This window comes from Rhododendron vialii, chromosome 8a (assembly GCF_030253575.1).
Source record: "Rhododendron vialii isolate Sample 1 chromosome 8a, ASM3025357v1".
In the NCBI taxonomy this organism is placed as follows: domain Eukaryota; kingdom Viridiplantae; phylum Streptophyta; class Magnoliopsida; order Ericales; family Ericaceae; genus Rhododendron; species Rhododendron vialii.
The window spans coordinates 34,245-157,477 of NC_080564.1; the positions used below are offsets into that span (position 1 = coordinate 34,245).

Consider the following 123,233-nt stretch of genomic DNA (forward strand, 5'->3'; position numbering starts at 1 on the left):
GGACCCTAAATCAAGATATATAGACATTGTTTTGTTTAGCATTTTCAAGGAATTTCATAACCCGGCATATGGGAATGTACGTAGGCATCATAATTGTGAGCCCAAGTTTTATGGCCAGCCAGGGTAGAGGCTGGGCTAATTAAAGCTTTTTCTTTAAATATATGCATAGTTTGATGGTATTATTAGGCCTAACTAACTTATAAGTGTACACTTATTATAGATAATGTATCTTACTATACACGATACGTGTTTCGATATATTAAAAAAAAAAAAAAAACACGATATGATTCCCAAAACGAAAACATTGGTAATAATTGCAGAGGGTCCAATGACTCCAATAGTGGATGGATTTGAAGGAAGTCGTTTGGTTTTTGTTGCAGCTTGGTGTCGCAAATGCAAGTCAGTCCACTTTCATTCCTGAGTTCTCTTTCTTTGATCCATCAGCTTGGAAAAAGGAGGAATCATCCCCAAAAAAATACAGTATTGATGAGGGTTGGCAATCAGTTGGCATGGATCCTGCCAGTATCGAAACTAAAGCTGATATATCAGCCAAATGAGCGCCAAGACTTGAATTGTTTCCATTATGTTGTGCCTATGTTTACTTTTTTGTTGTGCTTATTTGTTAATGTTGGTGCCCTTTGTTTTTCAGTTTTCCAAATAGATTGACTTATATCCAAGAGAACCACAAATTTCAAAAGAATGGAAATTAAGGTCGCAGGATATTAGAGGATTCAGCAATGGGACTTCGCCACATTGTTACCCAAATCACAGACCAAATGCCCTCAAGTAAATTTCCTTTCATTGCCCATAAACTGTTCTCTTCGCAGCTACAAGCTTTTTGCTAGCCCCTATATTTGTAGTATGTTTATGTGTGGGCCATGACACGCGATAAGAGGATATTGAGGTGGAGTTAGACCGGGTATTACTGAAATGGAACACTATGAATCTAAGTCATTCTACCCTGTCTCATCTCCTAGAGTTCAGTCAAACGAACCCTATGATGCCTTGGATAGCATAATGAAGAATGGGCTTTGCATGCCTCGTGAACCCTGAGAAAGTGTTTTACTTCTATAAACTTCACTCGTATCGGTATCTTCCTTTAGCCTGATCGATGGGGTCAAAATAGATGTTCAAAACATCCTTGAAACTCTTGTTTTAGGCCATGGTGGAAGAGTGAAACTTGCTAGAAAAGGCGTTGGTAGCATCTATTTCGAGCAATTTCCCTGACAATGGAATTATTTCTTGCATGAGTTACAATACAGATGGTTAATTTGCACATGTATGTTTTTCTCCTTACCAATACTCTATCTTGATATGATATGACTCGTTTTTTCTGGCAGCGCAAAGAGACTAGCTGTTATACGATCATCAGACAATTTCTGGCCCAGAGATTGGAAAATTATTTAATACTTCAGGAGTATACTCCCTCCCCTCACATATCATGTGGGGTCCACACGGGACCCACATGTAGACCCCATATATTATGTGAGAAGAGAGAGCATGAGTACTGAATAGTTACCCCTAGAGATCTAGCATCACGCACCATTCATATTGCATTGATTGTGTTAAGGCATCCTACTCAAAATTAATTGTCAATTAGTGGAAATGCCGCCTTGACTTATATACTAGTTTTGAGGAGATAATTAATCAATCTAGGACAAACTCCAACACTCTCTCGCGTGTGCAACCCCCGACTCGCACGTGGAGAGTTAAATAAACGATTCATAACATATGAATCACAACAAACAACGATACACTTATAGCACTAACAAGGGATAACAAATTCTCCGAAACCCTAATTCTAATACCATGTTAAAACATCGACCTAAAAATTAATTGACAATGAGTGGAGAGATGGCCGCCCAAGCTCATATACTAATCGGAAAGCATATAAGTTACATAACTGTGCTCATGCTTGCACGGAGGAATCTACTAATGTGCGCGCGCACACACCTACCGCCACAACCACACTCCATCCCCGTACCCAACCCCATGCCAGAGTGTGCACGGGTGTTTTCCAACGAGCCCAGCAAACGAATTGATCGCCGATTCTTTCTCAAAAGACACCTCACTTCTTTTTAGCTCTGGAGAAGATGATAAGCGGCGGGGGCTTCACTTTGGTTTTGTTGGTTGATATAAAATGAGGGCAATTGGGTTATAATAAATAGAAAAAGGGAGGTATCTGTATCTTCTCACCTTCAATTCTTGGAACTCATCCCCCAGGGTTGGCTAATCCGGTTAATTTGGGGATTGATAATCCCATGGGACTCCTTTAGAATAGGTCTGAATCTGACTAGACATCCTTAAAGAATAAATGTGTTGGAGAGGTTAGAAAAATCATTGGATTAAGATGAGAAGAGTGATATAGAAGGGTAAAGAAGAGAGAAGATCTTGGCCCAAAATTCTTAGAAGGAAAAACAATAGAGCCCTGAGTGAGGAGTGACCCCTTTGGAATCAGTGCTCACCAACTTTCTCTCTCTAAGAAATATTCACTGGGAGCTCATTGGAATTTTTATGAAGGGACATCTCATACTTAATTAAAGCTACATGAGCCAGTGCTCAGGAGCCAAGTGGCGCGGTAGTATGATGACACGTGTCCCTTCAGTACCCCCTACCCACTAAGGTGTCACCACCCTCACTGTCTGGGTGAGCATATTCTCTTATTCGCGGAGATTCTCTTATTATTTTAAAGTCATCATACTGCTAGATCCCTTTCGTACCCATGAGAGCAAGATCATGAACTATTCGATTGCGCCAATACTGTTGCCAAGCCTCAAGAGGCCTTTCTAGTCATGCCTAAAGGCCGGAGTAGACATTAAAGTCTGGGCATGACATGTGCACCCTACTCGGGTGTTGGACCAACTCTTCCTGATTTGGAGAGGTTTCTTGGGATTGCGTACACTGTTCAGATGTCGCAACCTTCTGTACGTCAAGAGGGTAGCATAGTGCTACCCGCACAATTATCCACGTGTCACGCTGGTACGGCACCACGTGGCAAGCTAGGGCTAGCCGATCAAACAATCAACCCCGCGAAGGTGGCTCCACGTGTCAACTATAGAATGGTTGGTCAACTGGTCAAACAGTTGCAACCTTTGACCTTTCCTACAACTCCTAATCGATCCAACCCATGAAAATCAAACCAAACACGTTTTTTAAAGGCCAAACCACCTTATTAATCCTATCCCACGGCCCAATCCAGTTGTCAAACAAGGCTTAAAAGTCTTGTGTTTATACTTAATTCTTCACTAGAGTTGAAGGGTTATAGCTATGTGGTTTTCTTACTCACGAGTCGCACACATTTGTACTTCACAATCAAGTTGGCGTGTTTGAGGCTATAATTAATGATGGCCTAGCATCTGAAGAGGTTTCTCACTGATAAGCACCCAATAATGCATATTCTTGGTGCTTAAGTCATTAGTTTTACCGATTTATGTATAGTTAATGTAGCTTTTTATTTGATATTGCGCGTAGAGTATGTTAATTCCATTTTGTAGGAAAACCACTTAATAAAGGGGTTTTAAAGCTTAAAGCGAGCCGGAGGCATCCAAGACTTAAGATGATCAAGAAAGGGAGCCACCAGGGCCAAAGAATGAAGTGTTGGAGACCCGTCGGGTAGCCAAGACCTTTGGAAGCCAAGTCGGAGGCCGGATGGTGAAGAACCCAAGGATTTGAAGGCGGTATCGATACAGCATTTTATTGTATCGATACCCGGTTGAAACAGAGAGACTGGGAAATGCCAATTGCAATTGGGTATCGATACAACGTTTTGCTATCTTGATACCGGTTCAATTGGCAGCCTAGTTGATTTGTCTCAAAGCTATCCGGTATGGATACAAGAAACCCTTTTATCGATACTGAGTGCCTTCGTAGCGGATTTTTAGGGCGTTTTTGGGATATTTCGTGCATGAATGAGGGCTAATATTTAAACCTCATTATGTCACACATCCAAGGGACACTAGATTACATTGCACTTTTTCAAATCTAGATTAGGATTTCTTTTCTTGTTGCTCACTCTTGCTATTATTCTTCATTTTTCTAGTTAATTCTACACCTTCTTTCTTTGATTAGTTGTAGTTTGTTATTTCGCTCTTCATTAAAGTTGTAGTTACACTCTTGATCTATCGTAATCTCTAGTTTAATTTGAATTCCGTCATGTTTTCTATGTTTAGCTTTGTTGATTCAATTCCTAGCATGAGTGAGTAGTTAATTAGGCTCGGTCATGGGGTGATTAGCACTCCATGACTTGAATTGATCATGTTTTTCTCAATAAATCTTCATGTTTAGTTGGAAAATCATGGTAGTTTGTTTTTGTCCATCAAATTTTGGCGGTGTTAACCTCTTTGATCATGCGTATGCAAGATCAAGCCTACTTGTCACGCATCGATGCTTAGAGCTATGTCATCATCTGCATTTGCTAGATGAATACTAGAACTCCCTTGGTGTTTCGACTCCTTTTCTAGTAAATGGGTTTAATGATAAATATTCCGGTTTAGATGATCGTTGACGCGTATCTCAACCCGAATAATCTGAGAGGGAAGCTGATTGATTCAAGTTATGAGTGTTAAAACCCCCTAGACCTAGCCGCTTAGTTAAATTGTTTTCAAAACACACTTAAATTGCATTTTTTCTCCATTTCAAACGACGCCTAAAAGTTAGCCGTCTCAAGGCCATAATACTTGCATCTACAAATCCAATCAAGCCATGATGATATTCTCTTGGGTACGATCCCGGACTTCCGGATTATTATGCTTCAATGGATGTTTTTAGCCCTATGCTTGGGGTGATCATATTGATATATATCAACGGATGAAGCACTCACCTATTTAAAATTTGTTTGTTCCTTCCATTTTCGGTAGAACAAATACAATACACAATGAGAAAACTCCAAAAATCTAAACATCTATTTTCCCCCATTGTTTTAATACCATAACTTTCTTTCCTTGTAAGAGAATATGAACAAATCACTAGGCAATTTCAATTTGTGGTGTGAACACGAATATTTCTGCCATATCTATGGCTTGTAATCTAGTTTATCATGCTAGAACCAAGCATGAGGTTGATTTTCACTTTATTCATGAGAAATTATTGCGTAAACAATTGCCGGTCAAACTTATACCTTCTATATTTCAAGTTGTTGATGTTTTTACTAAGCCTCTCACTACTTCTCGTTTCCAAGTTCTCAAGTCCAAACTAAGGCCATATCGATGGTTTGTAAGAGAATATGAACAAATCGCTAGGCAATTTCAATTTGTGGTGTGAACACGAATATTTCTGCCATATCTATGGCTTGTAATCTAGTTTATCATGCTAGCACCAAGCATGAGGTTGATTTTCACTTTATTCATGAGAAATTATTGCGTAAACAATTGCCGATCAAACTTATACCTTCTATATTGCGTAAACAATTGCCGGTCAAACTTATACAATTCCTGCACCGCCAGATCCACTCCCCGTGGTCCCATCGAAGCTGAGCGTCCAAGGTATATTGTCAGCGTTGGCCGCAAGAGCTTCAAAACTATCTCTAGGTAATGCCTCTTCAAGTGGCTCGCACTGCCCACTTGGGAATTGTGCTAAGAGGTCCATGAGTGCTTGACATTTTATAGCTTTTGGGGTGACGCAAGAAATTTTGAATTTTGCCAAGGCCAACAACCATCGCGCGACACACCCCGTAAGGCTATCTGGGATAATAGATACCTTACCAGATCACACTTGTTAACAATCTATATAGGGAAAGATAGGGAGTAATGTCTGAATTTTTGTGTAGTGAAAACTAGGGCTAGGCAGTGCCGCTCTATGGCTGTGTACCTCTCTTCCGCTCCTTGGACCTTCCTGTTGATGTAATAGACTTTTGCACCAACAGGGCCCCAATGGATCTCAGGGTGGAGGTCAAGTAAAGAATTAGCGGTTTTCCCATGACTGTAGCCACCATGGTTTGGGGGGAGGTCAAAATCATCTTAATCTTCTCGAAAGCCTGATGATACTTATTCCTCCATTCAAAACTCGCATTTCCCTTTAGTACGTCCACGAATGGTGCCGCAAGTTCCACGAGTGCGGGAATAAAGCTTCGGAGATAAGAGACTTTCCCCAAAAACCTTTTGAGTGTCTTCTGAGAGTGGTGCGAGGGCATCTCTTTAATGGACTTGATTTTGGCCCCATCCGCATCGATCCCGTGTCTATGCACAAGGAATCCCAAAAATTTCCCCGTCATCGCTCCAAACAAACACTTCAAGGGGTTCATCTTAAGGTTGAACTTTCGACATCTGCTGAACACAGTGGCTAAGTCCACAAGGTGATCACTTCGCTCCTTCAATTTTACCACCAAATCATCCACGTGATCCTCGATTATCCGATACATTAAGTCATGGAAAATTGTTCTCATTACTCGTGGATAATGCTCCCATGTTCTTTAGCCCAAAGGGCATGACGATGTAGTAAAAATTGCCTAGCGAGGTTTGGAACGCTGTCTTTTCCACGTCCTCTAACGCCATCTTGATCTGGTTATACCTGCTGAACCCATCCATGAAAGAAAACACCTGGTGGCCCGAAGTGGCATCCACCAATGTATCGATATGAGGTAGCGGGAATTCGTCTTTGGGACAAGCTTTATTGAGGTCGCGGAAGTCAACGCAGATTCTGATTTGACCATACTTTTTCTTTACCGGAACGATGTTCGCAAGCCATTCAGGGTACTATATTAGTTGAATGAAGCCTGTTTTCCTCAGCTTTTCCACCTTGTCCTTGATCTGTCCCTCTAAGTCGGGGTGGTATTTCTGCTGGGACTGCTTAGCTGGTTTGGAGTTAGGAAAGACGTCTAGATGGTGAGCCACTAGCACGAGGTCTAAGCCCGACATTTCCTCATAATGCCACGGAAGACGTCTGAGTTATCGCATAACAGCATGATCAACTTCTCTCGAAATTCCCCTTCTAATGCTTTACTTAGGAACACAGGCTTGCGTGGGCCTGTTCTGTTGTTTAAATCAATCTTCTCTAGCGGTTCCTACTGCAGCTTGGGCTCATCCTGCATGCACTCTGGCACAGGCTCAGGTTTTTGTATGAGTTCTTCATCTTCTATCATGGCACATGTCTCGCCAAGGCCAACAGTTTCAGGCTTACCTGCCGCCCCAGTGGACCGTTATAAACAGTATACTGTCTTTCCCCCTTCCTTTACCTTAATGATTTTCCTGGGGGTAGCGGTTTCTACCACTGTAGGGTCTCTTATGCGTGTGCCTTTTTTCTCCTCTTTGATAACGTCCCATTTTAGAATTTTTACCTCATGTGGCCTTGCGGTGATTGCTTGGGCTACCTCGCCCATCTCAGAAAAATATACCGCATTAGAGAGGTGAGCCTCATGGGTGTCGAACAAATTTTCTGACGCACGAACAGTGACCTTCTTCCCAGCCCAAACTCCTTTCAAACATTGATGGTAACTTGATGGTACCACCGCGTATTTATACATCTAGCTACGGCTTAGAATGATCTGATAATTTGGATCCGCGTTGATGAGGTGGAACTTTGTGGCCGAGCGAATTGCCCCCACTTTGAGATCTACCATAACATATCCTAAGGACTGCCTCTTGTCAACTCTGAAGCCAGTGATCGTGATTGGGGTTTCAACTATCAAGTTCTCTAGAATTTCAAGCTTCTTGAAGGTTGATAAAGGCATCAGATTGATGGAAGCCCAGCTATCGAAGAATGTACGCTTCAGCTCCGTCCCATTGATGCGAGAGGTGACATACAGTGGTTTGTAATAGGGGTATGGCACCCTACGGTCCTCATCTGAAAAGGTGACTGAATTGGACTCATCCCTGATTATCCACGGGATAGACCCCTCCGCGGACATGCATGACTCATGGTGGACTTCTGCAATACTAATGATGGCCTTTGTGATCTCCAGCCTCTCGGCTAGGGTAAAACCAACCATCAAAGAAAGCTCAAAACTTTGTACTGTTCTGTAAAGCTCTGGCTAAAGCATTAGGATCGGGCGTAACCACGGGAACAGCGTGGTCTCCAAAATCCTCAGTGATTTCATAGCAGGAAACCATATAGGCCCATGCCTCCTCATCATCCTCTTCCATGTAGGAGTAGCCATCTGAATCTTCCTCTTCTTTGTACATGAACGGATAGCATTCTGCCATGTTGACCTCTCCTTTGCAGTTCCCATGGACTAGGTAGGGCTCCACACAAATATTGTGTCGCCCTATCTGCAATTCGTTAGCGTTTTGTTTCCTTCTGAATAACCTTTTAAGCGACCAATAGTCAATAGTTGGATGTTTCATGTGGCGATGGTAAATATAGTATCTTGGGTTTTTACGATCCTCTCGCGTAGGCTCATACTCGACACGGGGGAGCTCTAGCTCACCATCCGCTACCCATGCGTTTACTAGAGCCCGTACGTCATCCATGCTATAAGGGTAATCTGATGCGGATTCAAAATCGTGATATCTCCTCTTCATTCCTCTGCATGCCTGCTGGTTCCGTGTAGTGTCCGCGGCAGCGACAAAGGCTGTAGACACCCCATTCTGGACTGTCCAGATAACGTTATTTTTCGATCTTTTATTTCCCCAATGATGATTAATGGTCGAGAACAGTCTGAGGACGATGGTGCGTTTGAGCTTTAAGCGTCCCGAACCTCTTTCAAACCCCCTTCAAACCCTTCAAACCAGAGCCAAACGGCCCCAGCAAAACCCAACTGGCTTACGCCAGTATCTTGATGACGTACGCCAGTTAGCTGCCACGTGTCAGTCATCGACCGTTGACTCAGCTTTTAATGGCGCACGCCGGTCCAAATGTGGCGCACGCCAGTCAATTCCAGTCAAATCAACTTTATTCAGCCACATGGACGAGACTTTTGTGCCACCCTGACGTCGGCCACAGTCTCCCTGATGATTACTCCCGGCAGAGGCGTTCCCTCTCTCTCCTACACCCCCCATCAAGGCAAATCCCATGCATTTAATGCATGGGAGGCTCCATCCTTGTGCCAACCAGCCAAACAAGGCCCTAGATCAAACTGATCTCAGTCACTCCCCCTCTATAAATACCCCCCTTGCATTCATTTGCAAGGGGTTAGCTTCATTAAGAAGGAAAAGCTCTCTTCATCCCTCTCTTCTTGCTTTCTATCCCTCTTCTTCCATTGAAAGAGAAAGGAAGGCAACCCACTTCCATATACCCTACTAATATCCAGTCACCATACAGCATCCATCTTCAACCTTTAGGCTCAAAACCACCTTCAAACCTCAACACCAAAAAGGTATACCACCTTTGTATTCCTTTCTATTTTTAGCCCCTGAGGGGGACCAGCAAGGCCCAGGCTAGTAAACAATACTAGTCCTGGCCTTAAACTGGAAAAATACAACAATCGTATGAGGTGACACATGGCGCACGCCAGTAACCATATGCCGTACGCCAATTATGGTAGAACGAGCACTACTGGCGTGGGGATCATGGATCACCATTTCTGTTATTTTATCTTTCTGTCAATCACCCTTGCACGCTAAATAATCAGTTTACTGCTTTCTGTATCTGGAACTGCTTAGCTGTAGTAGTTACTGTTTGCTCCTTATCTGTTCAAAAAGGCCTCTGGGATCTTTCTGATCATGTTTCAGAGCCCAGATGATGCAAAGCCAAGCACTGGAACTGGCGCACGTTTGTCTACAACCGGCGTACGGCAATTGTTCCTAAGGTCCAATGGCTGGCCCTTGCATTTTAGCTTAATCTTGGCCTCTTTATGTCCCCACTCTGTTTAGGGGGTTTCCTGTCTTTTTTTATGGCTTCCAGTCATTTCATCTATCTGTAACCATGTATATTTTGTTCTATTAAACTGCGTGGTTTGACCTGGGTGTGCGCTGGTCCCTTCCAGAACCCAGAGGGTTGCAAACAAAGACTGTGAAACCTGAAAAGTGGAGTACGACAGTCTTGTTATAGCGTGCGCAGGTAGTATCTGCATGCACTGACTCGGCCAGTGCATGCTGGTGCGAAGCCTGCTCACGTTCCATCGGGGCAGCGTACTTCAAATTCAATCGGGTTGCCCAGTGCTTGTTCTCAATTTATATTTATCGTCACAAACGGACATCCATAAACATTTTTGCCGCATAAATTGCAACTTGTTACAGTTTTAACCCCCATTAACTGTTCCCCCGCCCTAACTGGCTAAAAAATGATCAAAAGAGAGAAAAATGCAAATGTTTTACAAAAATGCCCGAGTAGAGACCGATCTCCGGATTGGGTGAGAGGGGTGACATAAAACCCTTCCCCTCTCGTAACCTGGCTCCCGAACCTCAGATATCGAAGGTGACGACGGTCCAGTCTGCAAGCCTCTTTCAAAATCAAACAAACGTGGCAAACGTTTTCAAGTTCGGTTCCTTGGGTGCTTTCACCGCTAAAACCCGAGTGGCGACTCTGAATCGAAGCGTTTCGCCGCGCTTTCCGACAAAAGGGCCGCGCCCAATTTTTGCTAAACGAGAATTTTCGGGGCGCGTGCCCACAAAGGCACCCGCAGCTTTTGCCTTCCCGCCATCCTTTTTAGCAGCTTTGACAACATAGCGGAGGTTGTATGCAGACTCTAGTACAGCGGAAAAAGTTCATAGGTTCAAATTGATAAGCAACATCTTGAAATAGTCTATCATTCCTTCAATGCAGATCTCAACTAGCTGGCCCTCATTTACTGACTCGGTGCAATCGACCACTCGATCTTGGAACCTCTTAATGTAATCCACCACATCTTCACCGATCATCTGAATCTCTTTCGTTAGGCTGATTACCGTCACTTTCTCGCGAACTTGGAAGAATTTAGCATAAAAGATGTTCACAATTTCTTCTTAAGTGGCGATTGAGTGGGGCTCCAGATTGACATACCATGTATAAGTGCAGGAGGTAAGAGACTTAGAGAATTTGTGGAGTCGCAGGTTAGAGTCCGTCGCATGTGCCCCAAGAGATTCTATGAAGCGGACAACGTGTTCCTGGGCACTCCCTTCCTTTCCATCGAACTTCACAAACTTTGGTTGAGTGTACCCTTCTGGGTAGGGTAGTGATAGAGTTGCCAAGGGATATGGAGGCTAGATATCTGGGCTTGGGAGGGAGGGTAGAACAGTTTTTATTTTTTCCTTAGTCAAGAGAGCTTGTACCTCTGCTAGAGTGGTGAATGCCCCCGCGGATAGAGTGCTTACCTCAGTGGTGATAGATTCTTTGCTATTAGAATCATTGGCTTTTTGTTGTGCCAGAAGGGCCTGCACTTTTGCCAACGTGATGTAAGGTCCTGTGGAGGGTGTACTGGTACCATCAAAGACGGGCTCCTTTCTGCAGGCCCCAATAGTGTTTCCGGCGATCCCCCCACAAGCACGCCACGCAAGGGGTGTGGTGAGGACAAAGGAATCTGGGGTTGTGCCATCTGGCTATTGCTGCCCCCAACATGGATCTACTGGGGTTCTTCGTCTTGACTGGTTGCGGCCTTCGGAAGGGCTACTGAGATAAGCTCTATGAGGCCTGTGAAGGCCACGAGCAACAGCTTCTGAATTTCTAGGAATTGTCGCTGACCGTCCTGTAGGGCCCTCAGTGTCTATGCAGCCACACCTGTGTTGTGGTCTCGCCTACCTCCTCCACAGTTGGTATTGTTGTATCGTATCGTGTTGTGTCATCGCTTTATTGCGTGGTGCAAACAGTGGCTCAATGTATTCCTCTGAACGAGTACTAACCATAAACCAAAAGACACCTCCCCAGCAGAGTCGCTTGATGTAGGTTGGGGTTCCGCGAGGGTGTGCTTACGTGTAGATCTAAGAGAGCTGGAGAGGTGCGATTGGTTGATGATTAGAGGAATGAATAGAGAAGTAATCCAGTGGGGTGAAAGAAGGAGCAGGAGGACAGAAAAGACAAAGGCAGTAGGTCCCTCATCTTTCCGCAGTCGGTAGTGATTGACTTTTCCTAAATAGACCGGATGCGATCACCTTTTTTCTGGAAAAGAATGTTCTCCTTCCTCATATTCAGTGCTCACCACTTTCTCTCTCTAGGAAAAATCAGCTCTATCAAATCAGGGGTATTTATAGGGCACCTGGGCCTCAGTCAGGCCCATGACGGCGCTCCTATAAAATTCTGACACGTCTTCCTCTGTACCTCCATGTTGTAAGGTGTTCGTCGTAGACAGGCATCCCCCACAGGATGGCTCCGCGGACTCACACCTTTCCACAACGATGCCTCATTCCCAAGTCACTAAATTATCCCATATTCCCGTTGGAGCAAGTTCATGACCTGCGGCGATCGTTTTGTCTCTGAGGTTCTTCTGGGTCCTGCCTTTTGATCCAGAAGGAAACCATTGACAATCTAAGGACAACTTCTTTCGTTTTGTCTCTTAAGGGTCCGCGCCCTGACCACAATGGCTCTTATGGGTTATTTAATGACAATGTTCTCCATCCGCAGCTGGACCTCGCGTGCTTCCCACATGGCCCGGCTCGCATAGGTCCCTACGCCGCATGGCTTTCTGCCACGTGTCCTCCTGTGATTGCCCAATCAATAGGTCTTCTCCCAAGTCAACCGGTCAACCGGTCAACCTTTGTCCCCCAAGTCTTTGCCACGTGTCGGTCTGTGGTAGGCCGGTCAACAAGTCTTCTCAGGTCAACGGTGTATGATTTGACTGCACCTACAAACCTATTTAAGGACCATCGATCATTGAAACACTGGCCTCACTTTAGTCATTTAATCTCTTTGATTTTTTATTTTCAATTTCACTTTCAATTTTTTGGCAATTCCTTTATTCATAACCATGAGTTGTGAAATTTTTTAGATATTCAACCCTGCTTTTTCAGTTCATCAGAGATTTGTGAAACTCAACTAACTTTTTGTACTGTACTTTCTGCAATCCACTTGGGGGATTTTGTTGGAACTTTTCCTGCAAGTATAATAAAACTCTGATTTATTTTCCTGATAATGATTTTCCTAACATGTTCAACAATATTAAAAGAAAGTGTTCGAAAGTATACTGGAACATTGTTCATTAGTCCGAAGGTAAGAATGTGAACATATGTTGTTCAGAACTACTATTGGACGAATGCAGGTGACTGACGAATGGCCACATATATTTTTCAATCTTGGTTCAAGTTGCTTCTCTCTTTCTTGACAAGATGGAATATGTGAAGGTGCTGCACCCTTGCAGTTGAGTTCTATAATTTACTCTAGTCAGGAATCGGCAGAAGAGATCGACATCTGACTTGGCAATTGAAGATGGAGTGAAGGTAGACCACGCATTTTACAAAGAAGCAAGAGAAACCAACACAAGACCCCAAACTAACTGGCAAGAATATCGAACGTACAAGGATCTATCAACCAACAACGACGATGCAGTTATAAAATAAAAGAACGTACTTTCATACTTTGATCTGATATGATCTACCCCGCCCCCCGCCTTACCCTGTACGTGTGTTGTGCAGGTATGGTAGAGAATTTATTTATTCATACCAAACTACTACAGAACTACAATCTTATTAGAGACTCCACGACATACTCATAATTCTCAGGGACTTAACACTAGGTAGCAGTAATACTAGTAGAACAAGTAATTAAGCTATAGATGTCAATCGATGGAGATGATTGAGGAGGAGGAGGAGGAGGAGGAGGAGTAGGAGTACTGGTGGTGGTGGTGGGCATGGATGTGTCCCCTTGCACTCAAACAATCACATTCAATTAGTGGTAGTAGTACAGAGCTTAGTGCAAAAGCAACGACGGCGGAAACCACGGCATCTGCCACCGGAGAAACCCTCATTCCTGCAGACCAGAGCACAATTGTGATTACGGCTGCATGGACCCTTGAACCCATGGCTCTGTGACTCGCATACTCTTCCCTCTACTTTCATCACCACTTTATCCTCTGGCCGGCCCCACACACAGAAAGAGGAAAGAGAGAAAGGAAAAAAGAAGTAGTTGTTAGTTAACTCTCAAAAGATCGAAGCTAGTTAAAATAATTCATGATGAGAGGGAGAGAAGAGAGAGGGAGGGAGGGAGCTCTTACGAGAAGCCAAGACAATGAGCAGCAACATGAGAAGTGCAAATGTCTTCCTTTCCATCTCTCTATTAATTAATCTCTGAGCTTTCTTTCGCTCAATACTTCTTATAGTATATACGTGAAGCTAGACACACCCACTATTTTCTCCCTCTCTCTCTAACCCCGCACTTATATGTATAACGTAATCACACACAGCTGCTGAATGACAGGAGTCCCATTTATACACATATATACAGGTGGTACTGGTACAGAAACTACCTTCCCCAAATTTACTTATATATCTGGACATAGGTTTTTGGGTACGTTATACGTATATAATGAAAAACAAGTCACGTTAAAACTGCCATGCATCGATCAGCATGCCCCATGTTTTCTTCTTTTTTTTGTTGTCCGTTACCAAAATCCCAAATACTACAAAAATCCAAATGCAAAGGGAAACAAATCCCACTACTGCAATGTATTGCATCCAGTGTCAAAGTCTGAATCATTTAGCCGTAAAAATACGTGTAAGAACACGAGGCAAGACAAAGCTATGGCCGAGATTGGGTTTCACATGTAAAATTCAGAGCTGTAGTAGTACTCATCAGAACCTCTTCACGTGATTATGCAGTACTTGCCTTATCCAGTCCTTGCTCGGGAGTAGTTAATCCATGCCCCTAGCCGCAGGGACGGATGCACTATGGTGCACGTGCCTCCACTCAATTCAATTTTTTGTTTATAAAAATTAATTTAGAAATTAATCATAAGGGTTTTAGAGTCAAAAATTAATTATGATCAAACAAATATGATCTTTGCATCGGTTCAAACGGGTTGAAAATTAGAACACTTGAGTATCTGCTCTTTATTTAATTCTATGGCTCTCTTAGGGTTCTCATTTGAGAGCTCTAGAACCAAAAATTAACTATGATATTTTAGGATAAAATGATCAGAAAAATAAAATCTTCATACCAATTCAAATGGATTAAAAATTGAAGCACTTAAGTATCTGCTCTTCATTTGGTTCTACAGTTCTCATATGAGATCTCTAAAAATAAAAATTAATTATGACCCTTTAAAATAATATGATCAGAAAAAAAGATCTTTGTATTTATTCAAATTGATTAAAAATTGGAGCACTTAATTTTTTGGACAATGTTATAAGCACACACAATCACATTACAAATAATTCACTAATGAAAAAACATGAGCATTATTTTTTTTTCAATTTTGCCCCTTGATGGTGGCTCTCATTAGAGAAGCCGTAAAAGGATTATAACCCTTTTTGTGTTTATTTTTAGGAATTTTTTGAAATTATTTCCCTTTTCTCATATGATGAAGTTTAAATTTATATTGTGTTTGATTGTAAATTTTTGTTCAAGTGTAGTAAAAATTGGTGCCCCCATTAGAGAAAATTTCTGGATCCGTCCCTGCCCGTAGGAATTGAACCACGTGTTGGGCTTTTCCCTCGCTCCTTATGTTTTTTTTGTGAATTCTATTAGCCCAATAACATTTTTGTTGGGCCCAAAAAAATTATTTTGTGGGCTAATTTATTTGATAGAAATTTCTACCCTTTTTGGCACATGTTTGTGGGTGACTAATCAGCTTTTCTTGGAAGCAAAAGGGAGTCTTGTCTCTGGAGAGAGAGAAAATAATAGCCCCAGAACTTTGAAAAGGAAAAATGTGAGTGTGCATCAGTCCGTGTGTTTCTGTTTTCGGTGAGAAAGAACAAGTTCAAGTGCATCCACTTTGGCTTCTAATCTTCAGCAGTTAGTCGTGGACTTTTGGAGCTGATTTGTTCTCCGTTTCGGGCTCTAATTTCAGGTGGTTTGGAGAGCTTTGTTCATCTACATTTGGTGAGGTCTTTCTTCCCTCTTTGTATTGGAATTGATTTGATACACCTTAGGGTGTTTGTTAATTAGATCCTTGAATCTCTTGTAAATTTATTTGTAAAACATTTGTTGATGGTAGAATCGGACTCCGGTCCCGTGAATGTACCTCTATTTTGGGGGAACCACGTAAAATTGCTCGTGTCTCATTTCGATTGTCATTTGCGTCTTTCAGATTATATTCGCTGCAATTTTTATTCCTTTCGTAACTTATACTTGTGAGAACTGCATATTTTTTCCAACAACTAGTATCATAGCCGACTGTTGGCTAGGGTTTATAATTTTTGTGTAAATCATGGAAGAAGATGTGGGTAGAATAATTAGTTTCAATGGAACAACTTGGACGACTTGAAAATTTAAAATAGAAGGTCTCTTGTATTGTTAAGATTTACATGGGCCTATAAAAGGTGATAAGGGCAAACTAGCCGATATGAAAAATGAGGATTGGACCACATTGAATCGAAAAGGTGTTGGGCTTATTGTCAATAGATTGGTGATAGTTTTTTCCGTCATGTCTCCACTGAAACTTCAGCTTACGATTTGTGGGAGAAATCGAAAAGTCTTTAGGATAAAAAATTGACCGCTAATAAAGCATTCTTGTTCAAAAATTGGTGTATTTGAATTATAAAGAGGGCAAGTCTATTGCAAAATATTTGATAAAATTAATGAATAGTATCATTAATCAACTAGCTTCTTCAAAATTTTATCACTTTTTTTTTTTACTTATGTGGCATTTTGAGGATTGGACCACATTGTATCGAAAAGGTGTTGGGCTTATTTGTCAATAGATTGGCAATAGTGTTTTTCATCATGTCTCCACCCCGAAACTTCGGCTTACGATTTGTGGGAGAAATTGAAAAGTCTTTAGGATAGAAAATCGACCACTAATATATAAAGCGTTCTTGTTCAAAAAATTAGTGTATTTAAAATATAAAGAGAGCAAGTCGATTGCGAAACATTTGAATAAAATTAATGAATAGTATCGTTAATCAACTTGTTTCTTCAAAATTTTACATCACTTTTTTTTTTTTAACTTATGTGGCATTTTGAATATTCATTTTTTGTAATTTTCATGTTCAGCACTACATTCCACTATTCAAATTCTACTAATTTACCTTATTAATTATTTTGCTTGTTAAAATATACAATGGTTAAAGGATGTGAGCCCTCTCAATCTTTAATTTTGAAGAGTGAGATGAACTCTTCAATTTTGATAGAGTTGACTGAAGGTAAAATATGTACTTGTCCCTTAAACTATTTAAATTTTGTTTACTTTTTCTTTTAACTATCAATTTGCACACATTTGTCTCTTAAACTAACGAATCTAAACCTACTAAATCCAATTTCCACTTTTCATCCATCTCTTGGATGGAAAACCATTGACCTAACCTTACCCAAAGTATTTGGCACCTATAAACACCCCAATTTGGAAATCCCGGATACCTTTTGAGTCCCCAATGACGATAAACAAAGCATGATTTAAACCTTTGGATTGATCTAAACCTTTTGGAGCACTACTCTTCGAAAACCGTAGACAAGTGGGCGATAAGCTTCCCAATCATGAAAACGTGCCTTGAAAGCTTCAAACAATGCTCTTTGTACTCAAAAGAGTGAGAAAACACCTTAGAACTAGGTATGAGAGTGCCAAGTGACACTTAGAATGAGTAGTACATGTTTTGACCGTCGTGGTACCAACGGTAGTCTTCGGTTTAGTCTGTTTTCAGTCCATTTTCATAAATAAAAATTCATTATTTTTATCTTTGGATTCCACCATCTCTTAATACATTCAAAACCCTCTTTATCGTTATATAATAAGCCTTAATCCGATTTGAAATGAGGGAGATACTAGGATTTTGCCAAAATGGCTTCTTTTTCGACCACTTAAGGGTAAAATTGTCATATCTTTTGATGTACAAAATCATTTTGATCCAAAACACTCGGGTTAGAAAATAGACTTGACAAGCTTTCCAACGGTCCAAAGAACACCCAAAACCGAGTTCAGGAGTGTCCGGGGCGGCCTTGCGAAGTTTGGCCTGTTGAGCAGTCATATGGTGGTCAACTGTGTCGTACGGTGGACATATATCTACTATATGGTAGAGTTTTTAACCACTTTAACTTAAGTCGGTTGGGATGTACCGTACGGTGGACCCTAGTACCGTACGGTGGACCTTAAGTACTGTACGGTGGATCAACTTTTGGTCAAAAATGTCAGGAATGCGGTAATCAGTTGAAGACCGAAATGCTTGGCTTGCACGCCAAGTTTGCTTACCCTATAAATACATCCCCCTATCATTAGACAAGATATACATTTTTTTTTTGAAGGAAAAGAGAGAGAAATAAGACCAAAATAGTTTTAAAATGCTTTGAAAAATCCATACTTGTTTTCATACCTATTTCAAATATCAAAAACATCATCTTCTTTCAAAAACCAAGTCCAAAATCATTTCAAAAGCAACCCACAATTCAAAAACGGGTCTCACACCTTGTGATTACAGTATACCAAAGCTTACCTGTTCTTTCAAGCTCATGCCAAGAGACGTCACTATAGCTACAACCATCTAAAGAAGGATTTTCGCTCCAAGAGGTATAAATCTTTTATCAATTACTTGTCTTTGTAATCTGAGAGGAAGCCACACTAAACTCAGATTGGTTCCTCATACCAACCCTGGGCTAAAATGGCTTAAACATTTCAACAAATAAAAACCGGTATCCCATACATCTCTACCGTGCGATACACATTATTGTCGTATGGTAGAGTTTCTCCAGGAACAGATTTTGTTTAAACCACTTTTTCTTCTATTGTTTTGCTGAAATCATTTGAGCAAAGTGTCTCTTACCGTTATATAAATTAAAGATGACTATGCCATGCAAATCTAGTTCCAAATTTATATATGAGAGCATGTTAGCCTACATTACCTTCTGTTATAAGACATTGTGCACTTAATACATGAGCATGCAAACCACAAAATCAGTACCGTACGGCACAACCCTCTGCCGTGCGGTGGATTTTTCGGGGGACATAATGCTGATTTTAGTTATTTTCTATAATTAATTGGTTATATGCAAGCATATCTGTTAGTCTCTGTTGCTAGCATAAAATATAAACTAGCATAAAATATAAACTGTTTAGCTGTTTTTGTTCAAAGCATGCCCGTTTGATGTTTATATCTTCTACAATTGTTTGTTTATGTGCTATATCTGTTTGTGTGGCCTAAAAAGTTAAGTAATAAAATGATTTTCAAAATCCAACAAGTATTAGTAGAGACCGATTTTATCGGGCGAGGGGGGTGCTTTTTCCAACAAAACCTTCCCCTCTCATAACCTAGCTCCCGAACCCGAATCCAATATCTCTGTTTTCGATAGACTAAAAACCTTTTTCAAGGCCAAAAGAGTCACTTTTTTTTCAATAAATAGTTTCTCGGGTGATAATCCTTTCCAAAACCCGAGTGGCGACTCTCAAACAGACTATTTTTCCTTTTTGTAAACAAAAAAATACTCCTACAAAATGAGAGATAACAAGGAAAAAAATCATTTTTCCAGGCGTCCTGTCCACAGCACCCAAAAGAGGGATACTTTTACTCCCAAAACCCTAAAACAGGAACAAATCGATAGAATAAGCTAACCAGCACTGATAGACATAGAAATCCCACGGAAATCACCCATAAAACTCAAAAATAGCAGCCATAAAACTCATTTGAAGCATTATGTGGATAATTGATCAGACAAGATCACAAGAAACAAGTCCCCTGTTCCAACCCATATGTTTGAAAGGATCAATCTTACTTTCCACTTTCGAGCAAGGTTCTGTCTCGATGGGAGTCAGGTTCTGTCAAAGAACTGGATCTGAATCGCAATATTGAAATTCTAGAGAAAATTCATCACCCTCGTAGGATGAGGTTTATGCCCAAAGGGGCAGATTTGAGGGTCTAGATACCATAAAACTCATTTGAGAAGTGCAATATATGTGGGGAATAGATAAATTCATATTGCTTATGAAAATAAAAACACTCATTGCCCATCAGATCCATACCGAGTGATAAGCCAAAGTCAGTTTGTTGTGAATCTGGTGATAAATACCAAGAAATGAAAAGATATCCGGCTGCATGAGAGCGCAATTGTCTGTATTTCCTCTATATATGACTAATAATGATGGATCTATAAGTGCTAAATTATGCCCTCGAAAACACCGTTCATTTAACCCCCTAATATGCTCATGGTCCTCGAGTGAAAGCTGCATCACTTCCTTTCTCTGTGTGTGGTTACCACTTTATATGCGAGTGTGTGGGTCAGCGTGTGTGTGTGAGAGAGAGAGAGAGAGAGAGAGAGAGAGGAGCGGGGAGGAATATGAAAGTGGGGCTGTGAGTAGATAAAAAGTTAAAAAAACTGACTTTTTGATTCCTCATTGTTCAAAATATTTGAATAAAAGTAAAAAAAAATTACTATTTTGATTCGTCTCGTCTAAATGAATCAAAAAATCAAAAAAATTAACGCAATACTACCAAACGAGAAAAAAATTTAAATAAGAACAAAACAAAAAAAGTGAGAAAAATAAAAAAAAATATTAGTGGAACACCATATACATATACATATATTTATATTGGTACATTAAGAGACATTTATAGCCTTCTTTTTTTATTACAATAGCCTTTAAATAAACAAATTTTGAATAGTTTAAGAATGAGTTGAAGGAACAAAATTAACTTTATAAGAAATGTATAAAAAGTTAAAACTCTCGTATATATCGTTATTATCTTATTTTCTATGAGACAGAATTTAAAAGCATAACATTTAGGATGATAGATTAAAGTAGATCATTGAAAGAAAAAAATATAAAGATGATCACGTTATCCAGTAAGTTTTGATAAAAATTAGGAGAATTTGCACTTACACCCTTTGTACTATCACCAATTTTCACATACACCCCTTATACTCCAAATTTAGGCACTTACGCCCCCTGTACTTTGGACTGAAGTACAACTGTTAGAAAATCAGTTAAAATGAATGGAAAAGCTACTTGCGGGAAATTTTCCTCAAAAATGAGGAGAAAAAATGCTTGAACTAACCCTAATAGCCATTTATAAGCTCTGTCAAACTCCCCTTCCCAAAATGGAGCATCCAAACCCCTCATTTCCCTAATCCACTCTTTGACCATGTTCTACTAACAACTTTTAGCACTTTCTTTGGTTTTGTCCTTATTTGATTTTTTTTTTTTTTTGTGTTTGCTAATTTTCTGCCTCACTTTTTAAATTTTTTGATTCGTCTCATCAAGACGAATTGGAAAAATAAATTTTTTTACTTTTACCCAAAAAAGTGGTTAGTTTTGTGCCTCACTTTTTTGACCCTTTTTTTTTTCCTTAAAAGTGGTCATTTTCCAAAATATTTGGATAAAAATAAAAAAAATTACTTTTACAATATGTTTTGTCGAGATGAATCAATAAATCACAAAAATTTGGCGCAAAACTAACAAAAGTGAAAAAATTCAAGTAAAGACAAAACCATAACTTTAAGAAAAAGTTAACCTCTCTCTCTTACAAGATGTCTTCTCAAACATTAAGAAGCCCATCAATTTCAAGCAAACCGCAACGGCAAATTGGATGCATCCTTTGGCTTGAAATTGATGGGTTTTTTGATGTTTGAAAAGACATCTTGTGAGAGAAGAGAGAGAGCGGGTCAGGAGAAGAAAGGGGTTTGGATACTTTGTTTTTTGGAAGGGGAGTTTGACATAACTTATAAACGGTTATCAGGGTTATTTTGGGCATTTTCTTTCTCATTTTTGAGGAAAATCTCCCGCCAGTAGCTTTTCCATCCATTTTAACAGATTTTCTAACAGTTGCACTTTAGTCCAAAGTACAGGGGTGTAAGTGCCTAAATTTGGAGTATAAGGGGTATATGTGTAAATCAATGATAGTACAAAGGGTGTAAGTGCAAATTCCCCTAAAATTATCACTCACCATCCACAATCCCCTACCAGTTACCGTCACGAGACTCAAGACACTATCACGGACCCCAGCCATATAAAGGTTTCAAATACTAGATAAAAAATACCAGATGAATACAATTTAGCGGCGGATTAGAATCTAAAAATGATAGTAATTCTGGAATTTATTGCGCTAAGTTATGGTCCTTATGGAAGGATAGTTTACTTATTTTCAAAATACTTGCGGCTTGCCGCTTCTTATTCTGGTAAAAGCTTCTACCCCAATTTAGTAGGAGTATTAGTTTGGAAACTGAGTTTCGCACTCTATTTTTTATTGATGGTATTTCATTTTTAACATGAAGTTACTAATAACTTCATAAAAAAAGTGGTGCGTCATCACTAACAAGTAGAGTGCGAAAATCAAAATCCATTAGTTTATCCTACTTTAAAAAGAAATTTGGAGTTTTGATAAACACAAGAGATTAACTTGTTTATAGTAAGAGTGTACCATGTATGGGTCTCATCGACAGTTTATCGCAATAATCTAACTCGTTCATTTTCTAGGGTCTGCAAAATAATGTATATAAATAAAAAATTAGCTTAACCCAGCATGAATAAGGGTATCAAAAATTAAATTTTGGTTTATAAAATGGACAGCTTGGATCCTGTCAATAGTTTTTAAGTTAAAATGATCCAGGCCGTCGATTTTATAAATCAAAATTTAATTTTTGATACACTTATCTACGTTGGGTCAAGCTGATTTTTGGCTTATATGTACTATTTTGCAGACCCTACAAAATGAATTGTTCGGATTATTGCGATAAACTATCGATAGGACCCACACATTGCAGGGTGTAAACACTTTTACACCCTAGAAAGTCCAATGGTACAGATGAAAAATCTGTACCAGTGGATACAAACCCCTTTCTAGGCCCATTTTTGGTCTTAAAAAAATTATCGGAGTCGCTTATATTGTTTAAAATATTTTGCTTATGGTCTCTCCAAAAAATAATCTCAATCCGGTATCGATAAGAGTATTTACAAAACATCCAAATTTTGCTCTAGAATTCAGGTTTGAATTCTGGGACAAAGTTGGACGTTTAGTAGATGTCTTAACCGAAATCAATTTGAGCTTATTTTTCGCAGGAGGCGTAAATAAAATATTTTAAACAAAATGAGCAATTTCGATCATTTTTTTAGACTTAAAACTGGACAAAATAGGATTTGTATACAATGGTACAGATTTTATACAATAATACCATGAGGACCGACCAGCTAAACCGAGGATGTACCGATTGAGCTGGCAAATGAGGGTCCCACCCCCACTACCCCGAAAAAGGCGGGCAGAATTAGGAAAATTCAAAAATTTTGGGTTTTGGAAATTATGGGCTTTTGGTCCTAGTAAAATACGTTTCTCTCTCTCCCTCTCTCATTCTCTTCTAAGAGCATGTACACTTGTGGGCACGCGCCCCAAAATTTTTGATTTTTGTTCTTTAAAAGATCGGGTACGGCCCTCTTTAAAAAGCGCGGCGAAACGCTTCGATTTAGAGTCGCCACTCGGATTTTAGCGATGAAATACCCAAGGAACCGAACTTGAAACGTTTTGCTACGTTGTTTGATTTTGAAAAGGCATAGACCGATCCGTCGTCACCTTCGATATCTGAGGTTCGAGAGCCAGGTTACGAGAGGGGAAGGATTTTATGGCACCGCTCTCGCCCAATCCGGAGATCGGTCTCTACTCAGGCACTTTATAAAACTTTTGCATTTTTCTCTCATTAATCATTTTTCAGCCAATTAGGGCAGGAGAACAGTTAATGGGGATTAAAACTGTGACAAGCTGCAGTTATGTGACAAAATATTTTATGGATGATTGGTTAAGCTAATAAATATAGATTGAGAATAAGCACCTGTGAGTATTTAAACAAACTGGAGTACGCTGCTCGAAGGTGGTGTAAACGCAGAACATGGCAGCATGCACTGGCCAGACCACTACATGCCATCACAACCTGCGTGCGCCAACTCGTCACTGGCATACTTCAGTAGGTTCAAGCCACTGTTCTTGCTCTCAACCCTCTGGGCTCTGGAATGGACCAATGCACACTCAGGACAAACCACGCAGTTTATAGAGCAACTTATATCCAGTTACAAACAAATGAAATTGCTTTAAGTCATCAAAACAAATGGAATACCCCATAAACAGTGTGGGGACATGAAAAGAGGCTAAGACTAAACTAGATGCAAGGGTCAGCCACTGGATCCTGGTAACACTGCCGTACGCCAGTCTCGAGAGACCGTACGCCAGTTTTACCGTTTGGTCAGTGATTGGTTTTGCATTATCTGGGTTCTGGAATATGACCAGAAAGCATCCCAGAGGCTTTCTAAAACAGATATGAACAAATATTGAATGTTACAACTAAAAAGTTCTAAATACAGAAAGCAGTAAACTAGTTTTTAGCATGCAATAAGATGATGAATAGACAGGAAATAAAGCATAAAACAAAGATCTGGACCCCATTTCACAACTGAAGTACGCCAGTTCCAGACAAATTCCAGACAGATCAAATTTAAAACTGTACGTACTGCCACGGACCGGCGTACGCGGGCTTATGACCGGCGCACGCCGATTTTAGTTAGAAATGATTTTTTTTGTTTTTGAAACCTTGACAGCTTTAGGGTCAGAACTGGTATTGATTACCAGCCTTGACCCTGTCAGCTCCCCTCAGGGATCAGAACAGAGAAATATACCCAAGTGGTATACCTTTTGCTTAGGGCTTGATGGAATGTTTAAGTTTTGAATGAATGGATTGATTGGATGATGCTTGGAGGATGGTTGTGTGGATGTTTGACTGTAAGAAGTGTATGGAGGAGTCTCTTGTTTACTCTTTCAATGGATGAAAGAAGAGCAAGCAAGAAAATCAAGAAAAGAGAAAAAAAATAGACTTGGAGCTTGAAACTTGGAGAACCAACCCTTTTAAAAGACTAATGGAGGGGGTATATATAGGGGGAAAGGGGTTAAGGCCAGTCAAAGGGACTGGAGCCTTAGCCCTTAAGCCTTCCTTCTCATTGGATGAGAGGACAAGGTGATGGGATAGGGGTGTAAGAAATGTCCCCCGGCGAAGTTGCTTTTTCGGTGGATTAAAAGGTTCCCATGTGCTGTAGACCCCTAGCCATGGCTTCTGCATGCTGAAAAACACAAGTTTGACCAGAGATTTGACTGGCGTACTCCAGTTCGGGCTTGGTCAACGGTCAAAGTTGACCGATGACTGACACGTGGCAGAGGACTAACGCACGCTAGTTGAGTAACAGCGTAAGCAAGTAGGGTTTTGTTGAGGCTTTTTGGCTCTGGTTTAAAGGGTTTGAAAAGGATCTAAAAGGGTTTTGGAATGTCAAAGCTCAAACATACTAATATTTTCAGGATGTTCTTGATTCATTTCATCATCGGAAGATCAAATACCGTAAGTAAACTAATTTGAAAAGTCCAAAATAGGGTGTCTACAACACTAGATTAGGAAAAATAGATTCTTAGGTATTTTACCCAAGCAAAAACCCAAAATAAGCATCACACCAAGTTAGCAATAGCCCCTTTTAAGAGCAAGTACATCAATAGTTCTTCAAAATGGCAGGTGAACAGTGGAGAAATGTATTTTTGCTGCTTTCTTTTGACTAAAACACCACACTAATGCTCTGTATATAATACTCTCCATCTATTAAAATATGGTAAAATATGACATTTATAGTATTATAAAATACAAACAAGGACAGAAGAGAGGAGAGAGAACGTGTCAGTTGTATAAAACAATAATAAAGTAAACGGTACATAATAAACAGTGCTTAGTTATTTCTACCGAACCATTTCAGAAAATGCATTTTACCTCTGCGTTTTGCTAATCTGCTGCACTGCACTTTTTTGGCTCTACTTCTCTACTTTACCTAAACTTATGCATATGCCTACTCTGATGTTGATGCTCTAAGGTTAGGTAAAATAAATTTTGCAATAGTGCTTAGGTAAATTTACTTAACAACTATTCATCATTTATACATTTAATATTATTTTCTCTCTCTTCTAGTCTCTCTTTCTCTCCTCCAACAAAAAAAAGAATAGTAAAAAGAAAAAGAAAGTATTATTTTAATAGAGAATAAGTAAAATAAATAGTATTGACGTAGTATTGAAAGAGACGTGAGTAGTTAAAAGAAAAAATATGCACTGTTCATTGACAATTTTGGCTCAAATTTTACCTAATCTGACATACTTGCTCTAAAACGCGTCTCTCTCTCTCTCTCTCTCTCTCTCTCATTGAATTTGCAACTTCTTTGTACACACCACCAACGCCCAACGCCCTCCCCCACCTCACTGACGCCGGTCCGACCCAATCATCGCCCGCTGTCCCACCGTCACAGCTAGTGTCTTACCGTCCCACCATCGCAGCTTGGCTCTCTCGCCTTCCCACAGTCTCTTGCCTTCCTTTTGCAGTCGCCGCCGTCGCTCTGGTAACGAAAGCCCCAACCAATTTTGTCCTGATTTTTTAAAAATCCCCAAATCTCATATTAGGGCTTGTGAATGTAAAAGGGAGATTTACCGTGCACTTCTATGTTCCAAATTTATACACATAAAAATGCTTTTACAAGAATTCTGATTCGGAAAGTTTGTTATGTGTATCAATTTTACCCTTACTAATTAGTTTCCTAGTTTAAGTACGAGTGAGAAGATTTTCTCCAACATCGTTCTTTCAAACATGGTATTATCCAAACTTGAGGTGATATTGTCCTGATTTTACTCAGTGGAAGGCAATCACGTAGTTTAAAGCAGTTAGCTTTAACACTACTTTGGTTTAAGAATTTAACAGTGCGTAACATTATGAGAATCTACTCAATATACACCCTTTGAAATATAACTTGGGCAGTATTTTTTCATTTAGTACCGAACATTTATTTATTTTTTGATTTTCTCGATGTTTCTTGCCTGTTTTCTTGGGAATTTTAGTTTTAACATTGCTAGATTGTGGTTTGTTGTTTAGCTTTTGAAGCTAGCGGGGAGTGCGGTGCAGGATAACAAGAAGAACCAGATAGTTCCAAGACACATTTAGTTGGCATTGAGGAATGATAAGGAGTTTGGCAAGTTGTTGGGCCGTTGGGGTCGGTAACATTTAGCCTAGCGTTAATCAAGTTCTCTTGCCGAACAACTCTGGGAAAGGAAAGGGCGAGATTGGATTTGTTTTGCAAGAGTTGTTTTTTAGAGTAGTGATTTTCCTGTGTTTTGGAAATAGTTATGTTGGTTTCTTTTTCTACTTGTTTTGATGAATCCTTTTTTGCCAATAGCTTGTTATGGACAGTTGTCATAGCCTTGATACCTTGTTATGGAAATTGCTTGATGAATCCTTGTTTCAAGAAATAAAGGAGAAAGAATATGGTTGAAAATGCTTGAATTTTCTTTGGTTTACATGGTGATTCATTTCTTGATTTCTGAAAGGTTCACTGTTGGAATACCATTTGTTTTTGGTGGAACACTTGATTTGCATAAGATAAAAAAAGTGCACCCCTCCCATCTGTTACCAGACTAGTATTTGAGTTTTTGATGGCTTGCCAACTTGCATTCATGTCTCTCATATAAAAGGACCAACTCCAGAAATGCCTTGAATGTTGTGTGCCACAAACATGCCAAGAACTTCAGTTTGGAACTTGCATAAAAGAATAGGAAATCATCAAAAAGAGGTCATGGAATATGTTTGGAAAAAAAAGACTAATCAAATCACAGATCTTCATAAACACTGTCTCTTGTAACATATATTAATCCAATGAGATATCATTTGTTGTAATGCAGTGTACAAAGATCTTTTGATCTTACGAAAACATATGCGGATGCAAGACATGTTTACCCTAATCATTTTATCAAAACAGACACAAATAAGGACACAGACACAGCTAGAAGCAATGTGCATTTTGTGCAAAGGAATGCAAAATTGCAGTATTGGTAGTACTGTAGTGGTGTTTTCATCCAACCGACTAAAGAAATGCTAATAAGTAGATGAACAAGCTCAATTCATTAGCATAAGAAACAGAGATACAAGTTTAACAAAGCTTTCCTTGCTTTCACATGAGCAGCCTTAACCACTTCCTATCTACCTTAACTACTTTTACAACATTAAAACGAGTATATAAAGAGCAAAAATCCATAAGTACCATTTGCAAAGTGGGATCAGCATCTCCAGGTTTGAGTATCCCCTGTACAAAAGCCACACAATCAGTACAAATGGAAACATCCCGAAATCCTTGGTGTAAGGCCCACTCCAACACTAATAAGCCAGCTCTGATTTCTTCCAATGTCACAGAAGAGGAATTACACTTATCTACATGATGCGCCACCTCTTGACCGCCACCATCTACGTGGACCCAGGCCATCACGCCCCTCCTTGAACTAGCTTGCCAAGCACCATCCAAAAGGAAGAGAACCAAATCCAACCCCTCCACACCACTTCTTTTACACACAAACTACAAAATGGAACCCTTTGTAACAGCCATATTACCAACTCACGCCTACAACTATACAAAAACTAAGCTTCAACCATTTCACAAGATATACAAAAAGGAAGCTCTCTTTCTACAAAAACACAAAGTTTGATTCCCCTAAAAAAGAGAACTATGCTTGACAAAAGGAATGCACCAATCCTATCCGATTCAGCAACGTCTGCCAATAATAGACACCTCATATAACGCAGGCATGTCATCAGTTTCAAAGCACCTTATCCAATTCACGGCTGAAATAGAAAAAATATCAAGTATGTAAACTAAGATGAATTTCGAACTAAAATTGGAAAAATATGTAAACATACTTGCACTAAAATTTACACTCTCTTGCACAAACATACATACACTTTGTCTTATTACAAGTACATACATACACTCTCTTATTTTGCCACACATGTTACAAACTGTTAAGATCTTAAAACCAAAGTAGTGTTAAAGCTAACTGCTTTAAATTACGTGATTGCCTTCCATTGAGTAAAATCAGGACAATATCGCCTCAAGTTTGGATAATACCGTGTTTGAAAGAAGGATGTTAGAGAAAATCTTCACTGGTACTTAAATTAGGAAACTAAGTATTAAGGGTAAAATTGATACACATAACAAACTTTTCAAATCAGAATTCTTGTAAAAGCATTTTTATGTGTATAAATTTGGAACACAGAAGTGCACGGTAAATCACCCTTTTACATTCACAAGCCCTAATATGAGATTTGGGGATTTTAAAAAAATCAGGACAAACTTGGTTGGGGCTTTCGTTACCAGAGGGACGGTGGCGACGGTGGGACGGCAAAAGGAAGGCGAGAGACTGTGGGAAGGCGAGAGAGCCAAGCTGCGATGGTGGGACGGCGAGGCACTGGCTGTGACGGTGGGATGGCGGCGATCGTTGGGTCGGACCGGCGTCAGTGAGGTGGGGGAGGGCGTCGATGTTGGCGGGCATCGGTGGTATGTACAAGAGAAGCTCGGAGAGAGAGAGAGAGAGAGAGACGCGTTTTAGATGGGAATGAGAGAGGGAGAGAGAGAAACGTATTTTATCAGGACCAAAGCCCAAACTTTCCAAAACCCAAAAATTTGGAATTTTCCTAAGAGTTGTGCTACCTCCACACCTAAGTGCACATCCACACACACTGCACACTTGTATGTGTAGGTGTGCACTTGGGTGTGCTCCTAAAATTTTCGTTTTCCTAATTCTGCCCGCCTTTTTTGGGTGAGTGGGAGTGGGACCCTCATTTGCCAGCTCAATCAGTACATTGTCGGTTCCGCTGGTCGGTCCTCATAGCATTATTGGATTTCTGCTGTGTGTGTAGATTTTCTGTTTATATATGTACCTGTAGCTAGGGCTGTAAATGAACCGAGCCATTCGCGAACTGTTCGAGGCTCGGTTCGGTAAGAGCTCGTTCGAGTTCGATTCGTCTGCTAAACGAACTGAACCTGAACCTCAATTCTAGGCTCGTTCCGTAAATGAGCCAAACTTGAGCCTAACGGTATTCGGCTCGGTTAGGTTTGCGAACCTATACTTAAATTTAATTAATAATTCAATAGAGGTCTATTTGTAAATGTAAAAAATTTTAAGGTTGTATATATAATTCAATACTTATTTTTCTCCCAAATTCTATACGATCAATGAGAAAGTTTGGATTCGCTTGAGTTTAATGAGGTGAGCCGAATCAAACCTGAGTCTTAACGAGCTCAATTCGAGCTTAGATTCGACTCGGCTCGATTCATTTGAGTTTAACAAGCCAAACTCGAGGCAAGATGTTCAAGGTCGAATCGAACTCGAGCCGAATCTGAGCCGAACTCGAGCCAGACTAGTATCTTAACGAATCCAACCGAGCCGAACCCGAGCCTTGAAAAATTTTAACGAGCCGAACTCGAGCCAAGTTGTTCAGGCTCGAATCGAACTCGAGCCGAACCCGAGCCGAACTCATACCTTAACGAATCCGAGCCGAATTTAACAGGGTTCGGCTCGATTCGGTTCGTTTACAGCTCTACCAGTAGCACCATTCTTGACACCCCTACAGTGTAAACAAGTTAGCGGCGGCGAAGTGTGCAACGTGGAAACACAGGTCTACTGGACAGAATGACGAACAAAACAAGGAAAATTTCCGACGTACCAATAAATAAATAAATAAATAAAACAATGAAACGATGGTTCATGGTTGGATGAAATCACACGTTGAATGTTTGCTTTCAGACAACACAGGAGGAGGAGACCCTAGAGAGAGACAAGCAGCGATTTTTACCGGGCAAGGGGAAATCCAACGAACTGAGCCCCAGGAATCTTCTTATTCTTTCTCTATCAATCAGATTGAGGTAGGAAACACAGAAAAACACTCATCTCTAAATGGCCATGGCATTGCGAATTCCTCCCCAATCCTTCGTCTCTGTAACTTCTCTCTCTCTCTCTCTCTCTCTCTCTCTCTCTCTCTCTCTCTCTACTGTTTTCCAATCAACTTTGATTTAATTTTGAATTTCTCTGTTGACAATGATTCAATGTTAGAGGAAAAAGAAGCATTTGGTACGAGTCCTCGTACGTTATTAACTTCCGTTTGATCGTTTTGTTTTGGGTAAATCATCTTTGATCGTTGCTCCCTCCTTAGTAAATGTATATTAAGTGTTCTATATGGGTATCGAAATCCACGGCATGAAAAGTCTTCGGAAGTGGCATAGTGAAAATTTGTGCAATCAAGTTTTTAAGGTGGATAATTGTTAGTCTAAAAATGAACCATGAGTCGAGCGAAAGAGTGTGATATAGGGAACAAATTGGTGGCAATTGGTTAAAGTGCACGTCATAATCATATCTGCAACCTAGAAGTTACGTTTTTGTCCCCACTGAATCAGAAGGATGCCTGCAAGAGGAAGAAGCGATTTTCGGGTTAGTGCTACAGCATATTTACTTGGAGACTATGAGAACTTTACGATATCTGGGTGATTTCACTATAATAGTTGTATACCATATCGATACTTTCCTAATCTCAAAATTTTGTACTCATTGTTCGATCTGAGTATAGATCTATGAAACTTCCAACTATCCAGAACCTGGATTTCAGATTACACTCCTCAACTTGCCAAAGTTGAAAAGCACAAATCAAAATACTGTAAAATGGTACATTGGTGAATTCCTATGCGACATAGACCGTCTATGTCTGGGGTTCATCTATGCTGATGGGCACTAGAAAATGACTTCATTCCATGTTTCTTTAACCACTTCTTTCACTTATATAGGTTCGAAAGAAGTGTTTGCAATTTGACATAGAGCATTTTATGCACAGGGTGAGAGTCTTATGCATGGCAACATGGGTACTTAACGTATTTAGAACAGTCCATGTTATGTAAATGAATTCAGTGTTTATGCTCTTTCTTTTCGTAGTCCAGCGTTGGAATTTTTAAAACGCTCATCTCTGATGCTTAAATCTACAGTTTGCCAGAAGCGTGAGGAGAGTGCTTGGGACTTCAATGGCAGGCAAGTCTGTTTAATTTCATTTTATATCCCAGCTCTTCAGGATCATTTGTGTCCATCCTGTTTGTACTAGAGCTTTGTTGTGTATGATTGTTGTCATTTTTTCGCCTCTACAGATACTGTATTGCCAAGCTGCTCAAAAAGCGTCCTCTCATTTCAGAGATCTGCAAAATCTGTACAAACAACATGCCGAATCACTGTTCCTGGGACTGCATCAACAAGTAAAGAAAAATTGTCTATGAATGTTTTGAAGGACAAACAGTTGATTCCTGAATCAGATCCCCCAAGCATCAAAGATGTTGAGCTTTTGTATCAATTCTTTGACCAGAGGTTGAAAATGTTTTTGGTATTACTTTTTCGATGAACTTTATAAACTGCAATTGAAGTTCTATTGATGGATGACCTGCAATTAATTCACAACTATCAGCATGGTTCTTACTAGGTCGTCTTGTAACGGTCATGTACTATTCTGCAGAACTAAGCTTGTGGTCTTGACTGGAGCTGGAATAAGCACAGAATGTGGAATTCCTGATTACAGAAGGTTCTATCTCCACTTTTCTGAAATCTAAGAAGCTATTTAATACTCCAAAATTTTGGTGTAATCTTGATATATTTAGTGCGTAAGTTACAAAGTATGTCTGAAACAAAAATTTGATTTATTCTCTGGATATTTCCAATTCTATATGGTAGTTTGTACTTGCAAACTTCCAATTCTAATGGTTCTTGCAATCTTGCAAAGTCGTTGAGCAGCGGTTCTGTGGGGTTAGGCTTCTTCGGATCATCTTTTTGGAATGAAATTAGTTCGTTGCAAACACAGACCACTTCTTCGGATCGCTTTACTACTAGTAGCATCAATATATGACATTGTACTTATCGAATCAGTTGAGGTCTATTTTGTTTAGGTCAACGTACTTATCATCTCTGTGCCATTTTAATCATCGGATCGCAAGAATCTCCATTCCAATTCACCATCGATCCACGCTCGACCTGGATTTTAGTTCGTAACCCCTATACCAAATTGTGGTAACCCTGGGTTGCAGCAAAAGCATTATTTTGCAGATTTCTTGCATCAATTGTTTTTTCCATTTACTATGTACTTTATTTTTTATGTTTTCAGAAGGCCACATTTTGGTTCTCTGCAAATGATAGTTTTGTCTCAGTTCTTTTATTGTTTCAAGGGATCTTCAATCTTCATTGTCTTTTGACCAAGTTTACCTTCGCCTTTTAGCTTAGTGTGAACCTTATGTCTGGCTCTTCCCTACTGGAGGTTTTCTTTTTTCTTTTTGAACGGCATAGAAAATTTTATTATCTTTGTGAAAGATACAAAGACTAAAAGGAACAAGGATTTAAATGCCATCATATCTCTAAACAAAGTCTAAGTACAATCATGTGCCAATCCAAGACCTAAAAGAGAGAAGAACCGAGATCGGCAAGTTGCCAATCAAGGAAACACCAAAAAGGGCCGAAACCCAAACACCTGATGGGTTTGGACACCAAATGGGCCAAAGCCCAGTACAATAAAGAGGTCTAGTCCAACCCAAACACCTAAGCTCCCAAACCCAACCCAAAAACTAAATGGGCCGAAGCCCATACACAAACCCTACCAGACACTGGCCACCCATTGCGCCGCCCACCTCATCACACCGCCGGACTACACCCAGCTAGCATCCTCAAATGAAGATCTGATCGGAGAGCCCCAACCAAAGCAGCACTAGATCCAGCAGACACATCCCCAAACTTGAACCACCACCACGACACCGTTAGGCTAGAGCTGGTTTCACCCAGCAGTGAAACCAACGGGAGAAACTCCTTCACAGGACCACCGGAAAGGGTTGAGAACAGAACACCATCGTCCTCCACCACCATATCATATGTGATTGGTTCCGCTTGTTGACTGCTGCCACTAGCGAAAAGTGTAAAAGTTACCTGAATCTTTTTCTGTGTTCTTTGATATTTAATTGGCGGACTGGTCGCAATGTAGTTTTTGTCCAATGCCTTTGTTCTTCCTTGTTTGTGTATTTTGCGCCCTTCAGAGTTGGAATAATGAGAGAAGCATGGGGGCGTTTTCAATTTTAAAGCAATCCTACATGATTTGATCCAAGTTTTCCTGATAGTGTTGCGAGTTTTCCATTGGCTATTCTAGAATGAACCAACTGATGCACCTTTGTCCTAGAATTTTGCTGGAGTGGCAAAGTTTTAAGTTTGCAATGCCGGATAATCTTTTGATTGATAGGTTTATCAATGCTACTCTTAAACTCTTTCTTGCATGACAATAAACCCCTGTCAACTTAATCTTCACCCTTAAAAATATTGATGTTTGTGATATACTAATATTACTAGGGCTGAGTATGGTCCGGATTGGTTCGGTTTTATAACCAAACCAATATATACGGATTATGAATTTGGAGAACCAAACCAACCTACAAAAAATAGAGAACCAAACCAATCCAAACCATTAACATACGGTTCGGTTTCAGTTTTAAACCACAGTTTGCTTTGAACTAAGCTATCATCTTCGAAAAATATTTAAAGTACTCAAAATTACGAAGATAAATTAAAAAAAAACTTATGCTAAAACCAATTCCATTCAAATTACCAAAACACACTAACATCAACCAACTAATTAATTATTGCGGTGGATTTATAGAAACAGTCTAAATTATCTTGGCATAGAAGGAAAACTAAATATTGCGGTGGATTTAATACGAACAATAAATTAGAAAAGTTGTTGACTAGGACTCCCATATTTATTTGGTGAATCATAATTAAATTATATATATATATATATATATATATATATATATATATAAAACTCAATATATATACATGTATTGTACGGTTCGGATCGGATCGGTTTGGAACCATAACCGTGAACGTGAATCCACAAACCAAACCATATAATGCGGTTTTTAATTTTTTTAAACCATGACCAAACTATACTATTAAAAAACCGAACAAAACCTTTCGGTTTGGATTGGTTTGGACTGGATTCGCAGTTTGACGGATTTTTTGCTCACCCCTAAATATTACGCTTATGCATGCTGACAGTTTTGTTTTATTGCAGTCCAAATGGAGCTTATAGTTCTGGCTTCAAACCAATTACGCACCAGGTGATCTGAGGCATGTGCTCTAATATTTTGATGTGTTATGCTAACATCTTTTTGCATGGAAGGTATTAAATTGTTTGGCTTTCGGGTTTCCTAGCAAGAAAGAAATTGGAGTGAGCCCTAGCGGTGGAGTAATAAAATTAGTAGCAGCTCCCTGTGGAGTAAAAAACGAAGAGGAGGAGATGTGGACAGTCTGATATTTGTTCAGTATTATGCAATAGAAGAAAACTATTGATGGGCTCGTCCATATAACCCAAAGGTTTCAACAAATATACAAGTGCCCAGAAAACATATCGCGATCCTATAACATGGATTTATCGATGTTTGAGAATTGCTAAAAAGAGCAAAAGAAGTATATGGATTGGGATTTTGGGAATGTATATCACACATTTGTGTGAAAGATATTCCAAATTCTCTGGACTCAAATGCTTCGATGTTGTTTGCAGTTAAAAAAAAAAAACTTGGATTTTATTGTTGTTTTGAGATTTTGGCATCTAGGGATATCAACTACACTAAACCAATCCACTGAATTGTGACATATTTTCAATTGGAATATAGTCGGTTAATTTTTCAGTATGTGTAAATCCAAAGAACGCTTCATTAGTGATCGAGTTGTTTGTGACTCAGGTTGGTTATCCTCCTAGAAAAATTAAATACCAGTTCGGGAAAAGAATAGGTAGGCCATGTTTGGAGCCAGCAAAATGATCCTGAAATGACTTGCTAAAATTCATATCATTCTTTGCTTTTGTGAAAAAGATAAATACATTCTGCTGATATGTTATTCAAGGAAAAAAAATTCGTAATACCTTTTTTAGTTTAGGTTTCATGAAAAGCTGTTGGGAGAAGATTTGTATTTAAATTACACCAACTTTTGTACAAACACAAGCAGTCTATCATATCAATGACGTGACCTTGACAGCATTAACATAGTTCTATTGATATTATGACAACGATACTGCTATGTGCAAACTGAGATACTCAAACTTCTAGCATTCCTTTTTATCCCATAAATTTCCTGAAGACTAAATGGTAGAATTTCCTTGGAGGATTTTTCAAAAATTTTAGCACTACAGATGAGAAACTGGAAATGTGCACTATAAGATTTGTTCTTGGTTACATCTACCGGCAGAAACTCTGTTATTAACTAGTGATCTTTTGGGATGTTCCATGAATAGGAGTTTCTCCGTTCAAGTAGGGCCCGTAGGCGCTACTGGGCTAGGAGCTATGCAGGATGGAGATGCTTCACTGCATCACGGCCAGGTGCTGCTCATGTTGCTTTGGCATCTCTTGAGAAAGCCAGTCGGATAGGTTTTATGATTACGCAAAATGTAGACAGGTAAATGGCTCTTCGCCCCCTGTTAAATTTTAGGACTCTACAGTGCCCTGAGCATGTCTGGTGGGACTAATTCAATTTATATTGTCCAGGCTGCATCATCAGGCTGGTAGCAATCCACTTGAATTGCATGGCACTGTCTATACTGTGGTCTGTTTAGATTGCAGTTTCTCTTTCTGCCGGCATTTGTTTCAAGAGCAAGTGAAAGCCCTTAACCCAAAGGTTAGTATTTTGATGTGCAACTTATTTATTCAAATAATGGATTATAAAATTTAGATGTGCAATGTCGCATACTACTTCTTACCATAGTTCATTCCTTTTGCCTTCAGGAAATTTAGATGTGCAATGTCGCATACTACTTCTTACCATAGTTCATTCCTTTTGCCCATGAGTCATTTGTGTAGTTTCTGTCTCTGATGTCCTTTCATACTGATAACCTTATGATGGTAGACACTTATATTCTATCTTAGCCTTGATTATTTCAATCTTCTCTGCTCTTATTTGGGACAGCAATTGAGGAACATAATATTTTCCTGCAGTGGGCAGCAGCAATTGAAAGTTTGGACTATGACAGCCGATCAGACAAGAAATTTGGCATGAAGCAAAGGCCTGATGGGGATATAGAGATTGATGAAAAATTTTGGGAGGAGGATTTTCACATTCCCACTTGCCAGAAATGCAATGGAGTTGTCAAACCTGATGTAAGAGACTCGGGTTCAATCAAGTTTCTCTGTTTCAATTTGCTTTACTGGAGTATGCTGGTGCCCGGTAGTTGTCATTCCAGAATATCAGTTAGTCATACCAGTTTGTGAGGTTGAAATGACATGCATACCCTTTTGCCAATGCTTTCTGATAAATCTCTTGTTTATTTTGTGGATGGTAGTAGTAGGAGTGCTCAGGGTAAAGGTGTATGGATGGATGATAAGCACTCAGATGACTGAATATCCACCAAAGGTGGCGATGGGGACAGCTGAGGCAGCCTTAGACCAACTGGGGAGAGAGAGAGACGCTTGGCATCCAAAGTTGTTCAAACCCATCCCCTAGCTGCTATATCAAGTATTCAAATAAACTACAAATTACAGATAGAGGGAGAAGGGAAGCTATACATACATTCTTATCTGTGTATTGCAGATCAACAAACAAGCTCATAGCTGTGTAACAGGTTAAAAGGGAAAGACGGAAAAAGAGGGAGATAGACGGTGAGAGCAAGTGTGGTGCTTGGTTCTGTTGATGGCTGAGAGATATCTCACGTGGTTGGTAGGGGTGATGGAGTTGGGTTCCGTATACTGTGGGAGAAACCCGTGGTGGCGCTGATCAAATTGGTTAACCTCAGCTGGACCTCTGTTTCGGATGAGTGGGTTCGCCTAGCTCCTCACCTGACCTGCACAGATGAAGCACGACTCAGAGCCGGACCGGTCGGAGTGACCGGAATGACGCTCTGATGATCAAGTCTGAAAGTGCAGGAGGAAGACAAAAGCACTAGGGTTTTGAGTGAGAAAGATTGTGTATCATTCTAGGTTTTCATCCTTGCCTTTATATAGAAGTTCCTGACTTGCTCTCCAAGTACACGCGCATGCCTCGCACGCTCGGTAACCACTCTGGCTGACGTCACTCCCGATGTATCACATAAGGCCATTATCATGCATGTGCATGAGCTGTCACCCATGTGCGTTCGTGCCAATCTCATGCCCTAACCATTCCAGGTGACATCACGACAGACGTAGGGACCAAGGCGGTTAGGCTCATGTGGATGAGCTGGCTCGCATGAGTCCGTCGAACCTAAAAGTCCGAACCCCATGATTTGAGTACCTCAGTATGAGTTGGCGGTTGGATACTTCATATCCGAATGTTACTGATGCAGAGCTTAGCTATCCGAACCTAAGAGTCAGATGCTTGACTCGACCTGATGAGACAGAATTAAGGGGCTAAGGCCGGGCTTATTGAGTCTGACCAAACCAAATTATTCGGCCCACTACAAAATCAAAACCTGTAGGGGTGACTGCAGGTGCTGCTACCGAGAGAGAGAGAGAGCCCGGGGTTAGTGGTAAGCTCCACTCTCAATAGTATACAGAAAATGTAGGGTACTAAAAGTTGTTAATATACTTAATACATTGGGGTCAGGTACAGGCGGGGAGGGCTGGCACCCGTTTCTGCCCCCACCTGCTGCAGTTTGAGATTTGTTAATCAAACCCTCCCTCGAATGTCCCTCAAGTTGCAGAAAGTGCTATGTGGACTGGATAGTTCAGGTACTTGGTGGGCTGGGTACAAACTGCCTTGCCTATCACATTAGGATTTGTTTTTATACAAATCTAAATCCACCTCCTTAATATGGATATTAGTCCACCTTAGATTAAATAGTTAGTGTTCACTGAACAAGATGCATAGACTTTCATCCTCTTCTAGTTTCGCATGATTTCTACATTAGAGAAAGTTCCTTGCATTTCAACAATATGTTGATTTATGGGTCCAGGTGAAAGACATGTGAATTTTAACTGCCGTCAGGTCTAGCATTTTAAATGACATGTGTCGCTGTTGCTGGCAAAGAGGATTCATAATTTTATTCTTTTGGTTCATGTAGTTTGATGTTTGAGAATTTCCTCCCTGCTCTCATTTCTTTGGGTTGGTAATTGCTTGACTTCTACGTTGTATCCTTCAGTTTTTGAAAGAAAACAGTAGCCTGTGGTGATGCCTCAGATATCCTTGTGTGTTTGATAAATTTGAAGGTTGTCTTCTTTGGTGATAATGTCCCCAAGGATAGAGCCGATAAAGCAATGGAAGCGGCAAAAGGATGTGATGCTTTCCTGGTGCTGGGATCATCTCTGATGACCATGTCTGCTTTCAGACTTGTTAGGTACATATTGTTTTTGCTTTTTGTTTTCATGAAAGAGTGCTGTTTGCTAGATAATCTGTCAGTATGGAAAAATCTCAATGGCTATTTACATAGGAAACCAGACAACCATATCCTCATTGATGGTAGGTTCCCATAGTAGACCAATGTGATAAAAGATCTAGAGAATCTGGAGTCCTGGACTATCCTCCACACTTGCAAGTGTAACTTGACATGAATTAAGTTTACTGACACGACTCGCATCCTCTCTGGCTAGTAAAGAATGACCAAACTGAATGCATTCTCTATTTATGTAGCTAGTGCATTCATCTATATTGCTTAAATCAATGCACCTATAACTCTTTCCGCCATTGAGCTAGCCACATCTTGATTTTTCACTGCTTGAGTAATAGCAACTATTACGCTTTAGAATGCAAATTGCATTTCAGGGCAAATGTATCTTTTGATGCTAAACAGTTACGACTCTATACATTCCATCATAATGGAATCTGAAACCAAAAGATTTCTTTTGATTCATCTCCATCACCCTATTCAGTTCTGCACAGTGCAGTTATACAGTATCTGGATTCCTACATCCGTCACTGTGTTAAGTTCAGCAGCCCTGGAACTAGAATATGGAGCTATAGCTGTTGGATTTTTTACCTTTTGAATAAAGAGATGCATTTTGTTCTCCAATCCGCTGGTAATCTCCGGTTGGTTTGGCTCTTTAAATTGATTTTGCAGAGCTGCTCACGAGGCAGGTGCTGCTACTGCAATTGTGAATGTAGGCATGACGCGAGCTGATGACTTTGTTTCCTTAAAAATCACTGCTCGACTTGGAGAGGTTTGGTTGTTGGAACTACTTTACACTTGTATAACATGGTACATGAAAGCTTTTCTGATCGTTGGATTCTGTGGTTTTATTGGTTCAGATACTGCCAAGATTGCTCAATGTGGGTTCCCTCAGCATCCCTGCTCTCTAGGAATGGTACCAGAAAACAGGCAATGAGATTGAACTTGAAAGGAAGTCTGAGATAATGTCGTTGAACTGATTTATTACTTAATTCTTTTTAAATGATCTGCAAGTGTTTTGTTTGTTTTTTTGTGCTCAAGCCGCCAATGAAGGTTCTATGTAGTGTGTTGGTTGCGCTTTGTGTTGGGAGGCATGTCACTCTTAGCAAATAAGTGTGTGTGTGTGTGTGTGTGTGTGTGTGTGTGAGAGAGAGAGAGAGAGAGAGAGAGAGAGAGAGAGAGAGTGAGCCAAAAAGAGAGCTGTGTACATGAGCAGGGTCGGACCTTAGTTTTTGGACATAAATTATTTGTGCAGAGTATTTTACTCATGTTCTGCAGTTTGGTTGGGCAAGGAGTAGGACTATGTATAGTATTTCTCTACAGAAATGATTTCCATTGAAGCCAAAATTTGACGTCCATGTTATCTATATTGATTGACTGATGTTTGAATCCCTCTGTAATACGAAGAAACATGATTTGCCTGTAGTTTGTCGCGGCTTTCATGCAAGAGGATGGACGGCGGCTATGTGACTGATTATATCCATTCATCAGTTTTTTCAGGAGCTTTTAACAAAATGCTTTCAATGTTCCCATTACAGACCTACTGGCCTCTGAAATGTGGCTTTATAAAGTGATTTCAAAGATCCTAGCCAAGAGATGGTTAAAAAAGTCGAGCTTTAGTATTTTAACACCAAAAGGCTCACATGTTTGCCTAATCCATTTTAGGCACACAAAGAAACCACCTGAAATATCCCATATAGCTTAGTTATAAAAGCCAGCTTCTTACTTCTTTGCCTGAAAACCAAACAGAAAACTAACAGAACATGCTTCTATTCGCTAGTAAGACAGTTAGATGAAAAGGTTAAAAGTTTCATCTAAGTTGGCTCCTTTACTACCATACCTCTAATATCTCGAGCATGATAAGAAGTTGACAATGCATTGCGTTTGTCCAATGATTAACATAAAAATTGCAGTGACGAAATCACAAGTAGCATAGTTTATCAGCTCTCATTCACACAAATTGAAAAACCATCAGTTCCCTACAACTTCCACTTTTTCGCAACATTACCACACCACAATTACATCAAGTGCCAGATTTTCAATATTATTCAAATGCATCCAAGTTTCATGACGACCAATTTAACTTACAAATCAGAATGTAGATCGTAGGTATTAGAGGTAGAGCTCTTCAAGTTTGATGAACTTGATTTCGTTTTACCATAGGATCGTGATAGGATGAGTCTTGCAATATTCTCTGCTGCAACGGCACTTGTTTCCATGGTACTGGCTGCATTCTCAAAAGCATTCACATAGTACAAATGCTGACCGTCTAACACGAATGGTGCAAACCTCTCAGGAGCATTATAACGAGGGTAGGCTCCCCAGTTTATTCTGAGTGTCTCTATCCGTATGCTACAAGTGCCAAGAATTAAACATAAGCATCTACCAAATGAAGGTTTATATGGGTTAGTCTTTATAACTTCTAAATGGAATACAAAGACTAGAAACGGCAATCAGTTATCTTAACCGCACACAAGTATTGATCAAATATCTGTAAATTAGTTGTCCCATATTCTAAGTACGTCATGCTTGAGCTTATCAAGTCCATCTGAAACTAAAGCACGTATGCCAAAGAATTTAGAAAATTCAGAAAAAAGGTTGAAGTAGCCATTTAGCATAATTTCATCTAAGTTCGTTCATGAAACAAAAGACGACATCATCCCAAGTTGCTGATTTGCTTCTTTACCAACTAGCACTGTGCAAATCATGTACTTGGTGGACGAGCAAAGACTAAGTGCACCTTCAGTCATGGAAAATAAACTTTTCAAAATGATAAACTAAAAGAAAGGAACTACTCAGGGTGCCATGCAATAATGAATAGGCTTTCGACTTTTACCTAAATATGCGATCCAGTAACGCATCAGCCATTGGTTTACGAGAAAATATCTTGTAAGTTGCATCTTTCTCACTATGTTGCTTGAGGACAGATATGCTTGAGAATGGAAGGTCATGACTCTCTATGGTGCCCACTAGTGTTGGAATTTCTGATCCGGTGCTCACACCAAAATATGCCTGGGCATAGTGAAGCATTGATCTTTAGGAAATAGGAAGACCATATCCGAATGAATTGGGGATGATAAAAGTGGTTCTTAGTATACTCACTGGATTCAAGAAGCCTCTAACGAAAGTTGCATGGGTGTGATGTAAGCTCCTATTTGGTATTGAAATCGAGGGCGTGAAACTAATATTTTGCTCATCCAGGGGTGTAGCGATGACTGTGACCTCACATGGGTAACTATTTCCGTTGGTGGAGTTGAGTTCATAGTGATCTCCAAGGTAAGAAATTGATTCTATTTCTTCCCGGAGGTGCAATTCGACATGGGAACTGTTTATTAATCCAGCAACAATTTGCCAGTTCCCGCCTTCAATTGACCACAATCCGTCCCCAGCGCCTGCCAAGGAAACTGCACCAGCAAGTCCACTGATGCTGACACTTTGACCATAATTGACTCTTGTGATTACCTGCAAAAGTAAATATATTCTCAAGTTTTCAAAAAAGTAAACATGGAAGTTGATGCGCTTTTGTTCCGGACGTAATAAAAGAGCTACTTCTAGCTTTTTCTAAACACAGGAGTGTGCGAGAATGTATTTGACACAACTTCCACCGACTACTTATGTCCCAAAAATAGCCGAAAGCAAGGGATTTGTTCGACTTCCGCTTTTGGATCAACTGTAAGCAAGCTGCAAAGAACATCCCAGATGCCATATCTTTTTAAGATATTTGTCTTAAAAGATTGAAATATTCATGCATTGTGCTTTCTTTCTATATCATCCAATTAGAAGGAACATATGCTAAAAACTTAAATTAATCATGCCTTATAACAGCTAGTGTCCTACTTGTGTCCAACGAATCACATAACCTAAGGAAAACAATTAGTGCTACAAATGTGAATATCCATTTTAATTTCAAAGTACTCCAGTATCAAGGACTTTCTCTTGCTACCAGAAAACAGTAAAAAAAAGTTTTTCTTTGCCATGTCGATGTTTTATTGAAGTTCGGTGCTGTAAGGTCTGGGAAAGGATTAGATATACACAACCTTAATCCCACAAGTGGAAAAGCTGTTTCAGTGACTTGAACCCATGACCTCAAGGTCACATTGGGGCAACCTTGCCTTTGTGCCCGGGCTGCCCTTCTATCTTATTTAAGTAATAGAAGCTGTAAATTTACTAAAATAGCATCAGGCTTCACATTTGGAAGAGCACCGTTTAATTGCCATGTTAGAGGGAATGCAAGGAGCAAGTCAGGCAGAATTAGGACAAGTGGATGAGAAGCTTAACAAAATCACAAACTCCAAGAATACCAATGTCCAACTTTCACTAAGTCAATTAGATCACAACACACAAAAAACACCTCTTTCTACTTCAAAAGGTTGCACAGAAAAGATTCCCTTTACTAGTAAAGGCTGGTATGTGAACCCAATGCGGCTTCTTGTAAGCTTAAAGCGATAATCCCTGCAATGAAGTACCTGATGCGGTTTCATCTTGGAATATCTTTCATCCATGGCTCCTAACTATTACTATGTTGCGAAAAGAATATCATCTTTGAGGACCAAAATGGAAGTCGTTTACTCTAAATGAGCACTGGTAGCTTAGGATAGAAAAGATGGCAACTGCAAGTATTAACACGTTAAAAATAAAAGTCACCCTCTAATGACAATTTGATGGCAGAAACACACACTTCCCTGTTAAACAGCTCAAAAATCTTTTGCTCGCTACATCCATTCCTGAAAATTATTAAACCTAATAGGGCCGTCATTTGAGAATTTCAACGCCTTGAGACTTCATGATTCTGATCTTGATCATCAATACATCACCAAAGGTGGATTACGATTTTATCTCCAACCATCCTTCCCATAGGCTGTAACCCAAAGAAAAAACCTCCACAGGAGAAATGCATGTACTTCCAACAGCTATCAGCCTAAACAAACCAAAGAGCATCATAACAAATCCCTACGATATCCATTTGATGTACCAAGGGCTGCCTTACCCCTGCCATTACCAAACTGTGAAGCTAAACCAAGTTACTCTTAATTCTGCTGGTCCACACCCTCAACATTAGAAGACCGGTGTCTTTTGTCCCACATATGCCTCTCCCTGAACAAACAAGTCAAGCGTAAAGGAGCCAGATTTCAAACACTTGTCCATTCTCCAAATTATTCTATCCTCTTCAAATAACAGTCAAATCAACCTGAAGAAGAAATGATGAGTTTCTTTACTCTCATTAAAATCAAGTTATGCAGGTTTGACTGGGATGGATCCCAAGTTTTTTTGCTTAGCGTGGATGTATCCCAAGTTGTGCAGGTTCCAATGTTTCAAGAATATCTCAGCATTTCTTAGAGAACCTAGGCATCTTGTGTGCTAACATAACAGAATCCAACTGTTCAGTTCACACATACACAGAGGGTGGTTGAAGCTTCAGAAGTAGCTGGCACTGACATTCTCAAAATGAAGCAGAGGGAAGGTCAAGCTTGATCTCAATGGTGACGGTGAACTCCAGGCAAAACATGAGGTACTCTGGTGAGATGGTTTTCATTGTAAGGAAAGCAACAAGTACTCACTCATGAACTCGTGCAAGAATAATGAAGGCAGGCAAGAAAGGGACACCACTTTGGCTACGGTAAACTAAGTGTAATAGGGAAAAGGGAGGCCAGATAGCCAACAAAAGTTCTTTGGATGAGAAAAACGCATGTGCTGACGTGATTGGGGATAAGTACAGGGAATTCAAAAAGATTGATAAGCACATGTATCAAGATACATAAGAGTGAAATGAAAGTTTATGTCTTTGAGAACCAGTGGGAGTTGATGGAGAGAACTCAGAAATCCAAACGCGGACAAGAGAATAGAAGAGACGTTATCGGACCAGTTTGAGGTGAAGTGTGCTAACTCCTAAGAACAAGGCAAGCAGAGAAAAAAATTAGAATGGATGGAGGAGTGTTTTGCTGAGGCGCTGGGTGTTGAAGGACGTTATCCTATCACAGATCCCCATGGAATTAGTAGTTTCTCTGTGCACCCATATGGTCCATACCATACCTGTTTGAGTCTAGATCAATGTGTTTTCCAAAAGAAGATGTATAAAGGGGGCAGCCCCATTGGATGGAACATTAGCTCCTATATCTTGATTTAGCTTCAAAACAAGGAAAAAGAAACCGTAAACCAAAATGAATTCATGTCCATACAACCCAGTCGGCGCTTAATTCATCCAAACATCTAGTTGCAAGAAAAACCTAATGATGCTTGCCCAATTAGTTGAAAAACTGAGACGCACTACCCATAGAACCATGATGCCAAGTACACAAACGAAAACAAACCTCTATGCATAAATCGCAAAGCACAACCAGCCAAAATACGGAGAGAAAATATGTAGGAGTAGTTGAATACTTACGGTTACAAGCTCCTGTATCAGCAGAGGAGACAATCCAGCATCTAACAATTCCTCTTCCAATGTCCGAGAGGTGAGATTATACAAACCCGCCCATGTAAGCATCTCATCCACAGTCTCAAAGACAGGCCTCGATTCAAAGCTTTCATAATACTTCAAGAAGTTATCCACAGTAGTCTGCAACAACCACAAATATACATCAGCCTACATGCATAGTAGCATATCATAAAACCATCATTATTTAAGTAAAGTATAATTGCCATGAACCAAAATGTGAAGCTGGCTTTTGCCTAATCCAATAGATATATTGTACGGTACCTCGACAAAGTTAGTCATTCTGAAGAGAGAGAAGCCGTAACGAAAGAACATGAGGAATGAATTGGCGAGAGAAAGGATCTTCTGAAAAAAGGGAAATTTGAAATCTAAATCGAAAGTTTTGAAGAGGAAGTTATGGCCGTCCCAAATGCCGAACGAGGATTCAGAGTCCAAAGAGGGGGTCTGAATGGTGAGGTTGAATGATTTGGCGAAGTTGAGGGCATGGTAGTTCTTGGGGTGGAGAATAGAGGCGCCGGCTTCGAAGGTCTCGCCGGAGACGGAGACAGTTGCCATCCTACCGCCGACCACGCCCTGGCGTTCAAATATTCGGATCCTTATTAGTTCGGAATCGGAGTATTTGCGGAGGAAATGAGCAACGGAGGATCCGCCGATGCCGCTCCCGATTATGCATACACCCTCCGATGCTGATGATGATGATGATGGAGCGGAGAGGATCAGGAGAGAGAAAAATAAAACACCGAACATAGTATTCTTCATCTTCTGCTCTCCTATTCTCTCTTCCCCTACTTCTTTCTTCTTCTTCTTACTCCCTTCCCTCTCCTGCTGTTACTTTGAACTGTATATGACTATCCTATCCGCCTATTTTCCCCAGGTTTCCGATTCGCGCCAAACCTTTTAACAAGTCAACTCTCGCATGCTCTACCAATCTACCATGGAGGATTTATTTTCGGTAGATATAGAAGGGAGATGGATATGTAATGATGAAGTGATATATTAAAAAATGTGACTTTATTTTTTAAAAATTGTGAATTTGTAACGAGATGTTTACATGATTTTTTTGAAAAGAATGATTTGGAGGGTGAAAATACTGGGATAAGATATCAAATGACTTAATTACTCTTAATTTATTATTTTTAATGGACAAATTAGATTAATTTCGTTATAATTAGACCAAATACATATTTATCATTAATTGTGAAATAAAGTAAATTCATTAAATCTTTAAAAAGTTTAAACCTTATATGTTTAAACTTTTTTTTTCTTGGATTTTTTTTTCATATGACTCATTTCATACCATTAACCATTATTTTTTTAATTTGTGAGAAGATTCTAAAATACTGTAAAAAAAAAAGTTCAATTTTATTAGAAAAAAAAAATTAAAATAGAGAGAAGAAAAAGAAAACTACGTATAAAAGGGTGGCATCCCACCCATTGGATCAAAGCCCTCCCTGATCAGAAAAAGAAAGATGAGAATTGTATGGGATTAAAATTCCAGATCTAAAACCCACCACAACCACCCACTGATTTCTCCGCCTCTCTCTCTCTCTCTCCATCAGGCATCCAAACTGGAAAACAAACAACTCCGGCGACGAGGTAGTCTTCTCTGTCTTCGTCTTCGTCCTCTCTCTCTCTCTCTCTCGTTTTCTTCCCACGTGAAAGGGCAAAGGCAGAAGAGTCAAAACGGCATCCCGCTTCACCAACAACAGGGGGCCCCTATCGTTACCTGTTATCTAATTCGGGAAGAGCCAGAGAAGAAATCTGAGAGAGGCTCAAATTTTCCTTCCCATTTTCACTCCCAAACACTAGATTTGAGCGGGACCAGGAGATCATATCCGGGGCGGCTCCAACTACGGCATCCAAACAGGCCGTTAAATTCTCTCCTCCCCGCCTCTTTTTTTTTAAGTAAACGAACGATGCATAAAAAAAATAAAAATTAGTCTTAGGTTCATTATGTGAATTTCATAAGCTCATAAATTCACTTATTAATTTTATAAGGTCTCAAGTTCATTTTAGGGTATTCTAAGAATTTAGGTACTTTCATAAGATTTAGAGTGCATTTTTTTTTGTTATAAAAACAGCACACAATAGGGTTTAGGCACTTTTATAAGATTTTAGAGTGCACTTTCTTATTGTAATGTTTTACAGCTCGTTTGGAACGGGATATTTCAAGAGAAAAGAAAGGGGACGGAGGGAGAAGTGATTCTCTCCCTCGTTTGGAAGGTCCTCGTTTGGAAGGTCCAGAAGGCGAGAGAGGGTGAGAGAAGGAGGGAGACGGGAACCCTTTCACACCCCAGTTCCGTTTCTCGCCAAAAGTGATGAGAATCCATGAGAAAGGGAGAGAGTGAAGCGAAAGAGACGCATGGGTGAGAGTAGATCTCACTTGCGCAACTTCCAGCAGCACGTGGGGTCCAATCTCTCGTCGGATCGTCATCGTACTTGCACCGTTATCTTTGTCTCGTCAAGGAAAAGCTACTTCTGTAATCAAAATTGAGTTTTGAACACTTTGATTTCGGACCAGTCGCCGGAGATAATGTTTGGTCACTAAAGAAGAGAGAAACAAAGAGTTTCAGGTCGCCAGAGATGGAATTGTAGTTCCTGGAGACGTGGAGAGAGTTTGATTTCTCACGGTTGTTTGGATGGGTGTGTGAGAAACCACAATGATAAGCACCCAATAATGCTTATTCTTGGTGCTTAAATCCTTAGTTTTATCGTATTTATGTTTATAAAGTTAGTGTTTTATTTGATATTGCATATAATGCATGCTTTTAGTGTTTTCAGGTAAATCGTGTGAATAAAGTACGCTTTAATGTCATGAATGATCCGAGTGCGTCCAAGTACCAGAGGAACTAAGGAAAACCCTGTTGGAAAAATGACTTTTCAAAAAAGTATCGATTTTCGAGATAAAAAATTGCGGTAATTGATCCTTGGATTTTTTTAAGAGCAACTTCAAATTTGTAAGGTTTTATTCGAAGATCAAGGTCATGTTTTAAGTCATTTCTTCTATAGAAAAGCATGTTGTTTTTTGTTTTACACTAAAAGCTGGGGGCCAACATTTTGATTGGATTGAAATCTCAAATTTCTGGTAATGGCATTGTTTCCAAATGGGGGGTACTTCCTTATTTTCATTAAATAAATTAGAGTAAAGAAACGGTAAAAGAAATGTTTAAAATGTAGTATTTACTTAAGTTTAGAAAATAAAAATAAGATGCTGTGAAAGCTGTTGGGTGCTGTGAAAGCTGTTGGGTGCTGTGGACGCTGCTGAGAGTTGTGAAGTTGAAGTTAGAGGCATCGGTATCGATACCATAGCAGAGGAGGTATCGGTACCAAGTGGGTTATAGGAAGCAGCTTAGTGATCTTGATACCGATACCATATCAGAGGAGGTAGCATCGGTATCGAGGGGCCTTTGGAGCAGATTTTCTAAGGTATCTTTGAGATATTTTGTGCACAAAACAAGGGCTTGTATAAAATTTCCTGTGATATCACAAATCCAAACAACTAGATTTTATTGCATTTTTAGATCTAGACTAGGATTTCTTTTCTTGTTACTTACTCTTACTTTTATTCTTCATTGTTCTTCATTTTTTTAGTTAAAAACCTACATTTTCTGCTTTAGTTAATTTTAGTTTGTGATTTTTGTTTCATTAAAGTTATAGCTACGCGCCCGATCTATAGTAATCTTAGGTTTATTTCAAGTTTCGTTGATTAAATATGTTTGCTAGATTTTGCCTTGCTTCTATCTTTCTAGATATGAGTGAGTAGTCTATAAGACTTGGTCATGGGGTGATTAGCACCTCATAACTTGAGTTAATATTGCTTTTCTCGTCATAAAGTTTCAACATTTGGTTTAGAAATCGAAATTAGTTCGGGTTTGATTGTCAAATTGTTAAAATGTTAACCTCCTTGATCATGTGTAGGCAAGAGCGTGCTACTTGCCACACATGATGCTTGAAGCTTTGTCGCTTGAGGCGTTTGCCAAGTGAATTCTAGAACTCGATCGATATTCGAACTGCAATTCTTTCAGGTTGAGAACCTTAGTTGTTGTAAAGACCCGTATTTTTTTTTTATATAATTAAAATGTTCATTAAATGCTTAATTGGGAAAATATGAATTTTATGGTGAATATTTGAATTGTGGTTTAAAATGATGCAATTGTTAGTAGAAGGATGTGTGTGTGATTTACAAAATATGTGATTATATATATAGTGGTGTGAGTGGTAGAAGATCATTTTTCTCCCAACTCTATCTCAAACTCTCGGCTCTCTCCACAATGTCTCTCTCTCTCTCTTGCTCACTCTCATAAAACTCTACCTTATACCTCCAAAACCTCAAAGATCAACCTTCATTCGACCTTCCAATCGCGTTCTTAGGCTCGAAATTCCTTGGGTTAAGCTTGGAGGAGAGGATTTCGGTTGATTTCAAAAGTTTGGAGTTAGGGCTCATTCGAATCTCTTGGGTTTCGCTCCTTGAATCGAGGTAGGAATTTCTAACTTTCTATGTATGTTTATGAGTTGATTCGGTGTCCAAAACTTGCTTTGGATTGTTGTTTGGAAGCCTTGTGTTTGCCTTTGAAAACTATCAATTCGTGCTAAAAAATCCAGGTGCTACATGTACCAGCATTTACCCCGGTACATGTAGCAAACCCTGATTTCTTTGATTTCTTTCATTGGGTACATGTAGCGCCCTTAACTGCTACATGTACCAAACTCAAATTGCATCTTCTGTTCGCTGGGTACATGTAGCGCCCTTAATTGCTACATATACCAAAACCCAGATTTTTCATTCTGTTTGTTGGGTACATGTAGCACCCTTAACTGCTACATGTACCAAACTGGAAATTTCTAAAAAGTTTTCCCCTTCATGGTTTGGAACCCCGATCGCTTCTAAACCCTTTCGGACACTTCCAAACCTATCTCAAGCATATTCAATTAAATTCCTACGATTGATTAATGTTATCTTTGGTCCATTGGTCTTCCGTTAGTAAGAAACGAATAGAGAATTACATGGTTAAGACTTTGTTAAAATGCATCCTATTAATTGTTAGTTACTTGGGTTACTTGTGAATATTTATGACTCGTTAGTCACATTGTTGACATGTTGTAAGATGTCTCTTATATGAGTGTGATCGTTTGGAAGTCATAGCTAGCATAGTGAATAAGAGAGTAGTCGTAGGTGTCGGAAGTTGGGGTAGGGAGTCTCGTAACGCAAGGGGTGATAATACGGAGACTCAAGTGGGTCACGTAACGCAAGGGATGGTAATACGGTGATCCAAGTTGTTAGGGTTTATGTAACGCAAGGGGTCAAAATACGATAACCTTCGTGATTATTATACAGTGACACAAGGGGTGAAAATACCGATGGTGGAAATTGGCGATAGAGAGCCGCTTCAAGATTGCTAGAGTTGTTAATGTCTTGTGAACTAGTTGGCATATTAAGACAAAGGCACATCTTAGAATGATCTTATTGGCACTCTTGTGAGTTCGTTGTTGACCATTAATTGAGCTGAATCACTTGACTTCATCCCTTCTACCCGTATCATTATATTCATACATAGAATTGGTAAAGATTTTCCTACTAAGCTAGTGTAGCTCAACCTAATTTTTCTTTTCAGGTTCAAACGCTGGACAATAGCTCGTATGCAATGTGTGCTTGGGAATGAAAGACTTATTGGAAGCTAACCTCATATAGTTACTTAAACATCTTTATTATTGACTTTCTTTTGATAAAAATGGGTCTGTAATTATTCATTCAAGAATTTCCTTTGACAAAACCTTTTGAAACTTATCAACTTGTTCGTACTCGTACTTAAGTTTATTTAGGGCCTGAGTGTCAAAGTTGTAAATCTTTAAACTTAGGGAATTGTTTGAAAAGTTAAGTGAATGAGAAATCTTTTGGGTATTATTCATGTTATGCGAAGACTTTTCAATAAAATGAGTTATTTATTTATGTATAAAACTGAGGGCGTGACAGTTGTGTACCTCAAATCGAGTAATTAGATGAGAAAAGTGGTTTGACATGAGTCGTGCGTGTTAGGATCTCCTAGACCTAGCCTTCCGTTTTATTCTAGTTTAATCTTCGTTTAATTTAGTTGTTTATTTTCCACCGCTTAAAATAAAACAAAATTAGCTATTTAAAGGCCAAAAACCTTACTGACATCTACAAATTCATCCAAACCGTAACAAATATTCCCTTGGGTACGATACTCGGTCTTCCGGATTATTATGCTTATCTCGACGTATTAAACCCTACGTTTGGGATGTTATTCCATTATATCGGAGATGACGAAGCACACAACCATCTCTTCTTTTTTCTCACTAATAAGAGAGACCACTCCCTTCTCTTTTCTTTTCTCACCTCCATAGCCAAAGGGGTTGTTAGTGGTTCAGGCACTTTTTAGGGTTTAGGGTTTTATGTACTTTCATATGGTACCCTAGGGTTTAGATTGTATGGACTTGTGGCTTTACAAAACTATTAAATGGATTTGTGAGTTTATGAAATGTCTACAGTGGACATATCACTAAATCTCGCGAACCTATAGATGAAGAGTTTACTAGGGTGTATAAGAGTATCTTCAATCCTTACCTATTTTACTACCCATACTCAAAATTTGAGTAAAAAGCTTAAAAACTATCTTCAATGTTATACCCATTTGCCTACCCATTTTAAGTTCTACCTATTTCTTCACCCAATTTGAAGAGACTCAAACCCATACTCATTTTTTTCAAAGCTCATTAATTACAAGTGTGTCACTCATTAATTTCAAGTATGTCATTCAAGAATAAATTTGGGTACAAATATGGGTTTAGCATTGGAGATGTCTTACCAAAATCAAACTCTGAAAGCTTTCTCTGGCATCTAAGAATGGCAACTGGGCGGGGCGGGTTTTTGCATACCTCGACCCGAAAATTATTTTCCGACCCCGGCCCCGCCCCGACCCCGACCGGGTTTTTTTGGGGTACCCCCGTTTCCGCCCCGATCAGAAAACGGGTTTACCAGCCCCGCCCCGTAAAAATTAAAAAAATTAAAGTATAAGTAAAAAAGTAAAAAAAAAAAAAAAGCTAAATAAAAATAAAAATTATCCAAAAAATAAAACTTTTGAAATTATTTTTGTATCTTTTGGTATCGCGGTTTTATCTAAACTTTTAATTGCCATCAATATTTTAGATACTTCATTCCATTTCTTCATGTGTAAAATTTTTTATAAATATTTTAAGAAAACTTATTAAAAAATTCACTAAACACCAATAAATATTAATTTTTATTTCTTTTTTAAATTTAATTAGCCTACTTGACAGTGAAGAGACATTGTTTTTTGAATTAATGCTAAAAAAATGAAAAGACATGTATATAAGTATATATACATATATAAATATATATATACACACACACACACACACACTGGGTCGGGTAATTTCAGGGTGGGTTTAGGAGCGGGGCACTTTTGCCCCGAATCCGAGCGGATTTGGGAAATTTTACCCCGACCCGATACCAAAAAATGGGGGTGGAAAGTGGGTTCGGGGTGGGGCGGGGCGGATTGCCATCCCTAGTGGCATCATTGACTCATATGTCGAGCAAAGTAAAATCCGAGTCCCTTTGTTGATTGGTAGCGCATGGATTTCTCATCTCCTCTTTGCCGATGACCTTCTCATGGCTAAAAACGGGCAAAGTTCCGCTACATCGTCTTCAACTGAAAGCAGCCTTATTAAAAAACCCCATCTGGAATGAGTTAAAAGAGGTTCGAGCCCACATATATAGAGTCAAAAGAGATATAGCATCTTCAGGTCTCCAGGACATCGATAGACAAAAAAGTATAATTAACTCAATTAAGTCCGCTCGAATTTACATCACACAGCGCCTGGTATCAACCTTGGCGTTGTCATGCCTAACTTTCTCAGCTTCCACATTCTCCATATAGTTATGGCAAATGCCGAGTTCCTATCAAATTTCTACCCAAATTTGGGTGAAAAAAAGGGTAAGAATTGGAGATGCTCTAATCCCTATCAAATTCGCATAATGTGATCAGTGGCGGAGCTATGTTGTGGCTCGGGGAGCCCCGACCCCGATACCCTGAGCTTCTGGGTTTTAAAATGTTATTAAATATAAATATATAATATTATTGATAATTATTCATGTATAACTACTTATTATCTTAATAATTTTAGTTTGATTTGATAAAAAAAACTGATTTTTTTACATTCTCATTTCTCAATTTTTTTTTCTAAATAAAAAATGAGCACGTAACAGTTGAAGTAGCATAAAGAAAAATACAAAATGATTGGTATACTTTAACTGCATCATGCTAGAATCATTTCAATGTACAAATATCATGTATTGAAAATCCAAAAACTTTATGATATAATAAGTATACGTTCTGATCAAAATATACATCTACTAAGTTGGCCCCCCGTATTCACAATCTTGGCTCCGCCACTGATGTGATAACGAAGGCTTATTTTGTATCCTACACACAGTATAAGTCTTCTGTGTACTAAAATCTTGGCACTAACAGAAAAAGATTTTGGCATTATCACTATCTTATTTTTATGTCTGTGGGAAATACAAATTCCTCACTAACCCCCTATGTAATATTGACAAAAAAATGAAAGAAATGCACTAGACATAGAGACTTGAATAAAACTACGGGTACTAAATGTGCACTGGGTTATGTAGGACTAAATGTGCACTAGGGTCTTACATAAAAAGATCGAAGTCGCTCAATTTGTTTAAAATATATTTTTACCAATATTCAATTGAGCTGATTTTTTTACATAAATATAAAAAATTATTTCAATCAAGTTTAGCTGCTCTTATCATTTGTGTGAAACTCATGTCACACAACCGAGTGTACGTTTGGTGTACCAAATGATGTAACCATAGTCAGACTTTAGAAAATTTGAGGGGCTCCATAATTTAATTTTGTACTTTATTCGCATCAATTGAAGTTTAGTTTGTGGAGAGGGCCAAGAGAGTTTGGCATCTATTTTCTGAGAGTTGACATGCCTATAAAAGAAGGCAGGCTATTTTGGGTTGAATTTTGATGAAATTTGTGCAATGGTGTTCCCGATCCTCTTTTGCATGCAGGAAGATACAGATGTACAATTATATTTCCTAACACTTTTTTGTGTTTGGCGAAGGGGATGGTGCTCCTCCTGGGTTGCTTTGGGTTGGGCGGAACAGTGGACATCCCTTCACTTTTCGAGCGTTTGGTCAACTGGATAGGGAATCCTATAGGAAATGCCTCTTCTGCATTTTAAATACAGGAATACAAGAACTGGGCAAAGAATGGCGTATATATATCCATCAGATAACCAATCTCAAATACTATCATACTCCGCGTATACGTGCCATGTTAGTTTTATGATGTTGAATCATTTCGACCTGTATTATTACCTCGGCCTCTGACTTTCAATTAAAAACCAGTAGAAAACTCTCTTAATATTTTAGTTTTGGTATGGAAAAACTCTACAAATACTACCATCTAGTCATCTACTGAATTGTCATCACACGCGTTGTGTGTACAGGGAAGCCTATATAAATGCTTTGTAAAGGTCTTGGTTCAACTGCACCCAGTGGGCATTCCCCATGCAACAATCCACCCACAATAAGAGAGAAAAATACTAGTAATTGAAGATGGTTGACCCAAACAAAACGTAAATAGTACGATTCTGAATATGAGAGAGAGAGAGAGAGAGAGAGAGAGAGAGAGAGAGAGAGAGAGAGAGAGAGAGAGAGAGGACATTTAAGATGTTTTAAAGGGTGTCATGCTTCCACTTCTGACACACGTATCCATTTAAGTTTCTGATAACCGTAACTGGGAAACAACTTCGCTGCACCAAACATACTTTTGCCATTTCCGCACACTAACAAATTTACATAGTACAAGTAATAACAAGATCGAAATCGCTGCCAAAAAATTCAGCTAGCTATGATCAATATGTAGAGACCAATAAAGATAACAGGCATTGACAGAAAAGTGACCGCGACAGAAGTCCAATAGACAAGCAGACAATGATATAAGGAGAGTGAGAGGAAGTTCCACATCAACTCCAGATTCACCTTGATCGCGTTTTTCCTTTACAAAATACACTATCATGTGACTGCTTACATTTGTTTTAAAAAAAAAATAGACTGCTAATAAGCATCAAGCAAAGCCTGCTCCTATTACAAAAATATGGTGAACAACTGAAAACAAGAAAAGGACTGGGACTTCTCACCACTTAACCCCTTTTTCTCTCCTCGAAATAACACTACTGGCCTCATCAGAGCCCAGAGGTTTCAAAGCAACAATAGTAGAGTGAGTAGCATATCTAAGCTCAGAACAAGTGCATGGAGAAACTTTATTCAGATTTGCCAAAAACTATCTTTTTCCCCTAATAATAAGATGACGAATCTGGCCTTGTAGTTTCAGCTGTGCTAATAACATTATTTTCCTATCATTAACAAATTTAAGCATCTCATATCGAACATAGAGAAGATTACCAAAAACTTTACCACATCTGAGAGAGAGAACTGTGCAACAAGCAGCAAGTGAATATCATCCGTGTCAACCATTGATGGTAGTAATCCATATTCCAGACTTTCATAAGGATCCAAAGCATGGCAGCCCAAAAGTTTGTAAATGTTTACACAGCATTCTAATGACTCAGCCTGTCAAATAGAGATATGGAAGCACATTAGAATATTATTCCTCCAAACACTTTACAGATTATGCAATTTAAAACAAGAAGTTAGCACTTTGGAATCACACAAGTTCAGAGGAAAATGTGTATTCAAGCGAAAAATCTTAGTCCCAACAGTGAATCAATCAATATAACAGAGCTATGCAGTTCAGAAGTTTCAGATTCCTGGAACTTCGTTCTTCTCTTAGTGGGCTTTTGCCTTGAACCGGTCAGTGGATCTTGCTTTATAAACCAAATGAAGCCCAGATAAGATGAATTTTACAGTAAACACACCATTAGACATGAAACAGATGGAGATGTTTTGAGTTATGAAGCACAAACACGCCTAAATGAGTGTTGCATGACTCACATCTAGGTCAGACAAGTGAAAGACACAGACACGCCAAGGACACAGACACGTGACGTGTCCTAAATTTTCCCTAAACTTCATTGCAAAAAAACATGTTTGCTGTGCCTGTAAGGTACACATGGGTTGTTTAGACAATTAAAAATATTTCAGCACAAATTTTACCAGAGTACAGAACAATGGGGTATAAATTCAGAAGCAAAAAAACAACCCTTATATCAATCGAAGAACACCAAAGTAAGCATGTCAAAGCTTTACATATGAACAAAGCAAAAGCCACCTGCTATAACATCATCGACTAGATGCCAAGGTCACGAGTTCAAATCCTACATCACAAGTGTCAACTAGAAGCCAGTGTCAGTAAACACAATACAGTTACCTTCGAAAAAACCAGTATATTGCTCGACTATAAAGGAAACCTAATCTTCCTAATGCTTACTCCTGACAGATCCACAAGGTAGCAGCACAAACAGAGTTATGTAACTATATTCTGCTACTGAGTTTCTCTCACAATGGATCGACAATACAAATATCCCCTAATTGTATGAAAGAATTTGAAAATGTTCTTCCTTCTTCCTACTAATTGCTAAACATTATCTCAAACTAATTCCATCTGGACTAAATAGGACTACGAAATATGAAAGGATTTTACATACCCTCTAAGTGCACATCACTGAACATTCAGGACATCCTCCAGTGATCACCTAAAATTTAGCATGCAAATTTAGTAGAAGTGAACATATCGAGCAGCATCTATAGCATGGCAGGCTCTTTCGAGGCCACCCTCAATGCATGAAAAAAGGACCTTATTTCAAATGCCCACGTGTTACACATATAATCTTGGGGTAGAAAAATCTCTTAGGTTCGAACCTATAACCTTAAGGTTATCAAGCCGAGTAAAGGGCAAATAAGTTAATCCTACTTTGTTCTTATGGATTGAATCATCCCCAATCTCTTCATCGTTATCCTTATTAGTCATCAAACCTCCTTTTTTGTATCCCATAGCTCCAATCTTCTACTATTATTTGTTAGGTCTACATCGAATATTACAAAATTTACCTTACACATTTAGTTCTATTCCTACTCACTCTAAACCACTTCGACTGCCATGCTCCTCTCTAGATTTCTAATTTCGCATCAACTCCTCTTTTTGTTTCTTCCATAAGACCATATAATCTGCGATCTGCAGACTATGAAGCATGTGTACAAGTGCTGATACGATATAGGTCTTTGTCCGGTCCGAAAAAGGCCAGAATTACTTCCTGCCCCCTTTCTTATTATTATGCTTCAGGTTGCTATGCTAGCTCAGGAAGATTGACTGCCCTGAGCGCTCAGATAACAAGAGGTGGAAGGCACTGTACTCTTTATTCGGCATAAGTATGAATACGAGATATTGTACGTCAATACGATAGAACCTACAAAAAGTAGAGTCAGGGAACAGTTGGGCTGCGGATGGATCAGATAACAAGAGGGGGAAGGCACTGTACTCTTTATTGGCAAACAAGAGTATGAGATATACTACGTCGATACGACAGAACCTACAAAGAGTATAGTCTGGGTAGGGTTGGACTGCAGATGTATAGAATATGTTTTATGATATACATGAATGTACCACATGTAGGATTTGCATCTGATATAAAGAAAATATCATAATGACTAAGGTGAATAAGAATCCAACATACGAACCATGGTTTAATGCCAAAACTAAGGTACAAATAAGAGTTTAATCTCATTACATAAAAGAACTCAAGAGACCAGAATCTTTATTCTACAGACATGCTAAGCATAGAACTAAAATCTGATCAAGTTAGCTTCATCTCTGTATAAAAAATATAAATACAATCTGGATGGAGTAAACATGGAATGGTACAAAAAAAAAATTTTGAAAAATCGAGGTACGTATTTGACGTACCTGGTACCCAGTACGTTACGGGTACGAGTATGACGCGGTTTTAGAATTAACCATACTTCCAAGTACGCGAATAACAAATAACATGGAAAATCATCTTGAATATATCTAATCAACTCATCTTTAAGAAAGGAAAACAAATCAAGACTCGAGGTCAGGAATGGAACTAGAATTTCCTACCTAGGGGGCCATAATATGAACAACAAGATTTTGAAAATTTGAGATTGAGAAGCCCGAACACAAAACTAACATCAAAATAGAACTTGATATCAAACACAAGATCTATGAGGGCTTAACAAACATAAACAATTGAAAAGATAAAGAACGATCAAGTCTGTACTATCAAAATGGAATTCAACTTTCTTTAGATCTCGAAAATCATCAATGACCAAGTCTGTTCTTTTAGTTCCACGCATGGGAATGGGTACTTTCTTGCAGGTAATCTCGTTGTAGTCCCAAACCCATCATTGATGCCCTTTATAATTGATGTACCCACCATTTTATCAAGAACTCCATGGCAGAGGTATTCATCTTCCTGCACATAAATGACGGAGAAAAGCTACTTTGAGGGTGGCTTTTCGGCCTGGGCAGCATCTTGTGAAGCTATGTTGACTATGGACAATCTCAGGAAAAGGCAAAAGCTGGCAACAACTGGTGTTTCATGTGAAAATGGTTGGAGGAATCTGTGATTGCCAATTTGCCACTGAATTGTGGACTCGTTCTAAGTACCCACTTTATGATTGAAAGCAATGATTGGAAACCAAAAATTTGAAGAAGTGGTAGGTCCAGAGGTCTCTGAGGTTTGTTGGCGGACAGCAGCTTTATGCCTATTATAGACAGTTTGGAGAGAGCACAACAGAATATTGAGCTCACAATTAGTACCTGGAATGATTTATGCTCCTTCCCATTTTCTCCACTGAGACAGGAGTGTTCTTGTGTCGATAAGAAAGAGAGGAGTTCCCTTTGAATCTTCCGTAGTTTCCATAACAATATACACATTCCCCTCAATGCAAAGCATCTAGTACTTCCATTTTCGTAAAGGGCTCACCGCCTAAAGGTATCTTTTATTCATGAATTATTGCTTATACGAAAAACAATTTATGCAGTAAATCCATGAGGTATATCCTATTCCGAGACAGCTTTGTGTAATACCTCAACAAAAGTGACTACATTTAACCAAATTTGTACGTAGCACTGCACGACTTATTATCGTGAACAATAAAAGCGTGCCAGTCATCCAAAGTCATAACTCATAAGCCTTCCAGAATATCACACTAAAGGGTCAAAAGAAAGTGTTGTGCACATTGATGGTGTATTACAATAACATTTGAGTATGCACATAAGTTTATACACGTCTCAAATCCCTAGAGATAAAAAGAATCAAAGGAGTAGAAGCTTATGCCCTCATCATGACACTGGAACAAAAATCAGGACATAGAGAAATGAACCACAAAAAGCATCATTGAAGAAAAGCTTGTGAAGCAGTAATTGGTATCCAGCATGCACACTAAGGAATTTAAGGAAGGCATCACCAAACATATCTTCAGCAAAAGAATCAATCTCAACCAACTACCAACCAAAAGAGGACTAGGAAAAGAGAAGAAAAGACTGCATATTCATTAACATATGGTCTGATAATTTCAAACCTTGGTGAAGACAGACAAGTTGAAGTGTTTGAGAAGCCAACGAAAACATTTGAGTAGGACTTTGTTAAATATGAGAAGTTTGCAATGGGAGGTAGAGCAGGCACCCTTTCACCCTTCTTCAGAAGCTCTGTCAAATTAAGCCTCCGCAAGGTCAAAACAACCCTGGACTCCTTCCATATGAATGCAAGTAATCCACCTTGAATCACAAATAGTGAACCAGGCTTTGAGCCAGGGTATCGAAAACCATACCCATTTGCAATACCTTCCCCCACAAAGGCATGCTTAACATCAACGGGAAGGGAATCTCCATCACTAGCCCAAGGGAACGGCTCAAGGGAAGGTTCATCTACATTCACTATAAACACGGCAGACCCATTTGGATGCAAAACATAATGTGTTCCTTCTAATATCTTTGTAGCAATGAGAAGTTGTTGCCCTTGGGATTCTTCATAAGAGAGCAAAAAAAAGAACAAAGCTTTTCCAGGTTTGTCTGTAGTAGGCCTCCCTGGAGGCCACCCAAAAGTCCCTCCCCATAGACCCGCATATTCTTGGCCTGATTTTGGGGCCCGCAGAGGCAACTTGTAAAGTGCAAATCGACTGTCATGCATACTTGGCCAAGCTCTATAAGAAGACAACTTCAATGTCGAGGCATGTAAAGTCAATGCTACCATATCACCTGACTGCAAAAACTCATGTAGTTGGGCATGCTTATTGTCATTGCTTGAACAACCACTTCTCCAAATTTCACTTTTACCATAGATTGAGCTTGATTTTCCAAGGATCTGTTTAAGTCCATCCCTAAAATAACCACCAAGGGTTTTTCTTTTGGTCCATTGTGCATGACCATCATTGCTATTGAGAGAACTACGAAAACCACTTGAACGATCAAGACTATTCCTGATCTCACTTAATTCCAACTGGGTGGGATCTGGATACAGCTCAGGATCGCCCTTCTGATCAATGCAATCCCCACCAAGCTTGCATAGTTGGATAAGTAAGAGTCTCCGATCACATAAAAGTGCCATGTCCTGGTCAAAACTCTCCTCATCACCTCTCAAACAAGGAAAGATTAGCGCATTTGCTGGATCAGGTACCTTCAAACGGATTTGGCTGGTAACAATCTCGATTAGCTTTCTTCTATCTCCAAATGCCAATCGGCTGAAGGGAACCGGCGCCGCATTCCTTCCTACAACTCTTTGTAATCTTGAAAGCTCACTATCTGGTCGAGAAATTTTTCTGGATGACTCCTCCTCAAAATAATGAGCAAAGCTTTTACTATGAACTAATTTTCCCCCACTCCTCTGTTGCATTGGTTCAACCTCAAGCAACAGCACATTGCACATCCTGTCAACGGGCTTGAGTGAACCAGGATAAAGGTAGTCATTTTCTCCCTCCCTCCCATGTAGGAAAAATGTGGCAGAACCATCGGAATCCGCAATGATTTCAAAAACTGGAGCCCACAGAATAGGACCCTCTTCAATACCCAATGGACCAAGTTCTTGTGGGATGATCCGGCAACCAACAACCGAAATGAATCCAAACATGACATAAACAACATTACCAAGCTCTGGGTTTTGGTGAACCCAAATCCCAAGTAAGGGTTGAACACTGACAAGGAACCGGCATAGAGCCTTGTAAGAGGCAACACCCTTTCGCCACTCAACAAGGTCAAGCGGTGGAACAACTCCCATCAGGTCACATTGGGTGAACCAAATCTTATCAGAAGATGCGAGAGCATAAAGGTTCTGGCAGCAGGACCCTAGATTACATATGTCTCTCGGAGAGAGGGACTGGGTGACTATGGCAAACACATCCTCGGGCAGAGCTAGAAGCAAGCTCGACCCACAGTGATGACACAACATAACAGAGCAGATGAATTTTACTACTTCTAATAGGGTTATCTACGCTTGTATTATATGATTAAACCACAGGTTCCACCACATACAAGAAAATCTGAAACAAAAAAAATACACCCAAAACGGATGAACAGAAAAATCGACTGAAACCTTCAAAGCCTCCCAAACAGAAACCCTATACAAAGTAACAAGAGCAAATTTTGAAACCCAGACCTGGTAATGAAATGGATTTTTTTCTCCCTCAAGTCTTCCAATTATTGCCTCGCAGAGAGAGAGAGAGAGAGAGAGAGAGAGAGAGAGACGGGAACTAAAGATCTGGGTTCAATTCAGATTCTTCAATCCCTGCAAGTACGAATGGAATGTGAACAGCGAATGAAAATGCCCAAATAGAGGACTTGAAGATTCTCAAAATTCACAATTCATCGGATAGTTTCCGGATTGATAATGAATACCTACAACTTGATGAAGTCGCAAGTCATTGCCAATTGAATCAGAAAACACCATGCATTACAAGGAACAAGGACTATAATTACAAGAACTTCAGTGGGGGTGCTCCCTATGCGCAGGCCACCCCAATAGTGGAGCTTAAAAAAGACAACTACTTCTACAAGCCAACCACCATAAAGTCCAAAAGCACTCTTGACTCGCTGCCTACCACCACAGCCCACATACACAGTGTTTGTTCAAATTTTAACAGAAGGAATCCAAAAGCGTCAGATCATTCTTTCTGTACAGTGAAGTTATGAAGATCTATATAATAATCATTCTTGCTAGTACTTGCTACTGATCTGATCCTTGTTTTTCTGGGCACAGGTGATGATCTTTGTTCGGGGTCAGACCAGGTAGGGTTTTTTTTTTTTTTTTTCCCCCCCCTATTCTTAGCCAAAATAGTGAGTTGTACTATTTGCATAACTGTACTTGAGTAACATCTAACCACTAAAGTATAACTACAGTAATTTTTAATATAAGTGGTGCAAGAGTTATTTCATATACACTAGATCAAAAAGAAAAATAAGGGAAAAAATTACTTCCATCCTCCTTTTATTTAGAATCTAGTATTTTATTTTGGAATGTTCTTTAATAAGTGTCCATAACTTCTAGAGTGTAATAATGATATCTTTATAAAAAGTTAAATTTAGGAATTAGAACTCTTAAAAAAAGACGGAGAAAGTACTAGACAAAAATAACTCTCATAAAATTTGAACCTAGACATCTTGCTTTAAAATACTTGCACAAACCACTAATGCCAAATCTCTATTTATGTTGAAACAAGAAACAGTTATATATACTTTTGAAAAACTCTCGTTTTTACACACGTATGTTGTGCAAGGCGTGAATACGTTTGCAAGCGTTGGTTGATTGAGTGCGAGTGTACCAAAACTTGTAGCGCCTAACTTGGATGATGATTGCTGTGAATCTTGACTTCTAACTCGTAGAGCGATTGTGTGTGATCCAAAGGATAAAGATCACAAGTTAGTTCGTGATTTGCCACACGGTTGTGAACTTAGAATTTCTTAGTCGTATAGGAAAGATAACATAAAACGTAAAACTTTATTATATTGGATTAATAAAGTTGTGGGTACAAGTAAAGTAAATCCAAATTACTTGAAGAAGTAAGTTGAATGGGGTTGAGTACAAGTACTTGGATATGTCTACTTTGCTGAAAGTAGGAAAGTTTTTGAAGCGCTGAGATTAATTGGCGCTAGACTTGTTTTTCTTCGTTGAAACTAGTATTTATAGACAAATACCAAGCTGGTCCAGGTCTAAATCAGGTTTTCCGCTTTCTCTACAAGCTGCCAAGTGTCCTATGTTCCTAAATTAACTCCCCACTACCGCGGTTATGAGCAGTTTATCACCATATTGGATCCGAAAAGTGGTTATTTGAGCAAACCATCTCCTAAAATCACGAAAACATGTGTCATGGGGCCATTTTACTCATTCAAATGGCCTTGTATTATTTTTCCCGTAAGTAAAAAAATATTCGGCACATATCGCTTCACATGGATTTTTGTTAATCAGGCCTTGTTTTGAATCACAAAACTAATGTGGCCTATTAATTTTTAGCCCGAGAGAACAATAAATATCGGCCTAATTTAATTGATACTTAATTAAATGGCCCTTCAGCGCCAAGGTTTGGTGCAAAAAATGGGTATAAACAACTTCATATGTTCTGTAAAGTTGATCTCTTACGAAACCAGATGCAATTCTTGAAGCGTCTTTCCACCAAGGATAGAATAGCCAATTGAGGGATATCCATTAATCCCGTATGTGTGTTGTGTATGACTTGTGAAGAGTCTTATGCCCGTTTGTTTTTTGATTGCCAATTTTCTATGATGATCTAAAGTTGTGTTTTGTGTAAAAATAACATTTTCAGAGGGCCTCTTCGTTTGAATCAAGAGTTTGTTTGGGCTGGTGCTCAATAGAAAGGTAAAAGTTTTTATAATACTGTATACAATTTTCTAGCTGCAGGGATTTTTGATGTGATTAGAGCCAAGCTTTGTTCTTTTAATTCTGTAAAATTTTCTTGCTTTAATAAGAAAAGTTGTGATGACTGGTTACTTAATTCTTGAGTTTTTAGGATCAATAATGGGTGATGCTCTTGTATAGTCATGTTGTTCCTTAAATTGTTCAGGGGATGCCTGGTTAATTTTAGTTGCTGTGTGTTTTTTGTGAAATGAAATTACTTGCCAAAAACAAAAACTACGTGTAAATTTTAAAATTAAAAAATAATGTATTTATTAAAATAATTTCCCATTTTTTTGCACCGTTCAAAAGATCTCTTCGAGATTTATCAAAAAAGATCTATATTGCAAAAAAAAATTATTTCGATAGGTACATTATTGTTAAGTTTGAAAATTGCACATAATTTTGTAGGGGACTAAATTTAAGGGATGGATGAAGTAATATGTACCCGTCTTCCAACAAATACAAGGAAGATGACACTCGCACACGGGTACGAAGATTCGAACTCCTAACCTCTTAATAAGATGCAAGAGTCCTGACCAATTGAACTAGCCTTGATAACCAGAGAATCATACTACGTACGAATTGTATTTTATTTATATGCGTAGAGTTTGTTATTGTAACACTTTGATCTTAGTAATGAAATCATAAAATTCTGGACTTGGCCCTGTTCTAGAACAAGAAATAAATTCTTATTTTTTAATAATGCAATTTCAAGTTAAAAAATAATGGATTTATTGAAATTTAAAAATCCGTAATATGGATCTTGTTTGAATCTCGATGAGATCTTTTATATGGTAAAAAAAAATTAAAAAAATATTTTTTATTTATATTATTTTTGAGTTTGAAAATATGAAATAAGTACTTATTTTTTAAAAAAATGTTTTGGAACGGGGTTATAGATAAGGGTGACAAATTGAATTCAAACTCATTTGTAAATAAATCCAAATCCACCCACTCAAAGAGAGACCAAATCTAACCCATTTATTAATTGGGTCAACTTAAATGACTTAATAAATCATGGACATAACCTGCCAAAAAAACAACATAACGTTGTCAAGAAATGGGCTGGAGGATCCGACGAGGATTTACTTGGGAAGGTGCGAAACCCAACAGATTTGTTTTTCTTTTTCTGGTCTGGGTACAAGGTTCGAACACTGGGTTTGAAATGAGCCACGTGGCACCATGTAAGGCGTCTAATATGAAGTAGCAGTTGCATTTTGTTGAACAAAGATGGAGAAGGCTTTAGACGGTACCTTCATACCTGTTCTCCCCCCAACAGAATACAAGGCACGATATAGGTCAAGGAAGGGTGACTATGCAACAAATGTGTTAAGAGTTTGTAGTCGTAACCTACAGTTTGTTTACGTGTTGTCTGGTTGGGAAGGCTCGGCCACCGACTCAAGAGTGCTCCGAAATGCCTTGCTAAGGCCTCATGGGTTGAGAATTCTACAGGGTATGTGACTTGAAAACCTTTCCATTAGTGAACATACGTCAGCATTATTGTAAACATACTCATGTAGGGCAACTAATCTTATTTGTAGGTCGTTACTACCTCGCCGATGCTGGTTATACTAATGGCCGGGATTATTAGCACCTTACAGAGGTCAACGATACCACATTAACATTTGGAGGCAATGACACATACCCCAGAGCCGGGAGGAGTACTTTAACATGAAGCACTCTAAGGCACGAAATGTTATCTAGAGATGCTTTGGGGTGCTAAAGATGAGATAGGGAATTTTGAGATCTTGCTCTTTCTACCCCATTAGGACTCAATGTCGCATCGTCACTGCATGTATCCTTCTCCATAATCTCATTAAGCGTACAATAGCGGTGGATCCCGTTGAGGCTAAATACACGGCGTGGGAGCATGCGAACCTACATAATGTACCACATGAAGTGTATATTGCAAATGTCGATGCTACAAACGAATGGACACAATTTCCGGATAACTTGGCAACCCAAATGTATAATGATTGGTTAGCTAATCAAGAGGGTGACCTAAGATTTTTGTAACTGAATTTAAATGTAATAATTTGGACGTGTTATTTATTTCTATTAATTATATGTATTTGTTGGACATGTTAAACTTGTTGAACAATGGTCATGTGAACTATTTGAATGTAATAATATTGTTTTTCATGAGTACAATACCTATGTCAAATTGTAATCATCATTTAAATCAGGTTAGCATACCTATGGAAAGTGAAGGAACTTCACAATCTGAACCAACGAGTCGTAGGAAAAAACAAGATCGTAGGCTATGGACCTTTATGGAAGAGAAGGCCCTACTTGCTGCCATGATGGAGTGTATTTGTGATAAATATAGAGCTCATAATGGTTTCAAGCCGGGCTACTTTAATGAAGTTAAAAAGGAGTTGAATAAGAGATTGCCTTGGACGACGCTTAAAGCGCAACCGAACATTGAGTCGAAGGTGAAAAATTGGAAGGAAAAGTATGGTCTAAAGTTGATATCACACGTCTTAGTGGGTTTGGTTGGAACCATACCACTAATTCTATTGTAGTGGATGATCAAAATGTGTGGAAAGAGTATGAGAAGGTAACTTCTCCCCGCATACTTTTAAACTTACTATTATTGTTGTTGCCTCCCACTTAATGTATGTCATTGTACATGTACAGTCCAATTCCAGAGCGAAAGGGCTGAATGGGAAGTCTTTCCCCATGTACGAGAATTGGCAATTCTTATTTGGAAAGGATAGGGCCACCGGTGATTTAGCCGAAGATGCGGCGAAAGTGGAAGAGGTTGTTGAGACCCCCCAAGATGAAGCCAATATAGAGCTCGATGACATGTTGAATGAATGCTATACTCCAACGTTTGCAAATGGTGACACGGTGTTTCCACGCAAGTCTCCATTTGTTGACATATCAACTTCTTTCGGAACTTTGACAAGCAATGCCATTCCTGCCGCGACATGAACCAATGCCAATACTCCAAGAAATCAATGCAAATGCTCCCACAAGCAATGTCGTGCCGGAAGGCCAAAGAAAAAGGCAAAGGTGGACGCAAATGAGGCATCCATTCATGTGGCAATGGAGAATTTATTGGCTGAAAGCAATACGGCGTTCAACAAGATTGCCGATGCAGTTGGATATGAGGACCGACTCTCTGCCAAAAGAGAGAAGGTGTTTACTGAGCTAATGAAGCTTAACCTTGAGATGATTGATAGGTTTGCTTTAAACACCATGATTGCATCCGCCGAAAAAAATGTGGACACATTCTACGGCATACCGGAGAACTACAAACAAGCTTGGGTCGAGGCCGTATTATCGGGCCAAATCAAATTGAAGACTACGTAGGGATGTCTTACTAATTATGGCCATTTTTTTGGATTGATGGAGGATGTGTTTCCTCCTTTTTGTAAAGAACTATCGTACTAACTGAATTTGCCTAAAACATGTCGTTTATTTGAGGGAATAGGCCCCTTTTTTGGCGTTGTAATTAAGCACTACTTTAAAGTTGTTAGGGCAACGATGATGATCCATGTGATACAATGAGGGTTACAAGGCCCTTTTTGTGGAATGTTGTAGGGCAACAATGATGATGCAATGTTAATAGCTCGAAATTGTATTAGTTGGTACTGATATTGGCAACAATGAAGGCCTTTTTTGTGCTATATTCTGGCCAGAATCATCTCTGTTTCCTGTGTTATTTTATTGGGCAATGATGCAATGATAATTGCAATGTATTAGTTGGTATTGCTTTTGCCAATTTTGAAGGCCTTCATGGCATCTTACTTGCAAATAGTAGTGCTACTTTGATTATTGTGTCTTCTTGTCTGAGCCCAATTGTTGATATGCTACTTAATGGTAACTTTCTGTTTTTGGTGCTGCAATGTGGATGTTTGTTGGACAGGTTTGGTACAGCTTGTTGGGCTATTTTGTTGCTGATTTTTGGCCAGTTTTGTTGCTCTTTGTTGGCTAGTTCTGGCTGTATTAGGTTCTATTTGTTTGCAAGGTTTTCTAGCTAACTTTTGGGTTATTTACTTGCTGATTTTTGCCCTGTTTGTTGCTGTTTGTTGGCTGGTATATGGCTGCATTAGTTTCTGTTTGTTGGTAAGGTTTTCTGGCAAACTTTTGGGTTGTTTACTTGTTCATTTTTGCCCAGTTTGTTGCTGTTTGTTGGCTGGTATATGGCTGCAGTAGGTTTTGTTTCTTGGCAAGCTGATCTGGCAGTTTTGGTTTTTTTCTTGGCTTGTTTTATTGGGCAATGATACAATGTTTACTAGTAATGAATTAGTTGGTATTGGCTTTGCCAATTATGACGGTCTTAATGGCAACTTAGTTGCAAATGGTAGTGCTACTTTGATTATGTTTGAATTGTCTGAGCCCAAGTATTTTTTTTTTTTGTTTTTGGCTTGTTTTGTGGCTGTTTGTGGCTTGTTTTATGGTTGTTTGTGGTTTGTTTTATGGTTGTTTGCTACTGCTGGCTGTTTGCACTCAATGTTCAATTGGCTGCTACTGCTACTGTTTCCTCCACTTGTTGTTTTGCTTTCTGTCCAGTTTTGGTGCTGTTTGTTGCTGTTGTTTCCTCCACTTGTTGTTTTATCTGCTTGCTGTTTTGCTGACTAGTATCACAGCAGCCCAGTTCTGCAGTTTGCTCTGTGGTCTGGCTACTAGTCTGTGCTCTGCCTCGTGCACTATTTTTATGCCATGTTATGGCATGTTATCTTCCTACACTTATATCAATTTTATGGCTGTCATGTTTTCTTTTTGGGCTGAAATTTAATATGTTTCATAGGCTATGATGATATGACAGACAAATTTGAAGGCGAGGCACTTATCTTGGCGGGACAATTTATGAGGGTCAATGGTTTACTCACCATTTGGCAACATAAATTGTAGCCAAGTGGTGCACTATGTGCCGGTGGAAAACAAATCTGAGCCAAGTACATATAAAAAAATCATAGTATTCATTATGTTATTAATGTGATAATCTTTTTTTTCTCGTAGTTTTTACAATGTCAAAAGACGATAAACAATATTATTGGGTGGTTTTCGTTGGCCGTAGTCCGGGAATCTATACAAGTTGGGAGACCGCGGAATTGCAGGTTAATGGATACCCGGGGAACTTGTTCAAAAGATACACAACGTTCGACGAAGCGGAAGGAGCATTGTTACAGTTCCGTGAGGAAAGATACCGACTCCTTCAAATGCAGTCAGTTCGAACTGAACAACAATCAAGACACAATGGTTCCACATCCGCAAGTGCTTTGGAAATTCAACATCAAACTAGTCTAACCACAAAATTCATTATAGTTTTTTTCTTAGGTTTCTTATGTTGTATAATCTTCGCACATCTATTCGATTCTGATTGAACTTGTACGTTTTTTCCAAACATTATGAAAATTAAGACTGTAATATGAACACAAAGTAATCATCTCAATTAAATTTAAATATTTAGTTGAGGTACATTACGAAGGGTACAAATTTATTGTCCAACATTTGTCTTAAGCTTCCGACTTCTCCACATCAGTACTGACGTCTAAAGCAATGGCACCATCGATTATAATTCGGAAATTGCATTTCTCTCATCTGTCTAGCTCGTTGATTGACCTACACAAATAGTAGCAAAATTGTTTAAAAATTACCTTAAACATGAGTTTATATAAATTGCAAGAATATTGATTACTTACTTGGACATACTCATTCCAAATTGCATTTTCTACCAACAGTCTATTTCAGTTGCATTCCAACCAAACCCGGGTTTTTGAAGCATGTGTTGTAATTGAAAACAAGTTTGTTTCCAATTCTTAATCTTTGCCTCAATATGATTTTTGGCAATACCTCATTGGGGAAAAAAAGATCTCATTTGATTTTCCAAGACTCGTAAGTACGCGGGATGAAACCCGTGCTCAGCTTGCCAAACACCTTGATCTACAAGAGTTGTAAGTTTTTCTAGTAACAACTCCTCCTCCTCATCGCTCTAAGCTCGGCGTGCAGCGTGTGCCATTGTGAGGCAAAATACGAAAATAGTTGGAAATTACTTTTATTAATGGACAAGAGATATGGAATGGGATGAAGAAAATGGTACAAATGTGTGCCTTTTATAGAAAAAATTACCAAACAAATTTGGTGAACATGTGTTTTCAATTACCACATACCCAACAAATTTGTTGACCATGTGCTTTCAACTACCCAACTAATTTTAACAATGAAACAAATTCTTGGGATATTTCGGTTTTTACAATTTTTCCGAAAAATCATTATTCTATTACAAAAACGTTTTAAACATTTAATAGATATATATTTTTCATTATTTTATAAATAAAAAAAATGAAATTTGTTTTTCTATATAATGTCATAATAATTAAAATATTTTACAAATATTATATCATTTAATCCGTTTTTCTTTAACAAAGTACAAAATTAATGTGGTTTAAACATTTTCAAGATAACTTAATTTAATTTTATCCAATTTTTTTAAAAAAATAATGTATTTATTTATTTTTAATTAAATTAACCTATATTATCCATTAAATTAAAAATATGGGGGCAATAAAGTCATTTCACATCTTATCCCATCATATCCACCTTCCAAATCCCCCTTCTCAAAAAATCATCCAAACACCTCATTATAAATCCACCATTCTTAAGAGGTGGGGCCACAACATATCATCCCTCATTACATATCCACCTTCAAATCCCCCCTCATTACAAATCCTCCATCCAAACGGGCCGTGGATGAAGATTTTTTGGGTCATGTTCATGACTTATTTGGTCATTTTAGTTGACCCAATTAAAACTCAATTAAGACCTAATTAATAAATGGGTTGGACCCATTCTAACCCAACCAATAAATGAATTGAGTTGGATCTATTTTTTAGTGAATGAATTTAGATTGATTAATGAGTTTGGATCCAATTTGTCACCCCTACTTATAGGTATTGAAACACATATGCATGGTCATGTTTTTCACTCTCTCACATAAATCTTACCCTAGGGTCGGATAGGGCTTTCAAAATCATGAAGATCATGGATTCAACCTCTCTTATTGGAATTAGAGCATGTACAGTAGTGTCAGCCAAAAAATTGGTCAAATTGTGCAATAAGAGCATGTACACTAGATTAGGGAAAATAGCATCTTAGGTATTTTACCTAAGCAAAAATTCAAAATAAGAGTAAGTTTATCAGTAGTTTGGAAAAATTGCTAATAAACAGTGCACTTTTTTCATTTTACTTACTCATATTTCTTTCAACACTATATCAATACCATCTATTAAAACTATTCTCTATTAAAATATTATTACTTTTATTGCACTTTTTTTCTTTTTTGAGGAGAGAGAGAGAGAGAGAGAGAGAGAGAGAGAGAGAGAGAGAGAGAGAGAGAGAGAGAGAGAGAGAGAGAAAACAATAAAGAAATGAGAAAGCTTGTGAGTAGTCGCACTCTTCTTTTACCTTGGAACTGTAGCTGGAGGGAGTTTACCTCCTCCTTTACCGATTCTGCTGTAGACTACTTTTCTCACTTTTGGTGATGTAAAATGGCTATATAGGTAGTTTACATAAGCTGGTAAAGCATTGCACCAAGTTAGCAATAGCCCCTTTTAAGGTTAGGTAAAATAAATTTTGCAACAGTGCTTAAGTAAATTTACCTAAGAACTATTCACCATTTATACATTTAATATTATTTTCTCTCTCTTCTAGCCTCTCTTTCTCTCCTCCAACAAAAAGAAGAATAGTAAAAAGAAAAGAAGAAAAAGAAAGTATTACTTTAATAGAAAATAGGTAAAATAAATAGTATTGGTGTAGTATTGAAAGAGATGTGGATTGTTAAAAGAAAAAATATGCACTGTTCACTGGCAATTTTGGCTCAAATTTTACCTAATCTGATATACTTGCTCTTAAGTGGCCACTTTTTACTTGCATACTTCAACAATCCACTCTATTATTTTCTCAATACCTATTAGGCTATTATAGTAAATAGTAGAGCCCTGCTATCCGCAGAGACGATTTGCAAAGAACCACGCAGAGAAAAACGCGTTTGGCCTCATTTCGAGTTCCGAAAAAATCTAGAAAAATATCTATAAATTTTTGAATATTATTTTATGGGGTCTTGTAAAAAATCAACTCCAGTAGATATCGGTAAGTATTACTTTTGGATTCATAGGGGCAAAATTGTTCAGTTCGCCCCTACGAATTCAAAAGTAATACTTACCGATATCTGCTGGAGCTGATTACAGGGCCCCATAAAATAATATTTACAAATTTATGGATATTTTTCTAGATTTTTTCGGGACCCGAAATGAGGCCAAACGCGTTTTTCTCTACGTGGTTCTCTGCAAAACGTCTCTGCTGTTAGAATTTTTGTAGTAAATATAATAAGGAAATGTTGCAGATAGAACCTCTGCACAACACACACACACAGATATATATATATATATATATATATATATATATATATATGTGCGCGCTATTTATATTCCATCTTAAATTAGTGGTTTGTTCTCAATTTGAGTGGAGGGAAAATATTGGCGTTGTAGTCCTGATCAACAAAGGATTCGAAGATCGATTTTGGTCTCAAAGTCCAGAGTAATTTCAGGAACAATAGAGGTTTTGATCAATTTCCCGCAGTTTGCGGCGGTTTGCTCTATAATTTAGATATGATACTGTTAGATATGACACCGTTCAAATCTTTTTTTGACGATTTGCGATGATTTTCAAATTACTCAGTGGCGTTTTAATTCTCTTTCATTGGCATATAGAGATGAGGAATTGTTGATTATGGACTGAGATGGGTCAGATGCTAATGGTGTGTTCGCGTTATAGTGAGAGGGTCCAAATCTTTTTATCGAGATATGCACAGATAGTGTCGAAGAATTGATTAAAGGAGTACACGATTTGTCGCCTAATCTAGAGATTTTTTGTGGTTCAATCCAAAATGGTTAGGTCTTGTTTAAGTCTACCAGACCTGATTTTGAGGGCGAATGACTTATAAGATGACCGGGAACACTTTCTACTATGCCAAACTTTTGGAGTTCCTTAAAATGCAGCATTTCAAATATTGATCAGTAGTAGAAGAATTCTTGAGAAAACATTAAGGATGTTGGAATAGTGGTCAATTAAGGTAATAGTTTACAAGCTAGCGGATTCGCTGTGAAAAGCTCTTTTCCTAAAACTCATATAAACTTATTATCTTTATTTTTTGCAAATAATGTCATCTTTTTCAAGCCGATCGACTACCAAAATGAAGGGTTCTTCCGGTTCCCCCAAAAGAAAATATATTTAAACCTTACCCAAAAAATATAAAGGGTCCGTGGATGCTCTTCTCTTTAATTGGTTAAACTAGGAAGATGAATCCAATTTAAACCAGTTTTAGTAAGTAACTACTCCTATATAATCAGTTTAATTAGATTAGAGAAATACTAGTACCAGTAATTAATAAGAGAAGAGAGTGGAATCAATGTAGTCAAAGTTAGCCTGAATCTGCTCAAACGGCTGAGCTCGGCTCTTTGGTGGGATGGAATTTGGAATGGGTGGAGAATCTGCAGATCGAAAATGACAAAATGGAAGCCAAAATTATTACTGTAATTATATATGCGCGCAGAATCTTTTTTTTGGTAAGCAATTAAGCATAATATATAACTAGGGTGAATCTGCTTGGATGAATCATTCAATCTTCCGCAAACCTAGCTATCACGTGATATAGCCAACCACAATAGTGAAAAGCAATATATATGTTTTCAAGCTATGTCTTTTTCGTTTGAATAAAATAAGCACACGATGACGGATACAGATGATAGTGATGATATACATGATCGGAAGACTATAGTATTTATTTGTGGATTCTTGATTCCGTATGACGGAGCATACTATATAGTAATTGATAGAATCATTCAAGCCAAATTACGTACGTACAATTGTATTTTTATTTTTTTAATCAAGTCAACCCTCCAGGCTATAGGATAGTTGACATGTTGAATGAATGCTATACTCCAACGTTTGCAAATGGTGACACGGTGTTTCCACGCGAGTCTCCATTTGTTGACATATCAACTTCTTCCGGAACTTTGACAAGCAATGCCATTCCCGCCGCGACATGAACCAATGCCAATACTCCAAGAATCAATGCCAATGCTCCCACAAGCAATGTCGTGCCAGGAAGGCCAAAGAAAAAGGCAAAGGTGGACGCAAATGAGGCATCCATTCACGTGGCAATGGAGAATTTATTGGCTGAAAGCAATACGGCGTTCAACAAGATTGCCGATGCAGTTGGATATGAGGACCGACTCTCTGCCAAAAGAGAGAAGGTGTTTACTGAGCTAATGAAGCTTAACCTTGAGATGATTGATAGGTTTGCTTTAAACACCATGATTGTATCCGCCGAAGAAAATGTGGACACATTCTACGGCATACCGGAGAACTACAAACAAGCTTGGGTCGAGGCCGTATTATCGGGCCAAATCAAATTGAAGACTACGTAGGGATGTCTTACTAATTATGGCCATTTTTTTTGGATTAATGGAGGATGTGTTTCTGTGGGCACGCGCCCCCGGAATTTTTATTTGTAAAATTGGGTGCGGCCCTTTTTGTTGGAAAAGCGCGGCGAAACGCCTCGATTCAGAGTCGCCACTCGGGTTTTAGCGGTGAGAATACCCAAGGAACCGAACTCGAAAACGTTTGCCACGTTTGTTTGACTTTGAAAAGGCATAGACCGGTCCGTCGTCACCTTCGATATCTGAGGTTTGGGAGCCAGTTTACGAGAGGGGAAGGGTTTTATGGCACCCCTCTCACCCAATCCGGAGATCGGTCTCTACTCGGGCATTTTGTAAAAGCGCTTGCATTTTTCTCTCATTTGATCATTTTTTTAGCCAGTTAGGGCGGGGGAACAGTTAATGGGGATTAAAGCGCTGTAACAAGTTGTGATTTATGGCAAAAATGCTTATGAATGGCTTGATTGCAATGCTAAAATATGGATTGAGAACAAGCACTGAGCAAACTGGACAAATTGCAGTACGCTGCCCCGCAAAGGCGTGAGCAAGTTCTACCAGCATGCACTGGCCGAGCCACTGCATGTTGATATGACCTGCGCACGCCAGAGAAAGACTGGCGTACTCCACTCATCTGGTTTCACAGTCCTTGTTTGCAACCCTCTGGGCTCTGGAAAAGGACCAGCGCACACCCAGGACAAACCATGCAGTTAAATAAGCAGGATATATACATTTACAGACAGATGAGATGGCTTGAAGCCATGAAAATAGACAAGAAACCCCCTAAACAAAGTGGGGACAGAAAGGAGGCCAAGACTGAACTAAGATGCAAAGGGCCAGCCACTGGATCCTAGCTTTAACTGCCGTACGCCAGTCATGGACTGTCGTACGCACGTTGGGCCCTAATCCAGTGCTTGGCTTTTGCCTCATCTGGGCTCTGGAGCATGACCAGAAGGATCCCAGGGGTCTTTTAAGCAGATAAGAAGCGAGTATTAACTACTACATCTAAACAGTTCTAAATATACAGAAAGCGGTAAACTGGTTATTTAGCATGCAAGGGTGACTGACAGAAAGATAAAACGACAGAAATGGTAGTCCATGATCCCCACGCCAGTAGTGCTCGTTCTACCATGACTGGCGTACGGCATATGGGTTTTGGCGTGCGCCATGTATCACCTCATACGTTTGTCGTATTTTGCAAGTTTGAGGCCAGGACTAGTATTACTTACTAGCCTGGGCCTCACTGGTTCCCCTCAGGGGCCAAAAACAGAAAGGGACACAAAGGTGGTATACCTTTTTGTTTGAGGATTGAAGGTGGTGTTGAACTTTAAAGCTTGGAGATGGAAGCTTAGATGGTGACTGGATGTCAGCAGGGTGCGTGGAAGTGGGCTGTTTTCTTTTCTCTTTCAATAGAAGAAAAAGGGATAGAGAGCAAGAAAGGAGGAAGGAGAGAGATTCTACTTCTTAATGAGGCCAACCCCTTGCAAATGAATGCAAAGGGGGTATTTATAAGGGGGGGAAGACTGAGATCAGTTAGGTGCTAAGGCCTGTTTGGCTGGCTAAGGCAAGGTTGGAGCCTCCCATGCATTAAATGCATGGGACTTGCCTTGATGGGGGGTGTAGGAGAGAGGGGGAGCGTCTCTGCCGAAAGTAATCATCAGAGACGCTGTAGCCGACGTCAGGGTGGCACAAAAGTCCCGCCCAAGTTGCTGAATAAAGTTGATTTGACTGGGTTTGACTGGCGTGCGCCATTATTAACTGGCGTGTGCCAGTAAAAGATGGGCCACTGGTCGATGACTGACACGTGGCAGATGACTGGCGTACGCCTTCAGGACGCTGGCGTATGCCAATTGGGTTTTGCTGAGGCTGTTTGGCTCTGGTTTGAAGGGTTTGAAAAGGGGTTTTGAGAGAGGTTCGGGACGCTCAAAACTCAACCACACCTTTGTCCTTAAACTGTTTTCGACTAAGATCATCATTGGGGAAATAAAAGATCGACAAACAATGCTATCTGAACAGTCCAGAATGGGGTGTCTACAGTTTCCTCCTTTTTGTAAAGAACTATCGTACTAACTGAATTTGCCTAAAACATGTCGTTTATTTGAGGGAATAGGCCCCTTTTTTGGCGTTGTAATTAAGCACTACTTTAAAGTTGTTAGGGCAACGATGATGATCCATGTGATACAATGAGGGTTACAAGGCCCTTTTTGTGGAATGTTGTAGGGCAACAATGATGATGCAATGTTAATAGCTCGAAATTGTATTAGTTGGTACTGATATTGGCAACAATGAAGGCCTTTTTTGTGCTATATTCTGGCCAGAATCATCTCTGTTTCCTGTGTTATTTTATTGGGCAATGATGCAATGATAATTGCAATGTATTAGTTGGTATTGCTTTTGCCAATTTTGAAGGCCTTCATGGCATCTTACTTGCAAATAGTAGTGCTACTTTGATTATTGTGTCTTCTTGTCTGAGCCCAATTGTTGATATGCTACTTAATGGTAACTTCCTGTTTTTGGTGCTGCAATGTGGATGTTTGTTGGACAGGTTTGGTACAGCTTGTTGGGCTATTTTGTTGCTGATTTTTGGCCAGTTTTGTTGCTCTTTGTTGGCTAGTTCTGGCTGTATTAGGTTCTATTTGTTTGCAAGGTTTTCTAGCTAACTTTTGGGTTGTTTACTTGCTGATTTTCGCCCTGTTTGTTGCTGTTTGTTGGCTGGTATATGGCTGCATTAGTTTCTGTTTGTTGGTAAGGTTTTCTGGCAAACTTTTGGGTTGTTTACTTGTTCATTTTTGCCCAGTTTGTTGCTGTTTGTTGGCTGGTATATGGCTGCAGTAGGTTTTGTTTCTTGGCAAGCTGATCTGGCAGTTTTGGTTTTTTTCTTGGCTTGTTTTATTGGGCAATGATACAATGTTTACTAGTAATGAATTAGTTGGTATTGGCTTTGCCAATTATGACGGTCTTAATGGCAACTTAGTTGCAAATGGTAGTGCTACTTTGATTATGTTTGAATTGTCTGAGCCAAAGTATTTTTTTTTTTTTGTTTTTGGCTTGTTTTGTGGCTGTTTGTGGCTTGTTTTATGGTTGTTTGTGGTTTGTTTTATGGTTGTTTGCTACTGCTGGCTGTTTGCACTCAATGTTCAATTGGCTGCTACTGCTACTGTTTCCTCCACTTGCTGTTCTGCTTTCTGTCCAGTTTTGGTGCTGTTTGTTGCTGTTGTTTCCTCCACTTGTTGTTTTATCTGCTTGCTGTTTTGCTGACTAGTATCACAGCAGCCCAGTTCTGCAGTTTGCTCTGTGGTCTGGCTACTAGTCTGTGCTCTGCCTCGTGCACTATTTTTATGCCATGTTATGGCATGTTATCTTCCTACACTTATATCAATTTTATGGCTGTCATGTTTTCTTTTTGGGCTGAAATTTAATATGTTTCATAGGCTATGATGATATGACAGACAAATTTGAAGGCGAGGCACTTATCTTGGCGGGACAATTTATGAGGGTCAATGGTTTACTCACCATTTGGCAACATAAATTGTAGCCAAGTGGTGCACTATGTGCCGGTGGAAAACAAATCTGAGCCAAGTACATATAAAAAAATCATAGTATTCATTATGTTATTAATGTGATAATCTTTTTTTTCTCGTAGTTTTTACAATGTCAAAAGACGATAAACAATATTATTGGGTGGTTTTCGTTGGCCGTAGTCCGGGAATCTATACAAGTTGGGAGACCGCGGAATTGCAGGTTAATGGATACCCGGGGAACTTGTTCAAAAGATACACAACGTTCGACGAAGCGGAAGGAGCATTGTTACAGTTCCGTGAGGAAAGATACCGACTCCTTCAAATGCAGTCAGTTCGAACTGAACAACAATCAAGACACAATGGTTCCACATCCGCAAGTGCTTTGGAAATTCAACATCAAACTAGTCTAACCACAAAATTCATTATAGTTTTTTTCTTAGGTTTCTTATGTTGTATAATCTTCGCACATCTATTCGATTCTGATTGAACTTGTACGTTTTTTCCAAACATTATGAAAATTAAGACTGTAATATGAACATAAAGTAATCATCTCAATTAAATTTAAATATTTAGTTGAGGTACATTACGAAGGGTACAAATTTATTGTCCAACATTTGTCTTAAGCTTCCGACTTCTCCACATCAGTACTGACGTCTAAAGCAATGGCACCATCGATTATAATTCGGAAATTGCATTTCTCTCATCTGTCTAGCTCGTTGATTGACCTACACAAATAGTAGCAAAATTGTTTAAAAATTACCTTAAACATGAGTTTATATAAATTGCAAGAATATTGATTACTTACTTGGACATACTCATTCCAAATTGCATTTTCTACCAACAGTCTATTTCAGTTGCATTCCAACCAAACCCGGGTTTTTGAAGCATGTGTTGTAATTGGAAACAAGTTTGTTTCCAATTCTTAATCTTTGCCTCAATATGATTTTTGGCAATACCTCATTGGGGAAAAGAAGATCTCATTTGATTTTCCAAGACTCGTAAGTACGCGGGATGAAACCCGTGCTCAGCTTGCCAAACACCTTGATCTACAAGAGTTGTAAGTTTTTCTAGTAACAACTCCTCCTCCTCATCGCTCCAAGCTCGGCGTGCAGCGTGTGCCATTGTGAGGCAAAATACGAAAATAGTTGAAAATTACTTTTATTAATGGACAAGAGATATGGAATGGGATGAAGAAAATGGTACAAATGTGTGCCTTTTATAGAAAAAATTACCAAACAAATTTGGTGAACATGTGTTTTCAATTACCACATACCCAACAAATTTGTTGACCATGTGCTTTCAACTACCCAACTAATTTTAACAATGAAACAAATTCTTGGGATATTTCGGTTTTTTTAATTTTTCCGAAAAATCATTATTCTATTACAAAAACGTTTTAAACATTTAATAGATATATATTTTTCATTATTTTATAAATAAAAAAAATGAAATTTGTTTTTCTATATAATGTCATAATAATTAAAATATTTTACAAATATTATATCATTTAATCCGTTTTTCTTTAACAAAGTACAAAATTAATGTGGTTTAAACATTTTCAAGATAACTTAATTTAATTTTATCCAATTTTTTTAAAAAAATAATGTATTTATTTATTTTTAATTAAATTAACCTATATTATCCATTAAATTAAAAATATGGGGGCAATAAAGTCATTTCACATCTTATCCCATCATATCCACCTTCCAAATCCCCCTTCTCAAAAAATCATCCAAACACCTCATTATAAATCCACCATTCTTAAGAGGTGGGGCCACAACATATCATCCCTCATTACATATCCACCTTCAAATCCCCCCTCATTACAAATCCTCCATCCAAACGGGCCGTGGATGAAGATTTTTTGGGTCATGTTCATGACTTATTTGGTCATTTTAGTTGACCCAATTAAAACTCAATTAAGACCTAATTAATAAATGGGTTGGACCCATTCTAACCCAACCAATAAATGAATTGAGTTGGATCTATTTTTTAGTGAATGAATTTAGATTGATTAATGAGTTTGGATCCAATTTGTCACCCCTACTTATAGGTATTGAAACACATATGCATGGTCATGTTTTTCACTCTCTCACATAAATCTTACCCTAGGGTCGGATAGGGCTTTCAAAATCATGAAGATCATGGATTCAACCTCTCTTATTGGAATTAGAGCATGTACAGTAGTGTCAGCCAAAAAATTGGTCAAATTGTGCAATAAGAGCATGTACACTAGATTAGGGAAAATAGCATCTTAGGTATTTTACCTAAGCAAAAATTCAAAATAAGAGTAAGTTTATCAGTAGTTTGGAAAAATTGCTAATAAACAGTGCACTTTTTTCATTTTACTTACTCATATTTCTTTCAACACTATATCAATACCATCTATTAAAACTATTCTCTATTAAAATATTATTACTTTTATTGCACTTTTTTTCTTTTTTGAGGAGAGAGAGAGAGAGAGAGAGAGAGAGAGAGAGAGAGAGAGAGAGAGAGAGAGAAAACAATAAAGAAATGAGAAAGCTTGTGAGTAGTCGCACTCTTCTTTTACCTTGGAACTGTAGCTGGAGGGAGTTTACCTCCTCCTTTACCGATTCTGCTGTAGACTACTTTTCTCACTTTTGGTGATGTAAAATGGCTATATAGGTAGTTTACATAAGCTGGTAAAGCATTGCACCAAGTTAGCAATAGCCCCTTTTAAGGTTAGGTAAAATAAATTTTGCAACAGTGCTTAAGTAAATTTACCTAAGAACTATTCACCATTTATACATTTAATATTATTTTCTCTCTCTTCTAGCCTCTCTTTCTCTCCTCCAACAAAAAGAAGAATAGTAAAAAGAAAAGAAGAAAAAGAAAGTATTACTTTAATAGAAAATAGGTAAAATAAATAGTATTGGTGTAGTATTGAAAGAGATGTGGATTGTTAAAAGAAAAAATATGCACTGTTCACTGGCAATTTTGGCTCAAATTTTACCTAATCTGATATATTTGCTCTTAAGTGGCCACTTTTTACTTGCATACTTCAACAATCCACTCTATTATTTTCTCAATACCTATTAGGCTATTATAGTAAATAGTCGAGCCCTGCTATCTGCAGAGACGATTTGCAAAGAACCACGCAGAGAAAAACGCGTTTGGCCTCATTTCGAGTCCCGAAAAAATCTAGAAAAATATCTATAAATTTTTGAATATTATTTTATGGGGTCTTGTAAAAAATCAACTCCAGTAGATATCGGTAAGTATTACTTTTGGATTCATAGGGGCAAAACTGTTCAGTTCGCCCCTACGAATTCAAAAGTAATACTTACCGATATCTGTTGGAGCTGATTACAGGGCCCCATAAAATAATATTTACAAATTTATGGATATTTTTCTAGATTTTTTCGGGACCCGAAATGAGGCCAAACGCGTTTTTCTCTACGTGGTTCTCTGCAAAACGTCTCTGCTGTTAGAATTTTTGTAGTAAATATAATAAGGAAATGTTGCAGATAGAACCTCTGCACAACACACACACACACATATATATATATATATATATATATATATATATATATATATATATATATATATGTGCGCGCGCTATTTATATTCCATCTTAAATTAGTGGTTTGTTCTCAATTTGAGTGGAGGGAAAATATTGGCGTTGTAGTCCTGATCAACAAAGGATTCGAAGATCGATTTTGGTCTCAAAGTCCAGAGTAATTTCAGGAACAATAGAGGTTTTGATCAATTTCCCGCAGTTTGCGGCGGTTTGCTCTATAATTTAGATATGATACTGTTAGATATGACACCGTTCAAATCTTTTTTTGACGATTTGCGATGATTTTCAAATTACTCAGTGGCGTTTTAATTCTCTTTCATTGGCATATAGAGATGAGGAATTGTTGATTATGGACTGAGATGGGTCAGATGCTAATGGTGTGTTCGCGTTATAGTGAGAAGGTCCAAATCTTTTTATCGAGATATGCACAGATAATGTCGAAGAATTTATTAAAGGAGTACACGATTTGTCGCCTAATCTAGAGATTTTTTGTGGTTCAATCCAAAATGGTTAGGTCTTGTTTAAGTCTACCAGACCTGATTTTGAAGGCGAATGACTTATAAGATGACCGGGAACACTTTCTACTATGCCAAACTTTTGGAGTTCCTTAAAATGCAGCATTTCAAATATTGATCAGTAGTAGAAGAATTCTTGAGAAAACATTAAGGATGTTGGAATAGTGGTCAATTAAGGTAATAGTTTACAAGCTAGCGGATTCGCTGTGAAAAGCTCTTTTCCTAAAACTGATATAAACTTATTATCTTTATTTCTTGCAAATAATGTTATCTTTTTCAAGCCGATCGACTACCAAAATGAAGGGTTCTTCCGGTTCCCCCAAAAGAAAATATATTTAAACCTTACCCAAAAAATATAAAGGGTCCGTGGATGCTCTTCTTTTTAATTGGTTAAACTAGGAAGATGAGTCCAATTTAAACCAGTTTTAGTAAGTAACTACTCCTATATAATCAGTTTAATTAGATTAGAGAAATACTAGTACCAGTAATTAATAAGAGAAGAGAGTGGAATCAATGTAGTCAAAGTTAGCCTGAATCTGCTCAAACGGCTGAGCTCGGCTCTTTGGTGGGATGGAATTTGGAATGGGTGGAGAATCTGCAGATCGAAAATGACAAAATGGAAGCCAAAATTATTACTGTAATTATATATGCGCGCAGAATCTTTTTTTTGGTAAGCAATTAAGCATAATATATAACTAGGGTGAATCTGCTTGGATGAATCATTCAATCTTCCGCAAACCTAGCTATCACGTGATATAGCCAACCACAATAGTGAAAAGCAATATATATGTTTTCAAGCTATGTCTTTTTCGTTTGAATAAAATAAGCACACGATGACGGATACAGATGATAGTGATGATATACATGATCGGAAGACTATAGTATTTATTTGTGGATTCTTGATTCCGTATGACGGAGCATACTATATAGTAATTGATAGAATCATTCAAGCCAAATTACGTACGTACAACTGTATTTTTATTTTTTTAATCAAGTCAACCCTCCAGGCTATAGGATAATTGAGTACTCCACTTGTCTCTGTCCTATTTTATTTACTTGGTATTCTATTATGATGATTCAAATTGTTTGCTCTATTTAAAAACTCAAACAAAAAGTGCGTAAATTTTTACAAAATAACTCTCATAAATGATTAAAAGTAATTTTAAAAGGTAGAAAATAAATAGTAGTAGTATATATGTTAAAAATCTCATTCAACTTTCAAGGGAGACATTAAAAAGGTAAGTTTCCTGTGCATAGTAAACAATACTATTATATGAGAACGGAGATCGAGAGAGGAGTAATTTGGGGGCTTTGGAGGAAATTTGACTTGAGAAAACGAAATAATAATAATAGTAAATAAATAAGTACATGCAGGGGTGGAGCTAGAAATTTTGGTTAATGGGGTCAAAAATTAGATTCATATGCACTTGAAACAAGTTAAGGCAATTTAGAGATTTTTTGTGGGGTCAAAATAGCTAAATTATATTTTTTTCAATGAAAATTTAGAGTCAAATTAGTGAAAATTGAGCAAAAATTATACCTATCCCAAGAGAAATTTGATAGCTAGTGGAGTCGGCCGTCCTCCCTTGTATCCATGTGCCTCCGCCCCTGTACATGATTGTTGGCACAAAAGGACAGGAAGCCGGCCGGTTTTGGGAATATAAACAAATTCAAACGCTACGCTTCACCAGCACAGCAGTAGGATATTCAACTCTTTTTTGTTTGGTGCAAGGATATTCAAAATCTGTAAATGTTAGTAGGCGTAATAATAATATTATAATGGCAGCAGGATATTCAATCTCTGTACGTATAGTGCATAAAAACTAGTACTAGTAGTATTTATATTGTAAGAACTCAAGAGTACTCATCCCTCCTTTCCTAGCCAATTGCCTCCTAGCCTCATCCTCCTCCTTCCTCCTCCTTCCTCCTGCTTTCGTATATGTGGTAGAAGTAGGAGTACTAAATCATCAATTGATAAATCCACTACATAAAAAGAATGGCCACGTCCGTGCCAGCGTATCAGTACCAGAACGGGACGGCAGTGCCGATCTGGTTGAACAAAGGAGACAACGCATGGCAGATGATAGCCGCCACGCTGGTGGGCCTTCAGAGTATGCCGGGCCTAGTTATCCTCTACGGCAGCATCGTTAAGAAGAAATGGGCTGTCAATTCCGCATTCATGGCCCTCTACGCCTTTGCCGCCGTTATCATTTGCTGGGTCACCTGGGCTTACAAGATGTCCTTCGGTGACAAGCTCCTCCCCTTTTGGGGTAAGGCCGGTCCAGCCCTCGGCCAGAGCTACCTCATCGCACAGGTAAATTTCTTAAATATTACTCTAGTATATGTATAATTATGATTGAGTGAACTTAATTACACGCAATCAGATGTACTGCATGCCTTTAAAACGAGATCATATATAATTGAACGGCTCATCAGTTTCCAACATGAATACCTCTATCTTATTAATAAATTGGATTAGTAATTGAATTTTTATTTTCCTATTGAAAAAAAAAAAAAAAAGGCGGGGCTGCCTGAGACGACCCAGTACCACAAGAATGGGTCAATAGAGACAAGCGAGCAGACGCAGTTCTATCCAATGGCATCGATGGTATGGTTTCAGTGCGTGTTTGCAGCGATAACGCTGATACTGCTGGCGGGGTCATTACTAGGGAGGATGAACATAAGGGCTTGGATGATGTTTGTGCCATTGTGGTTGACTTTCTCATACACGGTGGGTGCATTCAGCCTGTGGGGGGGAGGCTTCTTGTACCACTGGGGTGTAGCGGACTATTCTGGTGGATATGTCATTCATCTCTCTTCTGGTATTGCTGGCTTCACGGCTGCTTACTGGGTAAGTAACTACGTACTCTGCCAAGCTTCTTCTCCTTTAATTTTTTGCTTTGACCCGGCCCGTCCGTAATTGCTTTCCTTTCCATTTGTACCCTCCTTGCAAAAAATTATTCAATGCCTTTAGGTCACCGCTATATGGTGCCTTAGGTCTCTCATCAACCACACATTTTTGTGGATCCCAACATTAAGTGTGAAGACCCCACAATAATATGTGGTGAGAAGAAATAAAGACACTGAATAATCTCTCGCTCCTTGCTTTTATTCTCAAGTCAACTGAATTACTTTTTGTGAGTCCACAAAAAGGATTCCATTCATCACAATGATACAAATTAACATGAAACCGGTACAATATATAGGGAGAGAAAAGCATTGAGAGAGATTCGAAGACAAAGAGTGCACATACCCTCCTTCTACTACTACTTGCAAAATCTCAACCTACCTTCCGCCTCTCGATTATTTTTAAACCAAACAATGGCAACAATATTAAGGTCATGTTTTCACTGACAATTTTGGGCAACAACTTATGGCATTTTATCAAGTTGTTCACACTAATCAAAAAGTTATTGATTAGTTGGCAATAACTTATTAATTAGTGGAAATAACTTGACATTTTTCAATAATTTTTCATTCACATACTTATCTACAACTTATTAGTTAGTGAAAACAACCACTTAAAAAGAAACTACTACACCTAACATAAAACCAAAAATAACTAGCCAGCTTCCAACCTAGACACAATGAGTATTGCTGCTTTGAACACATCCCATGCCTTCCTAGATCCCCCAGTAGAAAACCCAATGAACCACACTCCAACCGCCCGATCGAAGCCCCAAAGCAACTCACATCGCCGCCTGGTCAACCGAAGAAACCCTACCCCGCGCCACCTAATGAAACACCTCAAATACTAATCTAAAACCACTCTTGATGAAATGAAACCCCTAGAATCACCTAGCACCACCTCCTCAATCCTCATGTAATCCCAAAACACCTGACACCATTCCTAAAATCACCTAAACACCTCCTCATTGAACCCCCGAAACACCTAATTAACTCTGCCTCCACGTGGAAACCCCAACATCTAACACCATCCCTAGAAAAACACCTTACACCACGTGGAGACTCCAAAGAACACCGAATAACACTGCCTACGCCTTCCGTGATAAAACTCTCAAATATTGACTTTGAGTGTGTTTTACTAACTAAAATAAGTGAATTAATTGGAGAGAAACAACCAAAAAGAGTCTTCTTTTTTTCTTTTTTCTTTTTTCTTTCTTACATTGTAGAGAAGTTGGAGTTTTAGTTTGGAGGAATTACAAGACAGTGAAACAAGGGGCAAAAATTTCTCAACCCATGAACAGATTTTCTTGGAATTGCTCACATATGAAACGGAACAAAAGAAACTCCTCATACATGGAAAGGGCAATGTAAAAAGACTAATATACCCATACACATTTAAAACCCTAAAAATCAGTTCCTCCTCGTCGTTTGCAACTCCACCGAATCGGTAGCAATCCCAGTCGTCTGCAACTAACTCTCTCTCTCTCTCTCTCTCTCTCTCTCTCTGATTTATATTGCTCTTCATCCTCCTTTTCTAGTTGTTGGAGCCGTCGATGGCGATGATGTGGGGACCGTGGACCAATTTATTGAACGAACTCAAGTATTTGTGATGTGGGTTTGCTCTGATTTTTCAATATAGGAGAAAAATGAAGTCAATCCAGCACATGTTGTTCTTGATCTTCAATGGGCTTTTGTGATTTTACGATTCTGCAAGAGAATCAACAATTTTATCATTTGAGTTGTAATATTGGAGAGAGAAAGCTGGGTTGGAGTGAGTTGGAATGATTTTAATTTCTGAGTCGATTCAGTAGCAACTGACATCACCATTGATTTTTGGTTCACGAGAAAGAGAAGAAAATGGAAATAAAAATTGATTTTCGGAAATTGTGTGTATCGACTATGGGTTTGATTTATGTGAACTAAATCGTGGGTCTTGTAATGTCAATAAAATCAGTTCTCCTCTTTCCCCCTTTCTTTACCGTAACCCATTCCTGCAAAATCACCCTCTCATATGGGTCATGCGGTTGCTAGTTGCTCCTTCAATGGATTGCCCTGTGTATAACTTAAGTTGTCCCGTGTATGAACCTAAGTTGCCCCGTATATGCCCCTAAGTTGTCCCGTGTATGAACCTTAAGTTGCCCCCTAAGCTACCCTGTGATCGAATGAACCTAAGTTGCTCCATGTATGAACCTAAGTTGCTCTTTAAGTTCAAGACAAGAGGAGTATTTTTGTCTTCAACACCATGTCTTGGGAATTATTGTTTTCCTTCTCATAAAGGGACAATTCCGAAAAAGTACTCTATGACTTGGGAATAATTTGCCCCAAGGGCCACTGAACACCAATTTCCCCTTTGAGTTTTTCTTTACTTCTTCCTCAAGGGAAGAAAACTGAAAAAAGTAAAATTTGTTTGAGACGTTAAAAACCAGTCACTTTCTAGTTTTGACTTTTGCAAAAAACGTGGAGCTTTTTAAGGGCCCCTATGCCGTATGTTAATTTTTCTTAATATTAAGAAGTGGAGCGTTTTTAAGGAACCTAATGACATATGTTATGTTACCATTTGAATACACGGCTGCTAATAAGAATTTTTAGGATGTGTTTGGTTTACTAGAGTGGATATATAAACACAAGAATGGACTTGAGATTAGAATGAAATTGGAATGGATTAGATTAGATTGGAATTAATATTAATTCTCATTCCCATATTTGGTTGTTCTAAGGAATAATCAATCATTCCTATTTCATCTATCAACCTCTAACAAAGAAGAAACGTTTTCCAAAAAAACCTTGGAAGCCCAGTTAAGTACTAGAGTTAGTAAAACAAACAACAAGGAAACAAAGGCAGGAAGCTTTTTCCCTCTTTCCCATGTCTCAAACCACTATTCACACCTCTCAAAAAATCATCTAGATTTTGTTATTTATAATAGGTATTTTTAAAAAAAAATCGTTTAATAAAAATAAATAAAATCTATCAAACATGATTCATACTGAAAAACATTAGTATAACTTAAAAAATATTGATAATTTAATGAGAAGTGTGAATAGTGGTTTGGGACATCCATTTAGAAATGGAGGTACGTAGTCAAGGATGGAACCAGGGGGGGCCTAATGGCGGCGGCCGCCACGTCAAGAATTTTAGAAAATACAATTATTATATGTGACAATTTTTTTTATCCCCAACTTATATAGTCTTGCCACTGCTAGGTTTTTTTTTCTTATTTTTTATTATATTCTAGTCATAAATCTTCTATTTTTTTTTCAAGAAAGGAGACCTAAAAAAGTATTTCAAAACTAAATTCAATGGGCCAAAGTGAAATAATATAAATGATGATGTGTAATTAAGAAAAAAAATTCCACACTCAAACCCTAAAACAACTTAACCTAAAAAAATTAAGGAAATTAATTATTATGCCATTATCAATGCCCAAAATTAAAATTAGTCATTTTTCATACTCCATGTGTAAATGACAAGCATCATTTAGTTTAGTTTATGTTATGTTATTTTAATTTTTTCTGGAGCCGATGACTATTAATATTGTAATGCATTTTTGTATTGAGGATCAGTCTTTACGAACTTTATCTCGATTTTAATTGAATCCCCGCTAAGAAACAGTGGATGAGATCTATCTCCAAATTAGTCGTTCTATTAGGTTAGATATCGAGTAATGCAGAAAGATACCCCATTGAGTCTTCAAGCCAGTAAGGAAATTAATGAGTACGATGATATATATATATATATATATATATATATATATATATATATATATATATATATATATAGAGAGAGAGAGAGAGAGAGAGAGAGAGAGAGAGAGAGATTTTCTAGTGCTTCGGGAACACGTACAACCACATGGATATTCTTGTATTCTTAATTTATTTTACTTTTGCTTGAACTCAATCAAATCTACAACTATGACTATGCAACCAAAACTAATGAGCTAACCAAGATTAAGAGTGACCAACCTGATTCAAATATAGCTAGGTTCATTCATTAGAAAACATTATTTGGAGACAGCTGCATTCCTTGCTTTTTATAATCACGTATATCTCAGTGTCTTGTGCCACTTTTAATTAATTAGTTGGAGATAGATTTCTTAAATTGTCTTTCGAGACCATTCCAACTATAACATTCACGAGATCGAGAATTAAGAACCAGGTCAGAAGTTACTATGGGAGGATTTCTTGACCTGGGAATTATCCTGCTGACAACTATGTATGTGTACTATTCAAATAGTCTTGGTCTCTCTTTTTGGTTTCATTTAATTGAGAATGATGGTTTGGTGTCTAATGAGAGAATATTATCAACTTATTGTTCAACGAGGGAATCAAAAGGACTGAATGAAATTCATTTCCTACTGAATTAATATAGGTCCCCACTTTATCAGTTGGTGGCAAACAAGGGCCTCATACATTGTTATTGAAGCTGACTGCAGGAGTCTTCACTAAAAGTCTGCTAAAATAAACAAACGAAATGTCTTAATTACACATTAAATGAGCTTATCCCCACACACAGTCATTCTCGTATTTGAGAAGGATTGTGTGGAATTTTTTTGCTCAAATCCAATATTGGAAGACTCCGCACTTCATTTGTTTTGTTTGTTTGTTTGATTGAAGATTCGTCCATTTGGATTGGAGAAGCCAGTCAATGTTGTTTTTTTTTTTTTTTTGTTGTGGAAATTAGTATTTTGCAAGACTTGATTTAAGAGAGGGTTTTGGTTAAGAGTTTCTGATTGCGCTTTTGGTGAGAGAATTTATAATAAATGGCCATACACTATAATATTGCAGAATGAATGAGCATTGGACCCACATTATAATATTGCATCATTATAATGTATGACCTATAATGACTTGCGCCAGTTGACATGCTAACTAAGGATGGAACAAAGGGAGTCTAATAGTGGCGACCGCCATGACAAGAATTTTAAAAAATGCAATTATTATACGTGAAATTTTTTTTTTATCCCCAACTTATATAGTTTCGTCACTGCTAGGTTTTTTTCCTTATTTTTTATTATATACTAGTCATAAATCTTCTTTTTCTTTTTTTTCACGAAAGGAGACCCAAAAAAGTATTCCAAAACTAAATTTAATGGGCCAAAGTGAAATAATATAAATGATGATGTGTAGTTAAGAAAAAAAATATTCCACACTCTAACACTAAAACAACTTAACATCGATGCCCAAAATTAAAATTAGTCTTCTTTTGTACTCCATGTGTAAATGACAATCATTTAGTTTAATTTTTCTGGAGCCGATCGATGACTATTAATATTGCAATATTTATTTTTTTATTTTTTTAGTATACATTTTGCCACTGCTAGGATAAAATCTTAGTTCCGTCCTTGTACGTAGTACTATAAGCACAGCTGCATGTAGGTTACGTACCTGTCAGAGCAAATTAACTAATAATAAGGCTTTGGAATCCAATTGAACCCACCATAGATTGGAATAATAATTAATCATGCTAATTAGTGCAGTAGTTCAAACTTTTTATTTGAGAAGGAATTAAAGCTTACACCAAAGGTACGTAAGAATGTATCTTGCGTATTTTAGGCTGTGCTGGATCAAGGGGATATGAAAAGATCGATCGATCGAGTAGCATTGACCAAACAGAAAATGATGATTTTCTTTGCTAGGAAGCAATGTATTTCATTATTCGATAACTTATTTGGTGATGTAATTTTATGTCTTTTTTAAAATTAATTAATTTGGTCATGCATTTGACTTGGACTAACAAGGGCGGTAAGGTTTTGCTATATGTAGTGTTGGGTGAAAATGTCTATTCTCTATGTATATAATCCATCAATTTCATCTTATTTGTCCTTTTTTGATGTTCGTATCAGTTTTCAATCACTTATATTTTCTAATATTAATCTTCAATGATATATAATATAAATCTTATTTGATAGTTATCGATTAAGTATATGACATTAATGAATATAAGGCTTTGTTTGTTTGAACTGAAAATATTTTCCTCAAGAATATTTTTTAAATTTCTGGTGTTTGGTTACACATATGTTGGGGAAAATGTTCTACATGTAAAATGTTTTCCACCAGATCAAGGTAAATTAACTTACGACAATAATCTTCGTAAGTCATTTACAATTCTTTTCCCCGTATGTCCCCTGGCAACTTCAGAATGCTCACTGCCATGTGGGATTTTTTTTTCCTCCAATAAATACCATTGTTTTCCTATTACAGAACCAAACAGCGAAAACGATAATTGTGTAAAATATTTTCACATAAAATCATTTACATGGAAAATATTTTTTATTGCAAAAGATTTTACATTGAAACAAACGGAGCCTAAGTGTACTACTACTATCTAGCTAATAGTAGTGGAGTACTATAATCAGTGGTGGACTTAGGGCTTGTTTGATAACCTAAATTCAGCACTTAATACTGAATCAATTAAGTAATAAGTGATTCAGTAGGTTTGATAACCACATTTCATATTACTTAACAAATTAAGTACCACTTAAAATATAAGCTAAAAAGTTGAAAAAAATTAAGTAGCTTTGAGCTACTTAATTCTGGCTGAATTTTTGTGTACTTACATTCAACCGTCATACCACCACCACAACCACTTCCACCAACACCTCCACCACTCCACCACCACCACCACCTCCACCTCCACTACCACCACTCCTCCTCCACCACATCACCACCACCACCACCACCACCACATCACCACCACCAACTCCACCACCACCACTTCCTCCACTACCACCACTACCACCATTACACCACCACACACCACCGCTCCTACCACCACCTCCACCACTCCACCACCATCACCACCACCGCCACTCCACCACCACCACTACCAGCACTCCTACTACCTCCACCACTCCACCACCATTACCAAAAGTATATTGTGACCATTAGTAAATTAAGATAGAATTGGAACAAAATTAATTCATCATTTTTTTAATTCAGTACTTAATATATTTATCAAACAACTTTTCAGCTTAAAAATTTCAGCATTCAGTTTCCAGTACTTAATTTTTCAGCTTTCAGTTTCAGTTTTCAGTTTTATCAAACAGCCCCTTACTAAGGGGCACGTGGGGTCACGTGCCCCCACACCCTCCCATACTATTTTTTTAAATTAAGATTTTCTCTTGTTTGATTTAGGGGTGCAAAATATAGTTCGCACATTATGGATCTTTTCCCGATGATTCAAGACGTGTATAACATAGAGATTGTCAAATAATTTGTCCACACAAAAAATCAAGTTGATTGGACACTAATAACAACTTGATAAGAACAAATTTTTTGTGCGAAAAATGATTAGACCGTGTATTTTTTATGAGTAAAAGTATTTCGATGGAGTTGTTTTAGTTTAAAGTCTAATCAACATAGATTTTTTAATGGACAATTTACATGACGAGCCCTATCATATGAACGGTTCGGATGGACGAGGGGAGATATAGTTGCGGACAAATTGCATTTGCAGTAAATCTGGGTTCTTTTATTAAGAACAAAAAATGAAAATAAAATTTTGGAAAACGTATTTCATCGCTAGCTTCACTACTCAAATGAAAAAATCTAGCAGAGAATACACATGTGTGGATATGTTTAAAAACTTTTGGAATGGTGTATAATTGTAGTTGACAGTGAAATTCTTTAAGGTTATAAATAATTATGTGCCCCCACTATAAATAATTTCTGGGTCCGCCACTGACTATAATTAATCGATCCAGTTAATTACTCCAATAAGTATATGGTACATATGGCTAATAACAAATACTACGTACTGTACTAACAAACAGGTGGGGCCGCGAACACTAAGCGATAGAGAGAGGTTTCCGCCGAACAACGTGCTGCTGATGCTGGCAGGGGCGGGATTGTTGTGGCTGGGATGGGCAGGGTTCAACGGAGGAGATCCTTATGCTGCAAACATAGACGCGTCCTTGGCAGTCCTAAACACCAACGTATGCGCAGCCACTAGCCTCCTTGTTTGGACATGTCTTGACGTCATCTTCTTCAAGAAACCTTCAGTTATCGGTGCCGTTCAGGGCATGATCACCGGCCTCGTTTGCATCACCCCCGCTGCTGGTACGTACCTTCATAAGTACAGTATATGCCTAATTAATTGCTAATTGATTTCCTAGCTAGTACTACTACTTCACTATTAGTAGAATTAATGGAATACTACACTACCACTCTTAAATGGGAATTTCTCTAAAATTTCATTAATTTATAATTGATCAATCTGTTTTTATAATTTGTATAGTGTGCTTGATCAATTAATCTGTACTTGCGTGGGTATGTGTATATACGTAGGTCTTATTCAAGGATGGGCAGCCATAGTCCTGGGAATTATGTCGGGAAGCGTTCCATGGTTCACCATGATGATCGTTCACAAGAGGTCGTCATTGCTACAGCAAGTAGACGACACACTGGGCGTGTTCCACACCCATGCCGTGGCTGGATTTATGGGGGGCATACTTACGGGGATCTTTGCGCAGCCGGAGCTGTGCAACTTGTTCTTGCCCGTGACAAACTCGCAGGGGGGCATCTATGGAGGCAAGGCCGGGGGAGTCCAAGTAGGAAAACAGATTGCGGGGGGTTTGTTTATCATTGGATGGAACATTGTGGTGACGTCAATAATTTGCAACGTGATAAAGTTTGTGATTCCGCTGCGGATGTCGGAGGAGGATCTGATGATTGGGGACGATGCTGTGCATGGGGAAGAGGCATATGCGTTGTGGGGTGATGGGGAAAAGTACGACAAAACCAAGCATGGGGGTGGCTCCAATTCGGATGATACTCTTCATCATTATGCTACTGATATTAACAAGACCTCAAGTGGTGCTACTCAGGTGGTCTAGAATTGTATCCTCCTCCTACATGGAGTATATATACTTTGATCGATGTGTGATAAGTAGTTGGCTTTGTGAGAAAAAACATGTACGGAGAGGCATTATTACCAGCTAGCTTTGCTAGCTGTGCGAATGATGTTCAATCGAGGTGTGATAGTTTAGTTTGGTTTTGGTTTGCTTTGTGAAGCTGCTGCATGCATGCACTACTTTATTATATTTGGATACATTACTTGGATTGATCTGTTTTAAGTCTTTTTATTTTCTTAATGCAAAACACGGTACCATATATATGTATTAGCGCATGTCAGTGCCTGAAGGCACGATTTGAACATTCAGCACACGTAATCAAATATTGAACCAACTAAAATGCATAGAACAAACTTGAACGCTTAAAACTTGATCAAATCAAAAAATACCATCCAAAACACCGATAAAACTAAAAAATGATATACATTAACGGAAATGCCTGCCTCAATGAGACTTCTAAAATGAAAACATAGAAACATGCAAAGACTACAAATCTTGAAGACTATTGATCCTTTTGTGTTTCAAGTCTTCTCGATCCCAATCCTAGAAAAAAATGATAAGTCAACAGAAGCTCAGTTAGTATGCCAAGTTATTTGTTTAAGGGAGGATATGTCAACTAAAGTAGAATACTCTATAACTTGTTGTACCTGGTATGATAAAGCAGACTACAGCAGAATTTCGGGGTAAACAATATCGGTAGTGGAATATGTTTCTTCTTCCGGAAGAAGGACAATTATACGGTCAAAAGACGTGCACCTTGATAATGCCACATATAGTTGCCCATGACTAAACACAGGTGTGCGCAAATCAACCCCAATAAATTTCACTGATTGTCCTTGTGATTTGTTAACGTCTTCTTATATGAAAAGGAAAATCTGAAAATGACGATGATAAAAATATTCTTGGTATGAAGGCCAATTTGCCAAATTTTTCGTCTGTTAAAATCTTAACTTCAATAATACGGGAGCCGCACCTGACAACAATCATCCTTGTGCCATTACAAAGTCCATCATTTGGGGCAATATTTCTTGACAATATTATAGGACAACCCACTTTCAACTCTAGCTTAAAAGGCGGTAGCCCAGTAGGATCTAATGAGTTAAGATACTCGTTGGGATACCGGTTACTGATGCTTCTATCCATTCCGTCATCCTTAGATATTTTATCTACAGCAAGATAAGTGTATCTGTCACGCTCTCGATTTTCAACGTAAATAATAATTCATTTCAATAATCAATCTCTGCATAATATAGATAATACCCAAAAGAAAGTTCCTAAAAAATCACTTACAAACCAAGTCCTAGAGTTTAGAGATTTTACAACATTGGCACTATAGCCCAAATTCCATAATGAGTCAAAGAAGATAAATTTAAATGTTATATAATATCTAAAGTTAAAAGAGTTCAAATGGATTTACAATTACACCTTTCTAAAAAATCAAACAAAAGATGATAGAACCACTACTCGATAACGGCTTTCAAAAGATGTGAAGTCAAGCATGCACACCATGCGCTCCGCTTCAAGATCCTTGCCTTTTTCTGTTTTCTGAAAATGGTAGGTTGAGCTACACTAGCCCAGTAGAAAATTCTATACACAAGCTATAAGTAAATGTGATGAAACATGCAATAAGAGTGAATGAATTCCAATGAGACGAACAAGAGGCATAAAGGAGCACCATAATGAACCGACAGACTACGACTACGGGATCCTATACATCTTATAGTTATCCCTAACCAGTCATACATCGAGTCGAAAGTAGCATTCAACACACACATCCATCCAAATAACCTACGACAATTTCTCATTTCTTACCATTCATCATTAAGCCCATTTTCATAAATACGTTCCTTTCTTGGTTGCCAAAAATACTTTCAAGAAAACTCTTGACCTTTACGGGTCAAGCTCCATTGATTTGAGTTTGAATAGCCAGAGTCCGTTGATTCTGGGCACGAATACCGGAAACCGTTGATTCGCTAAAGAATAGCCGGAGGATTTTCATAAAAATCCTTTTTCCAGAATCGAGTTCCTTCCTTTTTAAAAACTTTGATAAATTCAATTATTTATTCTCTTTTTCAGTGGTTACAATCTCCAATAATACACAGCTCAATCAATAACATGAACTTTGATAATCAATCATAACTTCCTTCATCATGTGAGACATTCAACTGTGTTACCACCACTTGCGTCACAGTGAATTCTCTCCACCTGGGTTTCCGCATTACCACACCTTGCGTTGCGGGCCCTCTAGAGTCCTCGCATTACCACACCTTGCGTTGCGAACCCTTTATTCGAATTCTCAATTCAAGCATACACGCACACAAACTATCGTTCAACGTACAAGCAGGCAACATTTCTCAAATCCACCTTGCAATGCAAACTCGTAAACATGTCACATCGTACGTTGATAAATACATTAAGTTCACATTATTACTCTAAGTCTATCACAATGCTCTACGTTACGTATCGAACCCATAACGACTCCACGACAAACCACCTTCTAGGTTATATACGAGAATCTTATAAAACGGGTGCCAAAGGAACTTAGGGAGCTCAACAGGACGAAGCATGAGGATACGAGTCACAATACTACTCATCTAATCACTAGACAAACTCATGTCTACCCACAACACTTACCATATTACCTCTTATGGTCCACGATATTCCTATCAACCTCATGGTACGATCCCTAACCAACTTCGTTAATATTTAGCTCTAATGAGTGCCAAGAAACAAGGTCGAACAATGAGTTATTGGGACGTAAGCAATCATACTCAAGAGTGACTTAAACATGTTCTAATCATAAATGGAATCATAACACGGAACGAGAACAACCTTAGGATTAACCATGGACATCGGCAGATTGACACACCTTTACTCAAATAGTCATAACTTTTTGTGTACTAAGATTCTTAAAGTGATTCTAGTGGCAAATGAAAGCTAACTTCAAGACCTTCGAATCGATATAAAATTTGCATGAATCCGACATCGAACGAGAAAGTTATGGCCATTTAAAGTTGGGCTGAAACCCAGAAGACGAGCAGAAATTCCAGAGAAGGGAGGGATCGATCCCTTCTCTCTTAGGGATCGATCCCCAAGGGCAAAAGTCAGATGTTTTCCAAATTTGAATGAGGGATCGATCCCTCATGCTTGGGGATCGATCCCTCGGTGATTTTGGGCGATTTTCTACAGATTTCGACTGCTTTTCGAAGACGCAATGGTTGATGATCTAGACTTAATTAAAGCATGAAATTAACTCATAAACAAATAGAATGAGTAAGAAATCCCTACCTCAAGGTTAGAAGCTTCAAACACGAGATCAACGAACGAGCCCTAGCTTCCAAAGCTCCGAAATCTTCCAAGAACGAGTTCTAGCACAAACCCACGCGATTCCAAGGCTCAAATCACGCTTAGGAGACGGATTGAAGGTTAGATTTCATGGATTTCAAGTGATCGGTGAAGTTTTTAGGTGAGAGGATGAGAGAGAGTGAGAGAGCCGGAGAGAGAGAGAGGGAGAGCCGAGAGGGAGACATGAGGAGAGAGAGAGAGATTTTGGGGTTTTTAATCCCTTACACACACACCCCTCTATATATACTCACACACACACCAAATCACACTAACACTCCCTCCAATTACGATTCTATCGATCAAACCCCAAACCAAAATAACTCCACAAATTTCGCATTAACTTATAACATTTCAAAAATTAAAAAATTTTCCGGGTTTCTACAGTATCTATTTCTTGGGAAAATATTTAGTACAGTTCCATTTATAGCATTCACGTCATCATTCCGAGCAGAGAGAATCATACGTTCAGTTAAAAATGTTGGGGTCGATGTATTTGTCACATCTAGTTGGGGATAAACTCTCGACAATAATTCATTTAGATTTTGACATCTACCTATTGTCGATGAAAGATGTACCACTTCTAAAGGGTTTGTTCCAACCTAAAAAAATATTGAAGTACAAATCAATAATCAAATAAAAGTGCTAAGAATAACTAATTCATTAAAAAAATAATCAATGTCAATAGTAATCAAATTTATTATGTAATATTACCTCCATCAAAAAATCTGCAAAAGCAGCATCTGCAGGATCTGTTATATTCAATCGCATATTCAAATTTAATGTTAAGACACATATATTATCCCACAGATCAGAACGCCTAAGTGATGCGTTAACAATTTCCTCACGAACTCCTTTGGGTACAACTGGTAAAATTTGATGAAAATCCCCACCAAGTACTACGGTGATACCCCAAATGGTTTAGGATTGTCATGGATATCACGTAATGTGTGATCAACTGCTTCAACGCAATATTTATGTTGCATAGGAACTTCATCCCATATAATCAATTTTGTTTCTCTAAATAACTCTACTTGTAGAGATTGTTTGGTAAACCCGCAGATAGAATTTTCTAACACATCCAATGGGATGGCAAAAGTTGAATGTGCTGTGCAACCTCCTTCCAATAACAGAGAAGCAATTCCAGATGAAGCAACAGTAACCACTATATAACTGAGACTATGACATTTATGTGCAATTGTGTTGTATAAAAACGTCTTTCCAATGCCAGCACCCCCATTCAAAAAGAAGGTAGTTCCTTTATTTCCAAAGACAAAGCAGATAATGGCATCATAAGCATTGCGTTGATCAATGTTAAGGCGACCAATTAATATTAGTCTCTATATTTGCCTGTTGTGCTTGGATCTGAAGTTGTCGATGCTCCAAAATCAATCTGTTACCAACAACTGTGCTCCAATTTTCGATAGGTTGAGGCATAGGTGGGAAGTCAAGTGAACTCTTACTTGTTTCTTCAAGCATCTGATTGAGAAGATACAAACCATAATCTTCAATTTGAGCCTCGATTGGGTTAAGAATGCCAAATAATGTGCGAATTTTGTGCGCAAGGTCATCGCATATATTTATAAAAAATCGCTTCCACAATTCCAACGGTTGCAGTGGTGAGCATTGTGTAAGAATAACACAAAATAATCTCCTCAACTGATACCCAGTTTGCATTATTGCAGCCTCTTCAAGACATTGAACCCATTCATCATCATCTTCTAAAAGTCCTCCAGCAACACATGCCGACTTAAAAGTATCATAAACAACATTGTCTACTGTGCGTAAGTCTTTATAAGATTTTGGCCCTTTAACAATAGTCAATAGCAAACGAAAGTAAAATTTCTCACCACAATTAGGGCTGGCAAAGTACATCCTCCCAATTGCGAACCCAAACTTTCTTGGTGTCCACACATTATTTATCTTGTTCCAAACAAAGAATTGTGGAAATTCTTGGTAGGTGTGGGGGGTAGAATTAGGGTTGGTAGCATACCATGTAAAAAACCTAGTTAGAGTTGACTTTTCTATTGTAGATCTAGCAATAATGTCTTCCAATAACTCCCTGGGATTGAAATTAACACGATGCATTCCAGGTAAATGTAGGGCGAGTCGGGTAACTGTTGGAACCTCTTCGTGCATATGATGACCGAATATATGCCAAGCAGCTTCTGGCGATCCAATATACCTCCCATCAAGGTATTGCTTAATTTCATTAGCCGATTCCAACACCATCATTGTTCGATCGTAACCCTTGTAAATGTACTTGTGAATGTATTTTACACATCTCATTCCTGCACAAACTTCAACATTAATATGTACTACTATGTATATTTTAATCCCACCAGGGCGAGGCTTTCTGCAATCAATTAAATCAAAAGGTAGAGAACAGCTTCAACTTTACAGTCAGGGACGGTGCTAGGTGGAAGCACGCGGAGTCACCTGCCTCCACTTAAACGCACACCCCATTTGAAATTAAAATATTTTTTAAATATTTTTATACAAATTAATAAAATTATGAAAGTGTGCTAATATATAAATATACACATTTGCATATATTTCAAAAATACACATATAGAACTAGTTTTATGCTTAAATTTCATCATATGGTGTATTTATACTTGTTGTTTTATGAGCTGTTTGTTTATTTGGATTTATTCTTTCTTAATTCTTTTTATTTTTAACTGTTTGGGAGAAATATTTTACAATAAAATAATTAACAAAACTAGTTTGATCATTCTAAAATTTGTCGATGTTTATTTAAAACATACTTTAAAAAATTTGTTTGAGATTTACTGCTCATTTTTAACTAATTTAACTTAAAAATGCGTGTTATAAACTTTTGTAGTTAGTAATGCATGCCTTAATTTTGTACGATTTTATTGTGGTTGATTAAAAAAATAAAATTTCGCCATTATGATTAACAATGTGCCCCCACTAGGTTATATTTTTGAATCCATCCCTGACTTTACTTACTGGAGGTTGTATAAAAAATATGTTTTTTTTTTACCGGCTGGTAAAAAAATCTTTAAATTATTAAAATTGCAATGTAAAATACTCTTGTCTACGTACGATATACTATGATTAAGCAATTATGCACAAAGATATTCTCTTTTTGTAATTAGCCAAAAAAATGGTGGTAAACTTTATGCTCGTAATAACTTCTTTCTTGGTAAATTTCCTTTTAACAGACAATAGAATAAGTGCTGATAAAAATAAAAATAAAACAGACAATAGAATAAGAAATTTGTTTTTGCTTTGGGGTGTGCCGACTAACGAGATAAAATGTGGGTGCACATAGAATCGTTCGTTGCCCTAAAGCATCCACAATAGCATAACCAAAATAAAAAGTTGCTAAGGTTGACAATATTTGTTCAAAAAATATTTACATTGGAATAACCAAACATATCAATCTCTTAGAGGATGTTTGGTAACCTTTTCGGTTTTCATTTTTTTGTTCATAAAAAACTGAAAGTAGAATCATGTTTATTTTTATCAAAAACAGAAATAAGAAACATATTTGGTAATATAATTTCTGTAAACAGTAAAAATTAAAAACAACGTAAAATGCGAGTGTCTGAGGCCTCGTTCCGCTTTTGGTCCTTAAAAAATAAGTACTTATTTATAATTTTTAAGCTTAAAAATAGTAGGCTTACTGAAATAAAAAAAATATGCAATATGGATATTGTTTGATAAATTTCGATAAGACCTATCAAACCTTGCAAAAAAAAAAATTTAATAAGTTCATTAATTTTAAGTACTTATTTGAGAAAACAGAACGGGGCCTGAGTGAAGTGTTTTGGTTACTGCATATGTGATTGTAGAATTTTTCCCCTATAATTCACTTCAAAATTCCCTTATACTTCGATCATATACCCCTGTGCACGAGAGGGAGGGAGGGAGAGAGACCCTATACTTTCCGGGGTGTTCGGACAAATAAACCAAAATGGCTTATTTTTTGTCCTTATTCAAATTTTTTTCGTATCACTTGGCTTATTGTCATTTTTTTTGGGGATTATTGCATCCTCACGACAAGAGGAATCTAAAAAGTAAAAAATTTTGACCGAAATTCAATTTTTTTTGAATAAAGACGAAAGTAAATCAATAAGCCAATTTTTTCGTCTTTATTCAAAAAAAATTGGATTTCGGTCAATTTTTTTTATTTTTTAGATTCCTCTTGTCGTGAGCATGCAATAATCTCCAAAAAAATGACAATAAGCCAAGTAATACGAAAAAAATTTGAATAAGGACAAAAAATACTTTTTAGATTCCTCTTATTTTTTGTCCTTATTCAAATTTTTTTCGTATCACTTGGCTTATTGTCATTTTTTTTGGGAATTATTGCATCCTCACGACAAGAGGAATCTAAAAAGTAAAAATTTTTGACCGAAATCCAATTTTTTTTGAATAAAGACGAAAGTAAATCAATAAGCCAATTTTTTCGTCTTTATTCAAAAAAAATTGGATTTCGGTCAAATTTTTTTACTTTTTAAATTCCTCTTGTCGTGAGGATGCAATAATCCCAAAAAAATGATAATAAGACAAGTGATACGAAAAAAATTTGAATAAAAACAAAAAATAAGCCACTGTGGCTTATTTGTCCAAACGGGCGATCATATACCCCTGTGCACAAAAGGGAGAGAGGGAGGGAGGGAGAGAGATGGTCGTACAAGGGCAGAGACAAACACGTGGTGTCAATGGAAAAGGGTAGTGAATAGTGATGATAAAGAAAAAATTTATATAATAAAATAAAGCTGCTTTTGAATTCAATAGATAATCAACGCTCAAAATTTATGCCCGCATGCATCTCCATCCTTCTTTCTACAATGACATTTTGGTAAATACTTGATTCATCCAAGGGTTATCAGCATTTTAGAAACCCTAGCAGCACCATTTTCATTCATACTTAAAATCGGAGGGAGGGGGGCTGCTGTCCCCTTAGGGGCTGCTGTCCCCGAATTCGGGGCCCACTCCGGTCTCGATCCGATGATCGGAAACGTTCACTTCGTAGAGCTCGTTGAGTAGAACAACTATGCAAAAAATCAGCTTAATTGGATATCATTAAGTACTTGATCGGAACCTTTTTATCTTAAAAAGAATGGATCCGAAACACTGGATCAAATCCACTGTAACCCATGGACTAAGAGTTATATGGGCTCCGATCAGGTACTTAATGATATCCAATTAAGCTGATTTTTTGCATAGTTGTTCTACTCGACGAGCTCTACAAAGTGAACGATTCAGATCATCGGAGCGAGACCGGAGTGGACCCCAAAATTAGGGCAGCAGCACGCTGCTGTCCCCGAGGGGACAGCAGCCTTAAAATCTGTCTGGTAAATCAAAAATGTTAATTTCAAATCAATTATGTTTCCTTAATTCCCTATCAGCCTGTTTGGGAGGCTCATTTTCCCATTCTCGTTTTTCCCTTTTCCTGTGTTGGATGTTTGGCTGCAAAACCCAAAACTCATTCCATAAGAATGAGTTCTCTGATTTGAACAATGGAGGAGAAGTGAAAAAAGGAAAAGAAGAGCTTTTCCCATTCTCCTTTTCCTATTTTCGTTCACCAGTTGCTCCAAAAGACTCTCATACCCTCTCCCTTAATTTGTCAATAATCTGTCAGAACTCCTTCCCCTGACGTCGACGACGAAGAACTCGACGACGGAGCATGAACGCTATGCATCTCTTCAGTGTGTCTTTGTCCCTTCAAGTTCATCCACAAATAGCACAAACCCATCCTATTCCCCGTCGCCATTTCTGTTAAATCTAAAAACCCACAAATTTAATACCCAAAGGCCTGACTTTCATGTGCATTATTAGATCTGAAAAAATGGGTCTATTTAGCAATGGAACTGTCGAATTGGTGAGAGCTAGGGTCTGGTTAGAAGCTAATGGGGTGATGATGGTGAGGGGAGTTATTTGGTGGGGTGATGATGGTGAGGGGAGTTATTGGGCGGGGTTGTGGTGGATCGGTGATTGGCGAGGGAGGTCGGTGGTGGAGTTTGAGATCTGTGAGAGAAGATTTATTACGGGTTTTTTTTTTTAAAGTACCTGTTCCGTTAGTCGTTTGGTTGATGGAAAAATAGAAGTGGGTTGAGAAGTAGTAATAACCAGGGGCAATATAGTAAAAAGACAATCAATAATTCATTTTGATTACATATCTCTTAAATACTATTTACGTTACAAAATATATTTAGCACATATCATTTAAACATTCTATCAAATGTAAAATATATTTTGACTATAATTCAAAAAATTAAAAAATCAAAAAATTGAAAATGAAAAACCAAAAAGTAAACTTCCAAAACGTCCCCTTGGACAGGACTTTATGAAACCCCCACCAATTCCGTTTCAATCCTGATCAGTTTCATCATGCATCCTAACGTTTTCGTTCGCATTCAATAAATAATATATATCCATAATCAAATTAACAGCAGCAGGGGAGTATAGTGGTAATTTTCTCATAATTTTATGGGAGGAGGAGGAGGAGGAGAAGAAAAAGTGGAAGGATGGTTAGAAGGGGAGGAGAGTGCAAAAGCAATGCTTTCAAGGAGGATTACGAGGAGGGAGCGTCCCTTGTTTCTTCCTCCTCCCCTTGATAGGGTTCCTCTTCGCTTAGGCAACGTTGTTGAGATCGTCGGCCCTCCTCCTTCTTCCAAAACCCACCTCTTAATACAGGTACTACACTGCTGCCGACGATTTTTCTTTCTCTTTTTCCCCTGATTTCTCTTTTCTATTTTTTTTATAAAAAAAAAAAATCTATTTCTAACTAAAAACATACATAATTGGGGAATAATTAAAATATCTATTTCTAACTAAAATATCTTTTTCCCCTCATTTCTCTGTTCTACTTCCCGAAGTTACACAATTGGGGAATAATTTTTGTACTATTCCAACTAAAAACATACATGTTAAAAGTCTTCAACAATCTAATAGAAGCATAGACCAACCTTGCAAAATTTCCCCAGGGGTGGATAAAAAAAATATTGCTTCTTCCTCAATGGAACTGATTCTGAACTGATGATATTGTTCAATTTGTTTGTGTTGAGGATACGGATAACTTAGGTTTTTCCATCAGTTACATGTCGCATACCACAGAGCAGACAACAGATTCTGTTTGCAATTTTTCTCCACTTACCTAATAATAATACTTCCACATATTTGGCTCGCTTATGGAAGAGAGCCTTGGTTGCACATTCCGAATTTATCTAGTTTATTTACCACTCTCTTTCGGAGGCTTCATGTTTATGTTTTAACCGTCAACCAAAAAACGATATGTTTGAACACATCTCATCGTCCTTGAGGCATGAAGCCCGCGACTTTATATTAATGTCAGAGGAATGACTACCAAAATGTACACGTTGATGGTTGTTATTTAGATTTTGTTCAGACTTCTAGTTGCATTTTCAGACATGCATAATTGTTTGGAAGCTCCAACAAAGGATCTTAATGATGGTTTGACAACATTTACATTTTCTGATATTCAATTTCATAGCATATGCTCTCATAATTAGGCTGCTGTCAATTGCATTCTTCCTAAGGAGTGGAAGGGTGTGAATTATGGAGGCCTGGGGAATTTAGTAATGTTCTTTGACTTGGATTGTCGCTTCGAGATTTTACGCCTTTCACAAGCACTAAAGCATCGAATCATGGAAGCTAATGGTAAGCTAAATCCGTCCTTTTGTAAATATAAAACTTATGTAGCTATACATTCTTTAACTTTCTTCATCTCTTAAATAGGTATAGAATATGATTGTTGATTGGGTCTAGTCTTCTTCATCTGTGCCTTTTTCAAAGAAACATGATGTTCTGGCAAAAGTTATGAAGTGATCTTGTAGGGCTCATTAGAAGGATGCCCTTGAAATCCTCTTTTGGTTAATGGAGTATCTTTTAAGATCAAGTGTATTTGTATTCCGGCATAAAGTCCCTCAGATTTCAGAAAATATTTCTGTTTTCGAAACAGACAATGTCAGGCAATAACCGGTTTTGAGGCTTCAATTACACATTTAAACATATATTTCCTTCTTTGGTATTCTTTCCCCTCTTTTAATCCCTGAAGCTGCTTTCAGCAACCGCCCTGGATTCCTACTCCTGTTTATCCAGTGCTGGTGTGACGAATTATTGGAGTAAAGGATTCAACGGTGACTCTTATATGATATATCTACTACTTAGTGGAAAAAATAAAAACCTTTTATTTCATTTTTGTGGGGGTGTGTGTGACGAATGATTGGATAAAAGCATTCAAAGCGGATCTAATATCTACTTCCAAGTTCCAAGGATCAAAAGTTATGGAAATAATGTGGAAACATATTGAAAATGTAGCCGGAACATAAGGATAAGGTCTAAAAAATTTGTAGTGCATGGAAGCGTCGCCGTTGGGTATTTCTAATAGGTGTCAAAATAACTTAATGTTTGAGCTTGGTTAGCACAATCTCAAGATGTTTCAGTATGTGTCGGTGGAAACATTGGAATTTCTGGATTCCATGAATGTTCCATTTCAAGTACCAAGGAAATAGAAACATTTGGCTCTTTCAATAGAAATGAAATGAAATAATATTATTAGGCTGGTTGGGATTATAGAAATCCTGAACGTCAATTTAGCAGAAACAACAATACGTTCGTTGCTACATGGAAAGGTGAAAGAGTGGAATTCTAACTAGTCCGCTGCTGGTTAAGCATTGCTGCCTGGGTGCTGCCACTGAGATTGCTTCTGTATTTTTCTGATTGTGCCTGTTCTTTTAGGTTTTGTTGTAGGTATAAATAATAAAGTTGCCTCTCTCTCTAACAGCTTAAGCTTTTAGATGAGTTGGTGGTTAACAATTTAATATGGTATCAGAGCAGGCAATAAATCCTGTGCTCGAATCTCACTGCCTGCCCAATGTTAAAATATTTACATGTGCCTGCTTATAGAGGAGAGTCTAGCTACACGTGAGGGGGGGGGGGGGGGGGGGGGGGGTGTGGTTGAAGGTATAAATAATAAAGTTGCCCCTCTCTCTAACAACTTAAGCTTTTAGATGAGTTGGTGATTAACAATCTAATAGGTTCTTTCAACGGAGATATTGGATCTGCTCATTTTGTTTCTTCTTCTTTGATCTAAGATTTTCAATTTTTATTTTCTCCTTGATTATTTTCTTTTTCTCCCGTTTGAGGAACTAATGACTGGAGTTGTGTTTAGTACTTTAGTTACTATTGCAAATTAATCTATGCATACATTTCAGTGTATGCATCATTTTCAAATAAAATTGCATGATCCGACGTGTTATTTGATTTGTGAGGAATCAGTGTAAAAAGTGCACGAAATTTATTTCCAAATATGACTTATGATAAAAATGTAGAAAAAGATAACTGTAAGTTCAGCCTTATGACAATGAAATAAATCCAATTGGTTTGAGGGCGTACTACCGAACATGAACTTTGGCCGCACTATCATCTGCTTTGCATTTTTTACCTTGCTATTCCGTGCTTTCTCATGCATAATATTTTAATTTTCTAGTAACCTACAGTAACTTGTCTGTATAATTGTATTTGTTCAAATACTTTAGCAAGCGATTGCATTATTGTGCTAAGGCTTCAATCCTGTCCAGGATCAAGGGCTAATCCTAACTGGGAGCAAGGAGATGCTGATGCTTTCAATTGCAACCAAAAGAAGGGCCCCGATATTGAGTGTGACAGAGAATTGTTTTCCTCATGCATGAGACGGTTCATGTGTGTCCGTTGTTATGATAGCTTAGAATTCCTTACCGCTCTCAAGGTCAGAAGCTCCTCCACTTATAATTGGTTATTGCATAATAGAATAAAGGTTTTAAATTATCTGACTCCGAGTAAACCTTCCTTCATTATTTCTGTTATCCATCTCATGTTGTTCCCCTCGATACATAGTTGTTAAGAAACATAATTGAATCATTTAAAATAGTAATAAAACGGAGCTGCAAGGACTTGTGAATAGAAGCAACTTCCACAATGGAGAAGGAGATGAAGTATACACAACTCAAACTCACATGAATACAGATTGCCCCATTTTGACAATGATGCGGGGGGGGGGGGGGGGGGGGGGGGGGGGGGGGGCGGGGGGGGAGGGGGGGTGGGTGGAGAACTAAATTGGACCTTGTGATTATGATGTCAAGCCAGAAAAGTGATTGTGAAACTGTAGAAAGTTGACATTGAGTTTTTTAGTAGTTGGTGTAATCTGCCACAGATATGATTTGTACCAAAGATCAGTGGAAGCAAACTCATGAGCACAAAGCAGGGTGCTTGACTTATGCCCTTTAGTTTCTTTAGTGCTTCTCTGATGTTTAATGATAGATTATTGCACATATTGACAGTGCGAATGTTCTTGATCTTGCTTTGCTCTTTCGTCTTTTGAATTACAGACGTTACATTATCAGCTCCAAAAGGAAAGAGAAACTCATGGAGTTGATGTTCATTTCTTAATGATTGATAGGTTTGTGTTCATACTAATAATATATTGGGATCCTATATTTGTATTCCTGGTTTAATGTTTAACATCAATTCGTTATCTTGGTTATATACCACTTTACATGTTTTCTGTCAATATTCTATTCCGCAAATTATTTGATGCAACACTATTTTGCCTGCAACATGAGTGGAGCAATAAATTCCATAGTTCTAAACTTGAAGAATAATTACAGCATTAAAAAACACTTCATTTAATATGCTCCTAAATACCAAAAGGAAAAAACAGGAAACAAAAACAAATCCAAAGATGGTTCTCATTCCTGACCTTTAGATTGAGTTTGTGGCAAGTTTTTGTCGAACTGTAAAGATGTATGGATGTGATGAACTTTCGCTATCAAATTCTGCGAGAAATCTAAATCAGGCACAATACTTAATAACAATGTATTAAGGAAAAACCATAGTTTCTTAGTTTCAACTCAAACATTACTGCATCGTGAACTTGTGGAAGTTTGTTGTGCTTGAAATCAAATTCAAGGGAAGTTAGTTTGATGAATCAGTGAGATCTGATTCTTCAACTTCTTTGTTCCAGCATTGGAGCTTTTTACTGGATTGATCGGGCTTCAACATCGGTGGCCCTAAAGGGCAATAACAGGTAATTAAATCAATGGGATCACATTAACTCATAGAGTAGCATCTCTACTTTTTATTTGCTTGACCCCTCCACCATCCCAACCGCTTTTTTCCGTTTTCTTCTTTTAAGACTGCAGCTGTGGGGGTAAATGCGGATTTTATTGGGTCATTTGTTTCTATAGTTTCATCAAGTTTTGGTATTGGACTTCCGTTGTCTTTCTTTTGGGATTAGTTGCCCGCTTATGATGTAATCTGATAATTCCACAAAACTTTGTGGATGTTTTGCTGTTTTTTTTGTTCTCGAGATTTTAGTTCCCGTATAAATAGGTGTTCAAAGACTGATAAATAGATGTGCAATCCTTCCATGCAGTAGTGTTTTGAGTAATGGGAATTTGATCATCTCCATCTTGTCTTTATAATCTCCTTCAATAAAGCAAACAGGTCATTCTTACATACTGAAGACAGCCCCCCAAACAGGCCCTAGTTAAGCAAGCCAATCGGTTCCTGACAAACCCTGACGCCTTACTCTTCCTTTGGCGTAGAAACTTTCACACTTAAGTTTAAAGCCTTCTAACATCCATTATGTAATTTAGACTTCAAATTTATTTTTCTTATAATCGATTCGCACACCTTATTGCCTTTTATGCAGAATCAGTTCGCACACCTTATTACCTTTTATGCAGCACCGGAATGAATGTTGGTCCTTTTGTCTGATGCATGTCCATATGTGTTGTCCACTTTCGGTAACCATTACAATCTGAGTGCGTGGCTCAGTGTATCTGATATACAGTTGATGCTTTGCATGTAGGAAATGTCACTCTCTTCAAAGTGTGTCGGAAAGCATAATTCAGGAGATCAGAAAACTTTTGCTGGTGCATCCCATGCTTGTTTTAGCTACAAAAGCAGCAAATCTTGGGGAACTCAAAAGGTAATCCATCAAAAAATCTGATGGATTAGTTTCTGTTTAATTTCCTTCACAAATGACCTATAAATTGCATGTTATGGAATGTGCAAATGCCACAGTTCTCCTCTTAAGTGGAATTTTTTTTCCTTTCTTTTTTTTTGTTTTGTTTGAAAATGACCAACGGGAAGCACACGAGCTTGTGACATATATTTAATTAATGGGAAGTATAGAAGATTGTGGTGGAAGCATGTACGAGTAAGTAAACATATTGGTGCAAGAAAATATTGCCGAAGAGCTTTGGGTTTCAATTATTCAATGTGCCCGTCTTTATATTCTGCCTTTCCTATGAAGAGATCCCTCTAAAGTAAGGGGACGGCATCCAAAACGTTACTTTTTCTCCAAAGTTGCAAGCCAGTCCAAGTGGTCGGGTGCGTGTTCCAATTTCATTAAAGTTTAGAGTTCAATTCCCTCCCCTTTTACCTTGGATAGAATATTGATTGATGGTCTTGCAGTCTTGTTTATACACAAAAAACAAAGAAACATTCCTTTTTTTAAGGAGGACATCGCCCTAAAGGAAGACTATATCCCCTTTATTTCTGCTTGTCCCCAAAATGACAGGTCTATACACAAAATTGTGATATTTTCGTGGAAAGATTAAGTTGTAGAAAGACACTGAGCTATTGAGTACATCTTTGTAACAGGAATTCCCAAAAATGGTATTCAGAAAAGGCCTCAGATTTGATAACACTGGGGAGTGGTCCTCAGAAACTTCCATATCGCGAATACATGCCTTCAATCTGGCAGGTATTTTTCTTTTGGTAATTCGTTCCCCACCTTTATTTGACAAAGTTACAAAGTTTCATCTTGAAGGTTTATGAATGACTGCTTATCATTTTTCGTATTGTGGATTTTACTGATGACAGAAAGCAAAGCACATATTTCAGTCCACTTATGATGATTTCATTCCATGTGTTGTTAAATATGCAACTAAAATTTTTAGTCTCTGCATTTGAACCTCATGGAGAACGTTAGGTTATGTCAGACTGCATTACCCTCAATGTTTGCAGAAATAAAGTGAAAAGGAGAATGTATACATTTCCATGTAAAATGCTTCTTGTGGGAGGCGTCTGGAGTTGGTAAATTATTATTTGCAACCAGAGTTTGTCATTCATGTGAATCCTACCTACAGCTGAAAACTAATCTGGGAAAGAGTGAAATACTGTGGACTTTTTTTTTTATCAGCGAAATACTGTGGACTTTGCAATATTGTTGTTAGTCTTGAAACTCTCTGGCTCTTTATTCTGTTCCTATGTATTTATTCCAATGCATCAGAGTTAATTACAGTGGTGTCCTTACAATTTTGTGCATTTAATTGCTGCAGTCCTTTGTCACACACAGAGTACTTGTACAAGCTTCAGGTTAGGAAGCAGGATTTGTGGCCCTTTCCTGCCTGTCCATTTTCATGCTTTGTGCAAATAACTGGTTTCTTAGCATTTCCTCGCTGAATCTGGAATTCCTTTGTCTTTGTTGTGATGAAGGTGAAGACAGCAAGCATCATAATTCGCCAATATATTTATCACAATGGTTGTTGCCATCACTAAGTTTGTCAGACAAGTTCATAGTTACAGATGTGAGAACCCATTTTGTGCTTCTTGTCGTTGCATGCTGAGGTTCAAGGTAAATTTATTTGTTTCTTTTGGATTTTTGAGTTGATTTCTCATATTTGTTTAACTGCAGGCAGGTGTCTCCACCTTATAAATGCACATGTGCATCCGTATTGGATATGGAATTGCGGGTATCGCTTCTTATTTTCGACCGCGCTCATTATCCCATGTCAAAGCTGTTTTTACATTCGTTTTGATGTTGTTTTTCAATTTCAAGGGTTTTAGCTACAGATGTTCAGGTTCTGACCCTTTTACTGTTAGTTCGTTCTTTATTCATTACAAGGAATTCACTTTATGATGCAAATGTGTACAAGGGAAATTACTTTGTAGGTGTTTCCACTGTCGGTTTAATTTAGGTTTCTTTTTTTTAATAGTAGTAGCTACAAGGTAAACACATCGGTTCATTGAAGCATAGTAATATACGAAACAAGATAAGCATGAGGTTATGAGGTTGCCCTCTAGGCTCTAGGTAATCCCGTCAACAGAAGTCAGAGATTGGAAATCAAACATGCCCCAAGTAAACAAAAGTACAAGCATATAAGGCAAACATGCATCATTGTCTTCATGATCAGAATAGCCAGTTGATGTTGAGGCTTAATAAAGGGCAACACCTGCGTCTTGCTGGATTTTGGCCACGAGTAAACATTATTTCGGATGCACATATAGATGATTACATGTAAGAAAAGACCCGCACATGTGCGTGTGTATAATTTATTTATTTAGTGGAGAATCAAATTGTAACAGGACGCATGCACCAATATCTCCTGTCTTTAAGAAAAAGAAGCCAATTTGGGTTTGGGAGGATTAACCAAACAAATATCAAGGAGGTGATTGACAGAAGTGTATTTGTAGTCTGGATAGAATTTGGAGGCCTCCAAGTCATCCTCCGTGAGTTGAAAGCTCATCTGGTCCCCTTTTACGAATATGTTGTGAAGTATGGCCACCCGTACATTCTCTGGGCCAGGTAGCACTGCACACTAAGTTACCCCAACGACATCATGATAAGAAAAATGTGGGTATGTTTATAGCGTTACTACTTTGAGCTGTCAATAAGTTAATGCCATGCTAAATGGGCTACATTCTCTCAAACATCAACTTCTTCATGCCCATACTCCCAGTACTTCTCTATCTGATCACTTCTGACAACAATTACTACTCCTTTTAACTATAATAACAGTGATCACTTGGTGCTATCATGAATCATCGTGCAATAAGATATATCTCGTATTGCGGTAAGAACTGGAAAATGATTGGCTTAATTAGTAGAAGATACGAGTGACCAAATTAGATTCAATTGTTATTGTAGACACCCTATTTTGGATTGTCCAGACCAGTTTACTTACTGATTTTGATTCTCCAATGATGATTATGGTCAAGAGCACTCTGAGGCTAATGGTGTGTTTGAGTTTTGAGCGTCCTGAATCTCATTCAAACCTTTGTCGAGCCCTGCCCAGACCCTTTAAGACAGAACCAAATGGCCTCAGCAAAACCATACTTGCTTACGCCAGTACCTTTCTGGCATGCGCCGGTCGACTGCCACGTGTCAGTCATCGACCGCTGACTCAGTTCTCACCGGCGCACGCAGGTACAGTTTCGGCGTACGCCAATCAAACATCACTATTCAACCATGTGCTCGAGACTTTTGTGGTCACCCTGATGTAGGCTACAGTCCCCTGATGATTATACTTTGCAGAGGCGTTCCCCTCTCTCTCCTACATCTCCCATCACCTAGTCCCATGCATTTAATGCATGAAAGACTCACTCACTAACCAAATCAGCCCTTAACCCATCTGGTTTCAGCCCCTCCTCAGTCACCTTTTGGCTATAAATACACCTATTGCATTCATTTGCAAGGGGTTTGTTTTCTTTAAGAGCTTTAAAGCCTCTCTTCCCTTTGTTATTAGTCTCCTTGCTTCCTCTCTCTTCCTCCATTGCAAGAGAAAGTAAGCAGTTCCTCTCTACACCATCCACATTCATACAATCATCATCCATCTCTCGCACTCCAAGTTCAAGCTCAAAACATCTCATCAACCTCAAAAGCAAAGGTATACCACCTTTGTGAAACTTCCTGCTCTGATCCCTGAGGGGTGTTAGCAGGGTTAAGGCTAGTAATCAATACTAGTCATGGCTCTAAAGCTAGCAAGATCCAAAGATCATGTCAGATGACGCATGGCGCACGCCAGTATTATTCAGCCGTACACCAGTCATGGCTGTATGTGCACCACTGGCGTGGGGACCACCGATCATCCCGTTCTTGTTTTATTTCTATCTTATCACCTTTATGCATACTAAGAACCAGTTTACTGCTTTCTATATTTTAGAGTTGTGCAGCTGCTTATCTGTTGTTTCTATTTTAAGGCCTCTGGGATCCTTCTAGTCATGTTCCAGAGCCCAGATCATGCAAAGTCAAGCACGGACCAAGTAGTGTAACTGGCGTACGGGGTCTATGGACTGGCGTACGATAGTTTCAATGGATCCAGTGGCTAGCTCTTGTATGACAGTTAAGCCTTGGCCATTGTTTATGTTCCCCACACTGTTTATGGGCGTTCTATTCATTTCATTGCTCTAAAAGTCATCTCTGCTGTCTGTAACTGTATTTATTCTGCCATATTGACTGCGTGGTTTGTCCTGTGTATGCACTGGTCCTTCCAGAGCCCAGAGGGTTGAGAAACAGGAGCTGTGAGTTTAGATTTACCGGCGCACGCCAGTATACCGATGGCGCACGCAAGTCGTCTCTGCATGCAATGGTCTGGCCAGTGCATACAGCTTCCTCTTACGTGTCTCATTCTAGGACAGCATGCTCCAGTTTGTTTGAAACACTCACAGGTGCTCGTTCTCAATCTATTATTATCTATTTCAACAAGCATCATTCACCATCTTTTGTCACATAAATGCAACTTGTTACAGTTTTAATCCCCTTTAACTGTTCCCCCGCCCTAACCGGCTGAAAATAATTAATGAGAGAAAAATGCAAATGTTTTTTACAAAACGCCTGAGTAGATACCGATTTTCGGATCGGGCGAGAGGGGTGCCATAAAACCTTTCCATTCTCGTAATCTGGCTCCCAAACCTCAGATATCGAAGGTGACGACAGACCAGTCTACGCCTTTTCAAAATCAAACAACGTGGCAAGCGTTTCAAGTTCGGTTCCTTGGGTGTTTCACCGCAAAACCCGAGTGGCAACTCTGAATTGTAAGCGTTTCGCTGCGCTTTCCAAAAAGGGCGCACCCGATTTTTTAAGACGGAAATTGAAAATTTTGAGGCGTGTGCCCACAGTTATTTGCTAGTGAAATGTTGTGAAATCACATCAACATCCCTTGAAATGAAATGAAAGAAGAAGAAGAAGAAATGAAGTACGTACTGTGGACTGCTCTGCGTGTGTGTGTCTTGAGGCTGCAGTACTCTTGGTAACGATACATAAAGACGAAGTAAATGGTAGGGGGTAGGTTAGGTAATAGGTAAGTACCCTTGGCTTCACAATTGCCATAGATGGTAACTTGATTAGTACTAGTATTAGGGTGGAGAAAGTAATCAATAAAATAGGCACCAAATGAGTTGGCAGACATAGGTGTAGGGTATCCCAGCCGCTTCTGTTGCCCTCTTTATCTTCTTCTTGTTTTCAATTATAGCTTGGAATGGTGGCAGTCCGCTTGACCTGTCAGCTTCGTTGCCAAATTCCGATGGAACAAACCTCTGCACATCATAATGTAACAGTATTGGACAATTGAGTATTGTGGCTGCCGAGCAAAAAAAAGAAAGTACTGCACGGCACGACTAAATTTTAAAACAGCCATTCCTGCATGCACCGTTAAGTTCCAAATTGCTAGCAGGAATTAATTGACTAACTAGGTTTTTTTTTTTTTGGATCTGCGACTAGCTAGAAAAACTAATTAGACACTTAAAAAAACACCTCATAGTTTCCGATCAAATTTTGATGATCCGAGCCGTTCAATGTGATCAGAACATGATTTTAAGGGTACCCACGAGAAATCAGCAAAATAATGACCGGGAATGACTTGATTTGAGCAGTTTTTAGCTCAGATTTGATGAACGGTGTGGGTATACGATACACATTGCATCTGGACGAGCATCCTCCATAAAATCTTCCAGTGCCCCATCCTATGAGGAACGAGGTTCCCTCCACGGTTCAATTATACCCCCACACACTCACCTCGTGATATGAGTATATGCGCACAAGGGGACATTAATGTGGGTATACGATATATCTTGCAACCGAATGCACCTTCCCCAAGAACCCCGCCGGTGGCTATCTCCGGAGGAGCAAGGCTTCCTCCACAAAGTTCACCTTCTGAAGGAGCAAGGCCTCCTCCACAAGGTTCATCCCCAGGAGGAGCATGCCTCCTCTACAAAGTTCACCTCCAGGAGGAGTATGCTTCCTCCATAAAATTCACCTCCAGTAGGTGTGTGTTAGGTCTTGTCTTGAATGCTTGTTGAATGCTTGTCTTTTATATGAGCATTGGAGATGAGGGAGAGCCAGGTGTACGGCTCCTCCCCATTGGTGGATAGAGTGGAGGTTAACCTCCTTTCCTCTTTTAGTTCCAAGTCAGGCATCGGAGCCCGTAACCGAGGAACCGGCAGAGGCTATTTTGGTGATACATGGAGACCCGTATCATCTGCCGAGTCAGGCGAGGTATGATACGGGCTTCGAGGCGCCAGGCGGTAGGTATGATACTTCTTCCGAGATGTCAGATGGCGGTCAATGCCCCCTCTCTCTCTCTAGGACCGGTCAAGTTAGAGCTCGTCGGAGGCAAGCTCGTCCTCCTTGACAAACCCCTTGCTCTAACCTCTAAGCCACATTCCTCCTTAGGTCCCGAGCAAGGTACCTAGGCCCTGCTCCTAGCCTAGGATGGTGTATAGAGTCGTCTTTAAGTATTCGTGGAGTCTTCAAAATGTTAAGTAGGAGGTGAGGTGCCCGAAGGTGACCTCGCTCCTCCGTGGGTGGAGAGTTCTTGGAGGAGGCCTTGCTCCTCCGGGGGCGGAATTCATGGAGGAAGCTTGCTTCGGCGGAGGCAAGGTTCGTGGAGGAGGCCTTGCTCCTCCCGGAGGTGAACATTGTGGAGGAGGCCCGTTCCTCCCAGGGATGAACTTTGTGGAGGAGGCATGCTCCTCCTGGAGGTGAACCTTGTAGAGGAAGCATGCTCCTCCTGGAGGTGAAGCTTGTGGAGGAGGCATGCTCCTCCCGGGAATGAACTTTGTGGATGAAGCATGCTCCTCCTGGGGATGAACCTTGTGGAGGAGGCCTTGCTCCTCCAGGAGGTGAACTTTGTGGATGAAGCATGCTCCTCCTAGGGATGAATCTTGTGGAGGAGGCCTTGCTCGTCCAGGAGGTGAACTTTGTGGAAGGAGCATGCTCCTCCCGAAGGTAAACTTTGTGGAGGGAGCATGCTCCTTATGGAGGTGAATCTTGTGAAGGAGGCATGCTCCTCCTGGGGATGAACCTTGTGGAGGAGGCCTTGCTCCTCCAGGAGGTGAACTCTATAAAGGAAGCATGCTCCTCCTGGAGGTGAACTTTGTGAAGGTGGAGGAGGCATGCTCCTCATGGGTATAAACCTTGTGGAGGAGGCCTTGCTTCTCCAGGAGGTGAACTTTGTGAAGGAAGCATGCTCCTCCTGGAGGTGAACTTTGTGGAGGATGAACCTTGTGGAGGAGGCCTTGCTCCTCCAGGAGGTGAACTTTGTGGAGGAAGCCTTGCTCCTCCAGGAGATGGCCACCGGCGGGGTTCTTGGCGAAGGTGCATTCGGTTGCAAGATATATCGTATATCCACAAACGGTTCAATTAAAAACTATACAAAACAAGCAATGATTTTGAGCTGTTCAAGATGTTGAGGGTACCCGATATAAACACATACATGTGTGTGTGTGTGTGTCTAGTTGAGCTAGTTTGTTTGACAACAAGGGTATAAATATAAACGTATATCACCTTTATATTTCTAGCCTGCTTGATGGCAGCAATGATTTTGAGTTGTTCAAGATGTTGAGGCACTGCAAGTGCAGAGATCACAACTTCTACCTGTCCAAGTGCAGAAACTAGCTTCTCATGATCATCCAATTCTCCCTGTACTTGCAATATAAATATCGTTAGTGAAATTGATTAATATCATCCAATAACATACATACATACTAGTACATGGGAATGCATGGAGGGTATATATGTATATAGAACGTAATTAACTTGGATAAAAGTGACAGCCATGGACTGAAATTCCTTGAGAAAGTTGAGCTTGAACTATGATCTGAAATATTGGATTGGATAGGGCGGACATAGGCAAAAGTGGGTTGTCCCATGGAGATGCATGCCCTCAACAGGTATTTACCAAGATACCCACTTGCTCCAAATTAATACAAGTATGCTGCTGCTGCTCCTCTTTTCAGTACTAGTAGCAGTAAGCATGGTGCTTCGCCGCAACCTAACCTCTTGGAAAGGTTCACACCCCAAGCGTAGGGCTAGGTCGTTGAAAGCATAATAACCGGTAAGACCGGAATCGTTCCCATAGAGAAACCTTCTTAAGCGAATTCGGATTAGATGTTACGTAAAGCGTTGTGGCGTTCAAGTGGCCAACTTTGGTTTTTGATTTGAATGACGAAATTTAAACACGGAATTAAACTAGATTAAAGATGGTTAAGTCAAAGGGATTGATTTACCCACGACTTAGCCGTCAAAGAGTTTCTTCATCTAACTCAAGAGTGGACCGAAACCGTCCGGATTCCACTAGAAGAATTAAAAGCTGAAAACTACTTATAACTTAATTCAAAGCTTTAATTCAAATTGAACTCATTTAATGCAAGTGAGAGACGAAAAAGAATCGTTCGCACGCGTAGGATTATCAAGCTCGTAGCACGATGCGATAAACTTCATTAATCAAAGAAGCCACCAACCCCATGATCAAATCTAGACATCATGGGTTTAATTCATTCAAAACCTTGAAATTAAGCTAAAATTAAGAGAAACCATTTAAACGATTAAGTCATAGAAAATATCAAAACACTTAAACTTACTTGAGTTCTTGAAGGAAATAACTTGAAAAGCTTAAGAACAACAATGGAGTTCCTAGGAAAGCAAGAAAGAAACTTAGGCCTAAAAACTAACTAATGACCATCCTTTCCATAAATGACATACAAGCCTATTTATAGAGCTTATAAAATCAGCCTTATAATGGACAAAAAGGCCCCCAAAATATCTCAAAAACATATTAGAAGTAGAAACTTTCCATATATGGAAGGTTGAAAAATTCAGCAAAAAAGTGCTGGTCGAAGGGCATTGGTACCGGTACCTCAAAAATAAGGTATTGGTACCAATCCAACTGTCTTCCATTTCAGCACCAAGGTACCGGTACCATGTTTTTGAGGTACCGGTACCATTGTCTACAAAACTGCAAAACGTGGTAGCTTGGCCTTTGAGCTCTTGTGATGTCCTGACGGCCCTCCGATACTTCGATACTCGATCAACGAGACTTGATGAAAGTGTGCCATGTGGTCTAGGTCTCTTAGATACCCTCGAGGGCCATGCTCCATGCATTTGCCTTCTTTCTGAAACCTTAGCATGCTTTGTGACATTATTGACCACCGGCCGTCCACTGAAGCTTCTTGCAACACCGTTAGTGTAACACCCATCCCGGGATATTTAGAGTTTCAATTTAATTTTGAGGTTTGGGGTTTAATTTGTATTTGTTGGATTCTATGAGGGGCCTTGGTGTGATTTACATGAAGAATTGTTATTGGTTTGGAGTATAAGTTAAGAGGAGAGGTGACCACATGAGATTTCTTCCTAAGTGACTAAATAGCCATCAGGAGGATATTTCCTCATTCTCCCCAATTCTGCCGACATAGCAAGAGAGAGAGGGGGAGAGAAAGGGAGGAGGAGGTCACGGCTAAGGGGAGGGAGGAAGGAGAGGTCCGTTTTCGACGATCCAACTCGGTGACAAGTAAGTTCTTGTACTCTAGAAGTGTAATCCATGTTTAATTTTATATTTGTGTGGTTAGATTTTCTATGGAAATTGACAAAGTTCATGTTTTGGGTCAAATTCGTGGGTTTTGGTAATCTGTCTTTTGGGGGCCCTTCTGCTAGGAATCAATTTTTGGTGTCTTCATAACTGTAAAAGTACGTTTCAATACGAAGATTTCGGTACCAAGATCATGCAAAACCGATAATCACACAATTAGTTATGAATTTTTGAATACTGGCTGTTTGCTGGATGTGCGATTCTGTGCGTGGCTGTCTTCTTTTAACTTTCTGGGCATGATGAACATTTTGGGTGGCTTTGGGTCTTTTACAGGAGCTGCATATTTAAGTTAAGAAGAGATTGGCGTTGGAATCAAGTAATTTGGTTAAGTATACAATTTTTGGTGAATTTCTAAAGCAGGGTTGGTTGACTGGGGCGAAAATGGTTGCGAATCGGTTTTTCTTTTGATTGTTGGGTTAACCTCCTCTCGTTTCTGAACTTGGGATTTTAACTGAGTGTAGGGCTTGGAGTGGTGCAACTTTTGGTGTTGGTTTCAATATTTTTGGGTTTAAGATGAAAGAGTTATGATTTTTCAATCAATTTTACTTATTCCCGCGTAGAATCTGACAGCACCGACGGACTTTGGTATAATGGCCATAACTCCTAGCTCGAGACTCGAAATGACACACCGTTTGTTTTTTTAGAAACTAGACACATAGAGCTTTCCAACGATACATCCCATGCATCATGGGTATGTCCGAGCGATAACAGATTTGCATCTAAAGTTGACCTAAATTCTGCCTTTGCACCAGTTTTTACTGTTATGTTGAAGCTATAATCGTAAGGCCGTAGTTTGGTTACCCGAACTCTGTTTTTAATGTATGACCTATGAATTCAAAGAAGAAGAAGTCTACTTTTCAATGGTTTAAGTGTCGCCCTGGAATTCATGTTGTTTAATTAGATATGGCCAAAATAAGACAGGCTGGTTGTGGTTGTCATTCCTGTTTTGGGAGTTTTGTTGCGTTGGTCTGTTTGGTTGAGATTGTACACTTGTGGGTCTTTATATTTGATATTTTTGGGTGTGTTGGAGTACCTTGGAGTATGGAAGAGGTGTGTGAGGTCTCCCGGGTATGTGGGTACTCCCAGACACCTCTAGAGATTTTGGTGACTTTGTGTAATGTTTGCCCCATTAGCTAGTGTAGAAGGCATGTTATGATTTGTTAGTCTAGCATTTGGTTTAACATTCCTAGATGTTCATATGCTAATATGGGTTAACTTGTGGCTAGGTAACGAGCCAGTCTTTTAGGAGGTGCCGAAATCGTAAGTTTGGCATACTCCAGTCGAATGAAAGGTGAGTGTGTTTGATATGGTTATGTTCAATAAAGTATTACAAGATCATGCTAATTGGGATTTAGTTAATGATATGTGTTTGTTGGGTGTTGATTGTACTCGCTAAAGGATTGTGGAGTGAGTCACACCATATCGTGAGCCATGCCGTCTAATTAACTGTGAATGGGAGTGTGGTGTGCAGGATACAATACCTTGGGTACATGGGATGTGGCAGACGTGCCACTGTATGTTGGTGTTTACACATGTGGTTATACGATTGAGTACTTATGTTGAGTTTCGTGTGATTTACATTCATGCCATTATTGTTATGTGGTTGTTTATTGGATAATATTGCTATGTTTGGAGAATGTGGTGGTTATGACTATTGTATTCATATGGGTATTTCAGTTATGTTGGTAGTGAGTATTCTTATTGATATTCTTTTGGGTATTGTGATATTTTATCGAGCATTTCTATATCTCACACACTCTGATTTTCCTTTTTGGACTGACAGGTAGCAGGTGGCTTAGAATGGGTTCACTCTGGTCAACGCTTTGGAGAGTGCTGAGACTAGCGTCGGGTGATGTCTTTGGTTAGATTGTTGCGTAGCTGATTCGTCTAGAAGCTAACCTAAATGTTATGTAATTAATTGGAGAGAGGGATATTTATTATAACTTGTGAGTTGAGGTTTTGGCGTTGACTTGGTTGTATTTTAAGTGAGAAGTCTTCCGCTAATTTGTATTCTGATTGGTTGTAGAGTGTGGTGTGGTCTATTGTGTGGAATGCCACGTGGCCGCGCTGACTCGGGCCCACTCTGGGTGCCGTTTGCAGGGCGGGGCGTGACAGTTAGGCTCCGGTAACGATGACCATATGCCGCCGGGCACTTGAACTCTTGGTGACATTCCGGAATGTCTCTTGGCGTACAAAATCGCCTTATTAGCACGTTTTACCTAAAACACACACAAAAATATTTTACGTGCAATATCGCATAAAAACGACAACATATATGTACAAACACAACATACTAGAGAACTTAAGCACCAAGAATATGCATTATTAGGTGCTTATCACATGGCTAGGCTAGCTAATAGAACTAAATATGTGAGCTTGAGATGATTTTATATATATGGATGTTTAATTGTTTCTATGAGCTATTATCGGGAGAGCTAGCTGGTCCCTTTTTATAGTGGAAGTGTTCACTAGATATAGTACTAATGATACAGACCACAAAAAATAAAAATAGATAGGACTGATGCAAACCAACCAATCTACCAAAGGAAAATGCTTATAATGCATGAATTCACTCATCTGTCAATAAATTTACTTGAGACACAATTCTCACCATTCAACCACTCGGTTTTGATAGACTTCCTGACTCGGTTTTGATAGACTTCCTGACTTTGAGGGGTGGGGGGGAAGGAGACAACTCAAGTTCTATGTGTGTTTTTTCTTCTCCTTTTTCTAAATGTAATATTGGGTTGGTTTTCTTTTGCATATCGATCTTACTATACGAGTATCACGACATCTCATGTTGCATGTAATGGTTAGAACATGTGGGTCATTTAAGTAACTGCCAGATTTTGTAGGAAATTAAGTGCCTTAAACGGGCCATTCACTAAATACCTACATTTAGCATGGTATATATCAACTATGTACCAAACGTTGAACCAAACCACACCTAATCAATCTTAACCTCAAATCTACGAAGTAAAAGCTAAAGTTGGCTTTTGATCCTTAATTTTATTTTCTTATTAGGTTCCAGAGTTTGGAGTAGCAAGTATCTGCGTTTTGCAATTTATTTCTTTCTATAGAAGTTTGTTCGTAAGGTTTATAATCTTCTCAGTGGAATGTAATTAGGTTCGTGTTTACCCTCAACTTGTCGATTTGTTTTCCTAACAATGCAGTTAACCTCATATGCTTTGTCCCCATCTTAGATACGTGGTCGACAACCTACGCACTGGGGCAGGATGGATATTACTAATTGGTTATGTAGTTGTTTTCATGAGCTACAAGTGAACTCAATATCCTCAAAATTTACTTATCCAAAAAAATTATCCTCAGGAGTACGTAGTTTAGAAAAAGTCGCTATTACATGAACTTGAGTTGGACAACACGACTGATGAGTCTTGTGATTAATTATCATGAGTACTGAAGAGTCTTCTGATTAAATTAGTTAGTTGGGCACGGGAAATAGTTGATGAAGTACGTACTCCTAATTGTTTAATTAGGAATTTTTAAGGGTAACAGGGATATAATTTAATATTATAGCCAATGGATATATAGGAATATATGTTACAGTTTTGCCTGGAGTTAAATGTTGGCTGAATTTTCTTTCCTTTTGTTTTGGTTAGTGTAGTGTAGTGTAGTGTAGGCAGGCATAGGGTGAATGAATCATATGGAGTATTATTAATTGTGCATTAATTGTATGATGATGCTAGTAATTGGTGGACCGGTGGTTGCGTTATTTAAATAAATCTCTCAATGTTTTACGAATAATCTATTCGCAGCTGGCAAGGTGCCCCAACATCATTCTTACTGGCGGTTAGAGGATGGTCAAATATTAGGGAGAAGGTTAATTCATTTCAATTAGGTCAAGATTATATATAGCAATCACTGGTGCTTATACATCTTGCAAATTGATAGGAGTTCGGTATGAGTATGGATTATATACGAGCCAATGGTGATTGATCAAGCTTGATTTGAAAATTTAATGAACTTCAATAGTATGTTCGAGCTTAGCATTTCATAAGAAGAGTCGATCTCAAACGAGCTTTAATCAAGCCAAAAACAAGCCT

General features: G+C 38.6%; 7 protein-coding genes, 2 long non-coding RNA genes and 1 pseudogene across 26 annotated transcripts; 5 read left to right on the forward strand and 5 right to left on the reverse strand.

Moving 5' to 3' along the window:
- Positions 1–13,302: 13,302 nt before the first annotated feature.
- LOC131336308 (defensin-like protein 1) lies at positions 13,303–14,204 on the reverse strand. Its single transcript, XM_058372095.1, has 2 exons — positions 13,991–14,204; positions 13,303–13,849 (listed from the first exon to the last, which is right to left on the reverse strand). Exons 1-2 carry the CDS (start codon positions 14,043–14,045, stop codon positions 13,662–13,664), a joined length of 243 nt encoding a protein of 80 aa, XP_058228078.1. The 5' UTR covers positions 14,046–14,204; the 3' UTR covers positions 13,303–13,661.
- A 16,160-nt stretch (positions 14,205–30,364) lies between these two features.
- On the forward strand, positions 30,365–40,473 carry LOC131335606 (NAD-dependent protein deacylase SRT2). Of its 8 annotated transcripts, none has more exons than XM_058371050.1 (11): positions 30,424–30,671; positions 31,706–31,748; positions 31,862–32,075; positions 32,188–32,286; positions 34,810–34,855; positions 36,028–36,188; positions 36,278–36,407; positions 36,725–36,886; positions 38,909–39,036; positions 39,757–39,856; positions 39,945–40,473. In XM_058371050.1, the coding sequence occupies exons 1-11, from the start codon at positions 30,630–30,632 to the stop codon at positions 39,993–39,995; spliced, it is 1,176 nt and encodes a 391-aa protein (XP_058227033.1). In that variant the 5' UTR covers positions 30,424–30,629; the 3' UTR covers positions 39,996–40,473. The 8 variants fall into 8 exon arrangements, with proteins under 8 accessions (XP_058227036.1, XP_058227037.1, XP_058227030.1 ...); XM_058371051.1 differs by having other exon boundaries at positions 30,426–30,671; positions 32,221–32,286; XM_058371052.1 differs by lacking the exon at positions 30,424–30,671 and adding an exon at positions 30,757–31,160 and having other exon boundaries at positions 32,221–32,286.
- Positions 40,474–41,012: 539 nt separating this feature from the next.
- LOC131335605 (farnesylcysteine lyase) lies at positions 41,013–47,171 on the reverse strand. Its single transcript, XM_058371046.1, has 5 exons — positions 45,782–47,171; positions 45,467–45,640; positions 42,187–42,546; positions 41,921–42,096; positions 41,013–41,436 (listed from the first exon to the last, which is right to left on the reverse strand). Exons 1-5 carry the CDS (start codon positions 46,274–46,276, stop codon positions 41,169–41,171), a joined length of 1,473 nt encoding a protein of 490 aa, XP_058227029.1. The 5' UTR covers positions 46,277–47,171; the 3' UTR covers positions 41,013–41,168.
- Positions 47,172–55,503: 8,332 nt separating this feature from the next.
- LOC131336086 (F-box protein At5g39450-like) lies at positions 55,504–62,723 on the reverse strand. Of its 4 annotated transcripts, XM_058371742.1 has the most exons (3): positions 62,411–62,718; positions 60,099–62,296; positions 55,504–56,165 (listed from the first exon to the last, which is right to left on the reverse strand). In XM_058371742.1, the coding sequence occupies exons 2-3, from the start codon at positions 61,958–61,960 to the stop codon at positions 56,153–56,155; spliced, it is 1,875 nt and encodes a 624-aa protein (XP_058227725.1). In that variant the 5' UTR covers positions 61,961–62,296; positions 62,411–62,718; the 3' UTR covers positions 55,504–56,152. The 4 variants fall into 4 exon arrangements, with proteins under 4 accessions (XP_058227725.1, XP_058227724.1, XP_058227722.1 ...); XM_058371741.1 differs by lacking the exon at positions 55,504–56,165 and having other exon boundaries at positions 56,178–62,296; positions 62,411–62,723; XM_058371739.1 differs by lacking the exon at positions 55,504–56,165 and having other exon boundaries at positions 56,178–62,296; positions 62,407–62,723.
- Positions 62,724–68,623: 5,900 nt separating this feature from the next.
- LOC131298017 (uncharacterized) lies at positions 68,624–69,763 on the forward strand. Its single transcript, XR_009190443.1, has 2 exons — positions 68,624–68,787; positions 69,522–69,763. It is a non-coding gene; the product is annotated as an uncharacterized LOC131298017 (long non-coding RNA).
- A 14,513-nt stretch (positions 69,764–84,276) lies between these two features.
- On the forward strand, positions 84,277–94,459 carry LOC131298482 (ammonium transporter 3 member 1-like). Its single transcript, XM_058323963.1, has 4 exons — positions 84,277–84,756; positions 84,964–85,293; positions 93,119–93,404; positions 93,633–94,459. Exons 1-4 carry the CDS (start codon positions 84,439–84,441, stop codon positions 94,178–94,180), a joined length of 1,482 nt encoding a protein of 493 aa, XP_058179946.1. The 5' UTR covers positions 84,277–84,438; the 3' UTR covers positions 94,181–94,459.
- A 404-nt stretch (positions 94,460–94,863) lies between these two features.
- On the reverse strand, positions 94,864–103,289 carry LOC131336209 (uncharacterized). The gene is made up of 8 exons (XM_058371958.1): positions 103,174–103,289; positions 98,941–99,896; positions 98,658–98,798; positions 98,255–98,439; positions 97,957–98,142; positions 97,487–97,566; positions 95,172–95,384; positions 94,864–94,984 (listed from the first exon to the last, which is right to left on the reverse strand). Exons 1-8 carry the CDS (start codon positions 103,287–103,289, stop codon positions 94,864–94,866), a joined length of 1,998 nt encoding a protein of 665 aa, XP_058227941.1.
- Positions 103,290–103,887: 598 nt separating this feature from the next.
- Positions 103,888–111,477, forward strand: LOC131299123 (DNA repair protein XRCC2 homolog). 8 transcript variants are annotated; one of them, XM_058324700.1, is made up of 12 exons: positions 103,888–104,212; positions 105,049–105,196; positions 107,119–107,285; positions 107,905–107,975; positions 108,540–108,602; positions 109,389–109,508; positions 109,836–109,912; positions 109,997–110,102; positions 110,186–110,288; positions 110,866–110,902; positions 111,023–111,161; positions 111,222–111,477. In XM_058324700.1, exons 1-11 carry the CDS (start codon positions 104,006–104,008, stop codon positions 111,151–111,153), a joined length of 1,230 nt encoding a protein of 409 aa, XP_058180683.1. In that variant the 5' UTR covers positions 103,888–104,005; the 3' UTR covers positions 111,154–111,161; positions 111,222–111,477. The 8 variants fall into 8 exon arrangements, 6 of the variants coding, with proteins under 6 accessions (XP_058180683.1, XP_058180685.1, XP_058180687.1 ...); XM_058324702.1 differs by having other exon boundaries at positions 111,226–111,477; XM_058324703.1 differs by having other exon boundaries at positions 103,889–104,212; positions 111,023–111,114.
- Positions 111,478–111,720: 243 nt separating this feature from the next.
- LOC131336210 (isoeugenol synthase 1-like) lies at positions 111,721–117,505 on the reverse strand (annotated as a pseudogene).
- A 1,265-nt stretch (positions 117,506–118,770) lies between these two features.
- Positions 118,771–121,182, forward strand: LOC131299124 (uncharacterized). Its single transcript, XR_009190632.1, has 3 exons — positions 118,771–119,091; positions 120,396–120,460; positions 120,953–121,182. It is a non-coding gene; the product is annotated as an uncharacterized LOC131299124 (long non-coding RNA).
- The last annotated feature ends 2,051 nt before the right edge of the window (positions 121,183–123,233 follow it).

Excerpts from the sequence above, each read along its gene's own strand:
- LOC131336308 (XM_058372095.1), bottom strand. The coding sequence starts at position 14,045 with ATGGAAAGGAAGACATTTGCACTTCTCATGTTGCTGCTCATTGTCTTG. Across the intron at positions 13,850-13,990 it reads GCTCATTGTCTTGGCTTCTC|AGGATAAAGTGGTGATGAAA; the intron begins GTAAGAGCTCCC and ends GGGGCCGGCCAG.
- LOC131335606 (XM_058371047.1), top strand. The coding sequence starts at position 30,630 with ATGGCCATGGCATTGCGAATTCCTCCCCAATCCTTCGTCTCT. Across the intron at positions 30,672-31,705 it reads CTCCCCAATCCTTCGTCTCT|TTTGCCAGAAGCGTGAGGAG; the intron begins GTAACTTCTCTC and ends TTAAATCTACAG. Across the intron at positions 31,749-31,861 it reads GCTTGGGACTTCAATGGCAG|ATACTGTATTGCCAAGCTGC; the intron begins GCAAGTCTGTTT and ends TCGCCTCTACAG.
- LOC131335605 (XM_058371046.1), bottom strand. The coding sequence starts at position 46,276 with ATGAAGAATACTATGTTCGGTGTTTTATTTTTCTCTCTCCTGATCCTC. Across the intron at positions 45,641-45,781 it reads GAATGACTAACTTTGTCGAG|ACTACTGTGGATAACTTCTT; the intron begins GTACCGTACAAT and ends TGGTTGTTGCAG. Across the intron at positions 41,437-41,920 it reads TTACTGGATCGCATATTTAG|CATACGGATAGAGACACTCA; the intron begins GTAAAAGTCGAA and ends TGGCACTTGTAG.
- LOC131336086 (XM_058371741.1), bottom strand. The coding sequence starts at position 61,960 with ATGTTGTGTCATCACTGTGGGTCGAGCTTGCTTCTAGCTCTGCCCGAG.
- LOC131298482 (XM_058323963.1), top strand. The coding sequence starts at position 84,439 with ATGGCCACGTCCGTGCCAGCGTATCAGTACCAGAACGGGACGGCAGTG. Across the intron at positions 85,294-93,118 it reads GCTTCACGGCTGCTTACTGG|GTGGGGCCGCGAACACTAAG; the intron begins GTAAGTAACTAC and ends ACTAACAAACAG. Across the intron at positions 93,405-93,632 it reads TTGCATCACCCCCGCTGCTG|GTCTTATTCAAGGATGGGCA; the intron begins GTACGTACCTTC and ends GTATATACGTAG.
- LOC131336209 (XM_058371958.1), bottom strand. The coding sequence starts at position 103,289 with ATGGCGACGGGGAATAGGATGGGTTTGTGCTATTTGTGGATGAACTTG. Across the intron at positions 97,567-97,956 it reads TGAATGCTATAAATGGAACT|AACTCGTTCTTGGAAGATTT; the intron begins GTACTAAATATT and ends GGTTTGTGCTAG. Across the intron at positions 94,985-95,171 it reads ACAAGGATGATTGTTGTCAG|TCATGGGCAACTATATGTGG; the intron begins GTGCGGCTCCCG and ends ACCTGTGTTTAG.
- LOC131299123 (XM_058324700.1), top strand. The coding sequence starts at position 104,006 with ATGGGAGGAGGAGGAGGAGGAGAAGAAAAAGTGGAAGGATGGTTAGAA. Across the intron at positions 109,913-109,996 it reads AAGCCAGTCCAAGTGGTCGG|TCTTGTTTATACACAAAAAA; the intron begins GTGCGTGTTCCA and ends ATGGTCTTGCAG. Across the intron at positions 110,103-110,185 it reads GCTTGTCCCCAAAATGACAG|GAATTCCCAAAAATGGTATT; the intron begins GTCTATACACAA and ends TCTTTGTAACAG.